At 42.5% G+C, this 132,572-nt stretch overlaps 4 protein-coding genes and 1 long non-coding RNA gene across 7 annotated transcripts; 3 read left to right on the forward strand and 2 right to left on the reverse strand.

The window, feature by feature from the left end:
- Window positions 1-1,327: 1,327 nt before the first annotated feature.
- On the reverse strand, window positions 1,328-19,251 carry ZNF488 (zinc finger protein 488). Of its 2 annotated transcripts, none has more exons than XM_052677689.1 (4): window positions 19,155-19,251; window positions 8,272-8,494; window positions 4,851-5,079; window positions 1,328-3,457 (listed from the first exon to the last, which is right to left on the reverse strand). In XM_052677689.1, exons 2-4 carry the CDS (start codon window positions 8,488-8,490, stop codon window positions 2,301-2,303), a joined length of 1,605 nt encoding a protein of 534 aa, XP_052533649.1. In that variant the 5' UTR covers window positions 8,491-8,494; window positions 19,155-19,251; the 3' UTR covers window positions 1,328-2,300. The 2 variants fall into 2 exon arrangements, with proteins under 2 accessions (XP_052533649.1, XP_052533648.1); XM_052677688.1 differs by lacking the exon at window positions 19,155-19,251 and adding an exon at window positions 19,017-19,086.
- Window positions 19,252-22,048: 2,797 nt separating this feature from the next.
- ANTXRL (ANTXR like) lies at window positions 22,049-73,963 on the forward strand. Its single transcript, XM_052677251.1, has 18 exons — window positions 22,049-22,711; window positions 33,308-33,379; window positions 33,516-33,587; window positions 35,074-35,155; window positions 35,259-35,292; window positions 37,253-37,332; window positions 37,443-37,511; window positions 37,710-37,790; window positions 37,894-37,954; window positions 41,670-41,768; window positions 43,623-43,692; window positions 45,324-45,402; window positions 49,400-49,495; window positions 50,114-50,152; window positions 52,797-52,895; window positions 54,482-54,649; window positions 55,743-55,823; window positions 68,902-73,963. The coding sequence occupies exons 1-18, from the start codon at window positions 22,551-22,553 to the stop codon at window positions 69,124-69,126; spliced, it is 1,668 nt and encodes a 555-aa protein (XP_052533211.1). The 5' UTR covers window positions 22,049-22,550; the 3' UTR covers window positions 69,127-73,963.
- Window positions 73,964-77,126: 3,163 nt separating this feature from the next.
- Window positions 77,127-98,436, forward strand: ANXA8L1 (annexin A8 like 1). 2 transcript variants are annotated; one of them, XM_052677539.1, is made up of 13 exons: window positions 77,127-77,190; window positions 85,170-85,216; window positions 88,962-89,055; window positions 89,308-89,402; window positions 90,860-90,973; window positions 92,106-92,196; window positions 92,780-92,859; window positions 93,471-93,530; window positions 94,031-94,124; window positions 95,269-95,364; window positions 95,585-95,643; window positions 95,996-96,118; window positions 97,408-98,436. In XM_052677539.1, exons 1-13 carry the CDS (start codon window positions 77,175-77,177, stop codon window positions 97,462-97,464), a joined length of 1,026 nt encoding a protein of 341 aa, XP_052533499.1. In that variant the 5' UTR covers window positions 77,127-77,174; the 3' UTR covers window positions 97,465-98,436. The 2 variants fall into 2 exon arrangements, with proteins under 2 accessions (XP_052533499.1, XP_052533500.1); XM_052677540.1 differs by lacking the exon at window positions 77,127-77,190 and adding an exon at window positions 84,785-85,062 and having other exon boundaries at window positions 97,408-98,435.
- A 10,128-nt stretch (window positions 98,437-108,564) lies between these two features.
- LOC128078196 (uncharacterized) lies at window positions 108,565-120,108 on the forward strand. Its single transcript, XR_008205367.1, has 3 exons — window positions 108,565-108,672; window positions 109,073-109,233; window positions 119,997-120,108. It is a non-coding gene; the product is annotated as an uncharacterized LOC128078196 (long non-coding RNA).
- On the reverse strand, window positions 118,755-125,819 carry LOC128078195 (neuropeptide Y receptor type 4-2-like). The gene is made up of 2 exons (XM_052678188.1): window positions 125,559-125,819; window positions 118,755-121,292 (listed from the first exon to the last, which is right to left on the reverse strand). The coding sequence occupies exon 2, from the start codon at window positions 121,178-121,180 to the stop codon at window positions 120,047-120,049; it is 1,134 nt and encodes a 377-aa protein (XP_052534148.1). The 5' UTR covers window positions 121,181-121,292; window positions 125,559-125,819; the 3' UTR covers window positions 118,755-120,046.
- Window positions 125,820-132,572: the final 6,753 nt, after the last annotated feature.

Consider the following 132,572-nt stretch of genomic DNA (forward strand, 5'->3'; position numbering starts at 1 on the left):
TGCAGTTGATCTTGTCTTTTTCCAGAAGAACTCTGAAGTTTCTAACATACAACTGCTAATAAAACATAGTATCTTTCAGTAAGCAGAGAGAAGAACATTTGGTAGCAGTGGTACCAAACAACATTCAGTCTTATTTATACATGGCAAGACTGATCTGAAAGTCATTGATGTAAATCAGGAGTAGCAACATGGAATTATTCTAGATTTGCACTGGAATAAATGAGATCACAGTCTGGCCTAAACTGTTAATGGGAGCTATAACTCTAGCTGCATATGAATGCAGTTACACCATGGAGTCCTTTATTACACTTTATGGACACTGACTTTTCACAGCAAACTGGCTGGCACTCAGACAAAACAAGATGGAGTGAAATTTGGCCTGTGAAACCTTGCCATAAATATGTTCCTTATACAGAAAATGTTATTGGACACAAAATAGAGATCGAAAGATTGGGAGGAAAACACATCATCTCCTACACAGTGCAAGGTTGTTCCCTGTGCTACGTGTTTCAAAGCTTTTGTTCCCTTTGGTTTTCAGCAACTCAGGCAAAAGAGCTTCCTCCACTGACACGGAAAGCTGTATTACAGTCCAGCCAGATCTCCAATCTCAATTTATATCTTCTGAATTCAAAGACATAGTGTAAAGATTTAATCACTTTATCTTGGAAAATAAAGCTGGAGTGGTTGGCCTACAATATGTCAAATGTTTATGCTAATAGGGAACGGCCATGTATTAATATTGAACAGCAGTATACTGGGAAGAATACAGTTTCCTGACTTACAGAAAGAGGTAACAGTGTGGGTAATATGTTGATCCCAACTGACAGCCTAAGATCTTAGGGCTGTCTTTTGTCATTCAGATGTCTTTATGTGCTTTCTGATGCTTGCATTATCAACATCATCATGGGAACTCAATGAAAACTTTTGTCCAGTGTGCTGCAAACACTAGACTGTATCACTGGCATGATGGAGAGTAATAAGGAGCAGATTTCAATCTCCTATACAAATTCCAGGGGTACTCTTAGCTGTGAGATGAACAGTTAATGATCATTACTTGAAAGGGAATAATAGCACATGAGGCACATAGAGAGGTCACAAAACCAGGAGACCACCTTAAAAAAAAAAAAAAAAAAAAAAAAAAAACCATACAAAAGAGACAAATGCTCATTTGAAGAACATGTTGTCATAAACTATCAAAAGTAAGTCTCTAAATGAATTTAAGATGTAATGAAAGGCTAATTAGATGAGCTGCAGTAACAACAGGCAGGACTGCTGCTTTCTTCTCCCTCCCGTCCCCACCCCCCCAAGTAATACAAACTCATCTGCATCTGAGACTAAGCAGAACACAAACCAAAGGAGGCAACAGAAAATCATCTCATATGGACTGGCTACAGAGAGGCTTTGGCATCTTCTTCGAAACATCTGGAATTAGCCAGTGTAGAAACCAGATGATAGAAATGGTCTCATCCAGTGCAATTCATGAACAACTGTGTCATTTTGTGAAGGACATTCCTCTTCTAGCTGTCAGCAGAACAGAGCCTACCAACCAGGATGCAGAGCACAGGTTCTATCTAGCATTTGCTAGCAGTAACTCAGGCACCCCAGCTGCCTTCTTCAGTATATCCATAAATTGAAATCCACAAGCGAAACCCTGCCCGATCAGACCTGCATGCATGCAGAAGTCACACAGATCTTGCAAGCCGACCTCTGGGAAAAATCTGTGCTCCCTCCCTTAAATGATCGTTTGACTACAGCTCAAACTTCGATACAGATGCAGACTTAATCAGATTTTGTATACATTATTTCAAAAGCAGCAAAGCCTAGAACTCAGCTCAGACTGAGTAAGAGGCCATCACAACTGATACAAACAGTAACTTTGTTTCTTTTTGCGTACAAGCATGTAGATTTAAAGATTCTGCGTTCAGTGAAGAGGTTGCTGCTTCTATATTTACATTGTACAGCGCAGACACCAGCAAATCAAATTTTGTCTGCAAAATGATACCTTTGTCCCCAAACTTTGTTTGCAAATTAATACTGCGTGTGTGCATTCATTTCACAATTTTATTTCCTCAAAAATAGATTGACAAGGGCCAGGCTGAGTTTGCAAAACTTACAACCCACTCAGACTTTTGTAAACATATCATATTTTTTTTTGCAAAGCATCGACTATAAATTACTGTAAACAGTGATTTTCTGTAAGAAATTAATGTAAACGCAAAAAAGAAATGGATACAAACGAAGGATGTCCCCCTACTCTACCCAACCTGCCCAGTCCCTTGGTGAGACCCATCTGCACAGCTCTAATTGTGAGAGGTCATGTGCCGGGATAAATGATGGCGTTCTCGGAAGTACTCATGACAAATGGGACATGTGAGCTTCTCCTCCCGTCTCCTCTTGCTCTGGGATTCAGTTGAAGAGTATTCTTTTTTGTGATGTGACCGCATGTGGAAGACTAAATCGGAAGTCATGCGAAAGGACAGGTTGCATTTGGCACACCAGTTCTGGGCAGCCACTCCAAAGGATGTGAAGGTGGGGGGAAGAAGAGTCAAGGAGGAGGAGGTGGAAGTGGAGGAAGAAGTAGTGGTCGTATTCTGTAACTGTCCTACTTGCTTGTGCCATGGTTCTGAGCTATAAGGGAAAACATTTCCCCGAATGATGCTAGTCTGCAGCATCTGAGCATTACACAAATCACTGACAAAGAACTTGGAATTGAGAAGAGTGCTGCAGCACATGATGTCTGTGGTGGTGATGAAGCCAGACAGCTCCCCCAGGCTCTTTGGTGACTCACTCATGGGATGAGAAGAATTTATTGCCACTCTTTCTGCAAGACATTTACTGGGCTTGCTGAAAGCACTTTTCTGCTCTCCTTGGCCTCTGGCGGGCCACACAAAGGAGAATGCACTACCAGAGGAGTTCAGCAATGCCTCCTTTGATACCTGCTCCTTACCAGTGGGAACTGTGCCATCCTCCTGGTCTGACTCTTTGGGTCTCTCATTCCTCAGCTTCTCCTTTGTCGTCCTGACCTCAGTGAAAGCACTCTGCTTCTGCTCAAAAGCCTCCTTCCTAGCTGACTGCCTTCCTGAACTCGGCTTCCAGAAAGAACCAGCTGGTGCATGCTCTCCTCCAGCCTCTTCCTTGTCCCCACAGTTATGTTCCTCACTCAGATTATTTGTTTTCTCCAACAACACTGTTTTCCTGCTCCTGTTGTTCTCAGCCTCTTCTGATTTTGCTCTCTTTTCTCCAGTGAGACCACGAGCATCATCTTTGCAAGCTGTCATTTTGACCTCTAGATCCTTTGCCAGGCTGTGGAAATTCATGTTCTGCTCCGCTAAGGTGCCTTTTTCACCCTGGAAGCTCCTCCATAGGGCACTCTTCTCTGGGATGCACAGGAAGCGGACGTGGGACAGATAGGAATGCTCACATCTAAAGACTCGGTTGCATTCTTGGCATCTCATCTCTGCAGAAAGAGACAACAGATTATGAGTTTTGCCAAGTTAGAATCATGGATGCATGCAGATCCTGACCATGTCATTGACACAAACAAAAGCACAAAAGTATCTCTTATGTCATTCAAGGTGATACATGGTAAATCTAAAGTCAGAGTGAGATCCCTTGCTGTTATGGAAAATGATTCATGTCTGTTTGCCTCCATGTGCTACTTGCAGAAATGCTTCCATTCAGCCCCTTCAGCCATGTTTGAATTTGATAATATTGCCAGTACGCAATAGTCCAGATAAAACCATAAAAACTTTGGGACTATACTACTGCATTCACCATCTTTACTAGAGGATGAATGTTTATTTCTCTGCCACCCATGTATCTCTCACCCATGTAATGACATGGACTAGAGGTGGCCTCAAAGATTTTGGCACAAGCCTCTGATTTCTGCAGAGGATACTCTGAAAGTTTAATATGTTATACAAATCATTTGATGCTAGTGCCGAAAGCTCTTATTCATGCTCATTTGGCAAACTGTTCTACGTCTCAAGGCATAGATGCCTGTGGCATAGAAAATATTCAATGTGAAACAATGTCAGTCATGAGCTGGAGAAATGGGGATGTGCATTAGCATAATACCATCTCTTTCTTGCTTTCAGATGGGACATAACCCAGTGACCAAGAAGCATACTGCACATCTTAACCACTGTTATGCATCCATGCTCCAGCATTCCACAACATGCAGCAATTTATAAATGCAAATGATGGCAGAGGGCTCCTGAAGTCTGGAGTATATAGAAAAATTCACAAATTGGCTGGGAAGAATTGGAAAAACCTAAGCTGTAGACTTAGTACAGTATAGATCATCATTTCCCAAACTACAGAAGCTGAGCTTATTGTGTAATAACTGTACTGCTGTTGCTTTCAAGTCTTGCATCTAAATATAGTGTTTCTTGCGCAGACAGCACTTTGCCCTGACAAATTCACAGGGCTGATATTGTGTGTCTACATAGAAGCTAACAGAATATGCTGAAATCAGTTAAAGTGATTTAGTGGGTATCTGCTATAAATGTATTTATATTGATTTAATAGTAAAATACAAACAAGTACGTTATCGTATAGACTAACCAACCTATATCTATTACAAACAAAGCTTTATAAGTTACGTTTAACTCCAGAAAAGGGAATGTAGAAAAAGGTTTCTTCCATTTTGACTAGATCAAATTTTGAAGCAAATTTCTTCATGCTCTGTGGCTCCAGCTCAAACCCCAAAGCAGAAGGTCTGACCTGTTAACTGCTGAGGGTTTAGACAGCTTTTATTTCATGTATGACAGGATCAGCACATACTAAATGAGTTGCAGGCTCACTTCAGTCCTCAGTGACCTCTGCATGGCCAGCAGTCTGGAACTTACCATTCTGGGGACTCTGAGTTTTTATCTCATTGAAACCCAAGAGACTGGAAAGCTCTTCATCATACCAGACAAGTAGCTCCTCATTTTTGTTGATTTTCCTGGTAGAGCGATAATATAACTGACTGTTTTCTAAGTAAGCTTCCAAGTTTTGCTCCTTGCTATTTGCAGCTGCTTGTACGAGCCTCATCCAAGGCAGTCCTGTAGGACTGTGCACAGACGTGACATCTACCTGTGGGACAGAACACATAAAAGGGGAAGTTTCAAGTTCTGGGAGCCAAAATAGATGTCCAACAAATTCAAGAAAATAAGTCTTTTTTTCTACATCACACAGAGCCTGTGCCAAAGCAGTGAGCCCAATCCTTATACATCTGTGACCAAAGTCAGGTGGGGAGAAAGATCAGGAGTTAACAACCTAATATTAAGTCTATTGCTCAAATTAAATTTTCCTTCTGTATACATGTTACAACACAGTGCTCAGTTGCAAAAAGGCTTTTCTCCACAGGGCTACTGAGTCCTTTAGTTGCAGGTTGACCACACTCTGGAAATAATATAACTGTAAAACATTTCTTTTTGTCTTCCTTGTTCAGTGTGTGGCTCCCATCTTATTTAATTGATTGCATTTGCTTTGAATAGGGAATGATTTATTTCTTTATAGGTTTTCCTTGGTGTTTACCACAGCAGAACTATGTCCTCTGCAGTGTTTTGAAAGATGGGGAAGATTTTCATAGCTGGGAGGCTGAAACAGAGGGTGATCAAGGGCAACATTTACACACATAAAAAGCCTCAACTAATTTTTGAAGCACTAAGTCGTTGTTTTGAAAGGAAGAAGTTTGGAAATGAAAAATGTCTAATGACAAGTATGATCCAAGTTTCACCCCAAGCAATGTATAGCTCTTTGTTTTCCACTAATTGCAGGATGGCCATTCATTGGTGTTTTGCATCAGAAACAGTATTTAGGTTGTTTATTTCTCTGTTTTTAACTCAGTTTGACTGCTACTTACCAAGAAAAGTATGGCTATAATAGTCACTTGGATATGGAAGGAAACATTAAGAGAACATTAGTATAAAAGTTAATTAGTACAAGGGAGAAAATAAATTTGCATGCTCCATAACTGGTTCCCCCAGAACAGCATGGTAATTAACAGTGATTGAGAAATCTTGAAGTCTGACAGCAACACAAGCACACCCACCCACAGACACAGTGGTTGCAACTAATAGCTATGACAGAGGCTGTCATTTATTAGTTTTTGTGTTTCAGAAATACCAAGAACCCACCCGGAGCTCTAACCAAAGTCAAAGGGAACACAGCTCCTCCAGGAACCAGACCTCCAGGGCAGGAGTTGAAAGAGCTCACAGGAGGAATGAAGGGCAGAACAGCAGACCTGGGTGCACTCAGCTTCAATCATGAGCCCACTATGGCTTTTTCTCTCCCTGGATTGGCAGTCCCTCAGGTGAATCCTTTGCATCCACACATGAGGGAAGGGCTTTACTGCCCAACAGGCTGTACCAGAGTGCTGTGAAGATATTCTGGCTTCCCTGATACAAGCTGAAGGAGAAAAGTGAGAATAAGTCTGCTCCTTGGATCCAGGAGGCAAAAGCATGAGAAGCTGCAAAGGGCAGAGGAAGTCAGAGGAAAGGATAGATTTTATAAAGGACTAATTTACTTTGCATGAGTAAAGCATTGGCTGGAAAGAACCACCTGTGCCAGTGGTTGCACAAGCATAGAAATTTGGCTCAAGGAGCTCAAATTAGGGCCTCCAAGTAGATGAGAGGAAAAAAACAGAGCTCCCTTTAAACTAAACATAAAAGCCTAAGAAGATGAAAATCTTTTTGGAAATTATATTCTCCAAAGCCCTGCTGAATTGCTGCTGAACTAGGGTGAGCACGAAATTCAGCTGCAGAGAATCCAGCTTATCCTTTGTCCCTGTGTTTTTGCTATAGCCAGCATATCAATACCCATTTCTTGTTTTCCCTTCAGTGCCATGACAATATTGTGTCATTGTGATTGTATCATTAATTAATTGTCTGCACACAGAGTTGCAAGCTAAACAATAATTCCTGATTTCTGGAAGGTTTAGTTTTAATTTTGAGAAGCAAAGAGGATATGGGGCTAAGGGCTGCATCTGAAATAGCTACTTGCACACAGTTTGATGCATTGACTGACAAAAACAGAGATCAGAGCCAGTTCAGACATTCAGTGCCATGCCTTCATAACAACTCCTAACTCATATGCAGCAAAACTCTAAATCCGTCCCACTGCAGGTCTGTTCCAGTGTAGAAACTCTTTGCGATTTTTCCTTGACTCTACTCATTCTAAAACTCCCAGGAGGAATATAGAATTATTCTATGGAGTCTGATCTCAGGAGGGTTAATTCTCCAGAGAGCTGATAGTTGTCCTGAAGCACTGATAATCCAGCCTGAGCAGGCTAACTTGTGTCAGGGACTCAAATGAACAGTCAGTAAAAGTCTGAAGCCTCTTTGTCTTTTTCTTGATTTCTTTAAAGCAAAAACATCAAGCAGATGTCTCCAAACAGATACATCTTCCATACTACACATTCTGCCTGGAATTTCTCTAAACTACAGAAAACTTAAAAGAATCAGTTATTTCTTTACATGGTGACCCTGTCTTCATCTACACCAGTGACGACTGAAATGCACTCCAAGACCCTGAAGACTGAGATAAGATGCCAGCAGGAGAAATAAGCGTTGTCCAAATGAAAACGTCATGATGAACAGTGGCTATGGAACAAAATATTTGGGAATTAGAAATTGAGATTAAACAGATTAAAATTCACTCCATCACCATCCTGGGGCTCCTGACCTCCCCAGTATGACCTCCCCAGGTTCATTTTGTTTCACAGCCCCAGTTCAGTGGCTTTCCTGCAGTAATTTCAAACAGCAGGAGGTAACTTCAGCTGATCCGTGTACTAATAGTAGTAGGATGTGGCTACCTGAATAATGTGTGGGCCAGCTGCCTGATTGACATCTTTTACACATCATACTAAAGTCACTGCCAATTGTAGTTTTACTTTTATGGGTAACTGAGAAAGTCAGATTTACAGTGCCTCCTAGTAAACCTCCTGTGTTCTTTGTAAGGAGAAAATCTGAGTGAGATAAGTGAAGATGCAAAACTATTCATCCCTCTTTCCTCCTGCTTGCAGTCAGTGCTGAAGCAGGTTGTCAGCCTTGAGCACAGAAACAGGACTTTGTATTCTTCCTGCAAAGGCAAGTTTTCATTGAGGTTCCCCTGGTCTACAGCCCATAAATCAGCAATGCATCATCTGCTTCTCCCTTTTGGAGGAGCTGTTAGTTGTGCTGAACAGAGAAAAAATCTACCCCTTACAAAGTCAGGATGCTGTAAACCTGAAGGATGATGTAACTCTGTCTGACAGGACTAGCATCAAGCATTGCTTTTCCCCACCTTAAACACATAGTGAATGGTCCGTCTATCAGAACACTTGAGGGCAATAAAAGCTACAGTGTCCAGCAGGGTGTTCTGCAGCATGCACGGGCCAAAAACAGCTTCTTCAGGAATGTCTTGTGTGGTGTGAACAGTAGCCAGTATATCCGGGAAATGGTGATGCAGAAATCTGTTGTCACTTGTCCAAAGGAATTTAGGCAAAGATGTGAGTTCCATCATAAACCTGTAAAATAGCAAGAAGTCACACTTGGAATACAGATGGTAATGGAAGGAGACATCACTACTTAAAATATAAAGGCTTCTAGGAACTGCAGGTGAATTATAAGAGCATGCCAAAACACTGTCAGCTGGAGTTTACAGCTTTGTTAACATCTCATTCAGAAAGGGAAAAGCAACTTTGTAGTAAACCAAAAGATGAGATTTGTAAACAAGTTGATTACATTTTTCTGGAACAGTCAGACTGTCCAGGAGCCCAGCTGCTCTGCACTGCTACTCCTCATGGCCAGGAATAAGAAACATTGGGAACAGTAAGCTAAATTTTCAACCAGTAGAATTTTGTATTTTCTTTTCCAGTATATTCTCAGGTAACCTTCTTACTTATTACTGGTAGCTTGCGGAATTGTGAAGAAAGATGAGAAGGACAGCAACAATTTAAAAAAAAGCAAATGTAATCTGAGATGGGTTTTGAAAAAGTCATGTTCTTTAGTTTGGAAGCGTGACATCAGTCTAAGTACTCAGGTGCACAACCAGGAGTAAACTGAGTGTCTGCTCAAACTGAATGCACAAAATCTTTGTTGACTGACACAAGGATTATATCCTTCCCTTCCCAGAATGTACTTAAGATAATAGTTATTAGCTGTTGTAAGGAAAATGAAATCAGATTATGACTCTTGCCATTAGCATAATATTAGGAGAGATTGGTGTGCTCAGGGGGTTGAATTTTCTTGCCCTGAATGTCGAATATTAAATCTTTTCAGTGCAGAGGCGATTTCTGCACTATACACCTCAATCCGAGATATGTGTATGCAGCAAAGATGTAGTTTTGTGTTATTTGCCATTCTGAGCTTCCCTAGGCTTTTAATGAAGATATTGCCATCTCCTGCTCCCAGATGGAGGACATGAAAAAACCCTAATTTATGCCATCAAGAGCTGGATCAGGTCCATTAGGCACAGAAAATTAAAGAGAACAGCAACAAGCCCTGAAGAGGCCTTAGCCTAATAAACACCGAGATAGAAGGGCTGAAGATCCAGTCTAATCTTTCTCATTCTCTGCCAGCAGAATTGATTTGTTACTCACTGACTCATGACTTAAACTGAAGTGATATAATGTGCTCAGGAGAGTTGCAGTGATTTAACTAAATCAGTTTCTAAATCAGTATCATTAATTCAGAATAATGTCCTCCTCATAGGCAAGGTCTGAGCCCCCATCCCGGAAATAAGGAAATGCATGTTTACGTATGCAGAAAGTAGTGAACCTCTGAAGGATGAAGGTCTAAAATAGACAAGCAAGACAAAGAGTAGGAGGTAAAAGGGTAAAAAACATGTCAGCTGACTTGCCAGATATTAGGCCTTAAGAGGAGGATAGAACAGGACTCTGCTTTCAGTTACTGATGAATTTTACTGCCTGGTTTCCCAATAACCTGATAAAGTCACTACTGGTGTAAGAACAAGATGATGTCTTCTGTGTGCACATTTGTACAACACAGGATCTGCCTAAATGAATACAACGAATTCCTATGTTTGTCTGTTTCCATTTAAGCAATACTGATTTTTAATAAATGGAATGAGGCCATCTTTTAAAAATAATAATAATGCAAAAAATAAAAGCTCCATACCATCAGAAAAATAAATTTGAGGTATAAAATGCTTCAGTGTACCTCTGCACAAGAAAGCATTTAGAAATAAGTTACAAGCTAAAACAATCTCTTTTGTAAGAGTCTACATTTGGGGAATTCTTAATCCCTTCTAGCATTATTTTATTTATCCACTTACAACTTTAGATGGCAAACCCTCTCTCCTTTCTAATTCATCCAAATGTCTCCATGTATATAGGTGAGTGTTGTACATTAGCTATCTCAGTGTCCCTTCAGAGGAAGCTGAATTTTCTGTTTTCTTTGATGCCCTCAAGACTGAATTTGCAGGACATTGCTGAGGATGCTTCATGAGCACACCCGTGTCAGAAAGGGAGGGGTCACTGACTGTGCTGTCCCAACCTCCTCCAGAAATCCCCACTGAGGTATGGATACTGGGCTTGAAGGAATATAGACCTGATTCCAGCCAGGTCCTGCTGCCTCGTATCTTTCCCTGTTTCAGCAGGCATCAAAGAGCATAATCCATAAACCCCAGCATGACAAGAACCATTTCTCCAAAAACTGACAATGTGTGGACACCAAGTCTCAGATTTACATGCAACACCACCACCTAGTGATTTCTTCCAGAACAGACATCCCACAGAGTGACTGACAGAGAGGCAGGACAGGCCTCAGCGCTGCTCCCCACTTGTGTTTTGCTGCCCACAGGGTGGAAGCGAAACATCAGCATGGCTGCTCTGCACTCCTTGGTGCCGGTGCAGCCACTGGCAGTGCAGTGCGTGCCACCTGCCTGATGCCCCTGGTCCTGCCCCCCCATCCTGAGTGCTGAAGGGCTTCCATACATCTCAAAAAAAGGGCAGAAATCATTCCAAGGTGCAGCAGCCTTTGCCTGCTCTTGCTGTCCCACTGGGCTGCTTGCAGATAATTCTCCCTTCTGGAAGCAAATAAATCAACACACCTTCTGTTCCATTAAATTCTCCTGAATTGAGGGGATGCAGGAAATGGAAGCCAATAAGGTGTATCAGACCACTAACATACCTTTCTTCTATCCAAAGTCAAGCATGTATCAAACTCAACAAGCCTTTGTGCTTTGCTTGTTTTCTAAATGACTTGTGAATTAGTCACAGATCTGATGGACAAAAAAATCCCCCAAGTGACATTCCTCACCTGCACAGCAGGGTCAGCTGTGGGGAAGCTGCAAAGAGGACATAACATGGGTACAGAGCAAAGGAACTCGTTCCTGTGAGTCCTGTAGCAACTTTCTTCACAGGGAGATCAAATAATTTGTTGAATGCACCACCTAGTGAAACATCTCAGCATAACACCGAGGCTTCAGGCAAAGAGACAGCAGCACAGGAACTCTTGATTAATTCCAAATCCAGACCCAACGTGTTTCACATCTTTGCCAATGGCCCTCATAGTTTGAATGAAGATATGATCATTACGAACCTACAATGGGAGCTGCAGTGAGAAGTGGCAATGGTTCACAGGCTGGGTGGCATTTGTCTTTGGTAGACTGAACTGGAAGAATTGCTCACATTCTTCAAAGGAAGCAAAGGATGGAGAAAATGATCACAACTGAGAATTCTTCAAGATTTCATGAATTTTTTGTTTTCTCCTAAAATGCCAGGGACTCCCGAGGTTGGCATCAGACCTTCATTTCCTTCCATTAGCTTCCCGTCATTGCTGCCTACAGCTCTGCAGTACAGTCACTACTCTCTTCTCTGCTTGATGCACATATACCTGCAAGCACTTGGAACAATGAGACTCCTACTGATGACTTCACCACTTATTTTCCTCAGCTTGCCAACCTCCCATCTTTTATCCTCATATGCTCCTCAGACACCACAACTTCTGGCCCTTACCTTGAGAGATGTGCTCTTCTCACCTCATTCCAGTACTTAAGGAATAACAGCTGCATGCAAATCTTCTTCACTGACCTAAAAATCCCCATGAATGTTGTCCTATGCCATCAAGACTAGCATTATGTATGGGTGAAGACACACTACATTAAGATCATGCCTGTTTTATGTTACCAATTTCAACATTTGGCTAACTGATTTAAGGAGAAGCCATTCTTCTGCACTCTCTCACAGATTTGCTCACTGTTTTGTGCATCTGACAAACTCACTCCTCTGCTGCATGGAAAAGTTGACAGAACTCTGTCATAAATCTCCTTGTGAAGGTCATATCTTCAGCTCTGTACTGTGCAGACTCAAACAGGCAATGCTGAGAGTGCCTTTGCCTCCTAGAGACACGATCCCCCTCACACAACATAATCCTGCTGCTCTCACTCATGTTCTGCATAAGCAGTTCCTATTCCTCTGGGCTCACCCAAGCACATATCTGAAATGGTGACATAAATTGAATATTTATAATGCATTAGTAGGACATTAGAGTCAGATCACCTGTTAGACATGGGGGTATTCTCCATATTCTATCTGTCATACATGAGAATTTTCATATGGATGAGTTTAGGGACTTGCAGTTTAATGGACTCTTCATCCTCCAGAGAGTATCTGATACACATATACCATGTCCCTGAGTGATGGATTTTGCATCTTTATTTCTGAGGAGTGTGACAGATCTGTCAAACAAAAAGTACCTGTGGGCAGGCAGCTCCCTATGGACTATGCAGTTGTGGATGCTTCATCAAAAAGCACATGAAATAGATGGTACTCATGGCAACTGCTCCTAGTCTGCTTGCTTCCAGAAACAGCACACAAATTGCTACCAAAAAGAGTTCAGCCTGATGGTTTAGGGATAGTTTATATCAATTCTATGGCCCTGCAAAACCAGCTATGATGCTTCAGGCTGGCTTTGCTTATCATCATTGGAAGTATTTGCATCCCATTCCTCCTGCCAAATTTCAGTGTGATTTAGCAGGTATTTCTAGGAGTTTGATTTGAAGATATAGTTCCAACATTTTGCCTTACTCCTCTTCATGTCTACAGAAGACTTCTGTGAACCCATGCTCCATTAACCCAGTTAGTAGAACAGCCTGATCAAAACATAATCCCCTTTCTTCCTTACAGTCCCCTTTTCTCCCTTACTAAGACCCATTCCAGATGTTTTCCCGTACGTCTTTGAAGGGACCATTTGGAATCAGCATACTCTATATGACTTAGCTTCTGTGCAAGTTTGTGCTCAGTATAGATGAGTGCAACAGAGCTTGCACACAGGTGTGACAGTCATGTTTGGACCATTTCTGGACCACCAGAGAGGCATTCTCAAGGTTCTGCACAAAGGCAGCAGCAGAACTGACAGCAGAGCCTAATGCAACAGTAACTCCTGCAAAGCACAAGGGCAGCTCCCACACCTCTTGACAAGAACACATTCCTAGGGAAAATGAGAGAAGGGTCTATGAATAGCTATAAGCAGATTTTCAGATCCCTGATTTTCTACCACATGGCCTTCAGATGTCACTGCAAGCTCTTCTAAGGAATGCCTGTAAAAGCTGTAAAAGCTCAAGGGTAGAAACTCTGCTTGGAACACAAACTCCCCAGCCACCTACTGCCATTGGACTGGGCCCAATTTTCCTTGCCACAGTGACAACATTGAATTGTGGCATCGTTTTTTGTTTTGTGCCTTTCACAAAAGAAACACGTATTCTTGCTTAATTTTATCATTGATTTAAAGGTGTGAAGGAAACAACTCAGCCATCTTTGCAAGAAGGGAAAATTTTCAACCAGAACTTGCTTAGTTACTTCAGCTCTTCACAATCATAAATGGAAAGGATTAATAAAGATCGATTCTCTTAAATTAATTTGATAGAAATACTTGCCAACGTCTTCTTTAATTTCACCTTCACATTTAATTTCAGTTTGATGTAATATGCACGTAGCAGTGAACCTTTCAAAACAATCACCCTACTATGGAAAAAGAAAAAAATAAAACACATTACAAAGATATTCATAAAAGTTATTGGGAAGATATGACCCAGGGGATCTGACCCACCCTCCAAAGCCATTTTTATGTCTATTCTGACCTGCCTCTGGAGCAAGGATTAACTTGAATTGTAGAGCCCTGCACTTGCCATACTGACATAACTGCAATAAACAAACATTGGAACCATCATTCCCTTCTCCTTTTAACTTACTAGTCACAGCACTGACAGTGCTCTCCCTGGAGCATATAACCTGGCACTCCTGTGGCCACTGCCTAAACTCCTTTTGATTTCAAAAGGTCTGTCAGCCCGAGAAATCTGTGATCAGACATGCATTGTCATGCACAATAAACTACAGATACTGAAGAACTGAGCTGATGCAGACAGAGTGCTTCTGTCTACAGAATTTGTCATTCACTGTTGTTGTAAGGAACTAAAGATTCTTAACACATGAGGGAAATTCCAGGGAAATCAGAGATGAAAAAGTGAGAAAATTCACTTCCTGAATTTCATACATTTGGTTTCCTTCTGCACAGAGTTTCCTTATCTTTTTATTCATTCTGTGAACTGCAAAGGAGAAGAATCGAAGCTAGAACTGGAAAAAAGTTGGCAGGAAATCAAAGAAAGAAAAGGAGAATTCTTGTTTTGAAAGATATCATAAGTAATTCCAAATACCCCCAAACAAATGCAGAAACAAACTCAACCTGCTTCTTAAATCCATTAAACCACAAACTGAGGAGGTACTGTTAAAGCACAAAAAACTTTTCCCTTAGCTCACTGATGCAGCAAGGTAGACTGTGCTCCAGCCCTGGCCAGGTCTGGAAGTCTCTCCTTTGGGGCCCAGAGCCTTTCCTTTGCTGCTGAGAAGCCCATATGCGTGAAGAAGGTCATACGAGTGGATGTGGAGACATGAAGCAGCTGCTGCCGCCATGTGATGCCTTTCCCAGCCTGGCTGGGCTGCACCAAGCTATGAGCTTACTGCCCCTCAGGGAGGTGTTACATCCAAAGTAGAGTACATCAAAGTCTAGGATGAGCTTGGAAGGGGATGAGGTGCTGCTTTTTGTGAGACAGAAAACTAAGCACGTGTCACATTTCTGAGTCTTGACATCCTGTTTATCTTCAAGAAATTGTATTCATTGAATTCCTGAACTCTAAGTATCCTCTTTCATCCTCCCAGTTTCACCAATGGCAAATTGGAATTCCAGCAATGATTCTGCACAGAGATCAGGATCAGCTGGCTCAAGGAAGTCCCACTCCTGCCAATGTACCACTTCCAATCCATGTGGAAAGAAGAGTTCAATTAGCAATAATAAATAAAATGCCAGTAAGAGCTATGATTTTTCTTACCCAAGGCTACACCGGGCCATCCTGTGAGTACCTCTCTAGTTCTTCTCTCTGACCTCATCCTCTGCACCTCTAAGGCAGTTTGCCTGCACCAGGCATCTGGGGGAAACGGCAGGAAGCACAGCTTTGTATCAGGGAGGAATTTGCTGGCTGCATAGGTGAGATGAGTCTAAAACTAGTGGGGAAAAACTAGGGCTGAACTAGCCTGCTACATGCAAATGGTTTTGCTCAGCATTTAGCTGACCCCAGCTAACAGACCCACCTTCCTGCACAGCAGCTGCAGAACTCTGCCTTGACAAAATAGTGGGTATAAGCAGGGAAACAGCACATTCCCAGAAAGAATCATGAGGCAACTCCAAGTGGAGAGCCTGATACACATACTGAGCTTCCAGAAATTGGCCCTTTGTGGAGTGCAAGTCCAACATGGAATTGTTTCTTCTGAATCAGAGACCTCCAAGCTCATTGAAAGCTCACAATGTTGCTATTCTATTTGCACAGTACCTTCAGGGAGCAGCTCTCCAACTCTTACTATTTTAAGGCTCTGTGGTCTTCAGATTGTCTTCCATCACCTGAAACACACAGTACAGGCAATGCAAACTGACAGCTCCTGATGAGCCATCATTATATCTTGGCTGGATACCCAGTCTAGTGAATCATGAAGCTGCCAAACCTTTTTATTATGAAGTATCCCTCAGACTTCAGTGGGAATAATGAAGAAGACAGAGTTAAAACCCTGCTTTGAAATGAGTAAGTATTTCAAGTTCCACATCTGCCTTCAGCAAGCCTTGTGAGATCAGGAACCACTTGGAAGCACAGATTAAAAGGTAAGATTCCCATTTTCTTTGATGTTTCCTCTGAAGACAAGGAAAGCTGAAGAGGGCTCTCGCCTGATGCATAGCAGCTGCCATGAAGATATGCAGAGCTGCCTCTGAAAAAGAGGCAGAACTTTTCCCCCAAGACCACATGAATGCAATTACCATCCTTTACTTGAAGTTCAAGAAAGAAATGTCCAAAGTTCAGTGTCAGATCTAGCTCGGTGAAAACATAATTAAGACTGGAAAAAGTTCCAGGAGGGGTATGTGCACTGCCCCAGTGAATTTCATGTGGGAGCTCCACAGCAATTATAACATCCTTCTGCCTGGCACTGTATTTGATCTAACAGGCCTTCGTGGATGGTGTTGACTTGTGCAAGTCATTCACAAGTAGACAAAGGGAAATGACTATAGCTCAGTGGTCTGATGCCTTTTAAAGATTTCATTTTTGGGTGCAAGGCACAATGCTGGAGGGCTGACTCCTCACCAGCCTACACAACATCCATGTGCTGCATTACCCTTACCTACTATTTTTGTTCTTGCATCTTCAAAGCCTAGAACATTAAAAACAGGGTTCCTGTGGGAAACCAGTAGCATGTTGTAGCTCTCCAGTCAGCTTTGAGGATTATTGGCCTGTAAATGTTATGAATTAGCCTCATTTCAGAGCACAGTGTATTTCATATTCCTGCTGGCACTGTGCCAGTGGTCACTTCAGAGACTGGGTCTGCCTCCTGCCCTTGCTGTTCTGGTACTGCTCAGTGTTCCACAGTAGGTACAACGCCCCAAAAATGTCACAGGCATTTTGAATTTTACAAGGCACAACCAGGAAGGGAGAGAAAACAAATCCCAAAGTGCCTCTATTTCTCACACTACACTAGAAAGAGCATACAGCAAATGTGTATGTTAAAACAGCAATTTTGTGGGAAGCAGAACAGAAAAAGTAATGATGCAAATTTTCCCCTGCTATTATGTCCATTGGGGAGACCCAGGTTGTGGCAGTGTGTGCTGGCACATCTGTTCTCACAGAGACTGAGCATTTTGTCTTTACATGGGCATCCGTGCAAACAAAACCCCACTCCCCACTTGCAGACAGAGAACACTGCAAAGCGAGCAGCCAGCACAAGCCAGTGCAGCCAGACTGATGCGCCACAGCCACACAGCAACAGCATCTGTAACTTGGGAAAAGAATAACCATTTCTGCTCTCTCCATCCAATTCAAATTCATGTCTCCTTTTCATAGATTACAAGAAATGACTTTATCTGGTTGCTGTGCAAGACGTGGATGGTTCATTTTCATTTCACAGTCCTGCTATTTATTTTTGGTAACTTTCAATTTTTTAAAAAATGTGATATGTGCTCAACAAGAAACGAATATATTGATTTCTGTGTTCATGTGCATATACACATAAATACAGCCACACACTCACAGTTGTACATATGGCTACATGCACAGCTGTAGGATCTTTTGCAATTTTATATACTTGCCATTTGCATTTCAAGATAAATATTTCAGGAGTAGCCACATGGTTCATGCTGGAGATTTCTTCAGCTGCACGAAATAACAGCACTTTGTTCTTTGAGCTGATTTATTAACAGCAAATACAGGTAACAAGTGCTGGAGAAGAACCATATTAACAGATTCATAGCATTACAGACATGGAAAAACACACATATGATATGCCACGATTTAGGGTAAGTCATTTCTTCTGCAAAATCTTCCATACACTTTATAATTCCTCACACTGAATCTATTTTCATATTTTTATTATTACTACTACTGCTACTATTATTATTATTTTAGAACTATATTCTATATTTAGAACTATATTTATATATAAATTAGATTTAGAACTATTAGTTCTCTCCCACTCAGTTAATAGAAGTTAAAGTAATATTTTGACTTTAATGCTTCTATGTCTTTGGAGCTTTTTTTTTTCTTTCAATAAGATGATATTTCTGTCAAGTTCTGCAGAGCACTGCTTTGCTTTGACACAGGGGATGTTCCTGAATCCCACATAAACGTGCTCTCATAAACAGCGTACAACCATTTGGTGTCACTTTACACATTTTCTAAAAAATAAACCATAAATTTAACCTTCCGGTTTTTCTCTTGCTTGACTAAATCCCTCTTTCTATTAGCAATGATACCTAATGAAGAGTAAGTGGAGCTATGAGCACTACGTCTGGCTTTATTGAAAGCCAGAAAGAGGGGACATCTCCACAGCAAGAATCTGTAAATTCCCCAGTTCAACCCACGAATGCAAATGCTTCTAATTTAAGAGCAGCTACATGGAAAATACAGAATTAGTGAAAACTCGCATGACGTTTGCCACTGCCATCTCCCGCAGTAGCACCCATCCGACCACAGAGCAAACGTGATGCTTCCCCCCTTTGTACCCGACTCTGTTCCTACAGAAACCTTTTCACAAAGGATTTATAAACGTGAAGACCAAAGTGACATTTCCAAGTGATGACGAGAGCGGTTTCTAACTTACGGAACCAGTAAGAAATACCTGCTAAGGAGCATGGATATCTTTACACTGGGTAGAAATATGGAGTAGTGTGGAGAGAAATTCCAAAGAAAGTTCATCTGTTTCTTAAAGCGATCAAACCCTAACCAAGCACCCCAAAGCCACGACGGCTCCGACCCGTCGCAGTCAGAAGAAAGAAGAGAGAGACCAAAGGGGCAGCCGTCGCCCGAGCTGTCCGGACGGGGGCGAAGAGCCGGGAGGCAGCGGAGCTCCGCGGGGCTGCCGAGGAGGAGCTGAGGACGGCGGCTCTCCCTCCCGACCTCGCTGCCCGGACAGCTCCGCCGGGGACATGGACCCTCGGGGCCGCCCGCCCGCCCACTCCCGTCTGAGAGCCGCTTCACCCCCCTTGCCCCCTTCTTACCGCCAAGGAGAGCAGCCCGACGGCAGCTGCCCGCTTCGCCCCGCGCTGAACGCTCTCTGCCGCCGGCACCACGGCCGCCCCGGCCCTCCCTCGCCTGCCGGCCCGCCCCCGTATCCCCTCCACCTCAACTCCTCTCACCTCTCCGCGCTCACGGGCTCCGCTCAGCCCTCGCTCCAGCAGCCGGCTGCGGCCACGTCCCCGCGGAGCCCGCATCCCACTCCAGGGCCGCCCCCCCCCCACCTCACACCCCACCCCGCGCACCGCCCCGGAGCGGCCGCGTCCCCCTCCCCGACACCACCGCCGCTCCCCGCCCAAAGCGACCCCCCCTTCTCCCGAGCCCCGCCGCTTCCCCCGCGGAACCCCCCCGGGTAGCAGCGAGGCCGCGAGCAGGAGGTGGGAGGGGTTCCCCGGTGTAACAGTTCGCTGGGAAGAGGACTTTCTTTTAAAGTTGGGGGAAAAAAAGGGTAAAGCCTTTGGATTCGTTCCCGGTGCTCCTTCGCAGCGCACGACACGGCTGCTGATTGCGGTGCCGTTTGGGGCACCGCGCGTATCGATGCGAACCGTTTAAACGCGAAAATTGGTGCTTCACGGAGAGCACCGGCTGGATGCAAAATGCGGGAATGTAAAATGAGGAATCTGAGGTTTGAAGCGGCTGATGGCACAGCTGGTATGGCAAATACAGCCATCACACGTCTTGTCAGAAGCAAATACTCCCCAAATCCGGACGGCAACATTGCTTTTGAAAGATGTCGTTCCATATAAATGCCTTTAACGCCTGGCAGAAAATCCTTATGAACATGTTGACAAAGGCAATAACCCAGCTTATTTGATTAGTGTCCGTGTAATCTGAATACTGGCCTGTACAGGGAAAAGAAACGTCAGCTCCGTAATGCTTTTGAAAGAACGGATTTGCGCTACAATTAACGAGTAATCTCACACCGATCCTGAACCACGCTTCACGCGCAGCGCGGGGACTGGAGCCGGAGCTGCGCTCCTCGGACTGGTCCCAGAGAGGCGGGAGCAGCTCCACCGACCTCAAAAGAGCACCTTCTGGCTGTGGTCAGGGAACCGAGCTGAGCCATTCCAATTGCGGCCCCTATCTCTGGCGCTCCTACTTTTGCAGCTTTTATTGAACCAACAGCTACCTGGGACTCAGGAAGGGGCTGAGCGGATCTCTGTACCCTGCAGAGCGATGCTCTGCAGGTGCGGATCCTCCAAGGGGAGCATCGGGAGGGTGCTGGGAAAATGGTTCTTCACCAGAAGGCGGTGGGCATGGAACATGCTGTGTAGTGGTCACGGTGCCAAGTGCCGGAGTTCAGGGAGCGACTGGACAACACTCTCAGTCTCAGCTCTGAATTTTGTGTGATTGGGTGTGGAGCCAGGAGTTGAACTCGATGATCCTCGTGGGTCCCTTTCCAACTCGAGATACTCTGTGATTCTACGATTCTACGATCCGGGGTCGGGCCTTGCAGCAGAGCGAGTCGGTGGAGGCCCTAGATGAGGGACAATGCACATTATCAGAAAATAGCCAAGGTCATATTTTTCTTTGTAACCTGCTTGGAAGCCTGCTATGGTATTTTACGAAACAATCCGAATCTGAAATGGGATCTGGAAGCCCAATACTCTGTACTGGGGATGTGGGGAGCGCTGCACTGTCAGGAGGTGCCCCGGAACCGAACTGCGGCACAGCCAGAGCATGATGGAGGTGGGGGGCAGGGGGAAAGAGGGGGAAAAGATTTCTGTTGCCCAGAGGCTGCTTGCTCATTTTTGGTGAATGTCACCAGAGAGGATGTGGGTTTCTTGTATTTCTCCATGATCTAAGTAATCGCTGGAGCTGAGCTGGCCAGCGCACAAAAGTTTTCAAGCGGTAAGCTCGAGCCATGCGTCCAGCTGGCAGCTGTGCGTAATCCCAGCTGGACAAGCGGCTGAAACCTTGCGGACCCCTTCTCTTCTCTCGTGAAGTCCCCCACCACTACCGTGGTCGGATGTGCCTGCACAGCCCAGGAACGGAGAAGGGAAAGAGAGATGCTCAGTCTCTCTCCGCTGAGCAATCTTTATTTTGGACCCGTGGGAAACGGCCAACGGCGCACAAAGCACGCGGGTGCTGCGGGGGGAGCTGAGGCGGGGAGAGGGCTACGCGCCCACCCATGTACATGCGGGGAGGGGAGAGGGGGGCAAGGGTAAGGCCTGGGGTCGCTTTGTGTCATCCCAGAGCGCGCGTCCCCTCGGATGCCGACTGTTCGCGGGGAGGAGAGGGTACTTTTTGCTCCTAAAAACGGCTGTACTGTGCGAGGCGCGGCCGAAGCCCCCCTCCCCCCTCGGCCCCATCAAAGCGACGGGTGTTCTGGGGCAGGACCGGCGGGGCAGCGTGCCAGTACCCCACGGGGGGTCTGATTCCCTCGACCTTGAATCGTGTTCAAAGACATAGGGAGAAATGTCATGGTCCCGGGTCCATCATGCAAAGTGTCTCTGCGCTCATCCCTCCCTGTGGCTCTTTCCATTAATTAGAGCTGCAGCGGCAGTGGGGGAGGGAAGAGCGGCTGGAAGGCAGTGGTTATGCAAAGTTTGGAGTCAGCATCTAAATGGGCCGGGGCGACTCTTGGGGGCAGAGCCTTGTAACCGGGCGGGTGGGGTTATGCCGCCGTAAGAAGCACTATTAAGAGATTTTCGTTTCATCACCCTCATTGCCTGCAGGGTACAGTTGCGACTAAGTCAAACTTTTCGCCACAGAGACGAAGGAACTTGCTGTGACACGAGAGAGTCGTGAAAACCTGTCTACCCCTGGCCCCCAGCAATCACCACTACAATTGCACTCCGCAACTCAATTTTGCACATGTGCCCTATCCGCGTCCTTCTCCTCCTCGGTTTCTCACAGCTTTTTGCAATGATGATGCTCATCACTCCCACTACCACATATTCCACCCCGCTCCACCTATGCAGCCCCTCTGCCGCTCGTCCCGGGGGCATGCTGGAAGTAGACCCCCACCTCGTGACCGCGGGGGGGGGGGGAGGGCGGCAGCGGCGGGGTCGGAGCACAGCTCTCTCTTCCTCCCCTCGCTGCCCCGCTCGCCGCAGCCTTTCCACGCTCGGCATCCCGGAACAGGAAAGTCCCGGTTCAGCTTTCCCCCATAAGATCCTGTCTCCCCCCGCGGCTCCCCTCCCTCTGCCCCTTCCTGCCTCTGGCCTTGCGGAGGGAGCCGCTGCGCTCCGTGCGGAGCCGGAGCCGCAGCCGAGCTCGGGGCGGGTGGCGGGTCGCTGGGACGGGGCTCTGGGGACCCTGCGGCCGGGCTCAGCCCCCAGTCCGCCACCGGCCTTGAGCCGCAGCCCGGTGCCCGCGGGCACTCTACAGCCTTGAGCCGAGATCCTGAAGTTAGCGGTTTGGTGGTGTGGGTGTTGTGTTGGTTTGGTTGGTTGTTTTTTTTTTCCTGTTTTGTTTTTTTCTTCTTCTCTCTCCTCCCTCGGCTCTTCTCAAGAGACAGACTGGGAGGGGGGGGGGGGGAGGGGGGAAGGAGGAAGAATTAAGGAAGGGAAAAAATGGCGAGTGGCAGGAGCAGCGTGGAGAGAGCGGCACTTCTGTGCTGCTTCTTGCTGGCGAGCGGGAGCCTGAGCTGCTGTGCCCGGCCCGAGGAGGAGGAAGAACACGAAGAGCAGCGCTCCTGTCACGGCGCCTTTGATCTCTACTTCATTCTGGATAAGTAAGTGACAGTCACGTTTAAAAATGGTTATTCACCCTTCGCTGCCTCCGTGTTGCTTCCTCCCCCTCTCTCAGTGCTTTCCTCGTTTCCCGCAGAGCCGAGCACCGCGTGCAGGGCAAGGGTCCTTGCTTTTGTTCCCCCAGACGCAAGCGTTTCCCAGCCGGAGCCTTTAGGGGAGATTCGCACTTCACCCCGGGTTAGGCACGGGCAGACTTGGGGAATCGGGGCACCCTCCGGTTGCGGGGCGCGGGCTGTGAGAGCTGGGGCTGAGTGGGGGTGAGCGGTTCTTCCCGCATCCCCCGGTGCTGAGGCTGCAGAGAGGTGCGGGAATGGCACCTGCGGGAATCGGCAATAACGGGGCTGTCCGTGCAGGTCTGCCTACAGCTAAGTTGTGGGTGCAGGTATGCAGTGATTGCCTTTTTTACGTGATCGCTGTAAGATTTCATAGATCTTGCTTCTGACCGACTTCTTTGGAGCTGTCTAAACCTGTGTTTGAGTTGTTATATATATTAAAATATGCTGGCAAACACTTTTCTGTAATACCATGTGGTTCTAATTCAGATATGGCCTGAGGGTCTGGGTAAACTCACATCCATGGACACGTTGTGACAAGTAGAATGAAGCCTGCGTGTGTAGGTGCACCCACAGGTGGTTCTCAAATAGTATGAACTCATTTGCTCAGTGCACTGCTTTGGCTGAACAGCCAGGAGTTAAAATACAGGAGGTAACTGTTGGACTTACGCGCACTGTGCTACCCAGTGCCTCCTGGGTTATAGGTGGGATGTGGTGCTATGAAATCCTGAAGCCTCTTTGTGACTCTTGCCCATAAGCAAGGTTTGTGCTGTGCTAGTTCCCAGGTGGGAGAACTGTTAGACCCATCAGGTCTCCTGCACTGCCTGCGTGGGGCAAATGCCAATGCCACTCAGGAGCCAGTATGTCCCTGTCTTCAACAAGAAAAAGGTATCGTTAGTCAGGATTCAGTTTTCAGAGCTAAATGATGTCGAGACCAAAGGCATTTTGACTTTGTGGAAGATGCATTAGCACGCATCTAGTGGTTTTGGTGTTTTGTTTGTTTGTTTTATGGGTTCTCTTGGTGGCATGGGATATGTTCTGCAGAGTGATTTCCTCGTCTAAACCATCCTTGTGTACTCTCAATTATCAGCATGCTGCATTCCTGTTTCTCTTCAAAAGATCAGAGAGCACTTTACTGAGGTGGTTACTGTTATTGGTCATCTTCTATTCGGGGAAATCATGGCAAAGGACAAAAGGGTTTGCTTAGAGTTACTGACACATCGAGCAGCAGAAAGCTGGTTGTGTAAGCAAGCTCCTCCTCCTTTGTGTTGTGGACAGAAAAGCGTATATTTTCTTTTAGCAGACTACAGGTCTTGCATGTTGGCTCAGGCACTGCATGTCCTGCTCCACTGCAGATTGGACCCAATAGAGCAAAAGTCATGCATTTATGTTCCAGTGGGAAGATTCTCTTTTACTTCAGTTGCAGATTGAGTCTTTATGGCCTTCAAGAGGTTGAAAGAGAAACCAATTGGCAAAAAGCTGCAGTAAAAGTTTTTTGAGCCCTTGGTTTTAGAAACCATCCTCACTCCTAGGAACTAGTGGCAAAGGCAACAGCAAAGCTGCTTTTAATGAGATTGCCTCATATGGGTAACATTGGTGTGCCAGATCTTTGGAGCTATAGGTCCTTTGTGGCTTTCGTGCTTTGTCAGAATGCATGTGGTGCTGAGAGGGGGTGTACATGCTGGCTGGGGGTGTGTTTAGATGCAGATGTGGCATATTGTGGCATATGGCTCAACATGAGGACTTGGGTTGGACTTGGTGACCCTTATGGGTCCCTTCCAACTTGGGATATTCTGTGAATCCATTAAGAACATTTCTGGAGTCAGGGAGGGTTGTCTGAGTGGGTGGATCTTGGACCTTGGGAAAGTTCTTTAGAAAGGAACTGGTTATTGATCTGTGCTGAGAAGAGCCGGGGTGTTCCTGGTAGGGAGGAGGCAGGACATCAGCTGTTAGCAGCTGGCCAAATCTGGAAATGCAGTGGACAGAAATTTGGATCCACACTGATATGCATCGGCAAAGAATCCTGGCTCCAATTTCTAATGGGAGAGTCCCCAGAAAAACCAATCCGTGTCCACCAGCGGGTATCCTCACTTGTCCTGAGCATTGTATCCCTTCATTAGTACCTTGCCATTATGGAACGAGGTGCATTCAGTTTTAATTAGCTGTCTAACAATGGGATTGAAGAATTGACTCTGAAGACTCCAGGATTTAATCCTGTGGCACACTCTTTAGCTGATTGACAAATTGTGTCTGTGAAGTCAGCCTGTGTGAATCAAAATGACTTTAAATCTGCTTTGCTTTGCTTTCTCGTGGAAAGATGCAATCTCACATCTCTAGGACGTAAAATCCCTTCTCCTTGTGCATGTAAGCACTGCATTTTACTGCAATTACTTTATTGGGTCATGATTTTCTTTTCCATTCTGCCAGGCAGAGTCTGTGAGGACCTAATCCTGCAGGCAATAACCTTCAGAAGAGAAAGATCATCTGCTAGTGAAATTATTGGTATAATATACGTGGTGCCAATTAGAGAAGAGTAAAAACAACTGAGCTCTTACGGTTTTTTCATTCCAGAAGTTGATTGCAGGCTCTATGGGATAGGCAAGATCAGAGCAGTGGAACTAAGCCTTTGGTGTCTGAGAAACTGTCATGGTGAAAAGAAAATGCAGCATGTGTGGGAAGGAGACCTGCCACCATCCTCCTTAGGGTTGTCTGACTATGTCAGAGCCACATTGGATCACCTTTCTCTCTGCAAATGCTCTAATGAGCAAGTCTCTTGAAGCTGCAAGAACTGCACATTTGCTGGCTGCAGTCTTGTGCAGTCTGCATGCTGTACCCCTGAGTTAGGCAGGCCTGATCTTATTTGGAGGTGCAGTGGAAGACTTAGAAGTATTGAACAGAAGCAGCAGAAATTTTTCTGTTTGCAGCAAGTCGATCTCTCTGCATGAGGCGCAGCAATGTATCGCGCCACTGGTGCGCTCACTTCTCCTACGGCACGTAGTAAGATCGAGTCATGTGGTATCATAGATCTCATGTTCATTTTTAAACAAGCACAGCTAATAAATTAAAAGAAACAAATACATGGGTAGAGGAGTACTTCTCACTTGCTTTTGTTGCTCCAAATGCTTAAGCTGTCCAAGTGCACATAGATCTTATTTTCATTCCAAACCCAAACTGCTGAGGACATGCTGCTTGACTGCTCTGGTCTTGTAGAGACATCCTCATGCTTGAGTATGTAAACATGCTTCCCTTTCATCCCTGCCTTGCTGGTAACATCCAGCTGTTGTTTATAATCAGACTGAAACACACTTGCACCGCAAAAAGGATGACTGACCTCTAGTGTTTTCTGACTATAGCAGTGCCTAATGACATCACTATGCTTGTTAATTAGTACAACAAATATAAGTTCTATATTAAAAGGGTTTCCAACTATCCTATATCTTCTCCTGGCGATGGCTGACATGACAGATCTGAGCAGCAGAGCTCTCTGTGCTCTGTATTTATCAAATATGAATAAATATATTTGGCTAGTTTTTGACCACAGGCAGAATGGAAAATGGAGTGGGATGGGCAAGGGAGAATGTGAGATTCTCAAAAGCATTTTCTCATTCTTTTTTTTTTCCTGTTACGTTTGTAAAAGTATTGTTTGGATTTTGAGGAAGATTGAGCTGTACTGCATTGAGAAAATATTTCTTCTCTTATTTTTTTTGCCCTCTACAACATGGACCATGGCAATGCAAACACCTTGGGGCCCTGGCTGCCTTTCTTTCAGAGCAGTGATTCTAACTTTTTTGGAAGTTGATCTAGCTATCCTTTTCCTCTTCCCCCTGAACTTATGGGTAGTTCCACTTCATGGCATTCCCATCTCTCGGGTCCACAACAATATTGCTTTTCACATCAGTTTTGCTGCTTCTCCTGTGCTTGGCAGCAGCTTTAGTGAAGGCATCAGTGTGGGCCACTTGAGCCTTCTTCTCCCTTGTAATCTGTTTTGCAGCTGCCTTCCTTTACCCTTGCTGAGCCACTCTTGAGAGGTGAGCCCCACTGGCAGGGAAATGGTGTTGAAAAGCACAACCTCTGCCAGTTAGATGGGAAACTAACTAACAGCAGCCCTATCTCATCTTATTCTATGTGATTTGTTTCCAGATATATATATTTACATATATATATACATATATATTTATCATCTCAGCACTCCTGTTTTTTCATGAGGGCTGTCAGGAGGGAATGGAGTTGATACCTCCTAAAATTTGAGGCAAGCCAGAAAGACATGATCAGAAAAAAAGGCATTTCAGTAGCTGCTATTCTGGACCCATTTTTCAATTATTTTAAGGCAAACACAGTTTGCCTTCACATTGATAATTTCCAGGTAATCTTTTTATTTTTTCTTTCATTAAATATGCTTTAAATAAAGCAAGCAAGGAGAAGAGTTTGGTAAATACATTTTGTTTCCCTCCTCCCATGCTCCCAAGAAAGCACAGTTTCCTTGCCAAGTTTTTGAATGAATTTAGCACTCACGAAAGTAATGAATTATGAGTACTGGTGAGAGTGGATAGTTCTGGGTTCAGGCTCTCACAGTCTGCTTTTGGTAAGCAAGGACATCTGCCTATTGCAACCAGAATTCAGTGTATTATGTGAACTGATGCAGGTAAATGAAGTTGAGAGCCCACACTGAATAAAAGTTTTAGGTTTGTTTCTTAGACTTTGTTCATTGCTATACGCATGTATTTTAAAATGGCTGTGTCTAGGGCCTATCTCTTTTCCTTTTCTGTCTGACTCTTCCCCTTTGTAACATAACCTCATCATCTACATGGTACCTCTTGTGGGTTCCAATTGCCTACAAGCAATATTCTTTATAGTTTTTAAAACATAATCTGTTGGTATTTTGCGTTTGCATCTTCCTTTGTTGTGGTTATGTTGCAGGCAGTGCTGGGATTTCCTTACAACCAGGTGTAATTATGTGGAATATTCCGAAGGAAATTTTTATTCAGCTTCAGACATACCTATGTTATTGGAACCAGGTTTTATTTGTTTGCATTTTGTCTGATGTCATTTTGCCAGATTTGTCTTTTGGAAAGGAAGAAAAATTTAGGGAACCCAACTCCCCCCCCCCCTCCCCCACCCCAAGAAGAAAAAAAATCTTTATAAAACCCAAAAGAAAGCTAATGGGTAATGGTTATTTGAGTTAAAACGTGTACGCTTAACAGGAAGAAAAAGCCATGGCAGCTTGTCATTTGCAGTCTATTTATGCATGTAACTAAATCTGATTTATTTGGGGCTTGAGCTGAGGAAACAAACCGTAACATTCCCCCTGACCTGCGGTTTCAGTTTGTGTGTGGTCACTGATGGAGAATTTTATTACTTTTGTAATGAAGCTCGCAGGCCAAATGCTGGCATGCAATCTGTTCTGAGTTGTTACAATGTGTCGTAGCACCAAACTTCTTAATCTCAAGTAGACAATGAGTGAGTTCTTGCAGCTCCAGAGATGTGCCTCCATGCCCTCAGTTCTCTCTTGCGTCTTGCTATGAGTGCTGTGTCTTGATTGGGATTGAGGGCTCTACTACACTTCCCAGGCTGTGTTAATAGGACTGGGACGCGAAGAGCAGTTCTTCCAGGCATGGGGCTGCTGAGAGCAGTGCTGGAGCTTTGCTGGGAGATCTGATGTGGTCAGATGCAACCTGGGCCTGGCCTGTGAGCTGCACTTTGGGACTTGCTCTTCTGGTGGCACAAGAGCTGTAACGCTAGGGGGCAGAGCTCTTGGATCAAGTGGATTACTGTAGGAGCAATGGGATGGTTTACACAAGTCAGTAATGCTGCTGTAGATTGTCAGTAGTTTTATAGGGAAAAAAGCGATGTATAAAATTAATTGTTTTGGTCATAAAAACCTATTGGATTCAAATGCTTTGAATCCTGTTCTTGGTGTACTGATTGAAGACTAAGAAATCTCTTTTCCCAGCCGCTTCACCTCTTTCCCTTCCCTGCTCTGGTTCTTGTCTTGTCCATTACTGCTGCAAGTACTGTGCAGTGAGGACTGTCTTGGAGTGGCTGTCTTTGCCAGTGTTCCTAATTACCTTTGGAGTAGATAATATAAACTAGACCTTCCTAGCATGGGTGAGTCACTCACTGAAGGTCCCTTCCATGCTTGCGAGAAGCAATGCTTGAGAGAGGAAGGTCTTTGCCACTCTGAATGCTTTGCTGGCTCTCAAGAAGGGAGCCAAGGGATGGATGAACATGTGTGTGCATGTCTGAAGCCACAATAAGCTAGGTGCCCCCGGGTTTGCTTTTATTGCAGAGCCATTATTAGCCATATGCAAGAATTCTCCTGCTGTCTGTGATGTGGTTGCAGCCACAAAGAGCTCTCTCCCAATAACAGCAAACTGCCTTGTTTCTGAGCAGTAGGCCATACACGGGTTCACTACTAGCTCAAGAGGATATTTAGGGACAAGCAGACTCGATTGCTACTGTGTTCCCTTGACACCATGCTCAAACTGATCCCAGAGTCAGTAATAATGAGCTTGTTTGTTGCTCTAGGATCTCTGAAATAGCTGTCACCAGTTAATTGGGCCTCGGAACCTGCTAGGGCAGAGGGCTACAACTGCAGCTGGCTCACGCTATGCTGCCTCAACCAGCAGCAAGGGAAAGATCTGACTCTGACACACTCACTGTGTTCTTCAGACTGACATAGAGCTCTGCTAAGCTGCAAAGAGTTGCTCCAAAACAAGCAGGAGTTGAATTGAGCCCTGCAATCGCATCACTTCCTTCCACCCCCAGAAATACTTGCTGGCCTCCTTTTCCCCTCCCATCCAGCAGTAGCAATGTGAAATTTAGGAAAACGGCAGCAGGAGCAGCAGCTGCTCCTCAGGGCCGTGAGGCAGAGAGCGCATTCTTTCCTATGTTGTGGTTTGCTGACTCCTCTCTTTGTCTTGTGTGTAATGGGAACTGCGCTCAGGGAGTGCGCTCCCAGAAATGACTCCTGTGGATTTTCTGCTTTGTTTGGGCCAGTTCTGTAGGTATGAACCGTGGGGAATTCTGCTGTTTTGCTGGCCTTGCTCTAGGCTCTGTCCAATGAGCCACCAGCAGAGGCAGCCCCTGACACACATTATGCACAGCAGCTGTTTGTTGCTCTGTGTTTGCCTCTGCCACCAGAACCAGAGGCCTGAGGCTTCATCTTCCTTCCCGGTTCTGGAAGACCCACAAGCCTCCTGTAAGCTGCAGGCCAGTGCCTATGGAAGTACCAGTGCTCTGCAGAGCAGTGTGCTGTGTGGGGCTCCTGGCTCCATCACTGCCCCATATCCTTTCTGTACAGTGCTGGTCCCTGCTTTGTTTATTCTCTCCTCGTTATTCAGAAGTCTTCATAGTTTCTCTGAAATCTTATACACAAATGTATCACTTGGTGACCAATCAAGCCACCCGATGAATCTATTCATGGTTTTTTGCTGATGGTATTTTGAGACGTGTCACTTTCTTTTCAGGATCTTAGTGGCATCAGTATGCTGATTAACAGGAGATTTTTCCTCAGTTATCATAGGATTCTAAGGGAATCAACAAAAACACTGAAACTACTGTAAAAAGGCTGTGAGAGTGTCCAGGAATAATTTGGTGTAGATAATAAAGTGTAGATAATAAAGTGGTGTAGAATATCACTGGAAAACCTTATATTTTTCTCCAGGCTCAGGATCTTGATGAGGTACTGGCACAGGCTGCCCATGGTAGTGGAGGAGTCACTGTCCCTGGAGGTGTTCAAGAAACATGGAGATGTGGCACTGAAGGATGTGGTTAGTTGAACTGGAAGATATTAGTGGTCTTTTCCAGCCTTCATGATTCTATGAACTGGGGAGCTGAAAATGAATGTGACTTTTAGGCATTGGATGTGGATAATAATAAAAAAAAAAAAAAAGAGATGAGTGTACTTGAATTGTCTCACAACTTCTCACTTGCCATGGAGAACCATGGTAAAAACTTCCTAATGCCATCCAGTTATGCAGCACAGTACGTTAATTTATGCTGCCATTACAATTCTATTGTTTTAAAGCTAAAATCCAAAAAGCAGTGAAATGACTTTGTATTTTCAGTAGTGTTAGGTTGCTTCTGCTTCTGTCAGTGGTGGGAGTACTATTTAATTGTTGTGATGAGCTCAGTATGTAGCTTAACAAACATAATGTTGTCATAACTCTATGATGGTATACTTCCAAGGAGGACTCGCCCATGACGGAGGCATCACTTCATTTTCAGAGATGGGCATTTGTAGAATCATTACAGCCACTTTTGGTTACTCTGTGTCCCTGGTTGTCCCCTTTCTAAGCACAGGTATTTCATTTGCATGGAAATGTATAATATTATGGTTATTTGAGCATTTGCATTTCAAGTCTTCATGTTTTTCCACCATCATGACTTTGACTTTCCTAAATATTCAGTATTTGACTTGCTGTTTTACTGAACTGTTCTTTGCCTAAGGATTAGGTATTTCTTAGAGGGGAAGAAATAAAAGCACCTAAATAAATAAATGAAGACCCTTCAGTCCTAAGAAGGTACTGGAAGTGACAGTTTGTTGTCATTATGAAGAAAATACATTGGTACTTTGTTTTCCTGGATTGCATCATTGCTTTTGCAACTAGCAGTAGAAAGCTGATACCTCAAAACTGACTGTGTTTTATGAATAAGAGAATGGCTACTCAGTGCAAAAGAAGTAACCATGCTGGAATTTGCAGGCCTGGGGCTTAACTGGGAGGCCTGGCAAAGAATGAAACTGGAAAGGGTCAACTTGTGGTGTAAAGACAGAATTTAAAATAGTAATACAAACTGAGATCTATGAATGCATAGATCTTGCTGTTTTGAATCTTGCATAGATACAAGGAAAATCTGTTGAAATTCAACCAAATTAGTGATTTAGTCTGTGAGTTGCAGAAGAATCCTGGGGGATTGTAGGTGCTAGACTGCTTTGGTTCCCTTCTGAAAAAGCAGTTGTTTCAACACATGCTTTGCATAGACATGGATTATTTTTCTATTTTCAGGAAAAAAAAAGTCTCATTTGCTAGTGGTGTAATCTTTTTCTTGCACTTTCCACCAATACAGGGACACGGCTCATCTATCGTACAGCACCTTAAATCACAGAATTGTAGGGCTTGGAAGGGACCTCCAAAGATAGAGTCCAATCCCCCTGCCAAAGCAGGTTCCCTACATCAGGTTACACAAGTAGGTGGAATGGCAGTATGCAGATCAGTCCTTGCCTTGAGCAGTCTTGGGGCATTGTTGACTCTTCCTCACTTGCAGGCAGCTTAATTTCTTCATTCTTTGTTGACAATGTTATTCTGTGAATGGCTTGCCATTCTTCAGTAGAGCAGTGTCAAGGCACACGAGCAGGCTTATTCCAGCGACAGCACTGCCACACATTGCACTGACTTCTCCACTGGTGAAAGGAGGTAGGAATGTCTGGCACAGGATTGCTTGGAAAGCCCATAGCACAACTACAGTTGTTTTCACTTTCATACATTTATACAGCAAAATGTCTAATGGCTGTTAGAGTAAGTCTAAGGCTTTTTACTTCTTCAGTAGTTACATTTCAGAAGCATCTTAGTTCTTCTTTCTAAACTACTGTGATCCTTCTTGATATGCTGCTACTTTATTTCTCTGCCCCTCTCTACCTGTGCCAAAGATACCTTATACAGGCATTTGCCTGGCAATCAAGGTGAATTAGCTATTTGCTTGGTCCTATGAGAGCTTTTCAAATCACTGACTTCTCATGCTTTTTAGCCTTTTAAGTGGCTTGAAAGTGTATGACCTAGATTCACATGCAGCAAATCAGCTATCATTTACTGTAGATTTGCTGCATGCTGGGCTCTGTTTGAAGTCTGAGTTCCACAAGACCGTTGTGGTCCCCAAGAACCTAAGTCTAAACTGAGAAAAGCCAGGGATTGAATAATGAAGTTTTATTGATTGGGAATGAAAATACAAACATAATACAATAATTGCCCAACATTTCATGGGAAGTCTGTAACAGAGCCAGGGATCGGATCACTAAAATACTCGTCCAGTGTGTTAGCTATTAGAGTTGCCTTTCCCCTCTGAATTACTTCAAACGCTTTCTCTTTTGAAACAAACAGTAATTCATGGAAACATTCTCTCACGTGTTCTGGGAGGGTTGATGATCAGTACAAACTTTCCTCGTGGCTGCAACAGCCCAGCTATGCTCTAAGAAAGTAAATAATCTATTAGCAGATGATTTAGCAACATCAATAAAATGAATTAAACTAATAATATGTAATAAAAGAAACAGCAGCAGAGGGAAGAATACTTAGCGAGCTTGTCTTGAAATTGTATTTCTCCTTGTGTTTGGGTCTGTGGGCATTGTCATTACTGTTTGTTTACAGCTTCCAGCACAGCTGCTGTAGAAGCCCCTCCAGCACTAGCTGCCTCATCTCCATGCACCTCTGTCCAGGTTGTCCCTCACCACCCCTGGAGTGTCCCACTCTTAATATTGATACAAGGAATTTCACTGTGAGATGAATGTAATTGATTCTGGTTTGTGCACAGGTCAGGAAGTGTCAGAAATCATTGGATGGAGATTTACTCTTTTGTGGAAAGCCTGGCTGAGAAGTTCATAAGGTAATTTTTGGTATTCAAACTTGGTTGTGTATATGTATATGCATACACACATTTGTGTGTGTTATTTCCTATTCCCTGCTTAATCTGATGAAGCAATAGGTATGAGATTTAAATCTGACTTGTTTTTCTGTTTCAGTCCAATGCTGCGCATGTCTTTCATCGTTTTTTCTTCACGAGGCACCACAATCATGAAATTAACAGAAAACAGGCAAGTACTTCCCATCCTTCAACCAAAAGCACCTTCTATCCCTCAAGCAGTGAGCATTCCACAAAACCAGGATCCACAGCTCTGTCTCAGCCCTTGGTGTCACATCCACTGAAATCCTTCCACTGCTTGCAGGTGCCAGCAGATCTAGAAGGTCGTCGGTCTTATAAGAAAAATGCAGCATTGGGGTTCCCGTTCTTAAAACATTTCAGAAAGAAACTGTGCTTCCAGTACAGAGTTTCTATACATTGCCCTCAATGTCCCTAGCTACCCAAATAAGGCAGTTTTTATGTAAGAGCTCTCAGATCCTGAGCTGAGGATCAGAAGAGTATGAGAAAGTCCCGTGGTCATTTCCAAAATAGTTCAAAACTCTGAGCTTGACACCAGCAGCAATCACACTGGGTGGTGCTGGAGCACTACCTGCCAGACTATTGCACCCCTGCCTTTGTGCAGCAGCTGTGCCACAAGTGCCTTGCCACTGTACAGCTGGGTGGTAGGTTTTTAAAGGGAGTTTTTGCCAGAGCAAAATTCTTGTTGCTTCCTTCACAACCATGTCCTCAGGCCTCTGTTTTTCACTGAGAAGGCAGAGCTCAAGGCTTTTTATCGTTCCCAGGGAAAATTGTGCTTTGCAAGTTGGGAGGTAAACAAGAGCCCAGTAGCAGAACGTTGAATGTGGTACGAAAATATTTTCTGTCCTCAACTGGATCTCCATCTGTACTTTCTCAGCTCATTTTATACTTGAAAGGAGTAAAATTGCTTTTTTTGCTCTAAGGATGTCCCTCATTCCAGCTCCTTACTTTACCTTCATGTCTTCATCCTGTTTGTCCTATAATTGTGTCTGTGGATCTTTCAGAAATCAGGACAGTTAATACTAATTTCCCTGAGTGATGCTCTTGGCCTCCATGTGTTTCTTTGTGAAGCAATGAGCTGTGCATCAGGAATTGTGGTGTCCAAGTTGTACCTGTGTACAGTCTGTGCCTGAGAAAGGTTGATGGTCCACTGGTCTAGGACAGGAAATTCTCCTCGTTCCCATCCTGTTTTCGTATCTTCTGGACTCTATCTTTATAATGGAAAAGTTTTAATCACTGCTGTCCTGATGATTGATTGAATAATGAGCTTTTATCCATCCCGTTTTCATGACAGGGTCATAAGTTTTGAATCCTCATTCCATGTGCAGTTTGTCAGCATTCAGTATTTGGCATTTACTTCTATCTTGCCCTGGCAGACAGTGTACCAGGGACAGGACTGCACCCTTACAAATGTTTTAAGACTAACATGGTGATGTGTGCCTGGTTTCGTGCTCCCATGGGTGTTTGGCTGATGTCAAAACTGCTTTTGGAAAGAAAAAAAAAAAACAACCTTGGTTTTGCTAGTGTTAGCTGGTGTGTATGTACTTCATGCAATGTATGGGCAGGATGTGTAATTTATCTGTGTAATTTGATGAAACAACAACCAAAATACTTCTAATAAAATTCCTTTTTGTCTAAAGGGAAGCCATAAGAAGAGGGCTTGAAATTCTACAGTATGAAGTGCCTGGAGGAGACACATTCATGCATGAAGGATTTAAAAGGGTACATACTCCAGCAACTCTTTTCTTTGATTTGTACATTTAAACTTTGCTTTCCTTGCTTCTTCTGCACTTAGTTGCTAATTATGTTCTACACTTCCCTGCAGGCAAATGAGCAGATTTACCATGAAACCTATGGAGGTAGGTGATGTATATTCTTGTTATGGGTCTGCATGGAAGAGATAGGGATGATAGTTTTATGTGACCTGCAGTAAACTTGTTGGAAGATGTTTTGGAGAAGGGATTGGTGTTACACAATCATTGCATTCCATTTTGACTACAGCCCTACTTTCAGATGTGTGATTCATGGTTTATTAAGACCAGAAGAGACCAGTATGATCCCAGATCTGACCCAGGGCAGAATATAGACTGGAGCACTGCAGACAGAATGGTCTGTACTGCATCCAAGGACAAGGACATGCACATATACCTTCCCTGTTCTGTTCTGGTGCACACAGCTCTGTCTGCCTCCTGCTCCCAACTTCTCTCTCTTGTTAGTGTAGGTACAAGTGTGATCAGCTAGAGATTTTACCACAACCATGAATAATTTCAGATCAGATAATCAGTCAATATACTGTGCATTTTTGCTAAATTTCAAGAGGGAAATATATTTGTACTTTCATCTGTGCCAAAGAGAAGGCCTAATTTGTTTAACTGAGCACATTCTGCCTAGTTTGTATGCTGGTGTTAAGTCGCTCTTGTTTATGAGCTGATGGTCTCTTTGGGAGACCCAGAAAAAGGGCCAGGTTTTAATAAAGCAGGGTGCAGGTATGGAGTCTTCAGCAGTAACTCTGTTATGTGGCTCCTCAGGCACTCCTGCCTGATAAATATAGGGTTTTGATGAACCCAAGTGAAAATTATTTTACCTCTTCCTAAGAGATAAACTAGTTGATTAGTTCTTAGCTAAGTTGATTAGTAAGGAAGAAGTAGATGAAGTCTAGATTTATAAAATAAAATATTGGAAAAGAAACAAGAATTGAGAAGAAAATGAAGTTCAATTTATTTCTGTCCTTTTTCAAACATCCTCAGCAAAAAAAAAAAAAAAAAAAAAAAGTAATACAGGAAATCATGCTTTTTTCCCCTGAGTTGCAGGTCATTTTTTTTAAAGGTTTGTATCCGTGTTGACATGACATGGGAAGGACTGCATGGCATAAGAAACCTGTCAGAAGTAATCAGACTTCAATTTCAGACAGTCTAGGGAAAGACATTTGAAATTGTACCAGATTACTTTGAAAAAATAACAACCATTTTTCTGAAAGTAATGTGTGTATGCATTAGTGTGTGTGATTACTGAATCAGGATGGTTGGTTGAACCATCATTTGTTTATCAGTTGGGATTTTTTTTTTAACATTTTGCATTTTTCTAGGTAGCATTGTACTCTATATCATGTTGCTCATGTTGCCAGCCAAAGCTCATGCAACCTTTTCACATAAGCTTATGGGGCATGAACTTGCTTATATTTCAAGACATAAATTTGCTCCAGTGGATCTGGTCCTGCATTTTTTCAGGCTCAAAATTCCTATGAACTGACAATTCTTGTTGTGTGAAAAGTGTAGGACTGAAGCACTTGTGGAAGAACCTTTTCATTCTGAGTTCACTAGGGATCCTCCTTGAAAACCTGGTGGAGGTGAAGGTAGGGTGTCAGGAGAGCTCATCTTGAAAAGGTCTTGCACTGGCAATCTCTGGGCGATGTCCATGCAAATAGGTACTTGTCAAGAGCAGAGGAAAAACTGTCTGTCTGTCTCTAAGAATAAATTTTTCCATTTCTTCATATGAAGGGTGTAGATGTAACTTTGGCCAGATGCTATACGAAAGAGAGAAGTTTGTGCACGGGCCTTGCTGGAGCAGTACTGCTCCTTCAAGTGCTGCTTGTGTGTGTTGAAGGTGCACAAGTTTTCTGCCTGCTGTATGCTGTCATACATCTGACTTTCAGCTGGGGTAGATGAGTGCGCTTCCAACAAGTCCGCACAAATCAGGCTGAGATCCTGGCCTTGTGATTTTGAGTTTTTGTCAGCAAAAAGGCATGTGCCACTTCAAACTTATTTTCACTGTCAAATCTTGTGTCATCCATATGCAATCTGTTAACTATTGTCCTTGTAGGAGTTCGGACTGCTAGTGTGATTATTGCTCTGACGGATGGAGAGTTGCAAGATGTTCAGTTCTACTATGCAGAACAAGAAGTAAGTCACCTTCACATTTATCCAGACTAGCTCAAGTCAAACCTGTAGGTGTTTACTGTTGGCTACATTTCTTATATGCTTTTGCGCTTCATGGCAATTTTTTTGTTTAGGCCAACAGAGCCAGAAGCTTTGGAGCTATTGTTTATTGTGTTGGAGTGAAAGATTTCAATGAAACTCAGGTAACCCTGCTTGCTTTTATTTTGTTTTTCTTTTCTACTTGTAGAGAAGTAATAGCGTTAGTTGAAGGCACTTATTTAATTACTTGAGGCATAAATCATTTCGTGTCAGTATGATGTCTTTCAGCAAGTATGAAGGGGCCCAGTTGTATTCACTGTAATTCTATTTTCCTCATGATTTATGATTGTCTTTCTTTGCAGCTGTCAACAATAGCTGACAGCATCGATCATGTTTTTCCAGTTACGGGAGGCTTTTATGCCCTAAGAGGAACCATTGATTCAGTAAGCTGGCAATTCTGAAACCTAAAAATGGGACCCTTTCCTGTGTTATTAAAGCATAGATTAAAAATGATCACCAAAAATGCCTTTACCTTAAATCTTCCAGATTCTCAAGAAATCTTGCATTGAGATCCTAGCAGCTGAGCCATCCAGTGTTTGTGCAGGAGGTAAGTTTTACAAGATTGGGGGTGGTAAGGCAAGTAAATGACGCTGATGAAATGTTGGTAACTACCTAATGTGGTGTCAGAGCTGAAGCCTGTGGATGAGTTGGAAAGCATCTCCCACGGCTGAGGCTGGAGCCACACGCGTCCCTTCTGAGCTTGGGAAGGAGCTGGTGTTGATACACTTATATTCTCTGAATGCAGGCTTGGAGAAATGGCTGAGAGAGCATGGGGGCAACTAAGAAGCTGCTCTTTAAAATACCTCATAGAAAGAGGGCATGTTGTGGTATAAAACTGGTACCTAGTGCAACATCTCACAAGCTTCTGGAAAGACTGCATTCTCTGGATTTGCTAGGACTTGTCAGCAGTTAAAACAAGACTGCAGAACATTCACACAAACTTCAGATTTATTGAACCAGATGTAATGAACTGCAAAGGCCGAGATACCTGACATGGTTTCCAAAGCATTAGTGTTTTACTTAGTTGCAGTGAAAGAACTGCTAGGGTAGCAAATTAGAAGAATCACCAGAGGAGCTGCTGGTAACTTCATGCCTTTCCTGTTTAGGGTATTTAACTTGCAATTGCTCCTGTTTATGTTATCAATCTGCTGTATTTTTCCTGCTTAAGAGACTATTGCAGCAGACTGAGAATGACAGCATAAGCTTGCTGGAAGGTGTTGTTCATAACGTGGTTATTTAGATCTCTTACTGCCTTCTTCACTTCCTTATATGCTGAGGAAGTGAGTGTGCACAACTTCAGGATGCCTGAAAACTGACCTTGAAAACATGGATCGAAATGGGAGATTCAGGAAAAACCTATTAAATAGCACATAAATTGTTCATTCTTCATTTCCACATATTAATCATAGCATGGTCATGCCCTGAGTATTTAAGTTCCAAATGAAATATCCTTGTATCTTTCCAACTATTTCTAAATAGGTGGTTGTGGGGCAGATGTTTCTCATAATATTATCTTTGGAAAATCACAAAAAGGGAATATTTTGCTTTTAAGAATTTCCTCTGCAGACTGCAGAATTTATAATTAAAAAAAAAAAACTTAAAATCTTTGACTTCAACGTTTTTTATTTCATAGCAATTAATTGCTTTTATTTCTTGTATTCCAGGCAATTTTGGATAATAAATTATTGCAACTTTTCTTGCTTATTAAAAGTTTCTTTTAGCTAAACAGAAGTGAGAGCTCCAGTAGGGATTTGGCACAATGTAAGAATATTGAAGGGTAATATCTGAAAGATCTTTTCAAATTGAAAGTTTGAAAATATTTAAAAAAAAATAATTCAGAAAAATACATTTTCAGAAGATCTGACTTCTTGAAAGTGGATGTGTTTCTGCAAAACCTGCAAAATTGTTTTGAAAAAGCAATCAGCTCAGTTTCCATGTATGCTGCTTACAAGCATAAACTCAGGAGCTCATTCTGACTCTGCTGACAGAGCCATCCAGCAAAGGTGGGCTCAAGGTGAAGTATGTTGCTGAATCACTAGGGCATGGATGAGGAACTCGCATGTGTGATGGTTTGCTGATAGCAGCAGGGAGTTTGAAAGTAGGAAGAAGCCACAAGCACATCTTGATGTGGTACAGACTGTCAGCGTGGGTTAAGTTGTTTTTGACACCAAGAACTGAGCACATAATAGGTTTTCCTATGAGCCAAGTTCTGCCATCCTTACCTGAAATGAACCTGAAAGAGTTTTAGAGCACAAGGCTACACTCCAGCTTGGCTTTATCACCTTGAGTAATCCTATTTACTTCAACAGATCCAGAGGCTCCTCTTCATAGCTCTCTGTTTGCACCACTGTCTCCTGGAGGGGATCGCCTTGGATTGAAAACCTTTTTTTCACCATAGCGTGAATCCAGGTCTTGAACTCAGTTCACTGGGTGGTCAGATATAGGTCTATGTGTAATGTGACTTTTAAAAATACTTATTCAGACATAAGCACAGGAAAGTCCTGGGGCATTTGAAGTCATATCAAAATTTTAATACACTTTAAATTTCTGTAATCACTTATATATGCTAATGTATATGTAAGAAGTAAGATCACATGGCTGTAAAATTCTATATGAAAATACATATCTTGTACCTTTAGAGCTGCTTGAAATTTAAAACATAGTATTTTCTAGAAATTTAAGGTTGGTCACCTTTTTCTTTTTAACAAGTTAGGAATTTTATTCTCCTTTTCTTAAAAAAAACCAATTTATATCTGTGTGTTAGAGTGTCATACATTGTGACGTACTCCAACAAGGAAGCTTACTTGTTTGTAGCCTCAAAACGTGGAGCTGTGCATGCATTTTATACTCGCTTATCTAAGGAGGTGGAAACCAGTTAAGAATTTATTCAGTATTTTCCCTAATTTCTAGAATCTGACAGGAGGGCTTGGGGTTGGTCACTGGAAGCTGTTCTTGACCAGGGATTAGAACAGACTGACCCACTCCTTGCAGCTGTTATTGCAAGTCATCATTACCACTGTGCTGGTGATTACTGAGGTTCTCAGCTTCATTATTTTGTGAGATTTAGTAAATTGCTAATGGAATGATTTCCATGTGGTTGCAGCTGAATTATGACAACTCCTATCGGGGCTCTGACTCTCCATGACAAAGCTATCCAGAAAGTCCATTTGCAAATTGATCTAGTCGTGTTATGACAGCTATCTGATGCTTAATGCTTTCTGACCCTGCAAATTCTCTGTCCCCGCTGTGGAGAAATGTAGTTTGGTCCTTTCTGTTCCCTCTGATTTAAAGTGACCAAGACATGCAGCCTGTAAACAGGCTATCGGTGCAGCAGCAGAGGTGCCTCCTATTCTGTTTGACAGCATCATTGCTTTGATTATGCTTACGGTACGAGGATGTGATTGAAAGGTTTTGTTGGATGTGGCATCCTACTGGCCACATCAACTCCCAGGTGTGGATGCAAGCCGTCAGCTTCTCATCAGAGTCACAGAAGCGGAGCCGACAGCGCAGCCAGCGCACACCAGCTCCAACCTACCATCTCGCTGCCAGCACTGCCCAGTTATTTCAGTGCTGACCTTTTTCCCTTCGCTGTCTTGTCAAAAGCTGCAATCTGTGAGCTGACGGTAACTAAGGAAGAAAAGGACGCAGCCAGAGCCAGGGCGCAAAATTAAATGGAATTAGCCATTTCAACAGACTGTCACACAGAACATGCTGATGTTTGGGAGCGTTCGAAGGGGCAGACTTCTCAGTGGCAACCAGCAAATCCTGTACCAGCTGTCCACATTTCCTCACGAGTCTGGGATTGAAACTCAATTGTCAGCTTGTGTTGGTGGGCAGGTTATTCCAAAGGCAGTTCTCACAAGTGACTGTGCAGAATGGCAACGATGGGGAAAAGAAGGGTAGGAGGGGTAACAAGTCCTGACAACTAGACCTCTAGATGTAGATTTTTACCTTTTGATGTTTTGTGTTGAAAGATGCAGTTAAATCTTTATGGTTGCTGCCTTTCAGGATTGGGGAGGGAGGGGAACATCTAACTGCGACTTTATTTCAGCAAGCTGCTTTCCTGTAAAATTGAGAAACAAAAATAAAATTTATCTGGGCACTTAGATCACTAGGTGGGTAGGCTGCAAGCTGCATCAGTGTGAAAGTTTGGATTCAGACATAGGGCAGAGGACAGCTGTCATCAAGTACTTCAAACCACTCTGGAAGGGAACGTTGTATTTGAGCCATTTTTCATAATGCCTCTGTACTTTTATTTACAGAACCCTTTCAAGTCGTGGTAAGAGGCAATGGTTTTTATCATGCAAGAAATATCGACCAGGTACTCTGCAGCTTCAAGCTCAATGACAGCCTTACTATCAGTAAGTCTGAAGGGAGGGGTTCCTTGTCTCTTGTGACTGTGTCACCCCATGGGATGCAGCCCCCCTCCTATTTGCATCAGGGAGCCATGTAGTGGCTGTGGGGGGAGGCGGGTGGGGATCTTTATCTGGCAGGAGCTCGAAACTCATTTGTGTTCAATCTTAAAATGTTCAGGCACTGTGTTGTGTGGGATTATGCAGGAGATACTGTTGTACAGTGAATTTCAGCATTGCTCTAATGATTCACATGTGGAATGCATACAGCTGGTAAGGACTGGGCATTGACTTTTAACAGGGAGAAATAAAACATCTTCCTATTTTCTATTTCACCTTCAGTAAAAATAAATAATACTACCTTGATGCCCTGATGATGTGTTCAAGCTATTTATTCACTGATTCAGAAGATGCTTACTATAAAGTAGGGCCCTTCAGCCCTGCTTTGCTCCTCTCTGGCGCAAGCTGCCTGTGTCATGGCAGAGAATGTTGAAAGGTGGAAAATCCCTGTAATTGCTGTGCTCAGTGGGGTTTTTGGTTAGCTGTCTAGGCAACCAGAGAAAGGCCTGAATAGCCAAAAAAGATCAAGGGTACAGTTTCTCAGCAATCCTGTCCTTTTCCCTGAGAAGCAGGGTGTCTGGTGAGGTAGAGCATGGCATGGAGAGAGGAACTTTGTTCCTTCTGTATGTGTTGCCCTTGTTGGCTGGACACAGTAGGGGCTTTCATTCTCTACCACAGCCAGGCTGGTGCCTTCCCTAGTAGTGAATTCACTTACAAGAGGGTACTATGAATTGCTCCTTCATTTCCCATCCCAGTTGCCTCCGTAAAGGCTGTGTTAAATAAACTCTGGTGGTCTCATTCCCATCAGGCTTACAGATGCTCTTTGCTGGGGATTTGTTTCTTGTGGTTTGCCAGGTAGCCAGAATTCTGGCTTTTTCTGCCTTGCCCCTAATCCACTGGCACTTTGACTGAATTTTACACTGCAAGTGGTAGGGCTGACCTGGAAGTAGCGAGGAGGAAAATGGCCTTAATTCTAAATCTCCTCCATGGTGTGTTTTGCTTAGGTTAGCTGATATCACGAGATACTGATCTATGCTGTCCGTGGTCTCCCCACCCCCTAGCCTGGCCCTAGAACATACCACTGCAATTTCCTTTCTTCAGCAGTGATGAAGTCTCAGAAATGAGCTGTTTTCAGACGAGCTGGAGTGGGTGATGCAGGAAGGATTAATTCTCGTATCTGTTGTTGCTGGAGTTATTTTTTTTCCTAGATAAAAAGAACGATAAAGCCTCTAAAGTTAAAAATAAGCAGGTAGCTTTTACCAGCCCCAAGCTTACTTGGGGTATAGAGGTTGCCTGGGATGACTCCTGACTGTCTTTTTCTGGCTGGGCACGTTAGGGCTTTGTGGGGCCATTTGGAGTGAAGCTACAGTAGCAACTTGTCTGCTCTCATGCCTCAGTCATTCACTCTTAGAGGAATTCAGTTTTGTTTATACTTTTGAGTATACTTAGTTTATACTTTTTTGAATAATCAGAGGGATCACAGTATTTCGTATAAGTAGATTTTGCATGCAATTTTCAGGTAGTCAAGATGAGTATTGCTCAAAGGTAGCTTCAAAATGGCTGACCACTGCTGTCAGGAACAGAAATCCTCCATTTCCTCGTATGGTACCTCTAGCCTGATAATACCATATTAGCATCACCAAGAAAGGTCATCTCAATGCTTGGCTTTATGACCAGTACCTCTGGGGAGTATTGATTCTTGCCCTTACTATGGCTCCCATTAATGTCAACAATTCTCCAGGGAATGACCTCCATGGGACAATCTGTATTTTTAAATCTGACAGTACATTAATTTCTTTTCAGATGAGAAGCCGACTCTTGTTCATGATACTTATCTGCTCTGTCCTGCCCCAGTAATTGAAGATGCTGGACAGTAAGTATTGCATTTCCTGTATGTGAAGGGAGAGGAAGCTTCTGATGAGGATGTCATTACTGAGCCAGAGGCTCAGAATTTTGCCTGTAGTGTCAAGCTAAAAAGGCTTTGTAATGTGAATAGAGCCATCCCATATGTACAAAATCATCTCCTAGTATGAGCCAGCATAGCTTCATTGAACACTGGGTCTTTGGTGTCTTTGGTATAGCTTAACCAAACACTTTATTGGACTATGATCTCCTACAGAGGTCTTGCAGCGTTGGAGATGAAGCTGGCATGAATAGTAGTGTGATGTTTTATGTTTTTGAGTTCATTGGTGCTCTTTGCCAGTCTAGTACTGGTGGAGAGAGTCAGCAATTGTATATGTGATCCTCTAGGTTTATGTATGGAGTACTGCAGCCATATGTACTGTTGGACCCAACAGGAGGTAAAAATAGGACTGGTGATTAAAAACTCCCACATCAGCTGTGCTACTGACTTCTCACTTCATTGGACTAGCACTATGCATGCTGTCTCCAGAGGTGGCAATGTTTATGGTGACTCAGCATGGCCATGTTAGGCCTCACACTGCTTCAGTGGCTGCTGGTGGGTGTTAGGATCTTGCCTAGGATGCTGTAGTCCAAATAGTAGCAGGTGTTTCTGCACTACAGCTCCAGAACTTGAGGGCCCTGCCTGAGAGGGGCTGTCTAACAGGTCTTCATGGTAGTCTCCCCGCGTGAACCCAAAGCAGCTGAAAGGCTGTCAGCTGTGGAATGACTTGGAGAAAAATAGAGTTAATGAGAAGAATGGGGACAGAGGATTTTTGAGTATGCCTATGCAGCTTCTCCTCAGTTTTGTTTCTATTCCCTTTTTTCCATACCAAAAGTTAATTGAATTCCAAGTGATCTTTTTCGTTTTGGTAGAAAATTGGTGCTTGATTTGAATTCCTTTGCTGCCGTTATAGATGTTGCTTCCTGTGTTTTGACCCTGCTCTGCTTTGGCTGGCACTGGTATTTTTCAGATGTCTTTCAGACTCCAGGACTGTCTTACAGATGTGGCACAAGGCTGTGGCTTCCTCCTTGGTGATCTAGATCCTTAAATATCTTACAGAGATCGAGGGGAAAGCTTCCCTCTCCTTCCATACCTGTGGGAGCTGCTTTTTTTCTTCAGACTTTTTCTCTGATGCTGGAGAATGATTAAGGCTGGATTTTCTTTAATTTCACTGTCATTTAAATCTTTTTCCTTTGACCTCATGCAAGATTCTGACTTGAATTGGATATATTTAAAAACAAACAAAACCGTTCTGTCTGTTTGCAGAAACAAATAGAAATAAAAGCAAAGTGCTATCTAGGATAGTATTGCAAGCATCTGAGATTTCATTTTAGCTCTATCCTAGTGCGCTTTTCCCTGGGTGAGGTGGAAGTTTTATGATAAAAAGCATATGCCCTGAGTCAATTAAGCCAATGTAAAAGGGATGATTCCTGGGTAAGCAGAGGGATAGCAGCAGGTAAGAATGTAGCCACAGAATGCCTTGACTCAGCAGGGAATGTTACCCTTGAATGTTCATGAGCCAACGGCTAAAACAGCCAGAATAAAAGGAACAATGGATATAGAGATGACACTAAAAATAAGTGTATCTGTTTGTGCTTTAGGGTGGTTTTCCTGCAAGTCAGCATGAACAATGGGCTAACGTTCATCTCCAGCTCTGTCAGCATCACCAGCACACAGTGTGTAAGTAATTGCAATGGGGCTTGACAGAGAAACCATGAGATCTTGGGAAGCGGCGGTGGCTCTTCAGGCAAACCTCCTTGACTGAGCATGAGTTCCCTGTAGCTGCAGCACCACGGTTGTTGACTGGGTCCCAGCAATTCTTTGAAAAATCACCGGGCTGTTTAAGACTAAACCATTACTGATGGTGGCTAGATCATGGTAGATTTACAGATTGAACAGTTGTAACAAAAGCACTCCCTGCCCATTCTTATTCCAGGATAAAGAGAAGTCCTTATAGGCTGGATGTACCTAAAAGGGAATCCAGAAAAAGGGGTGAATGAGAATCGGGGAGCAATACCCTGTTGAGCATTGAGTTATCAATGGAATCTGGAGCGAAATGTGCAGCTGCCAGGACTTGCATTTAGAAGGGCCACAGCATGGAACATTTTCTGAATTTTAAGGGGTACTGTCTGTTTGGAGCTTACTACATTTGTTCTTAGATTTCCACAATTTATCTCTAGTCCAAGCATTTTTCACTTCCAGTGAGGTGATTTCTTTTCTCTTAGTGTCATGTGGAATGTCATAGGGAATGGCCAAAAAGAGATAATATCCTCTCATTCTGGAGTGAGATTCCTGGTACCAGGCTGCTGCCCAGCCCAGCCAAGGGAGGATGTGCTGCTGTGGGATAGCAGTGGCTGGGATACATACCTCCTTGTTGATGTCAGGCAGACTGCTTATCCCCAGGGTAAGGGATCTAAGTGATCTTTAAGCAAAACTCAATTTTAGAATAAAAACAAAAAAAGAGAGAGAGAGAGAAAGAAATAAAAAGCTGATACTAGTACTTGGTGCAAGCTAACAACAATTTGCTTTAGCTAAAGATTTGCCCTTGTGCTCATAGTCTAAAAAATTGCCAAAGAACCTGATACCAACCAAGCATTCAGTATTGAATTTGAGCTTTATTGTTACTAGTGTCAGAAGGACTTTTATAGCCTACACCAAATGCTGTCATATTGGTTTGTAATCATCATTGGCCTTTCTGACAGCTGCAGAGCAGAAGGGCAGGAATGAAGACAAACAGTGACTGGAGCTTACAGATTTGATTTGTGATGTTTTCTGCATTGCAGTTGGGAAATTTTGCACCAGATTGCTGGAACAGCCCAGGGTGTGTGGATGGAGAGTCCAGCAGAGATGATTTTGCTGCTTCATCTGTTTTTATTATTATTTTGGGTTTTTTTTCCAAAATTTACTTCCAAATTTTCTGCAATGAAGACTTAAATTTCCACGTTTTCTACTCCCTTTCAAGCCCAAAGAGAAACACAAATATTAACTGGTACATTTGGTTACCCACATGTAATTTATTTCTAACGGAGGCTGAAGTCTTAGCCCTAGCTGGGATCCCCACAGGCCAGAGGGTGGATGCAGAAAGCTTTCTTCTCAATAGCCTTAGGATAAAGAGGAAACTCCAATCTCCAGTCCTGTCAATCTCCTGACTTTTGCCCAGCTCCTGCAGATTAAATATGAAGGACTCCTGATTCTCATCTAGTACAAGAAAGACCATCTCACTCCAGTTGTATCCCATAAGTGGGAAAGCTGGTGTTCACTTTCCAGCTTTGTTCTAATCTCATTCATTTCACTCTTATTGTTTTATAGACTCCCTCCATTTCCTTTCCTCTCCTGCTCCCCTCTCTGTGAGCGGCAGCCAGCTGGCCTGCTCAGCCCTCCTCCCCAGCTGGTGCTTCTGTCCTTTCTGTACAGTAAGTATCTTCTCTTGACTTTACTCCCAAAGCCTCTGTGTGATCCCTGCGCTCATTTCTGTTCAGCTGTGTGAAGTCTGCTATTTCCTTTTCAAAGTCCAGCTTCACTATGATGCTTTGTGTGTTTGATCACTGAAAGAGGACTCTCTAGTTTCTTGCTGCCAACAGCTCCTGAGCTGCTGCTGGCAAACATCTCAGTGATTTATATGAGCACTTAGCATGGGAAAAGCAGTGCCTGGGAACAGGGCAAGTAGGCAGTGTGTGTTTGGAGTAACGGTAGCTGTAATATGCACATATCCATGCACTGCATTGGTGCTATGCTTGGATTTGTATTAAAGAGTGCATGATCTCTCCTACAAAAATGATATTTAATCATTCTTTTATCAGCAAGCTGGCTTCAGTGGGAGCTCATGCTTCCCGGGTGTATTAGTGCTACATGGAGCCACGAGTGGACCAGAGGTGGGTGGCAGCACTGAGCTGCAGCTGGGTAGTGTCTTCTAACACGGCTCCTCCTGTGCCTGGCACTCTGCCTTAGCCTTCTCCTGCTGCCTGACCTAACAAAAGGGGTGAGCTATGTAGTGTATCCCAGAACAGAGCAATTTGTTGTGTCAGTGACCAGAAGTGACAGAGTAGTGGAGAAATGGTGATGCTACAGTTATGGGCTAAGTACTAAGAATGGTGTAGGAGCCAAGGAGAGGTTAGTCATGTCTTGAATGTGCCAATCCTGACAGGTCTAGGATCTGGCCTGAGGAAGAGCTGGGTAACACTCAACATCTCATCCAGATTTCACAAATCTCTTCCCAGCTGGTTCTTTCTTTTCCACCCTCAGCCTCTTTGCTGTCTGGTGGGAAAACAAACCCACCGGATTCTGTGAGAAGGTGCTAAAAATGAGATTTGTGTAGTCTTGTCATAGTAACTCAAGTAGTTTTCTTATTTAACAATGTTGAATCTTACGGACTTTGTCATACAGTGGAACTTGCTTTCTTTCTGTTTCTTCTCCTAACTATCCTTGTTTGAAAATGCCGTATAGCTTTCTCTTTTAGCCAGCTCCCATTCCCTCAGCCTGACTCACAGACCCTTCTTCAAGTTCTTTTTACCTCTTCCTGGTCCTAGACTGTCCTCCAGTTTGCTGCCAGATTTTTCCTGTTCACTGGTACTCCTATTGCTGGTGAATTGAACCTCTTAAACTCAGAACTTACCTTTGAAGAGGTTTTCCACAACTCTGGTACACCAGAATAATTTTAACTCCATTCTGGAGCCCATTGGAGTCCAAGGAAACTGCACATCCCTCCATGCCACTGCCCATCTGCATCAGATGTTGGATTTTCAAAAGCCATGTGCTCTGTATGCTCTGCAGGGGCCAAGCAGCACATTGAAGACCTTTTTTCCTGTAGTCATCAGAGCAATATTTAGCCAGCATATCTTCTGAATGCACTCTCATGAATGCAGTGCACAGTCCTTTGAGATTTACACAGGAAAATCAGAGCTCTGAGTCTCCTTGGTTGTCTGGCTACTCTGGAGACACAATTTTAACACTTTTTTTTTTTTTAAATTAAAAAAAAAAAGACTACTGTTTTGAATGTAGATCCTCCCTGGCCCACGACTCCCTCCTGCAGAGTAGGTTAGGTAGAATCAGGAATGATCAAGACAATGCAATCCTGAGAAACTCAACAAGAATCAGCAGTGCTAAGTACTAGTTTATCTAAGTGTTTAGGCTGGGGTTGTGTGCAGCTCAAGGCAATAGAGGCAGGCTTAGGAGCTGATGAGGCTGAGCTAATAATAAATTGTATGATGTTCATACGCTGACAGTTATCTGTATGATTTTAGCTGCAACATTCCTGTTCTTAGAGTATCAGTATTGATATATTATGCATCTCTAGTAATGAAATATTATTCTGCACCATTAAGTTTGATCATGTAGTTTGAAATATCCTTCTGACAGTACTAAAGCACCTCTCAGGACAAGTTTGGGGATAGTTTGTATACAATTTTATCACATTTGAATCTAGTGAGCTATAAGCATACCATGAATTATACATACCACAAACTGGAGGTACTTTCCTGAATCATGATTCCAGGGACAGATTTGCCACACTAAATATTGATGAGATCCTAATGATGAGAATAACGGTCTGCACCACATAAGTGAGGCCATGTAATGTGGGAAATCTGGCTTGTTTGCCCAGTCTACTTGTATAACTTCATGCCTCCTACCTCATCTGTGATGTATGCAAATAACTCAAAGGCAATCGTCTTGTTTGCAGCTGACTGGAACCATCCTTTTCATTGCTCTCCTGATTCTCTTTTTGCTACTGGCTCTGGCTCTTCTTTGGTGGTTCTGGCCCCTTTGCTGCACGGTGGTAAGTACAGATTTATTTACTACTTTTTTTACTTGATATCAAGTTTTCTTTCTGACTTGCTTCTTGCTAAAACGATAATGATGATTTGGCCTTCCTGTAGTAATGAGCCAAATGGCTTGACTGTACAGTGTTATTGATCCTGTAATGAATTCAATTCAGCAGAGCAGGCAAGATCTAAATCTTACTTAAATTCAGAAACTTTCACTGGAGACGTCACTGAGGGAAATGATGACTAGATACCTTGAGATTTACATTAATGAATTTCTCTGCAAACATTTTAAAGCACCTGTAAAATAGCATTGCTTAAAAATAATTTGTTAAACGTGTAAGCCATAGCAAATGTATGTGAAGCTGAAAGCTCTGGGCATTTCACAGGGTCTGGTAAGCACCAGGCAGGGCTGGAGACATACATATGATGGTCCTGGTGCTGCAGCACAGATATTGCTATCAGTGTGAGTAATGATAGTCCATTGTTTATGTGCCCTGTGATTGAACTTGAGGAAGTAGAACCTAGGAGGCAACCTATCTATGATAAGCAAAAAGTACAGAGAGCATAGCCCTGATGTGGAAGAAACCCTGCCATTAACCCAGATTCCTCTCACTGCTTGTATATTCCAGGTGATCAAGGAGCCACCTCCACCACCTCCTCCAGAGCCTGTAAGTATGCTATTTCTGACCTGTCACATTGTCTGCAGCTGCTGTAGTGCAGTGTGCTGCCCAAGAATGTCACTCCTGTAGGTGCCTTAATGGCACCTTGAAGGCTGAGAGAGGAAGTCTCTGGGGTCAGGACAGTTATTTCTGCCTTCTGGCCTCTGTACAGCAAAGTTATTTCCATCCACAGAGAAAATAGATGCCTAACTCTGAAGTCACAACATTTCCTACGGTTTTTTTTATTTCTTCTGCTGTGCATCCATCACATGGGTCTGTAGGAAAATCTTTGCCTCTTCAGCAGCAAAACCATTGTGCTTAAAGCTGTCCCTCCTCCAGCAGAGTTGCTGTTCCCAGGAGGGGAGTACAGAACAAAGTCAGGCAGCTGAAAGAAAAGACAGTGAAGACTGCATTCCTGTGGCTTTTTATACAGGAGAGGGAGCAGGAGGCAGGCCCTGGCTGTGGTTCTGTTGCAGCTTGACCCTTGGCAGGATGCTTGGCCCTTCTGTGTTTAAGCTGTGAGCTGTTGGAGGAAGGGTTGTGCTTTCTTTGAGATGGTAACTCACAGAGGCCCTGGTCTCAGATTTGGTTTCACTCTGTTATTTTGGTAGAAATAATAGCAATAAATAAACGTATCTCTAGAATGAACTCATGACTGCCTTTATTCCTTTTCTGGGCACAGACAGCTAAAGGGTGGGAAAATATTTACCTAACCCACAACAGAAGCTTACAACTTGCTGCTAACTTGCTGTAACATAGCATGAATATCAGGAAGCAACCACAGCTGCAGTTTTGAGGTTGCCAGAGGCCATCATTGCTGTCTCTGTGATTCTGTTGCTTGCCCTGAGCAGCAGCATTGTGACAATTTGACTTCAGAATATGCACCAAAATCATTCTGGTTTTGGGGTGATTAATGTTGTCATGAGGCATAATCATAGCCATGCTGTGTTTGAGGGAGATTTCAGAGAGCTTTGCACCCTGGCAGTAGAGTTCCCAGATGCTTTGGGGTTATTCTGTTCAGCAGAGAGTTTAGGCCAGCACACATCCTCATTAAGCTTCCTGAAATACCCGAAAATACAGATGTTGTCCATTCCTTTACTTGGCTGTGAGTTTACCTTCCATGGATCAGTGTTTCAGGATACATAGCACTAGCCTCCCTGTGTGCAGCATCCTGTAAGCCATCATTAACAGTCCCGCTACTATCAGGTTTTCCAGCAATGAGGGTTGTTAGATGTAAAGAATTTAAATCTGTTAGATTTCATAAAAGAGGCAGGATTTTTTAATATAATACTCCAGTCCATACAAAGTGAAACACAAATGAATTTAAACTGCTGATGTAGTTCACTGTGGGTGCTGCCTTAGATGTGGTACAAAATGGGTTTGTGTATTACAGTCTTCCAAAGCATCAACAAAACAATCATGCAACGACTTCTTTGTCTATTTCTGTGAGTTAGGGGTTGAAAAATCCCATAGAAGCAATGGAAATGTCAACTCTAGTCTTGCCTGGCCATACTAAAGAATCTGTTGGAGGAACTGACCCATGAACCATAGCTGAGAGTTGAGATGTCACCAAATAAATGATGGAAATAGCTCTCTCCAAAGCACGACTGAAGAATTAAATAAGAATAAACCAAAATGAAGACAAGATTTTTAGGAGATCTTACTGGCTTTTGGACTCTCAGCTTCATATTCATACAGATGCGTAAGGGACACTTCAAGAAAATGTCATTAAGTAACCTGGTAATGAATTGTGTCCTCTGCTAATTGAATTTCACTTGATTTTTTTTACTTTGTTTTATTTCTATTTTAAATAAAAAATGGATTCCAAAAAGAGCTTCTAGAACTGTACTTATGGTGTGACTTTCAGCTGTTTTGACTCAGTGTAATGACTGAGTCTGAGAAGACCCAGTGACTTCTCCCAGCTCAGGATGATAGAACTGGGAAAGTGTTCCCAGGGTTTTTGAACTAGAAACATTTGCCAGCTTTTATTTATGCAAGAACAGAACAGCGAACATGAAGTAAAACCCTGATTCAGATTCTCCCACGTTCAGAAGGAAAGAAAAAAATCCATTCTTTATAATTACAGGTCAGAAACTCTGGATCTGAGCTTCCTGAAAATTTGGAGACGCTCCAGTCTCAGTTCCAGCTCTGAACTGTACAGCTTGAGCCAGACTCTGCAAAGAATCAAGCAGCACAGAACAACTGGTTACAGCTGCCATGAGAAAAGGGCTTGATGCACATGTTAGAAATCTCACAGTGGTAGCTTTTTCCCTGTTAGGTGACATTAAATTCTAAAGGCCCAGTTAATAAATGAGTCCTTTGGATTAGCTGATTGCAGCATTTTCTACACAGCTTAGTGACAAGCCAGTATAATGTGCAATTCATCTGCACTTTACTGTCCCTTAAAAGTCAGTTGTGATTTTGAAGCTCAATGCATATTTGATTAAATAAAAGCTGCCTGAAGAGGAGAGGGGAATAGGCAGTCTTCCTTGGCTTCCCAGTTAAAATTGCAGCTGCAGAGACAAGAGACTTTTTTGTTTTTTGTTAGCAAGTGTAATATACAAAGCCAAATATCCAAGGATTGAACCATAGGATGTTCAATTTTTCCCATTTATATGAGAGCAACAATAACATCTCTCTGTCTTTCCCACAGGAGTCAGATGATGAAGATGGATTGCCGAAGAAAAAGTGGCCAACCGTGGATGCATCTTATTATGGAGGTCGAGGTGTTGGTGGAATTAAGAGGATGGAGGTATTGTGTTTTTTCTCTGCTATAGTTCCTTGTAAATGATCTCAACTATATACTTTACTAATGTTTTTGTGCAAATAAACAAAAAAATCCTACTTTTTTTGTTGGAATACAGGCCAGGATTTAATTAAGGCTAATCTACCTGATTGCACCTGCCATCCAAGTATCAGACATTGAGCTGCCACATTTGCATGAGTAATTAATTGAATACAGCACTGTGAGCACGGGAAAATTTGCAGGTTAAGGAATGAGATAAGCACCAAAAGTTCTAATTTACTGAGTCAAACCCTTCAGTTAGTGCAGTTGGCTTCTATTCTGTTGTCTACTGCAGAGTTGCACTGGTTTTTACTATTTGAGCATGTCGTCTATGATGTTCATTTGTGGCTGGAGGCAGTTGGGTCTGGGAATTAAAAACAGTGGATTTTTGTTTCTTTTTTATTTCCTCTTTCATTTGAGCATTAACTCCTAATGCACAAAAGCTTGCCAGGGGAAAATTTTCCTCTTGGTTCTCTTGTTGAAATTGGTCAATAAATCAAATATTAGCTTGGGATTCACGTATGACACAGTCTTGATATGTGATGTGAGGTGTTCCTTCAAAACAAAATCGCTTTGTGCTATCCTGTGGCATACATATTCTGGAGAGGCAGCTGTTAATGCTGTGATAAGCTGCTAACTCTTGTATATCACCACGAAGTTAGTGAAATCTGTGTACTATTCCTTATTAAGGCTAGTAGAAGCACAAGGCAGGGAACTATCAGTCATTCATATCTGCAGAGGGTCTAATGGCAACTTGTAGGGATTCCACTAGGCACTACTACCAGATCTAACTGGCAGCTAAGGGAGGTGGGCTAATGTGCACCACCTGAGATTCTGGTCCAAACCAGAATTAAAGCAATGGCTTCTCAGCAAGGACCTGAAAGTCTGGAAAGCCTGAAGTCAAAGTACTGTCTTAACACCCTTAACCATTTTCCTCTGAGAATGTTTATCTTTGGTGCTGAACAGCTTCATGGATCACTTGCTGTCACTGAACACAGTCACGTTTCTGCTTGAGTCAGACTACGAAAGCAGATTTTTACCTTGAAACGAGCAGTGTACTTTGTATGAGGATGAAGTTTGTGGCTGTACATGGTCTTCTTTAGAAAAACTGTTTCCACTATGAGCTGCTACTCTTAAGCTATCAAATCCTTGCCTGCTAACTCTATTTTCATTTTGGAACTAATCAACAAGAGGAGCACAGAGCTGTTTATAAAGACCAATTTCCTTCAACTAGTGCTGATGGCTGCTTTTTGAGTGAGGCATTAGGAATACAAGTGTCCTAGCAGAGCAGGGCAGAGTGCTTTGGATTTCATTTGGAAATGGGTTAATCTGCTTTGAATGCCATAACATACCACAACGCATCATGTTGTGCAAATGCTGGTAGTTCAGGCTTTTCAGAGTTAACATATGGCTCTTAAGGGCATATTTCTGATTACGATTCCTTCGTGAAATTGGTTCCTGTCTGATGATATTTGGATCACCCAATGGAAGTAGGTAAATGCCTGCTTGTGGGGACCACCAGTATCTCTCTTATTGTGCTCTTCTGGCTTCAGGTGCGGTGGGGAGATAAAGGATCAACAGAGGAAGGAGCAAAACTGGAGAAACCCAAAAATGCCATTATTAAGCTGCCGGAGCAGGAGTATGAGCCCTGGGAACCTAAGCCGAAAAAGCCCCATGTGAGAAAACCTCCTTCCCAGCGGAAGTGGTACACTCCAATCAAGGTAATGAACCCATCTCTTAGTTTTATGAAGTCTGTTTTGTCCTTTATGATCCTTTCCTACCTCTTAAGTGTAGCCTTTCTTAGGCTACGCTTCCTATTTAGAAATATGGCCGATATTCCTCAATTTTGCCACTTCTTGGAACTTATGTTGCTCCAGGCCCTGTGTTGTCAGAGTTTTCTGAGGAATGTGGAGGGTGTTAAAGGGCAAGAGCAGAAATCTTCCCTCCCACAGCTCACCTCTTGGTCCTTTTGCACAGTTTTGGTTTCAACAGCAGATGTCCCAACTCTTCTGGCAGGGGGACCCAGCTGCACTCCATTTTGAAGCATGCTGCAAAGAAGTTCACATAAAGAAAGTGCCTTGTACTTGTTTTGGTTGCAGAGTGGCTAAGGCCTGGGGTTGGGATTCTGTTCTATTCCCTCATAGCTCAGCCACAAGACAGTGTTTGATTTTAGGCGAGTCCCTCAGTCTCTACATGCTTTTTCATCCTCATTTCTCCTGTGTCATTATAGTATCTGATGTCTTCCCATCTCTAACCTATGTATCCTCACACAACCCCATAGCTGTTATCTCAGCTTGCAGCCAAGGAAGCTGGAGGGCTTGTGCTGGTGAAGGCAGTAACATACCACGCTTATCCCAGAAACTTGTGGCCAAATCCCAAACCAGTGTTTTGTGTGTGCAGAATGAGACCCCCTCCTCCCCATCCTGCTGTGTATGGTTCTCAGATGGGTTTAACAGCACTTGAATTTACTGACTGGAAAGTACCCGTGAGTGATGCCAGCCTAGGTCTTGTGGCTGTTTATCCAGTTCAGTAGGTATTCATTTTTCTGCCTTTTGTTAACGTAGCTCCTAATTGTGCCTCTGTGGAGCTGTTTAGGCTACAGTCATCACGTTTTGAGCAGAGTGAGTTTGTCCCCCTTGGTTATAAGGTCCACATTACCGCTCTGAGTCTCTGTTCTGGCTGTCCAACAGGACAAGGACACAGGAGCAATTTTCATGCAGTTTGATGCAGAAAGACTGCATCTACTCAGCTATAGTTTAATTTTGTCACGTTCTCCTAAGATTTCTTGGTTATGTCAGATGTTTTTTATTCCAGGGCAAACTTGATGCACTGTGGGCTTTGGTTCGGCGAGGCTACGATCAAGTCTCTCTTATGAGACCACAGCCAGGGGATAAGGTAAGGTATCACAAACACACTGCCATGTCATTGCTCTGTTAGCAGCAGCAATGCTCTGTCCCTTGCCTTGCTTCTTTTCTTTTTTTCTTTTTTCTTTTTTCCTTTTTTTTTTTTTGCAAGCTTGTCTCCTTTTTACATAACCTTGAGGCTAAAAATTTGTCATGAGAACCAGAAATGAGCTGAAATGTTTGCAGTGGCATCTATTTAAAATTATTCCCCCAAATGGTCAACAACATCTTCACTGTGATGATTTGAGCAGACTGAGGTAAAAGCTGGCCAGCTGCAGTTGCGTCTCTGTCTTTTTCAGCACTGTAGGTTCTTAGCCTTGCTTTCTTGGGAGCATGTGATGGAGTCAAAGGAAAAGTTCTTTGTAAACTCAAAACTAGCATTTTTGAATTTAATAAGTAGTAGTAACATTGCAACATTATTTTTCTGATGTTGGGTAGGAGGGATAATCACTTTTCAGCTTTAATAATAACGTTAAGTGATTGTATTGTTCATAATTTCTCACATTAGCAGGTGATGAAGAAACAAACTCTAGCAAAGTTAATGGAAAATATAATTTCCTTAGAGCTCTGTGCAGAGACGCATCGCTTCCTCATGACCTGTGTGGAGGCATAGGGTATTTTCCTGCCTTGGTAAACTCAAATGCAGGTCAGGAATTGATTCTTCATTGGAGCAAGCAAGGAATTTGTGCCTCTGAGCTACAGAAGTCCACTCCACTGCAGTACTAGGAGCTTCCTGTTGTCTGTTCTGTTACTGCAGATGTACAACTTCAAGGGAGTTGAGTGCTGCTGCCTCACTGTTTCACCTTTATGTTTGGCTTTCTGTGGGGGAGCTTTGACATGCAAGTTCCAAGCAGAGATGGCAGTATCTTTCTCCCCTGCCCTATAGCCCCTCTCTGCCAGATTCTCTACATTTTATCAGTATTTAAACTTCAGTCTTTTTCTTTTGGTGTGTAAAGGACAAGCTCAGCTTCCCATACTACTTTGTAAAATGGCCTTTTAACTTCTTTCACCAAGCTGCATTTTCAGGGCAGCTGTGCTTGAGACACCTTATTTATTTTTTAAGCACGATCTGGAGCTTCTGAATAGGCTCTTTAGGCCCAGCTGTATTTTGATAGCACTAACATTGTATACTACGTATCTATCCCCTGCCTTTTCCTGGCTTGGCGAGTACATTTCTATGGGTGCAGAGCACAACAGAGCCTCTGTTATCCTGTGCGGCCGTGAAACATGCAGGGGCTGGCTCAGAACAGGGATGCTCAGTTACTTGCCCCTCCAGCCCTGCTGCAGGGAGGATGAGGGACTCAAAAGGGGCTGTGTAAAACAGAGCAAGCTGAAGGATTATTGTATCGGGGCAAACATTAGAAAATCAAATGTACATCTGGGAAATAGGGTGGAAAGAATCCTATTGAGCCAGATTCAGTGGAAAAATGAGATAATCTGTTCCCTGGTCTGTGAAATTAACTAAAGCTGAAGAATTTTGAAAGGGAAACAAGAAAATGACTGGCCATCACTCTGTTGTATAAATAAAGGATATTACAGGCCTGTGTTTCATGGAGAGAATCTAGCACAGAGAAGAACAAGGTTATTATGGATTGTTCTGTCGACTTTTCCAGTAGCAATTCCTTGGTGGAAAATTGAGTTTGAGACTGGCTTTTGGTGAGGAAGGAATATGTAAATAAATCATAAAATCATTTGAGTTGGAAGGGACCCTAAAGGGTCATCTGGTCCACCTCCTCTGCGGTGAACAGGGACACCTACAGCTCGGTCAGGAGCTCAGAGCCCACCCTTGAATGTTAACAGGGATGGGGCATCTGCCATCTCTCTGGGCAACCTGTGCCAGTGCCTCAGCATCCATACCGTAAAAAAACTCCTTCCTTATATTTAATCTAAATTTCCCCTTGAAACCATTTCAAAAATCATAATATACATAAAACATAACGTGTACTTGCATGCGTAAGTCCTGGCTAAAGGAGGTCAGTGCTATGAGTGACCTGGCTGCATGGACAGCTCTGACTACGTGGAGCTGGAGGAGCTGGGCAGCCGTCAGAGCCCAAGAGAGAACAAGGCACTGCTGCCCAGATGTGTTGACAGCAGTCAATAAGCATTGGGTTTCTGCTGGTAGTTCTGGAGGCACAGTGCCTCGTTGCGTGGTATTCTTCCAAATGCACCATCCAGGGGCCAGAGAGATTGCACCATTGCTGTTTTTGCATGGTTTTGTTTTCTGGTTTGTTTTCGTATGTTTGTTTTGCTGTTGTTTAGATTGTGGATTTTTTTTTTTTTTCTGGCAAGGAGGTGTATGCTTTTTTCCTTTTTTTTCTTTTTAAGAAAAGGAAATTGTGAAGTTCTCTATTCAGGAAAACTTGAAGTTCAGAAGGCAAAAAAGCCACAGTGTTTTGGGGACCGGCCTTTGCATTCGTAATACGGAATATTCCTATTTCTGAATATCCAAAAATCAATTAAATTATCTTTACAGTTTCAAGGATTACCAGAAATTTAATTTTTGGAACAAGATAACTCACCAAAGTTAACATTCTCTGAACTTTATTCAGTGTACCCCCAATTAAAAATGGTATTTTACACTTGTTTTAGCTCAGCTGGGCACATTAGCTTTCTCTATTAGTAAAAAGTAGGGCTGAATTGTTTTTATTGTTTTATTTTCATTAAATATTATGATGAAAACATCCACAGTTGAGGGAGAAAAAAAATCACAGAGCTTTTTTGGACAGGGTATGACGAGGAATGTTTTGACATTAAAGCACTCTTTAAAAGATTTGAAAAGCAATCTTTCATCCTTTGAAACAGCTAGGTTTCAGAGCTTTTTTTCCTGAAAAATACTTGTAGAAATACAAGCATGGTACCCACTGCACTGTGCCTTGTGCAAAAAGCCCCTTGGTTCCCTTTGGGCAGCTGGAGTTTGGCAGTTCCCAACGGGCACTTGTGCTAGGGCTGCAGAGCGGGATCCCATAGGGCTCGTTCACCCCAAGGCTGCTGCCCTTCCCTTCCTCCCCCAGGAATCCGGGGCTTAGAGCACCAGAAGTCATGGATCAAAAGTGAGGTTGTTACCAGTGCCAGCAAGTAAATATTAAAAGCCCAAAGATGCATGGAGAGGAAGGTGAGATGTTTCTTACAAATGACCTCTTTAGTTGCTGCTTTCAGCAAATCCATTTCTTTTTGCATTTCAGCACATGCTGTCACAGGAAATTCTCAGCAGCTTGGTTTACCAAAAACCACAGCTAAAAAATGATACTGTTCCCCCCAACCTCCCTACAGAATTGCTCTTGTTTTTTTAAAGCTTTAGAAAGCAATCTCATTTTTGTCACTGAAAATTACCTAGAGAGAAGTGAGAATGTAGACATGGTTTTGATGTTACTGTCATCCTTGTATACTCAAAAAACGACCTAGTAAAAACAATGCTTGACCAGTTCTAACCTTTGGTTAGCACATGCAAAGCCTTTTTTGGGGAAAGGCACTTGAAGCAGACTATGATACAAAAATTGCAGCTTTTTCTCCTTTCACCCCCCAGAAGTAAAGGTAAAAAGGAAGTGCTAAAGCCAAAAATTGCACTAACTGTGAGCTGCGAGTTGTGCTGGAAAACAGGGCTTCTGTCCTTTCAAGTTCTCTGCATGGATTCTCTGCATTGATGGGTGCTTTGAATGATGACTTTAAATAAATTGTGGTAGATGCAATTCTGAACAGTAGCCTTTGAAATTAGGAGGAGTATTTGAGTTCCTTATTTTTTGAGTCTCTTTTAAAGCAGTCATTCTAAAGCTGGTGTGTTTGATACCCAGAACATCCATTTACTGACAAATTTTGAGCAACCCTTTATAATGCTGATCATGATACCTATGTGCTTAGTTTTCCCAACTGCAGAATCATGAGAATGATTCTACATTCATGATTTGTCATTACTTTCTGGCTGGTCATTGGTTTGTGAACAGCCCACTGGGATGGCAGCACCCCTGTCACTCCACATGAGCTGCCTTTGTGCCAGCACTAGTTGGAGCTCATGTTAATTCCTTCTCTCCAAGACCAAGCAGCAGCCTTTAGCAGGTTCCCTGCAGCTTGGAGCTGCACTGTAATCACCCAAAGCTGCAGGGGTGCTGGAAAAGCAGCACTGAGCACCTCCAGGCCATATGTGTCAGGCTTCTGTCTTGTTCTGAGTTTTTATTTCTTTGCTTAACCTTTCTGGAGCCAATTATCTTCATAAGCTGGTGAAAAATTAAAGAGACGGGGTCACTGCCTGCCATAGTAGACGTTCTCACTTGGTCGCTTTTGATGAAAATGAGATGCATGTAGCCATTGTGTGATTTTTCTTTCTCTTTTAGCAAAGGAGACCACTATTTGTAAGGTTCATTCCTACTATAACAGGCATGATATGGGAGAAAAAATATCTCCTTGGCCAGTATCCTAATGCTCAGTTCCCAGGATGTGCCAAGCACTGCAGCTGGAAACGTAATCAGTGACTAATGAGTTTCCTATCCTGCAAGAAGCCCACATACTGGCACTACTTCTCTTTTGCCAGGATCTTGTTATTTCTGACACGGAAGAAGGGTTTGCAAATTGGCTCTGTGGGCAGATGTGGCCCCCAAGGGATAACAGTGTGTTCAGGGCTTTGGGAGCCTGCAGCACACTCAGCAACAGCCACAAGACACTTTTCTGAAGAAGGGTGTAGATGCCAAGTGCTGGTGCTACTTAGCGTGAGCTGCACAGCAGAATGCAGAAGGATTGGCCTTGGGGTTTAGAAACTGAGCTGCAACTTCAGAGATCTTAGCTGTAGCTAATGTAAGTCACTTCTCATCTGTTGTACTCTAGCTCTCTACTGATATAGATTAAGTTCCAAGAGAGTGAGACTGTGCTCCTGTTGCCACTTTGAGTATGCCAGAGATGGTCATGTGCACCTGAAGAGATCTGCCATGGCCAATGCATTTAGTTGCTTCTTGGCAGGACCCTTGGATCAATGCTGAACCTGCTATCTTCTTTCTTTTGGACTTCAGGGAAATGTACACACTTCACTGTCTTCTGAGTTGGGTAATAGTCCAAAACGTTATCTAACAAGCCTTCCATAGTGCTCTGCTTACGTACTTCTGGTTTTTGTGTGGGAATCCATTTCTCTATGTGAAGAATGAGTAGTAACCTTCCTCAGTGTAAGCACTCTGTAAGATAATATATTAATGTTACTGTTCATACTAAGTTTATTGTACTGAATGTTAAATAAAGATGAAAAGATGTTGCATCTCTGCCGTCTACAGAGGAGCTGTAATTCTGGATGCCTCCATTCTTGTATAATCTACATGGTTCCTTTTGTGGTAACAGAAGAAAATCTATAATCACTGCTATTATACATGGATAGTACAGATGCATTACCCAACCTGAGAGCATATGAGATGGTTTTTCTTTGTGGTGGGCCAAGATCTTATGTTTCTGGTTAGAACAAGGAAAATTAATAGCTGTTTTCACCAGAAAGCTGAGTCTCCAGCATTACTCTATACTGTAGGCGCGTAAAGAGCCTCGCGCTCTTCTTCTGTGCATACCACAATCCCAGCTAGCTCCTGCAGAGACAATCAAACAGTTCATCCTGGAAAGCATGATGACACTTAAATACAGTTTGAACAAGACCAGTTATGGTCCTTTGTGGTCTCCTTTCCTCCTCCCAGTAACCCACCAGTACCTCAAGTTTAAGCCTGTTGCACCCAGTGAATGTTTGCTGCTCTAATTGCTATGCTCCAAAGCCCTCTCTGCTCTAGGTGATGTAGAAATGCAGCCTCCTTTTCCTTGAAAATGCCAAGGAAAAAAGAAAAATCTTTTGCAAACCAACCACTGTTTTTTCCCTTGAACCACATTCTTGTATTGTCAGCATACAAATGTGGAAATGTGTGGTACTGTGGTTGAAATAAGGGATGTGAGTCACGAGTCCTGAACTTGTATACACCAGTTCCTTCCCCGGGTTGCTGCCTGACCTTGGGTAGGTGAGCAGTATCTTCTCACTTCCTCCCCGCCAGGAGCTTTATCCATCAAAGCAAAGAAGTAGATTGTGCATCATGAATGCAGGTTTAGGTTTGACTTAAGCAAGATATTTCTGTCAGGTTTGAATGAGGTTTGGTCTGGTGCAGCTATACTTGGAGGCTGGGAGTGAGCATCAAATATGACTGATGGCGCGTCACTTTGTTTATGCTTAATGTCACCAATTTCTGTCGCAGAAACCGTTTCTGTCTTCAGAACCAACAGGCTGTATGGTCTGCACTTGGAGTTACTTCAGCCACAACCTCAGCAAGGTCCAAGACATGTGATGTTTTGTGCATTCCTGCAAGAAATCTTGTGACTCTGGCCCTTCTTTCAGGAGGTGTCTGTAGCCCACTGCTGCATTTTATTGCTAAGACAGAGCTAGAAAAAACATGCAGCTCCCTGCTGAATGGAGTGTGATACAAATTATTTAAATAGCCCTGTCTTCATTACTGGGATGGATACTCCATGTCACCTGCTGTGTTGTCCTTTCCTTCTGTGCCTAAGCTGGATAAGTGGTAACAGGCATATGGCAGTTGGGTTGTAGGGATGTGTTCAGCATGAAGTTTATTTTGCTGATGGACCCTAAGTCTAGCTGAAAAGGGCCAATTTCCCTGGCTCAGCTTTTCCTCCATCCAATTCCTAGAACTGGCTGATTCTGTTTTCTATCTATTTCAATCTATTATTTAAACATAATAGATTGTTCCCAGAGGACCCATCCCTTACTTTAAGAGGTGCCATGTACGAGTGGGACTACGAGCTGAGGCACAGTGTCTACCGATGTGCACATCCAGCTGGGCTGTAAGCAGTTTGCTGCTTCCTCTTGGATCTTCTTTGTGTATTTTGCATTCATCTTGTTTAATTTTCAATTTATTGAATGTACTTATAGCCATTATAGGGAGCTCACTGTTAGTGTATGAGTGATTTATCACCCACAGCATGCTGATTTTCTTTTCTTCCAATAGCTCCATCACTAAAGGAGGGACCAGAAGTCTAACTAGTTCATATCTAAAGATGCCAGATAATACACTCAATTAAGAAATGGAGGGAATGCATCTCCTTTTTAAAAGCAATACTGAAGAAAACTGTATTTTCATTGTTGTTCACCCCTGCTTTATTGAATCTTACTTCTAAAATCCTCTTCCATTCAGTAAACCCCATTTTCTCTGACTGGTTCATAGTACTTGATTGACAGCAATTCTGAATTGCCAAATATATCCCCAGAAAATTGTCACTGAAAGGAGAGGACCTGTCCAACTGGAAGATGTTTAAAGAGCCAAACTCCCATACAAACAAATATTTTATGGTAATTATATTGTTTTGTTTTGAGACCTAATAGCTGGAAATGGCTATATATAAAAAGAAATAATTACAAGTTTATAAATTAAACATCAATAATTGATGGAATAATCACAGTGTTACATAATAATTAAATTTTAATGATTGCCATTCATTATAATTAAAAAAGAATTATATATTATATATTTATTGAACTGAAAACATGACCAGCCACCACGCTGCTGATACAGGAATCTCAGACTTTTCCAGTATTTCATTTTTCAACACAAAAACAGTGTCTCAGTCCCAAATGTAAAAGTGGGGATTATTAAAAGTTACTAGACTGGGCCTGAAAACCAGGCAGGCTTGGGTTTTATGTGACAAGTCGTTTCATTGGCTCACTAATTTCTAGACTGCATGCTGCAGGGTAATCAGTGCAATTCCCAGGAAATCCATGAAGGTTTTAACGAGCCGTGACATGTTCAGCACACAGTCAACATGAAGCAGTGCAGTGCAAGGAAGGTTTTGGCACAGGCTGCTTCACATAGGTCCTGGCTGCTGAGGAGCCAGCTGCTAATCCTGATACTTGCCAGTGGACTCAAGTAGTGGGGGCTCTGTACCTCCCTGCTTTGTCTCTGTCTCTATAAAATGACCCTCCATATTCTGCCTCGTTCATAAATGGAGTAAAAAGGCCTCGTTTCTGATCCTCAATTTTTTTCCAAAATTCAACTTTTACAAAAGTGATTGACTTTAAAGGTGTACAGTCTGTCGGTTTCTCAGTCTTTGGGTTAAAGCATTCAGTTAGCTAAACTGACTTACTCTCTGTACATGCTAGCTCTTCAGCATCTTTTGTCTCAGATTCGAAGTTTCAGCATTCCTTTTATCTTTACTAGGCTTTTCTCACTTAGATTTTCAGCAAACATACAAACTATTCTGCTGAGATCTAGAACTCTGCTTTTGCATTGGTAGACACTTAAGAAGTGATGCTAAATGCTAACAAACCAGATCTGTGTGTGTGTATATATGTATGTATATATGTATTTAATTTCATGATCTTGTGCTTTGGACAACAATGTGAGGACCTCTAATCTCTGAAGGAATGATTTTTCAACTCATGCTAAAAGGCAAGATTCATGTTTTTCCACAATCAAAGACCTAGAAGTCTTAAATTATAAGTCTATAAATTATTTAATTAGTGCTAATTCTTTTTCAGTCAGGTACCATCCCTCTCTGCTAGTTAAAACTGGGGCACAGAGATTCCATAAGGAAAAATATGGGTGAATGAAAGCTCAAGTAAAATTTGTAATGGGAATGATATCTTCTATTGGGTCAACTAATGCAGCTAAAAAGAAGAAACAGACTGACCTTAGCATGTACAACCATTCCAATGTGCAGAAAGATTAAACTGGATTTGATTTTTTATTAAATAAATACCCAAGTTTTACTTGAAACAGGGAAAAGTGACAGCGATGGGCAGATGGGTAGGATTTTGGAAATACTTTTTCTGGGGTGTTCTTTGTACCATGGGTGTGGAGACATGCCCATGATATTGTGAATTGTATGGATCCTTTCTCTCGAAAACTTGTGGAGTAGTAACTAAGGACTTCTGGGCAACAAGTGCTGGGGAACATTGTACTAAGCTCTGTGAAGAAATTAGCCCAGAAAAAAGATTCAGTGACTTTCAAGAGGTTCCTCCCTTCCTTCCCCCCACAAACCACACACAAAAGCACATCCTAGGTGGTCGAGGAGGCATTGCCTAGAAGTACAAAGTGTCTGAATTGCACATGTGATTGTTACACTGGGATAAAAGCTGGAATCAGGGCAAGGACAGATCCCGCTGCTTCAGTATTTGTGCTTTTTGAAAAGCCAGTTTGGCAAGCAGCGAAACAAGAGCCTAACAAGTAGATGGACATATGGGGAGGCAAAATAATTGTGCATTAGGAAGACTGTGCAGATGTGAGCTGAAGCAAGGGCGTAACTCCATATGGCGCTGCGCTGACCTTCGGTTGGAGCCTGAATGACAGTAAGCGGGACGGGTCGCACCATCTGAGGGATGCTCTGCTAGGAGAGGGGCTGAAACCAGACAGAACTGGATTTGTACAGATCATCTGCTTCCTAGAAAACAATAAGGCAGCTACTGACAGCTGTTGTGCTGGAGATCACTGTGGTGTTCCTGCACTGTGCAGCTCTGAGCCCTTTCTGAAGCACTTGGTGTATAACATGCTTCTGGGAAAAAAAAAATCCTGTTATTGCTACTAATGCAATGGTGGCTTTTGATTGCTGTTAATCCTTCATGCAAGGACAACAGAGATCAGTGAGCAGTATACTTTTGGAATAACGTCTAAATATTTCTGTCCTGTCTGTTCTGTCTGATTTCTGTGTTTCAAGAGCCTTCAAATGCGTTTGGAGAGGAGATTACTTAATCTTTTCAGACACAGAGTATTAAGAATTTTGTAGCTGCTTTAAGCAGCAGCTTATTTATTTAAGAAACCGTCACAACTTTTTTATGAAGGTAATCCCAGAGGGACATGCCCATGAGGCAAAAGAATTGCTGTGGCATTTTGTTGTTTGGAAAGTGTAATGAGTGCGGGGCTTAATTCTGCAACCTGGAAATCCTTTAATGAAATACACCAGAGAAGTTAGAACTGACTTAGGATTTATTGTCATTTGTTCCCCCCTTTCCCTTTGGGCTGTTAATCCTAACTCTGGCTACGAGTTCAGCCTCGATTTATCAATGGCTGCTTGAAGTGCTCAGGAGGATTTGCTCCAGTATTCACCAGAAGTCTTTGATGTAAGAGATTGTAGGCTAACACCAATGATCTTTCGTGAGGAAGTGTCACAATGCATACATCGATCAGACAAGCCTCTATCTGTCAGACTCTCCCAACCCAACCGTATTTTTCCTGACACAATGCGGCGCATGGCCTTTAAATTACCCATCTGTCTGACAAATCAGCGAGTGTGGCAGAAACTGGCAGCAGCTTGACGTCGCCTATCACTTTAAGTGAAGTGAAAGTAATGCAAACAGATTTATGGGATCCCCTTTGATTATAGACTATGAATATATTTGGAATTGATGTTTGGGAAAAAGACAACAGAGGCGGCAAAGGCTGGTAGGCAAAAGCGCTAGTGCTGGGTTTGCATCTTTGCATTTGTTCTGGGAAATTGTTCTGTTTTCTTTTTTTCCATCTCCATATCCTGAATCTTATCTGAATACCTCTGACTTCTTTTTTTTTTTTCCTTAATTGATTATTTTGCCATTCTAAATTTGTAAGCTCATAAAATCAAGGCTGAATTTTCTTAAATGTATAGCAGTACAGCTATTAAATTAATCTGTATCATTCGTTGCCTATCAGTAAATACTGCTGATTTTCAAAGTGAGCACAGCAGAAGACAAATGTCAATTATAGGCTGACAAGGATGGCCATTTGCTGCAGCGCTGGGAAGGACTTGAGTTGGATGACAGTAGAGCAAAGCACTGACCTATGAGTTTCTTGATTCAGCTGTGTATCTTTGCAGAAGCTGCCAAGAAGCAGGCTTTTGCCCATTGATGCCTCCATGCATCTGGCCCCAGCACAGTGTTGCCTTGAACCAGGCTCGTAAGCAAAGTCTGCTTTAACAAGCCTGCTTTTTCAGAAGGAGGATTTTATCCCACTTATTGAGGTGGCTGTTTAAGTGTAGTGGTGAATTTGTGATGGTGAAAACTTGGGCTGAATACGTCTTATGTACAGGCAACAACACATCCATTCAGTTAGCTATTGGCTGCAGCTGAGCCCTGAAGCCCTGAGCCATCCAGTCCAAGTAAGGGTAGGGTGGTACCATTTGGGCGTTAGTACATTCGTTGAATCATTTTCTGAGCTCCCTGAAGCTTGCATAAGCTTCTCTTGATGCATAGCAGAAGTAGCTCTGTTTGCCTTTCTACAGAGAAGTCATGTACTAAAAAGATTCTCTTCCTTTTAAAGGAGTAGTTTCACAAACCAAGATACAGGCATTGTAAGTCTCCTAACAAAACAAATAGATGTGGCTCAGCTGTGATGGCCTTAGCCTGGATTCCACTGGAAATTGTGACTTGTGGAGTTGCCAGAGAAACTCAGCCCATTCCCTGAACACCTTTGGTGTTTCCTTGTGCCAGGCAGCACTGAGCCAGAGTGATCTGTCCCTGTCAATGGACTCTTGTATCTCCTTTTTTATCACAATCTTATATAGCTTCAGAGATCACAGTCTACAGCTGCTTAACTCTGAAGGAATCCTGAGTTCTACTTGAGGGGAATTCATATACCTTTGAGCTGAATTTGCTTTGTTGGACCCAACATGCAAACTAAACCTCAGCCCATTATCATGGCTTTGCATGTCTTTGAAAATTATGTAGGAAAGCTGCCTTCTGGAATAGATACTTCCTGACTTATCAAACTGCTTTTGTGCTTTTCCCCATGCAGTGTTTGTCCTGGAAAGAGAAAAATAGGTAATGTTCCCCACCATGATAAACTGTAGAGGGCATTTGTATGAGGGTGGTTGCTGCATGGAACAAAACCAGGCATGATGAACAAAAGAAGTGCTGGCAAATGGGGTTCATCACTAATGGCTGAGTACTGTCCAGCCCACAGTTATTTGTATGGAAACCACATCCCATAAAGATGAGAAAAAAAAATCATAGCCTCTTCCTGCTTCTGATAATTGCATAGAAGCTGTGAATGACCTCTGTTCAATATCTGAAGGGCTGTTAAGAGCTACTCTACTGAAATTATGGGGTTGAGGCTAATGGGATTAGCCAGTTTGTTACATCAGACATTTGAAGGCTCCTGTGAATAGGCTGTTGGCAGTGTAACTCCTTCATTTTAAGACTGTCTTCACCTTCAGCCCTTGTATGTGATGATGAAAGGTCTTTCTGAATTCCAGGCTTCTGCCAAGCTTGTGGCATCTGGATTGTTGCCTAAGCATCTCCTCCCACTTCTCCAGGTGAAGAGATGGGTATAGAGATGCCAAGCATTGCATCTCTGCACACAAGTTTGCATCTGCAGGGTTTCATGAGGCTTCCACAATGACAGTGGGCTGTTTCGTAACAAAACATGGTGACCATGGGGAGGAGCAAGTAGAGCAGAGAGGTGAGGTCCTGGTGTCTGATTGAGATTGCTCTGGCTACTCCCCACAGGAAAGGTGAGGTTGTCTTTAGGGTCTTGTCTCTCTTCCTGCCTGCAACTTGTTTGGTGGAAATCTATTGTCCCACACCTAGTAGGTTTTTATGAGGACAATAAGGAAGCCATATCTACATTTGGAGCACAGAAGAGAGTGTAATATCTCAGCATAGTTTTGGAGGTACGGCCACCATCTAGGCTAGCATCTCTGTGAAAAGGAAGGCTACAGGTGGTGTCTTTGCTAATGTTGTTCCTCAGGTATAATCCTGTTTCTCCTGTGAGCTTTTTCCACAGCTTTATCAGTAAGGGAACTCAACTGGCAGGCAGTACTTTGTGGTGGAGCTATGACAGTAGCCATGTTCTGCATGGCTGTAATATCAAAGAGTGCATGTCAGCAAAATCACACAGAGCTCCTTTTTGGTTTAAACCAGTCCTAGGCTATTTTCCATAGGCAGTAACTCTGAAACACACGGAAGGCATTTGTTTGTAGTGCTGATCTTTAATACAGCAAGGCTTGAATGTCATGTCTAGGGACCCAGTGAATGACACTGGATGAAGATCTATAAGCGCATCCTGCCCCTCTGATTACAGCCCTTTTAGCTAGCTGCTGAATCAAAACACATGCTTTTTATGAATAATGAATTTTTCTTTTACCTCCAGGGGAGATGCATAAACTTCACTCGGGTAAAATCAGATGGGACCTCTGCGCCTTACAACCCACCACCAAAGCTGCCACGACGGGACAACGTCAACCATGCTCCAAGGAGTCCTTCTCCTCCGGTGTCTCTGCAGCCCCCCTCCAGGCAGCCACCTCCTGGGCCACCCCCATCCCGAGCCCCTCCTGGACCTCCCCCTTCACGGCCACCCCCACAGCCCATGGCTTAGAGCGCAGCAAAATCCTGAGTGGCAAAACACGTCTCTTTGCTGAACACGGCATATTTATTGAGTATTGGTTTACAGTTAAAGATAACAGAATTTGTTGCTGGTCAGCAAAAGAAAAAAAAAAAAAAAAGAAGAAGAAAAAAAAAGAAATTACCAAGTGTCAGTTTTAGTGTATGAATATATTTATACCACACGTGCTGAGTAAGCATTCAGTGGATAGATTCAGAGCTATGGGGTACACAAAAAAAACCAAAATGTATCAGCTAGATACAGTAGCAGTAGCAGCTTTTGTTTGTATACGTTTCAAGATCTATTTACATGTGACATTTGTCTGACTTGGTATGTCAGATCATACATTAGTAACTTTAGCTGGATACACATGCATCTGTTGTTTTGATAGCTGCCACCTGCAAGTTGATTAAACATAGTTCATTGAAGCATTTATATTCTTTCCCCCAACAGTACTGCATCCAGATGTTAACATGGAACAATGAGTATAAAGATAATTTCTGCCTTTAGTTCTGCTGGTGGAACTTCCGTGAAAGTTTCTAAGGAGGCTATAACAATAATAAGGTAAAATGAGACTGTGTGCCATTAATTTAGCATAGAAGAGGGGTGTCCATCTCCTGACAAAATTAGTTTTGAATCTGCCATGTCTGCATATGTTTAGATCCGGTTGTGTAGGTTAGTCACTGAAGGCCAGATTTTGGTTCAGAAACCCAAACCCTGAACAAGACCTGGGTTCAATGTTGTCCAAAGTTCAGAAGAATTCCAGTGAACTTTTTGGCTAGTTATTTTGTTTTCATTCATAGAAAACACTTCAAAATTGAACAAAAATGTGTAATTTGAGCATGAATGCTACCATATGCAAACTGTATGTTACATAAATCAGGAGTATTGGTGGACTGATTCCATTGCTGTTTAATCACGGATAAATTTCCTTTCAGTCTTACTGCCAAGCAGAACAGGGTCATTTTGTGATTAAAAGATGAATCCTTCTGAGAGGCTTTTTTTAGACAGCCTGGATCCCAATAATCTAACCTTGCAGTCTACCTATGGTCAAGAGAGGCACGGTGGGAAGCGTCAGAGTTAGCCTTTTCCCCCCTCTTATATAATGTTTGTCTGGAGGATTTCCAACCACTGACTGTTTGCTCTTGACCTCAATTCTGTTTGTCATCAGAAAGTGATGTGGGCACCTCCACCATCACTGTACAGGTAGGAGTTTGACGCGGGACTGTGGGGCAGCCCATGAATTGTGTTCGCTAAGCGATAACTGTATGGGTTGATCCCAGATCATTCCCTAGTGAATCAGTGTAACACCTGAGCTTGCTTTTCTCTACCAGCATCTATCACATGGTATTGGAAAGGGTGGCTGCAGATCCTTATGCTGGTTAGCTTAGTCACTAGCTATGTTGTTAGGATATCTGTAGAAATAATGCTTATGTTGCATTATGACTCTGCATATATCTATCTCACCATCTGTGTGTAGGTGGGGGTGTGTAGCACATCACACTGGTTATTGGCATAGAAATCCACGCTAAAGCACTAACTGTATCATGTGGCTGCTCCAGATTTAAGGCCTTGTTATGCAGATTTTACAGACGTATAAATGTCCTGTTGCAAACAGGAATCAGGCTTACTATTGCCAGTGGAAGTCCCACTTGCAGAACAACATACCAAGCTCTCATGGGTCCGTGCTGATCACTGTGACATGCCGTGTGTATGCAGCTGAGGCTGTCAAACTCAGAAGAACCACAGAGCCTCTTTCTCTTCTTGCACTGCTTTGCTCTCTTGAGTTATGCCCTTACCTCATGTATATTGGTGCAGGTAGTGGAATCACACTCATGGTTGTCAGCTGGCCTTGGAGCTGTTCCACATTCAGCCAGCAAAGCACTTCTGCATGCATTAAAATGTCCTGCAGGTCAAGAGGAACATCCCTATGCCCACTACTTTGCTGACCTGTGACTATATCATGATCAGAAAGGAGAAAGGATGCACTTAATCCTCATTTTTTTTGGTCACTTGAATAGGGTTTGCAAAATGTGGTCCATAAGAATGGATTTCTCTTTGGAGGAGAAGTGTGTGTAAGTGTGTATGTGTCTGTGTGTGTGGGAACTGTGTAGGTTTTTATATTTGGTTTCTCTTCCTTTACAAAAACTGTTCAGAGTGGCATTCCCATGAATGGAAAGGCAACACAGTGATCACTTACCTCCTTTTCTTTCAGCTGAAAGGTGAAACTATGTCAATTTTCCGCTGCTTTTCTGGTGAAACTCCACTTTTGACACAAGAGGAAGGAACTGGATGACTCCAGTGAGGGGTGGGCACCTGGAAGTGGGGGAAGGTGCTTTAAAAGCAGAAATCATTGGTTAACATTTTTTTTTTTTACCTAAGGAATCCTATGTGAGACAAATTTGCTAGATCTAGGACCTGTTGTAACGTGAACATGCAGTTGAACTTAATAGCATCTCATGTTGTCCATGTAAGAATCACAAGCCAACAAACGCTAGTTAGGAATTGAAATTGCGCATAATAATAATAAAAAAAAACCAGCCCTGCCACAGCAAAACATGGCCTTTGAGGCTTATCTGTATGTGAAATTGGGGCAGACCCAAGTCTCTTATCAGCATGTGGTGATCAGATTGTAACAATGGTGGATTCCACAAATGATGGAATATTGAAAGGAAAAAAATTCTTACAGATTTTGTATCTCTTCAAACTTGCAACAAATGGATCAGATGTGAAAAAGCCCAGAAGACATACTCTTTATTGTCTTGCTCCCATATAATTCTTGAAGATAGGTCAGTAGAGTTGTTACAGATCTGAATTCATGTTACTGTAGAATTTGACTTAGTTTCAGTGAGAACAGGAGTGTTGACTATAGAAAATCAAACTTCCAATATGTCTGTCTCTTCTGGTTGAGGAAAGTATCTTCCTTTGCTACAATAGCCAGTCTTGCAGAAACAAGATGCTTACATTTTCTACGTAATATGCAATTGCATGAAGAATAGGAATGATCTGGGTTTCTAGGTGATCTATACATAATAAAGCAGAAAGCACCATGAAAATTAAATTCAGCGTAAACGGAGTTCCCAGCATCTTCTTTATGTAAAATTAAGCTTCTCTGATGGGAGCAGTGCAGGTTTAGGTGATAGTTTGCTGGTAACTTGGGAAAAAGAGAAAGCAAACCTGGCTGAATTGCCTTTGCAGTGGGGGGCCGTAAACATACTGCACTGGCTATGGAAAGACTTCTTGTCTTTGGAGCAAAATTGCCATTTGCAGTGATCTCAGGCACTATAACAATGCAGTAGGAGAAACTGGTTATTTTACATTCTGTTGAGCTTGATCCTTACCTGGTGTAAATCAGCATAGGCAAATTGATGTCAAGACAGTAATATTGATGTCTCTGAGCTGAGAGCTGACTCAAAATGAAGGAAGGGACAAAATCCTTGCAACTGGCTTGATATTTGACTATGTTTATTTTGGTATGCATGTATAGCAGTTGTGACTGCAGTACTTACACTGCTGAGAAATGTTCTCATGTGGGAGGATTCCCCTGTATGTTCCAGCTCATTGCATCATTAGAAACTTACAAAAAAGTGAACAACTATTTCTTCCCCCCATCCAAGAGAATAACTGAGGATTTAAGGAGCTTTTGGCTCACACTTATTGCAGATGTTAAATGACACAAGGTGCAAAGATGTGGGGAGGGAAACTCCATGCGTTTAAAGCTGATATGGAACCATGTTGATCAAAGCATTTTTATGGCCATCTTTCAACCCCAGTGCATGTATTGCCATCTGTGGGAGTAGCCTGCAGAGCAGACGGCCTTAAGTGTAAGAAAGAAAAAGAAAGAAAAAGAACCAGCTCCTCATCTGAATGAGCGAGCACAACAATGAATGACATTATTTTGTGAACTGTACCAGTTCAAATGCATGTGCACCTGGTGCTCCTAATGCTTTTTACTCCTGTTGGTCTTTAGACAACGTGATCAGTAATATGCTTTCTCTCTTTAAATGTTAGCTGTTTTTATTGCTGTTGTTTTGTTTTGTTTTGTTTTAAAAAAAAAACAACATTTCACTGAGAAGACAGCCCTACTTCTGTAAATATAGAGTTTAATTTGGAGGAGACAGCACACTTCTGGATGTTACTGCTGGACAGTTATTTATTAAAGGGGCTTAAGGTGAATAAATACAGGTGGCTCAGGATACATGCATGCAAGTGTGATAATGCAGTATAGCATTTTCAGTTCTCGGTAGTTTTGGGGAAGGGGGAATTTTAGGGTCATCATAGTATGTTTAGAAGTTTGTTAGTGATCTGATACTTTCAGTAATACAATAGAGATTCCTAACATTTAACAGTGCTTGAAGAGATTATGATAGATTTTTCTTTTTTTTAAAGTGGGTGGGTGTTGTGAAGAAGAAATGTTTTTGTTTTTAAGGGAAAAACAATGTACTGTACTAAACCTTTTTCTAAAAAAAAGAAGATGTGTGTTTTCAGAAACAGTGGGAATGCTGGCTGAGAGACAGCCAGGGCAAGGAGATGAGGGACAGAGGAACCAGATGGATTTCTGATGGACAAAGAGGTTTTAAATGGGGATGTGGGTTTGTTATTGATACATGTGGTACAAATTTCTGTAACTGACATGCTGCTTCCATGTTATAATCATTTAACCTTTATGCATTTTATGCGCCTGCTCCATTTTTCTAAGAAAATCCTGCAAATGTAATGCCTGCATGCAAATGTGGGAGATGTAGCCAAAGTCTTATAATCCAACATAATGTAGTCTTAATGAATTCAAAATCAACAATAAAAGTGCTTACTGGTTAAACACTACAGAGAATTTCATTGTAAGGGTCATTTTGAGAGGGAGTAAGCTTGTCTGTGCCTGGTTGCTCTCGATTCATTATGTGACTAGAAACAAGGGTATGTTCTGTGTTTCAGTTTCCTGTTTCTAGCCTGAGAATTGCAATTCTTGCCTAATTCAAGGGCATGGCATTCCTTTTTATAAGTTCTTCTTGATCTCAGGTTGCAGGGTAAAAATGCTGACAAAATTCCACTGAAATTGGTGCTCAAACACTGACTGACACATGGAACAGGATGTACACATGTACAGGATTGCTATCTCAAAAGAGAAGTCTAGTGCATAGAAATAAGATTTGAAGCAAGATGCTAAAGCTCAAATCTTCAGCAAACAACAAATTATATGGCAAATCCCATACCCATGAAAACTTTGTAGACACCAGTCTCCAACCAGGGTTGGGTGTCCCAAGCACAACTGCTGATTTCTAGAAGCCATGCCTAAGTACACAGGACCCAATCCTAAATTCCCTTCTCCCTCACTGTCTCTGATGCTAGTTGATTTTCTTCCCTCCCTGCTGGTAAGGCTTCCTCTGTATCTCTCCAATCCCCACTGAGGATTTCAGGGGTGAAGGGTTGGTGGAAACATGATGCAGGCAAGGAGGTCAGGAGGGGTAAGCCACAAAAATCTCCAACCCAAGTAGGCTGCAATTATGGGCAAACGAGCATGCTGCAAAGCTGCTGAGCTGTGCAAAGCATGGCAGCCACAGCCTTGTGTGCAATGGGATAGTAAGTTGGTCCTTGCGCAGGCCCCTGAGCCCATGCGATCTCTACCTGGGGCACACAGCAAGACAGAGTAAGGCCAAGGACATCTGTGACTTATGCCATCCTGTGAATGCAGCATGTGGCTTCAGCCAGCTTGGAATGTGATGCTTTCTGGACCTGGCTGGCCTGTTATCCCTATCCTTACTAAAAAACTGTAATGGGGGTGGTCAGTCAAGCTAATGTTCATTTAATGGTGGAGTCTCATCTGCAGAAAACGTGGACATTGATTTTGAGGGGCCTGGTTGTCACATGAAGCCATTGTGACAAAGCTAGGTGGGAGCTGTGTGTGGCAGAGACAAGTGCCTCCCTCCCGTGGCAGATTTAATGGGAGCTGAAACCCTCTACCTGGAGCTGTGCTCCTCGTGGTGTCAGGGGCTCTGACAAAACCTCACTCCCACTGTGCTCCCCAGGCTGGTAGGACAATACTCACCCAGAACAACTCTGTGGCCTTTTCTCCTTTTTGTTCCCTTGTCTGGTCCTTATGGGAAAGGCAGGCTCAAGCTCTTAAAAGAGATCAGATAAACAATAGCTGTCCTGGAGCCAAAGGCTCTGGGCATTTTTGTCCTGCATTAACAAAAACCCAACACTGGCTTACAGCTGTGGCTGGTTAGGTTTAATGCATGCCTGAGACGACAGAACTCAGATTTGACCTGAGCTTCCCCAGAGACCGGGAATGTGCAGATCCAGGGCTTTGGTTACAGACTTGTCTATATATAGCCCTCAATGCTGATGTAGCACCTTTCATCAAACATACTTCACAGTCTCAGGAGTGGCATTTACATGTGAACATACACCAACATACCCTATTTGGTTGCATGGAAGTTGGAAGCAGAAATGTTACTGACTTCAGCACTGAATCAGTAACTGAAAACTGCCCCTTCCCCCTATGCCCTCATTCCTAAAGAAACCACAGGCAGCCTATGCTGCCCATGCTGAAATTTTTCTGATCTTTACTTCATGAACGTCTCTTGGCCTTTAGATGAGGACTTACCCTGTGCTCCATCAGCTTCTGCAACTAAATTTCCCTGTTGCTCATACTGCGGACTCTCTCAGTGCCATTGCAAGGGAACATATGCTGAAAGTCTCCTAGCCAAGAGTTATTCTGATTTCTGAGGGCAGCTCAGAAGTGATGGAGACCCCAAAGATGAAAAAGCTATAAGCCCTGAAACAAGAGGGAACAAACAGGCATTCTGCTGAAAGGTTTTGCCTGTGCCATTGGTTGAGAAATATTCCCTGTTAAGCTTTCTGAGATGCAGAATTGGCACGCATAGATAAATACTTCATTAAAGATCTACAGATAAACTCATCTGTGCCTCTAACACCAAGTTCACCAAAGTTTGCTCTGCTCATGCCAGCCCATCACTGCCATATAGCATCTGAGTGGCACTTTATCCATGCTGGTGTCCCTCTGTGTCCTGCTGAGCCTCAAGAACATGATTCTTGGGTACAAACCTGCAGGAGCTGTACTCGTGACCCTGACCACTCAGCAGTACTTTTTCCTCTGATGGGAAAAGGGTTTGATTTACAGCCTGTGTCTTCTCAGAGGGAACAGAAGAACAGAGCTTTCAAGAGACCCATGTGTAATAAACACATTTCAACAGACTGCCAAACAGAGCCACCCTTTGCTTAAAGACAATGGCTCTCACACTGTGCAGGTAAAATACTAAGTGCACTCAAGTGTTTTCTAGCTGGCCTTTTTTCAGTGCAAAGGAAGACATTTTGAGCTGGAAACAAGAGTCCTAAGTTTCCCCTATGTCATCAAAGGCATATTTGACTAACCAAAACCAATGAGAAAATGTGGTGAGCATCTGTGGCAGCTCACCCTCTTTAAGAACACAACTACGACTGCTTTTGTCTCTATTTCCTTGTACATCAGAAGTAGCTTAGGTAAAAGTGAACCTGCTGAGAGGCAGTGATTAGTCCTGGTCAGCTACAGAGATCTTTTAATATTCCTTACTCAATTTCTGCTCCACCTCTGTAAGAAGTATTGGGATCTATGGCACTAAGGGGATGCTTACAAACCATTCTCATCATGATGGCAGACTGAGGTCTATTGTGTGTCATCAGGTACCACCTTCTCCAGGAATGCATACAGACTGTCTGGGACACTCTGAATGCCAGTCCATCCATCAGGACAACCACAGGGAGTAAGGTCTGTCTCAGCCCATCTAGTAGGTGCCTTCCCTCTTCTAGGGAGAAACAGAAGCCCTGCAGGCTCTGGAGCTTCCCAGCTTTCTGTCTATTTTTGCTAGCTCTAATGGTTTCTGCATCCCTGAAGTGACTCAGAGGTCGAAATAGGAAACAGCTCATTTTCCTTCCTAGCACGCAAAGGAGCAAGAGCAAATCTGACTCCAGCCCATCTGGTCCCAGCATCATTGCAGGAAGAGCAGGCGGGATGTGAACTGAATGGCCTCAGGCAGTGACTCTGGATGGTCAATCTGAAGGGTGAGCTTTCTACACTTCCATGAATCCTATCATTCTTTTTTATCTGAGTCATGTACATGCTGGGTACCTGTGGGGTACAGCCATGTACATGCACTTCAACTGCAGGAAGCAAGTGTAAAAACAGTCTGTCAGTGTGCTTGCAGCCAAAGTGCATGGTGTGTCTCTGCCTGGATCTGGCCCCAGAAACTCTTTTTCCAATTGTCTTTCTGAGTGCTGCAGAAGGAAGACAAGCTATGAAGAAGCTCTTGCCCCTTGTAAGTTTTCTGCTGCCAAGCCAGCATGCTAATGGCAAATGTCAGCCCTGGGAACCTGTTGGCTTGTTATTGCAGGGCTGCTTGTGGGCCCCAAGATGCTCCATTCCTGTCCGCCTTTCAGAGAGGAGGAAGAGGAAGGCAGCTGAACATCTCTGGAGGCCACGTTCTGAGCAGAGCCATTCCAAGCCTCAAGATGGAGAAAGGACCACAAGAAATTCAGGCCTTGCTGTACCCATGCCACCACAGCTTTTTGTCCCTGCAAGTCCCATTGAAGCCCCTAGCTGGCCCAACACCTCCCCTGCCCCTCTGCTGAGGGCTGCTCCTTCCCCTGCCTCCTGCTCCACACAGGAGCTCCTGCCAACTGCACCAGGCCAGACAATGGGCCACATTTCTTGGCAGTGCTGGGGGAGATATGCCATGTCCAGGCTGCTGCTGGAAGGCAGGACCCCACAGCCCACATCCACAGTGAATTAGCCTTCCTGGGCATCCTCAGAGCATGGCTTTTGAAGAAAAACAATGTGCGTTCAGCTGGTTTTCCTGTGGAAGTCCTGGTTAAACCAGCAGCTCCTGAACAGCTTCCTGCACCACCCATAAAATGAAGGTGCTCACTTTGCACCTGACCTGCCAGGAAGAAACTCCCAGGCTGTAAAACTGGTGGCCACATCATTCTCTGGTCCTACTCACCCTCAACCGGCACTGGGTGCCCTGAGCCATCCTAGCTGCCATGAGTGGGCATGAAGCATGGAGCAGCCTGCTGCTGGAAGGACATGTGCATCCTGGTAGTCTGGATCATGCACACAGCATGAGAGAGACAACATACTCAAATGAGAGTTGTAAAAGTCTCATGGGATAATAATTTCCATTTGTTTCCTGATTACTATTGACCTGTGATGCAATGCAGGATTCTTGCCTGTATAGGAATTGCTCAAGCTTTCTGCTGACATTCCAGAAGCTATGACCAGAGCTGAACATGGCTGATCTGTCCAAAACAATTCTCCGGATATCTCACAGTTTGTGCAGCAGTGCAGTGCTTTCCCCAGTGCCCAGCAATGAAGAAGATGACAGTCTAAGCCTAAGAGCCAATAGCATCTACTTTTACACAGCTTTCACCAAACTAGATCTCTGCAATAAGAGTGGTCTGATGGCTGAGTTCCACTGAACTTCAGTTCTTAGACCTGGAAGGGTTCAGCATCTCTAGGGCATTCCATAGCAGGACTGCAGCTAGGTGACTGCTGCCTGGAAATGCCACTGCTCAGTGCTGTTTCCGCTGTAGGCTGAGACATGGAGATAAATAGTGGCAGACCTCAGGGCTGCCTCCTTTCCACCCTCTGGTATTCACAGGCCTGTGCAGCAGCTGGTCCTTCCTCAGCTCCTTCCTGAACCCTTGCCATGTTTAGTCTCCCTTTCCTGGCCATTTTCTTTGCCTTTCTCAGCCATGCTTTTGGCTTTTGCTGCCCCCATGCAAAGCCAGGCTGGTCAAGCAGCAGCACATGAGACTGCGCTGTGTTTTCTGCATTACACTTTTTGTACAGGCACAACCATTGGTGTTCTGTGACCTGGTTACTCTATCACTGTCAAAGAGATGAAAATCAACCCTGAAGCATGTGCTGAGTAAAATCTTCCAGACAGGAGAGTACTATCAGTCTACTTCTATTCTTGCATCTAACTGAGCTGGTCTATGAGCTAATGACAATTCCATGTCTGAAACATCCAGCCCTCATTTATCACATTTGTGACAAAAACTAGTGCTGAAAATAGCTCAAGGATTGGGCACAAAGTATTCTGTTGGGGCACAAATGGATACTTCTCACCATGTCACAGCAGAGATGCTGTGGTGCTCTGCATCTCAGGTAAACTTGTCTCGATTTCTTGATCTCTCCATGACCCCAGTCATATGTGCTCTGGTTTGACTCCACAGCCTCCAATCACCTCAGTATTACAGAGGGGCTGGTCTTATTCTACCAACTCCACACTAAGGATGTCCCACCCTATCTGACGAAGATCTGCAAAGAAACAATAGAACATTTGGAAGATGTTCAACTGGCACAGTTAGGCTATGGCCCTCATCTTGAGGAGAGCTGGCTGTTTTAGCAGCTCCATTGCTATTTTTAGTGCCCTTGAAAGAAAAACCTTCTCTATTATAAACTTATTTGCCCTGTGTTTGGTTCTTGTTACAACAAACACAATTTGTGCAATATGTTGTTTTTCCCTTAGAAAGCAACAGCCTTTGCGTAAGCACACAATAAAATGCAAAAATAAACAATCCCCAGCTGAAAAGATTTCCAGTTGTGCATTTTTCATTGGGTCCCAGAAACTAGTGCCTGGGTGAGGGGGAGGATGGGCAAGTGTCCAAGCTGAGAACTTCCTCAGCAACCTTCCTAAACATTAGCACAGGCAATCACATTTATCAAAGTTTGGATCATGCCAGTGGGCACAAGAAAGGAAGAGGAAAGCAATACTTTCTGTTTCCCTGTTTCTTCTTTGTCAAGATTTTGAGACACAAATGCCATTGCTACTTCCATGAAGATACTGGAATGTACACAAACAGAAGTCTGAGTACCAATCAGAATGTCACCAGTGTAACATGGCCATGCTGACTTCAGTGATGTCACCACAATTATGCCACAGAGGGAGGGGGACCAAAGTAACCAAGAAGCCATGGATCCAGCTTGACACTCACTGGAGAGCTCCCACTGGTTTTAAAGGGGACAGAGACACATAGATAAACAACTGCACCTGATGGAAAAGTTCTTTCTGGTGTATTAGTGCTCATTTCATTTGAAGACAATGCCATGGCAATACAGTGCCCTATAATCTGAGCTCTTTAAACCATGGATGGCTTTTTGACTCTGAAGCAAGTCAACAGAGCCTACAGTGTGGCATCAGGCAGTCACCCTCAGGCTTCTTGTTCTACATCCTTCTCCATCACGGGGCCAATTCAAGCAGTAGAACTGTCTTTAACTGTGTACAGATACCTGCACTTGTTCTGACATAGACTAAACAACAAAAAATGCCCATAGATGTGGCTAAAAATATTTCATGCACAGGCATCCAAAGGTTTCTTGAATGCTGCCTCACACCCGCTGCTGGCATTTGAACTGCTGGCATCAGCCATGTCCCCATCAGACCCCACTGAGCTGCTGTTGCTTACTTTGACACGGAGGGTGCTTTCTTTGTTAGCCTTTGGGGTTAAACAAGAGCAACAGTTGCCTGCTTTGTGTGGGGAGCGGTTGTTAGGGCGACTGGGAAGAATTCCTTGGCGCCAGCACAAGAAAGCACAAGAAAGGAATGAGCAGAGAAATGTTCAGCCGGAGTCAGAACTGAGCCGAGGGTTTGTGCTCTGCTCTGTTTGTGTCTGTGCCTCACCCCGTCCCACCCACAGCCGAGGGGCCCCGTGCAGCACAGGTGAAATCAGCACACCCTGTGCAAGCATCTGCATGGCTCCCTGCAGCCCGGTGACACTGGCGGTCCCCTCTGGCCCCAGGGCTCATCTCCTGAGTTATGGAGCTGCCAAGAGGAATCAGGCCCCAAGATTTCACTCTGTTGCTGTTTGAACATCCCTCAAAACACATTCGCACAGATTCTGTCTTACGGTACTTGGCACAAAGCTGTTTGCAGTAATAAAGGAAACTTGGAAAATGAGCTGAGCTAGTGATTTTCAAATGGAAAAAAATCTATTTTGGGATCATTTTCACTTTGAAAGATGGTTCAAAGGCACAAGAGGAAAGGGCAGGGCGAGCAGTGAGCTGCCAGGTATGCAAGTGCAATTTTTTTAGGCTTCAGTGATTTTATTTTTGCGCTGCATGTCTCCATGTAAAAACTATTGCCTTCATCAATTCATTTTCCCCAGCACATACCTCTTTCATAAAGAGACAGTAAATTTTGTTTGGTTTAGCCTGCTGGTGTATTTACACAGCCTTGCCATAAAGTGGTCCAATTTCAGGTGATGGTGACTTGATTAGCTGGTGTTAGAGCATTTGCTCTTAAAAACTCTGATGGGAGTCAGCTGCTGGTGTCTATGTAAGTAGCAATAACGTGGGTGAGTGGGTGGGGAGGAAAAGAGAAGGAAGAGGAGTGGTAGAAGCAAAAGGTAGTGTTTGTGTTATGGAGTTGTTTGCATATTTGCTTCAAGTCTGTAGGGGGGAGACTGGTGACAGTTTGTGCAGTGAGGGAGTGTAAGCTGTCTGCAAACATAGCAGCTGCTGGGGCAAGAAACAGCTGTGAGAGGGGAGAAGGTAGAGCAGAATGTTGTCAGGAATGGGTCAGAGCCAAAAGCAAGGAGGTAAAGTAAAGTCTGGTTCTGGAAAGCATAGTGCTGGGTGAGACAGCTTAGTGTTGTAATAAAAGAAAAAGCTGCATTTTTCTGAAGTGTATCCTTATCGGAGTTGTGTAAAACTATGCAGTGTTATTTATGGAATGAATTAGAGAAAATTATTAATCTTTTTCTGTTGCAACAGGATACTTCTCTCCTGTTTGTTCTGAGGGGTGTGCTTTAATTTCCTCAAATTCACGTAGTCATATTTCATGATTTGTCAGACTATTGGTTTGTATCAAATATCTTTGTGCTTAGTCTGTTGTTTCCCCAGTGACTGAACTCCTCACTTAAAAATAAACTGACATACAAACTTTGGGGTGAAAATACCCCAACTCTTTTTCTCTTACTGGTTTAAAAAAAAAAAGAAAAAAAAAAAGAAAAAAAAACCTCCTGTACCAGTCAAAAGCTGTAGGATAAGTAAAACTGCTGAAGAGTTTTATTTTGCATAAGCTGTGATGTTCCAATGCAGTCAGCTCCTGGCCTGAAACTTTCCAGGCATAACGCCAGACTTTGCTAATATGCTAATGGGAGAGCTTCTACATTTGAGAAGTCTTTAGCTGCCCTCTATCTAAACTAGTGCATCCTTTAAATTTCTCTTCCTGGCTTAGAATGAGCAGTTGGAGCTTAATGGGTGGCAAAGGCTTCTTGAAGTAATGCCAGTAATGTGCCTTTTGGAGGCTCCCAGTGTTTGATTTTTCTGTGCCTGAAATCTTTTCTTGTTTTGAACAAGATTAAAAAATTATGAGCAGGATTTTTCTCCTAACTTTTCTTACACTGGTAGAGTATATAGCAAAGGCAGCTACGACATCCCTGATTTAAGCATGGAAAGTCTCAAGGGCAGAGTCAGTAGAAGCCAAGTATGCAGCAGCTTCTTCTTCGTATCTAGTTGAAAATTGTTTTGGACCAAGTGGCCTAAAAACACACAAACCAAACCTGGTTACAGTGCAAGCGCTGTTGAAGAAGGCTTCTGACCAGTCTTGCTGGCTGACTCGGGCTAACTCAGCCAGGCACACCAGCAAGAGCAGGGGCCCTCTGAAAGGGTGTTTGGGGCTGAGGTTTGAGAAAGCTTCATTGTGGAGACACTTCAGGGATGTCTATGCCCACAATGTAATTGACTCACTGCTATCTGCAAGTTAACACTCTTGCAGATAACTGAATTATTATTCTGTGGGGATACCACAGTACTCCACACTGCAAGCAAACAGGATCACTGAGTCACGTTAACCACCTTAATGTGCTGTTAGACAGAGTTTCTATTGATAATCTTGACAGTGGAGTTGGAGCTCACTTTACCTAATGTGCAGAAATGACTTGTGTGCATGTGTGAGATGGTGAGGCTTAGAAGAACCTGTGTATTGTCTTCCAAATCTGTCTGATGTTTCTTTCCTAAGGATAATCACTGCACTAGGTGAGGCTGTTCTGCTGCTTCGATGCTTGTTTCTTGTAATAGCAAAGTGTTGAAACTACAAAAAAGCTTAGCAGAGCATCTGTGTTGAGAGCCATAATACAGAGCAAAGGTGTGTCTGATAACTTGAGCTGTTTTAAACAATCTGTTTAGAGCAGTGCTTGGAAAGGGATTCCTCATGGTTCAGATTCTCCAGACCTTACCTCACTCATCCATACTGATTTCTTGAAGTCTGGCAATTGCTTCTCTGCATTAAATTCTAATTCTCCTGTTAACATTCCCTCAGTGTCCATTTGTAGCTTTTTTTAGTTTGTGCTGGCAGAAGTGTCTGCTTGGAGTTTCTCCCATTTTCTGTCTGGTTTGGTCTCTGATCCCTCTGTGACTACAGCTCTTTGCTCTAATTCTGATTTTCTGTCTAGACAGGTTTCTTTGTACTTGGAGTCCTCAAGAAAACCTGACCTCTATGGCAGGCTGACCTAATTAAATCCCAACACAGGGAAAAGGCCTGTGCAAGGAGCTGGGCGCAGCCTTTTTGCTGGGATACAGCAAAAGCAAATCCACCCTGCTCTCACAACCCTCCTCCCAGAAAGAGGGAAGATGAAGCGCTTGTAAGCCCTCCTTGCTGTACACTGTTGATCACTTTGCCTCTGAAACCGAGACCGTGCAGATACTGGTTGTGTACTTCAGTACCAAGGGTGATGCCTTCTCCATAGCTGCCCTCCCCATGCGATGGTTGGGTTTGAGCAGGGAGTAGCTGCCAGAGCTTATTCCAGTGGGAACAACCAGGGCAGCTTCCCAGGCCAGGGGTGACCCAGCTGGGTTCAGTGAAATAATGGTGTGGGAAGGGAGGGAGGGAAGGCTGTAGTTTGATGTTTACCCACGGTCCCATGTGGGCCTGTACATGTGAAAGGGGACCAAGTTCTTTTGTAGCAAGGGTTGAGATATGGCTGGTGGGAATGTGTCCATCAGGTCAGTTTTCCATTTAAAAACAAATAAATAAATTCTGGCACCATGGGTTCTGACAAAAGTCTAGACAGGAAAATATTGCCACAGCCATAAGATATTTCAGCTGATTTCACAAAAACACTTCTCCATATTAAAGTATTAAGAACGGAAACAGGAAAAGGAAAAAAAAAAAATCAAACTTCTCCAAGCCTTAATGTGTAATAACAACAAGTGCAAGCCTTGTAACCTTGTTGAGGCTGCTGAAAGCAGTTAGCCTTAAACATGTTTGTTCTGCGTTAGCCCAGAAATGCTTTCTTAGTCATGCTTTGCAAGTCCTAGTGTGTGACAGGGACAGACCTCTCTAGTCAATGTACGGTCTGCTACTCAACTGAGCTTTACTGCAAGTTGTAGGATATGTTTATGTGTTTGGGTTTTTTGCCTTTTTTCTAGACTTTTTTTGATTAAAGTAATCTAGGAGAAGGTTTAAGTTTTGAGAGTCCTGGTTTGCTGTGGTCCAGGTTGGTAGAAATAGAGTCCAGAATAATGTGAGAGCGACTTATTCCATTGCAGCAGAACCTGCTGGGTCTCAGTGGAGTGTAATGCCGAGAAATTACCTGGCTGTAATTTGTATGTTGTATCAGTGCCAGAGGCTAAAGTGTTGGCAGGGAAGGGTGTGGGGGGAAAGCGGTGGAAGTATTACAATGAGCTTTAGTCAGCTGAGGTTGAACATAGGGCTCCTCACAGAGAAAGCGTGGTTTATTAGGCAACATGATCTCTCCCTGTGAGATCATACATCAAAACAGGTTGAGCCATGTCTGCGGGCGTTACCCCATGGAATTTGTAGATAGGGACAGGTCATACCTGCCAGTTCCAGGCACAGAGGCCAGTTATATTCTGCAGCTTCCAGAGGGAATAAGCCTCGTGAGGAGCACAGTTATTCTAATTTTCTTGTGGTAAGTCTACTGAAAAGAACTTATCTTTCTTCCTCTTCTCCACCCCTTTTCAAATCTCAGTTTCCCTAACAGCAAGGTGTGATGTGTGTGGTTTCCTTCATCAACAGGCACAGCTATCACTGCTGAGATCACAATGGCATGGTGGAAGGCCTGGGTAAGTAAAGAAAGTAAAGTAAGACACCTTGGTTTCTTTGGCATTATAATAAGGTAACTTATCAGCTGCGCTAGGCAGTGTGTGGGAATGAAGTCTTTCCCCTTAATAATCAATCCAAACCTGTTTATTGGTTTTCTGATTATAAAATACCTTTTAGCACTTCCAAAACCATGGCTAATGAAGGTGCTAACATGCTTCTGCCTTTAAGAAGACCGGGCTCCCTCTGCCTTGGAACGGAGTGGTGCACGGACGAATGGAGTGGCTGTGTAGCTTTGTGTTATGGGAATATGGCACTGGGGATTGGAGCAGCTGAAGTCTGCATTAAGTTTGAATGCTGTGAGTTCCTTGTCCTCTTCTTCACCTCTGCAATTGTTTCAGGGCACTGGCTTATCCCTGTTTGGTCCCCAGTTGCTTTGGTAGGCTGTGGTCATGGAGGGAGATGTGGTCTGCCAAGCCACTGTGTCTTTGGTGGCTTTTGAATGTTGGTGCAACAGTGTGGATTTGGACACCCTGTAAGTCTGCTAGGAGCCTGAAATAGCATGTTTGTTCTTTTCCAAACTCTTGTGGCTCTGGGAGGTGTGTGGTAGATTGGGGATGCTCGTGAGTGCCCTGAAGCAGCATCTCACGCAGCTGAGGCCAAGAGGCAGTGCTAGGGTGAAGTGCCAGCTCTGCAGCCATCAAGGAAGCTCTCATGTTAGCTTCTGTGGGAGGCTGGGTTTCCCTGGGGTTTAACTCCAGATATCTAGAGCTGAGACCTGGAAGAGAGCTACTGAAGAGTGACATGTGATGGGGTGCAGCCTGTACACAGGGCTCTGGCGGGCTTCTCTCCCCCCCTGGGGCATTGCAGTCCTGGTGCTGATGGCATCCAAGCATCCTTTGCCGGTGAGGCTGGCAGGAGACCTGTGCCAGGGAGTGCAGGGAGCCATCATCCTACAAAGGAGAAATCATGGATATGACCACTTCTCAGGCTTTTATAGTTTTGTAGTTGAGAAGTGTGGGAGCCAGAGGGGGGAAAAACACCTAAAGGGCATGGAACACCAAGCTCATTCCAAACTATTTCCCAAGGCTTCAGGTAGAAAGCTCTCCCAACCTCAGGCGTTGGAGATTTTTGGTTTCTTTGTGTGGTTGTTTTTTTTAACACTAAACTAGTTTTCCTTCCTGGTGATCTACCTCTGCCTCCCTGTTTCATTTTGGAAGTTATTTTAGTAAAACAGATTATTTTTTTAAAGCTTGGAAAAGCTCTCTTACTTCAGTTTTTCCCTTTCTGCTTGCTTGTGCCCCCCATTTCCCTCAGGCTGAAAATCATTTGAATATATATTGAGAAAAGGAGGAGAGCCATTGAGAGCTCTAGAAGTCTCTTATCTGTGATGTTGTGGGTAGAGAGATGAGGAGAAGAGGAGATGGCAATGGAAAGGTGATTGAAATTGTTTTTGTTCTTAAAATCCTTCATTAAAAAAAAAAAAAAAAAAAAAAAAAACAAAAAAACAAACAATTCAAAAGCAAATGGAAAACTCAGAAGTTTACTGAAAAACAGTAATCCCAATTATCATCCACATTTCAGGTTTTTGATAAACTGCTTTTCAAAGCATCAGATGTAGGGTACATATATTACATCGCTTTTGCGCCAGTTATTCATCTATGACTGGCACAAATGCTTTGAGTAGTTTCAGTTAGATAATTATAACATCAATCCTTCTGGAAAACAAGACCAAACTGAACAGGGTTTCTCTGGAAACCAATTGTGATCGTACCTGTGATTAAACACAGCAGATCAGCCTATGAGTGAGTTATGAGTAAGCTACTTTGAGCCAGCATTGGCTGTAATGTTCCTTAGAATTAATACCAAAAAAGGACCATTGTTGATTTGTTTCCACTGCCTCCAAATGAAAGTTGAGCTTTATACAGCTTCTCGCCCTGAGTCACCAGGCACAGATCCAGAGAATTCTTGATGTGGACCCTAGAGAGGACTGTGCAGCTTTTTCTGAGCAAAATCAGACAGATGAGCATAACTTGCTTTCCAGGGAGATCTGCTGGTATTGGCTGATTTCACAGAGAAGCTGAAAAGCTAGCAGAAAAAGCTTGCACTGGTCTTGCTAGCTCCATCAACCCACCTATTCTGAGCTTATGATAAATGTTTGGGGATGGCTTTTTTGCAGTGACAGCTTCACAGCTTGTGACAGCCTTAAGATTGTTGTTCAGTAACTGGTGAAACACAGAGCTGCATCTGGTTAGTAGTTTCCTGTTGATGCTGTCTCTTCCTTAGTGGTTCTCCCTGCCAGGAGCAGGGTGTGGTGGCACAGGAGGTGACCCTGGGCTGCCTGAAAAGCAAACTTCAGCAAATTGAAAGGTTCTTTCAGATCTTGCTCTTTGCTGAACATACTGTTTCTCCCAAAGCTCATCATGAAAACACCTACTAGCTATATCTACCAGTAAAGCATTGGAGATAAGGACTCTTGAGTTGGCTTGTGAGAGCCATCCTGAGTGCCTATGCAGTGCAGTGTGACTGTCTTTAACTATGGCACGACAGTGTACATCGCAGTTGCTGGCTCAGGAGCACCTGTTAGGAATCTTCCAGAGTCAGGAATACAGGTGCTCAGAAAAATCTCCACAACCTTTTCTACTTGGCAAGGACTGCTTGAAGGTTTACTCTAGAAAAGATTTGAACATCCTGGAAAGGCTCTAGGAGGAGAAGGGAAAAACATTTATCGTGTAGGGAACAGGAGCAGGATGGGTTTGCAGCAGAGCAGGAGGTTGCTAGGTGGTGCTTGGAGTGTTACACAAGTAAGATGGGACAACTCTTGCAATTACTTCTGGTCTGTAAGCTTTGTTCTGAAGGTGCTTCTTACCTGTCTGTAAGAGTGTCCCTATAGGAAAATTCATCAAGTCATCCTGGTATAATTAGTTCAATATTAATCATAACCATACAAGTCCATCTATGAGAACACTGTAGTTTCCTGGGCAGCTTCCACTGCTGAGGAAGAGAGAACTGTGTCCATTGCTGGAGTAAAGTGGTAATGACTTATGACTAACCATCCGCATACCTCCCTGTTGACAGAGGTTGGTGGAGGTGTCAATATATTCAAGCTCATTCCTTTGATTAATGGCTTTAAAGTGAAGCTCTTAATCCTGAGTTCTGCTTTATGACCACACTTATTTCTGGAATAAGTCTCACTGTGTCTTTTTGCCCCAGGAAATTGTTTAGGAGTCTGTCTGGAGGGATCCTATGCAGTTGGTTCTCAGCTTGGAGAGGACTGTTTTTGTGATTGCACTTCTCCAGTTGGATTTTTTTCCTTCAAAGCAACCTCTTAATCCAATCGCCTCCAGTAGAGGTGCTTTCTGATGCAAAACAAGCTGTATTTGAGTGAAGGAGCTGCAGAAAAAAGCTGCTGCCTATAAAAGTGGTTTCTGAAAACACATGTATTCCACTAAGCCCAAAAGGCAATGCTTTAAACCAGTGTACTGAAGCACTGGAAAACATAGTTTGTGATAGCACTGTGGCAGACAGTATGCATGCTCTGAAGCAGTATAAAAGGGCTTGAATAGGAAAGTCCAGGATACTCTGCTTTTCTGCCAGACTAACTGCAGCTAATGATGATTGCAACAGCACTTGACCTTGTTTTTCCTGCCAGGAGCCAGAGGCTGATACAGGCAGGTGGAGGCAAGAAACTTGAGTGTACAATCTGAAATACCTTCTCTTCAGGTGCTGAAAAGCAGCAACAAGTGCAGTATTTTTCTTATTTTTCAGAGTGAAGAGGAGGGCAAGCCTGTGATAGGGGTTTATTCAAACTTTGACCCTGCACCTGATGCTCAAACTCTCTACAAAGCTATGAAAGGCCTTGGTGAGTTGACTCCAGTCACATGTGTAAATTCTATGTTGTGTTTATGATTCCTCAGATGAATGCCATTCCTTAAGAGAACTGCAGACAGATGTGGAAAATTCAAAATTAATTAAAAAAATATTTACAAGACATATTTGAAATTTCACATCATGAAGGCAATAAACAAGGGAAGGCTCTGTGATTACTTGAATTGAGATTATTATTATTATTATTGTGTGCACTGTGTTTATGACTTATTGTTGCTCTCCATAGGGACTGATGAACAAGCTATAATTGAAGTCCTAACCAAGAGGAGCAACAAGCAGCGGCAAGAGATTGCCAAATCCTTCAAAGCACAGTTTGGAAAGGTGCTTCCAAAACAAAGCTGTATTCAGTCACTGTTTCACTGTGTGTGGGATGTAGTAAATGAGTGTACAGTTCATCTTGCAGGCATGGTGTAAACAACGTACAGATCTTTTTCAAATAGGATAATGTTTAATATAAGGCCTGAGGTGAACAAGTGAAATTTATTTTTGGTGGGATAAACCATTTTCCCCCCAAAGATTCTGATCTTCTCATGAAAGATATTTTGAATGGAATATTCTTTGGGGTGAAAAGAAAAAAACAAACTATTTTGACTTATATTGTAAATTCTTTTGGTTTTGAACTCATAACAAAAATTTATACTTTTTTAAATTGCATTTTGAGTAGAATGTGGGGTTGGTTTGGGGCTCTTTTAAATGATGAAGGAAGTTCAATTTAAATACTTATTTCATTACGTTTATTTGAAAGTTCTAAAAATGAAAACATACTGCAATTATTGACACCCCTGTTTTTGTGTGGCTGTCTTTCCATCTTTGATAAAATATTTGTGGAGGAAAATTTTTGTGTTGCAAACTCTTCCCACTATGGAGCCAATTGTGTGAGTTGCATCTGAAGGAGTGGGGGAAGGGAATGTTTTTGGAAAGGACAATTTAGGCTATTGGGTCAGTATAGAAATGGAAATCACCAGTGACCTTGTTGCAAAAGGAACTGCCTTGCAGTGATATAAGAGAAGGAAGTAAACATGTACGGGGTTGAGTACAGGACAAGGAATAGAATGCTTGTCTCCTATGTACCCTTTAAAGCAGAATAAGTCAACCTATATTATAACGGCAGGAAGATTTGAAGCCTGTCCTTAAACGGGCTGTGTGCTAGACTCTATAGAAGCCATGGGTGCATGCGCAGGCTTTGGATATTGCCTATGTCGTCCTCAGTTCAAGGCCTTCAGTTGCCTCTTCTGCTCCCTGCCTAAAACAGGTTAGAGGAAGTTCTTTCTTTCCTCCTCTGATGCTGAATTAATTATATCTGGAAGAAGTTAGAGCAGTGGAGTAGCAAGAAATGTGATTCATATCAGCTGTGAATTATATCAGGAAACACTTCTTTCCCCACTCAGGAAAGGGTTGTTAAGCACTGGAATAGGCTCCCCAGGGAGGTAGTTTAGTAACCATGCCTGGATGTGTTTAAAAACCATTTGGATGTGGTGCTCAGGGATATGATTTAGTGGAGGGTTGTTAGAGTTAGGCTAGTATGGTTAGGTTGTGGTTGGACTCAATGGTCTTTAAGATCTTTTCCAACCCAAGCGATTCTATGATTCTATTCTATGTGGATGGACCTAGGCAAAATTCATTTTGTAGTTGGGTGTCCTTTCCAGCCTCAAGATTTCTTCTCAAACTATAAACATTGATGTCATTCAGCTTCACGGATGTAGGTCATGGGGATGGAAACAGCACTAGGCAGTAGAGATCTTTTGAGGCTCATAATGTGATTCTTGTCTGTTCAACAGGATCTGATTGACAGCCTGAGATCTGAACTGAGTGGTGATTTTGAGAGGCTCATTGTAGCTCTCATGTACCCCCCATACAAATATGAAGCCAAGGAGCTGTATGATGCCATGAAGGTAAGACAATTGCATTCTGATACTTTGGTAGTGTAAATCAAGTACTAACCTCCTGTAACTGTGTTTATTAATGCAAATGATAGTAACTAGACCAGTAGGTGATTAAGTTCATTATCAACAGTACCCTTTGAGAAATACTTTGTTGTACTATCAGTGTACATTCAAAATACTGCTGAGCTATTTTGGGATCACAGAATCACAGAATTGTAGGGGTTGGAAGGGACCTCCAGAGATCATCGAGTCCAACCCCCCTGCCAAAGCAGGTTCCCTACAGCAGGTCGCACAGGTAGGCATCCAGGCAGGTCTTGAACATCTCCAGAGAAGGAGACTCCACCACCTCCCTGGGCAGCCTGTTCCAGTGCTCCGTCACCTCACTGTAAAGAAGTTCTTGCTCATGTTTGTGCAGAACTTCCTATGCTGCAGTTTCCAGCCGTTTCCCCTTGTCCTGTCTCCACTCACCACTGAAAACAGTCTGGCCTCGCCATTCTGCCCCCCACACCTTAGATATTTATAGACCTGGATCAGGTCCCCTCTCAGTCTTCTTTTCTCAAGGCGGATGCATGCGAGTTTCTGAGCGTATATGTTTCAGAGTGGGTAAGACAGCAGAAGAGCCAAATTCTCCTTTGGCAACAGATGAATATCCATAGATGAGATTCCAGCTAAACATCTCCTACTTTCTGCAGTGTGATTCTTGTGAACAGACTCGGTGACCTGGGGGCCTAAGCTACTGCCGTGATACCCCCCTCTGAGGAGATAAAACTTTAAGAAATCAAATAAATTGATTTCTTCAAAGAAAATGAGATTTCTTGGGATCTTGCCCATTGGCACAGTATCTTTTAGTGATATAAGGATAGACTCAGCAGACAAACACTGGTATACCCACATCCCTCTAATATGGATCATTATTAAAGGTCCAGATCCATAAATGTGCTACAGAAGGACGAGGTTACATGAAATCATCCTTCACAAACTGATGTAAATGGTTCTGCATCCAAGCCAAATATGCTTTGTCTCCAACTTTCATGCCGGCAGTTTCTAACAGCTCAGCACACAGTGTGACATTTTGCTGCCATCAGACTCCTCATTTGACCATCTTTCTCTACCTTTTTCTCCTCTGTGTTTTCCACTAAAGGGTGTGGGAACAAGTGAAGATGTTATCATAGAGATCCTGGCATCACGAACAAAGGCGCAGATCAAAGAGATTATCAAGGCATACAAAGAAGGTAAAGTGCTTGAGGCTCTGATTTATGTGGTCAGAGCAATGTGCTGCCTGATTGCAGCAGCAGGGATGCTACCAGTTAGCAATGTCAGCAGGAAAACGGGATTTTAAGAGCAAGAAGGTACAACCTGACTGCCTTCAGCTTGCCAAACAGAATGTGGCTAAGCTGAGTGAATCTGAAACTCCCTTTCTTTCAGTCAGAGGAATAGGATGGCAAATCACAATTATTTATTATTTTTTTTTTTTTTGTGGGGCCAAGCCCAATGTTGTTAGGATGCAAATAAAACTAAGCTATCCTCTAGTGTTTGTTTTTTTTTCTCTCTCTCAGATGGGCTGTAGGTGGAAATCTATCAAATGCTAGTAACTCTTAACTGATGCTAGGCATATACTTTATGAGTTTACGCCTTTGTTACTGGAGGCAATGGTGTACAGTGCTGGGAATGCCTGTCTGGGTGTTGCTAAGGGTATATGCTGATCTCAGTCTGCATTTTCCACCAGCAACTTTCTTGACTAGTGTGAGGCTGTTGTAGATACTTATGTAACATTCAAATAACCACTTCCATTGTCTTTCTCTTTTCCTTGCGTAGAATACGGTTCTGATCTGGAACAAGACATAGCATCGGAAACAAGTGGCTACTTCAAACAGATTCTAGTTTGCCTTCTTCAGGTGATGTTATAAAAAAGGATGTTCACACTTTTCTCTGCCTTCTTGGAGAACATATGCAATAGAGTGGACAATGCAGTCACAACCATCACAAACTATGGGGACATACTGTCACTTGGACTGGTTCTCTGTGTTTTCAGCTTCAGTGTGACTGAGGCAGGGAGCTCTTCCTTAGCAGCAAAGGTTAAGAACTGAGAACAGTCAGCTCTGCTGCAAAGAAACACTTCACTTTTACAAATGCATTAAGTCACTATAATTTAAAGTGACTTCAGATATCTATACATAAAAAAAGCAACTACAGAAAAACAGTTCTCTTTGCAATTCATCACTATTCCTCAATACTGAGAGCATATTTAGATGCATTCATCCTATTGAATTTTCTAAGTTTTCCTACCCAGCATCAGAATAACTTAGAAATACTAAGTAAAACCAAGTTGCTTATTTTTTAGTCAAGAGTCATATCATATTCAGTCAATCATATTGACTGAAATATTAACAAATAAGTGCTCTGTGAAAATAGCTGAGGAAAAAATAATCTGTCTAGTATTTAATCTATCTTCATTGCATGGAAGATAACTACTTGCTCTCATGAATTACCTGCTTTCTTCCCGTAGGGTGAGAGGGACAATGCCTCTCTCTATGTGGATACAGCATTGGCTCGCCAGGATGCAGAGGTACACTCAAATGCCCATCATCAGTGATATGCTTGCATCTCACCTCTCCTGAATCTCAGAGGTGACAGAGTTCCGATTAGCATGGGGTTGGAGCAGTAGTATCTGGGAAGAGGGATTGTCCTGAAAAAGCAGCAGCTTTGGTTTCTTCAGATTTGCCTGAGCCTTTCTGACCCTAAGAGGAGAGATGAAAAATGGTCTCAGGCTCAGTTACTTTTGATATGTGGAAACATGGGCATTGTGGAGTGGGATGCTGAAGGGCAGGGAAGAAATTTCAGTAGCATTGTTGGCTGCTCTAATTGCTGCAGGAAGGATGGAGACAGCAACTGCCTTCGCTAGAAGGCACAGCCAAGAGTCTACAGTCGACTACTCCAGGAGAATCCAGATCATATAATATTTTAGGTTACTTCAAGCTGCGTTACCAAAGCAATATCTTAAGTCAAACTCTATTCCTTTACCAGCTGCATGCACAGAAAAAGTAATGATAGTGTGTTAAATCACAGGCTCTCTTTTCTGCTGGGGAGAAGATAAAGGGCACTGATGAGATACAGTTCATCACCATTCTGTGCAAGAGGAGTGCTACACACTTGCTGAAAGGTATGAAGCAGGCCATGCTGCCGAGCTTATAAAACAGAAAAAAATTCTTGCCAAAAACAAGAGGCAGAGCTATAGATGTCAAAACCTAGGTAGTCAGAAATAATCACTTTAATCTGTCCACAAATCCTTGGCTAATCAGTGCCTAAAGGCTGCCAGCAGCTTCTGTGAGGGCTTATGAAAACTTAGTGCCCCTGATATTCAGATTGCTTGTATAGGAGTCCTGATACAGTAGCAATGGCTAGATGATAAAGTTATTTTTATAAGCCCAAGGAGAGAGTCCCTTTCTGACCAGGTAGGAACATGCTCTCATGATTCCTTGGACTTGAGTTCCTCTGGGGATTAAAAAAAGTCAATGATAAGGCCTGTTATTGTACAGTGCTGTAGCAGTGCTGTAGAGCCACAGGGTGCTTCTTGCAGCTCTCTCCTGGATTCTTCTGAGACCATCAGATGCTACTTAGGAGGAAATTTACCAACCCAGCTCCAGCTAAGGGGGATCTCAGCTCTGCACTGCCTCAAGAAGAAGAGACTTGGTCTCATCATCTCAAGACTTCTGAGTCAGTCCAAGGCTTTGACTTGTATTTTGTTATGTATGCTGAACCTAAGCACTTCAACTACTGTTTAAATTTATTAGAGCTCAATTGATAAATTCATCTGTTGATGCCTGAGCATTCTCAAGCTGAAGTCTTCTGAGACAGTCTTCTAGCCCCTGGAGGCCAGCTCCCTCTTGTGTTTTCAAACAATTTCCCAACAGCTCTGAAAACAAGGAGGTGTCTTCTGGTCTTTGACTGTGCTTGCCTTTAAGAACTGATTTGCAACAGTTGCCAACCTTTGAGGCCTACTCAATCATCAAGGGAATGAATTTAATTTCCTTCTGGGCTTGTCTAATGTGACAAAAACTGGTTCAAATGTCCATTTCAGAGGGATTTCTGATTTCATAGAACCATAGAATTGATTAGGTTGGGAAAGTCCTTAAAGATCATTGAGTCCAATCACAACCTAACCATACTACCCTAATAACCCTCTGCTAAATCATGTTCCTGAGCACAATATCATATCACCACACAAGCAATACCTCTGAATATTGGACATAAAATGTCTGAGCAGTTGTTTGGTGGAAATTCAAAGTCCTTTGTGTTTTAAACAGTGTTTGAAGAATACCAGAAACTTGCTGGTAAAAGCATAGAGGACAGTATCAAGAGTGAAACTAAAGGCTCACTAGAGGATGCTATGCTGGCTATTGGTAAGTGCCCTCTTTCCCTTTCTTTAGTCCAAGTTTGTTGTCTTTCCTCCTGCAGCACTGACAATATTAGATGGATATACTTTATAAAGCTTTCTAGTGGGAAATAAAGGGTCCTTAGCTCATTTCCTAGGGGCAGGCTGAATGAATGGAAATGGTGTTGAATCTGCTGCTTTGGACTACAATTACCATTGATTCTTACCGAGCCTTTTTATGTGACTAGTGAGATGCACAAGGAACATCCGTCAGTACTTTGCAGAGAGGCTGTACCATGCTTTAAAGGTAAGACTTTTTATTGCAACAAACTTTTTTTTCTGTCATAGCAGACTCAATTGCAACTTGGCTCCTGCCAATGACACTTAGAAGAGCCAGTGCCGTGGGGAAGTCCAACAAATTTAAGAGATTTTCTTTGCAATGATAGCAGAATTCCTTCATGTATCTTGGGTGGAAAAGTACACTTCAAGCTTGAGATACGAAGGAAATCAATCTTTTCTGGCTTAGGAGTTTGTGAAGATCCCAGTCTCACCTTCGTAACATGGAAAAAAAAATTGTGGATAAAGCCTCAGAACAGTCTGCAAGAGCTTATCCCTGGAATGCTTACTAACACTGCAGACTGCTGTATCTTTTATTCCAGGGGGCTGGCACTGATGACGGGACCCTCGTAAGGGTGATTGTTTCTCGAAATGAAGTTGACTTAAATCTTATCAAGGATGAATTCAAGCGAATTGCAGGACAGCCTCTCTCCAGCATGATTGTGGTGAGCAACATCTTGATATGATGGTTCTTAGTCATTGTGTGCATTCCTAACCCGCCCAATACTATGGGATGCTTCCATGATAGTTTTTTCAGTAAAAAAATATTTCTATGAAGTTCACAGATCTTCTTCATTAGGTTTGTTAGAAATTATCTTATTTATACATATATTATATATATATATATATATATATATATATGAAAATTGAGTCAGACTGTGTGCTCTGTGGGTAAGTTGGGCAAAACCAAACCCAAGAGGAGATTGTTCTAGGCCTTTTATGTGCATTATATTGTCTCCTAGATGAATCCTAAATTCATCTTCCTCTTTGTACCTTTCCCATGCTGCTATGCCATTTTTGCCTCTCTGCTGTCCTTAACTATCTTAAGCTAGTGTGATACAAGTCAAAGCAGTTGTGATTTTTTTATTTTTTTGGTTTTATTGTTTGCTATTACATGCAGACCTGGTCCATGTTGTGGTAAGATAAGTTTATAAACTAAACTCTGTTAGAGCTTACTGTCTTCTGGAGTTTGGTTCTTAGTGAATGACCCTTCCCTGGTGAAAAACCATGTTTTCTATTAGGGCTGAAATGTTGGGTTTTATCATTTGCTGGATAAGCACTCTGGGGCATTTCTTTCCCCTAGTGCAAATGGCACAAGAGCCCTATCCTTATCAGTCCCTATGGGAAGTCTCATTCTATAATGAAGATCCTTTCCTCTAATTGACACTGTCAGTGTCTGTCACGTTGATTAATGATCAGTTTTCAAGGGTCTGCATGGGAGACTCATTCCTCCTGAGAAGCTGAAATGGCTTTACACCTGTCATCACAAAATATTCAAAGGGAGAAAAATTTTTACCTCAGGACGTGCTCTGCAGTACATTAGACCAAAGTGACCATATCTGTGGCTTTCTTAAAAATGTCCTTTCTCAGGGCTAACTGCCTTTTCCCTTTCTGTAAGGGAGAGAACAATACATGAATACCCTGAACACAAGTCTTGGTATCTCTCCTGATCTGTGGAATGGAACCCTCATCAACTGATCACCAGGATTCCAAATAAAATACTTCATAAATGTTTTGGCTTTTTTTTTTTTTTTTTTTTTTCAGGCAAAAGCTACAGACTTCATTTCTCTGTTCACTTCTGATGGTTTCAGCTGTCTGAAAGTCTGTTTTTTCTTTCCACAGTATTTTTCTTGTTGGGGGCATATTCCATCCACTGATAAAGGCAGCAGTCAGCTTGAACAGGGGGGCTTTCATACCTACTTTTTTTTTTTTTTTTTTTTTTTTCTCCTGCCAGGATGACACCAGTGGTGATTACAAGACAGCCTTGCTGAATCTCTGTGGCAGTGACTGACAAGATCGAGGAAGAAGATACTGAAATGGATACAAAGAGGAAATTACGTTTTCAGGCACCTCTTCATTTACATGTAGAAAATCTTTGCATTGATACAAGTCGGAGAAAATGAACAAACTGAAGATATCCAAAGCTCCCCGAGGGCATGGTTGCTCAGTACACATTAAAATCCGTTCACTTTGCTATCGGTTTTAGAAACTCTTCCAATTATGTTTGGTTTTTCTTCAGCTTCTATTTCAATTTGTGCAGCTTCCCTTTTCTTTTAAAATGTTGTGAAGGGAAGAAGTTTCTGATCTTTTAAGTGCTTGTTCCTGGCATTTATCCTGGTTTCTCACTGAACTAAAATGTGTTGTTCCAGTCTGAATAGCAAGGAAGATTTCCTCACTTAGTCTTTGGAGTATGAGGACCAGATGCACAAGTAAATGACCCTAGGGGCATCCTGCTCCAGGTGCTTTGTCCTGGACTCCTTCACCTGTCAAATCTGATGCACACATTCAACACAAGATGAGGTTTAAGCAACCTTTAGGTCAGATACCAACCATAAGCTGATGGACATGTTCCTTAAAGTACCACCCAGACATCCTGAGGCATAGCAGATTCAAGGCTTTCAAGTAGCACCTATGTGACTTGCTACACTTGGTCTTGTGTTTCTTTTATCCGCTTTCCACGTCCTGCCTGAACAAGCAGCTCTGGCACAGGGACAGATTTCTTTAGTGAACCCCCCGACTCTGCTTTGTGTGATGCTGCTCTGGTGTCTGTCCAGGGCTGGCCATAAAGAAGCTGGGCTGAGGAAAATTTTGTTATGAGTAATAAGGTGGTGTTTAGAGGGATAGCTTTTTATTTTAAATGGGGATTATGCATATCTTTGTGGTTGGGGGAGAAAAAAGTATTTTTGGTAAATACGTTGTCTTGGCTAGAACAAAAATGACTTCTAATAAATAGTTTTAAGCAAAGTACAAAACTTCTTCACAGTGTAATTTTCAGTGGCCTGGTTGCTGATTACATGTTCTTTCTGCTAAAGTCTCTTTCCTCCCTTCAGAAATGTCTTATGCAAATGCATATCGTACGCTGAAAAGGGAAAAGTTTTTCTTCTTGAAAAAATGTTCACTCAGGCTGAGTCATAAACATCCTGGTTGCTACTGGTGAGTAAGTAGGTTTTTGGTTGTTTTTCCAGATGTTGAGGAAAGAGAAAACTGCCTTCAATGAGTATCTCTGAACTTCCTGGTAGTTACATAGTGCAGGGTTTTTTTTTTCCCCTCAGTGCAGTTAACTATGCTGCTGTTATTCACTGATGCTCCTGATTGATTGTAAGTGCTAGGACTACAATCTTGTATTGCCTAACCTCTCCTGGAATATTTTTAATCCTCGGGCCACTTTGTAGGAGAAGGGCACAGTTCATACAGATTTAGGGCAAGCTCTGCTAGCACTTGGGCCCTGACTGCTAGAGGAAAGGGTTTTGTACTTCCAGTTACGCTTCCAAATGCACCTCTGGCCGCTTACCGGAGAGCAGAGCCGGGAGCTGAGGGCAGCTGAAATACGTCTCCTAGATTCTGCTGGCTGCGGGGATAGCCGTGCTTGCAGCGTCACCTGGCGGGGGGCGGCCGCGCTGCAGCACGGGCCTGAGGCCGCTCCGAGAGTCGCCCGCGGGGAGGCGGCCAGCGCCCGGCCGGCCCTCGTGAGCCAGGATGGGAGGTGCTTCCGTGTCATCGTGGTCCCCACTTCTCAACGGCAGGGGGAGGAGGGATGAGATGAGGAACCCGTAGATGCGGGTGATCTGGGAGTAGTTCTGGAAAGGAGGAATCGCTGAGGGAAGCTCATTCTATCGACATAATTACTGGGAAACAAAACAATTGTAAAACATCAATAAAGATTTAATTACGTATTGATTGCTGCTAAAATGTTCCCTGGGTGAACAGGTGCTTTAATAAAGCGGAATCAATTCCTAAGCTGTTCTAACCAGTCCCTTCCAAATGCAAATATTGACTCAGGGTCTTTCTATTCATTCACAGTTTAAGTAACACGATTTTGTTGAACAAAAAATCAAGATAAACGCTTGGCAAAGCAAAACACAATGCAGGCTGTGAGAAATGAGCAGTAAGAAATGCTCGAGCCTAGTGCTTGCCTTCTGTTGCCTGTATGCCAGCCTTCCTCCAGCCTGCCCGCTGCCCGTGCTGCTAGTGGAGCTGAGTGCTTGGGGCTTAGGGGCTGCCCCCTGCACCTTGCTGTGCTCCAGAGCCAAGACCCTGCCTGGGTGCAGGCTGGAGGCTGTAGGTGCTGCAGCTCTCTGCTCGTCTCACACCTGTATGTGTGTAATGATAAGGGACTGCAGCTACCAGTGCTGTTGCTGATCCCGAGGAAAACACGCAGAAATCTGTTCAAGTTGTGATGTCAAATTGAAGAATACTTAACCCCCCCACCAAGGCTCAGATTCTGGAGAAAGGTAGCTGTTGTTCGGCTCTCCCAGCATCCTGGAGTGTATGTGTCCTAGAAGCCCAAAGAATGACTGCAGGATCCCCAAGCGGTGGCCAGCCACAGGCAAAAGTAGTCTTATTGCTGGGACTTCTGGAGAGATGAAGAAAACATTGGGTTGGTGTGGCTTCATTTGCACCTCTGTTTTGCAACAGTTTTGGAGTCATTTGGTGGTGAAGTGTTTTTAAGTGTTCAAACAGAGATTAATAAAGCCACTGTCAGAAAGTGAAAGAACTGAACAGTGAGTAGGGAAAGTGAGAGCTCTTTTTCCCATCTTCCTACCCTTAAGATTTAATTTAATATAGTTGTGTGTAAGGAAACACATGAGAAGGAGGTTCAGTCTTCCTGTCTCCACACAGCTTCTCCAGCATTTCTCAGAGGCACCCCAGGGGTGGTGTGTGGTGCTGAGCTGGAGGCCCCAGCGAGAGGCCGGAGATGAGGCAACAGGGGCACCCCTGTTCTGTGGGGCACTCCAAGCAGTGCTTCTGCTCTGAGCACAGGATTAGCTAAAATGCAGACAGCACAGTGTACAGGGAGCAACATGGGGACATGGGTCATACTAGCATGGACAGCTGCTTTGAGCACTATAAGCTGGGCAGAAGGGAGGTCTGAAGGGAAAGTGTCCTCCATACTGAGCAAAGCGCTGCTTTTCTGAGTGAAAACATGATTTTTTATTGTTAACTTCATAAATTCATGGGAAATAAGCATTGATTTGTTAATGTAGTGTGTTGTCATGAAAAAGTAGCGCCTGCCACAAGCATCTAGATGATGGAGTCTGTTAGTGTTGAGGATCTCTTGAAGGATCTCCTCTTGCTGGCAAGTTCACTACCTGTTGACAAAACTGCACCACTTTCTTGTGGCTTGTAGAAGGTATCTCCCTTGCAGGGAAGATAGTATTAACCTGTGAGCTGCAAAAGTGAGACTGCAGCAAAGGCACAGCATGTTTTACTTCAGCCTCTGCCCTGTATCCAACGCCTGAGCTGACTCTAAAGACTCTTCAGTCTTGTAGTGGTCAGGGTCAGTAAGTTCAGTACATCCCCGTGCTGGGGAGAACACAGCAGCAGTATGGAGATGTTTTGTTCAATGCAGTGCAGTGACCTCCTCTCCTCAGACCACATGTAAACAAGAGGGCCACTCCGATCTCCACCATTCCAATCACTGCAAAAAATACTGAGCTTGTAAGCAGTTGTTCATTCTTCTGGTGTCATACATTTGAACTCAAAGGACTCATCCCTGAGTTTCCCAGAAATTATCAGTAGAAAATTTGTTGTTTATTAAAAAACCGTCTTGTTAAGCTGCAGAAAATAAATTAAAAAATCATAGTTTGTGATTTATGTCTGACTGCCCTCCTAGAAGATGACAAAAACAGTCAGCCCTGGGGACCTGAGCTCCTGTCTGTTTGGAGGAAAGTGTGATTTGTTCAAGCTGTGCTTCTGTTTTCCCAGTACCCCTTCCTGTTCCAAATCTCAATTAGTCCATGTGTCTGCATCATGCCTTGAATTACTTGCATCCTTCAGAGGCTTGGGGCTGACATTTCAGACCAAAAATTGTGCACCCAGTACCTAAGAGTGGCATTGGTATGGGAGAGTTCAAGTCTCCTAGAGACTATCCCCTAATACTTAGTATTTCTTTGCAACTAGAAGAATGTATATGGTGACATTTTTTCTATGGCATAGAAGTCATAAAGATCTATCTGAGCAGTTTTGTAATCCCGAGAAACCTTTTCTGCATTATTTGCTAGATAAAAGTACTTACTACGGAAATGCAGATTTCCATGTACATGCAGGAATCTAACACTGGAGAAATAAATAGCTCTGGAACACAGAGAGGAACCAGTATTGTTCTCTCTGTGGTAATGAAGAACAGGATATGTTGTAGGCACAGTATTATTAATAAATAGTGAGCAATGCAATACAAATCTGTAATTCAATTTAGGATTTCAGCTCAAATTGTTCTTTGGAGTTACAGATGACAGTAAGCTTTGAAATTGAGTTACAGTCCAAGCAGGAACTGAGTCATGTGTAGCAATGTTCTAGAGAAGCTTACAATCACAGTCTGGAGTGGGCAAAATATCACTGAGAGCAGAATATGCACTGAAAAAATAGCATCTGGGGGACATAAATTAAATTGAACTTAGAAATAAATGTCAGACAGCAAAAGAGGGAAAAGTGAAAGTCAACATTTCCATATATTGATTTTAAAATGGCAACTTTATTTCAGAAACTAGTTCAAGTTAAAAAGCAATTATTTAAAGGTTTCATTAATCTGAACCTGAGACATGACATTTGGAGAAGAAAACACTACTTCACTTTGCATCAGGATATGATTGGTTGTGGTTTTTTTTGTTTTTTTTTTTTTTTAACTTTCCTAAAAATCTCCTAATTTTCTACTTTAATTTAAGCCGACTCATCTCAGTTTTCCTTCAGTTCTGTGGTTTAGTCACTGATCTGAAAGGTCCCTTATTCTTTTTGCTGTAAAATTGGCTGATATTCTTCACAAGAAAGGAAAGTGTCCTTGCTTTAAATTCACAAGCTGTCTTCTATAGCAGAAAATACATAGTGAGGACTAAATTCTGGATGACTATACAGGAAAAGCAGACCACAGAGGAGCTGGAAAAGAAGGGAAGAGGAAGAGTATAGCTGATGTCAACCTCTAGCTTTGTCAGATTAAAAGTGTATCAGAATCACCAAACACCTCTTTTGTCTTCCCATGACAGTCGGTTATTTTCTCCTTTCTACACAGTCCAGATTTTTCACCTTAACCAGATGTGACTTATTAGCTATTTAATAACAAGTTTTCCTAACCTGAAATACTGAAATATTCATTCAACACTCTGCTCACTGACTTGCTAGACTCAAAAAAATTTCCTTCACAAATGAACAGAAATACCACTTTTACTGAGGTCATACCAATCATTCACATTAATCGAAGGAATTTCTGCCTCAATATGACAAGATCTCAAGGTCATTTCCATGCCACCACCACCTCAGCCTTAGCTCTCTCCATGCACGCAAGGCCAGCAAGGGTTTCTGAGTCCCTGCATTGCACATGGAATATGTGGGACTGGAACAAAAGATGTCCTGCAGAATCTGAAAATCATTATGTAAATCCATTTATTCCTCACTGCTTCTCATGCTTCTGGGACTGAAAGAAAATCCCTGCTCAAGATAGTTTTCAGCTCTGCAGATGTGGTAGTTCTGTATTTCTAAGCCAGAGCTGTCACACCATGAGCAATGTGCTAACTGTAAAAGCCAAGCTGAGATAGATCTTCACTTCCTGGGACTGCTTGTAATGAGGCTAAATTGATTAATTTCAGGAAAGAGTTCAGATGCCATGGTGCAAACTGTTAAATAAATAGCATTTTCAGAGCAGTAAATAACAAGATCTGTTTCTTCTGAAGCACCAGATATCACATAGAGTAATAAACTGGTGATCCAGTATTATACAGCTTGTAAGCATCAAACTAAGTCTCTAGTTCTCTTCTTTTTATATTTATCTAGTTCATCCTGAAAGAAATAAATCCATAGCCACGCTACTTGCTTTTTTTCCTGCCAAGTAATCTTGTAAAGCTGGTCCTACAACCTAGGACCTTGAAATCCAGGCTAAATTCAAAGAGCTTGACAAGCTCATCTGTCTTCATGTATGCAATCATCTGAGTAACTGCTGTTTCCCAAAGGAAATGAGACCTGACAAAAAGCTGGAAGAGCTGCTGGTGTGAGTTTTTTTACTGATAGAGAGAAACCTCTTCTTAAACTAGCCAAGTACCAAGTGAGCATTATTACTTTTTTCTTTTACTTTTTTGGTGAACTTTTCATATATTATATCAGTAGGTTGTAGCCACTTTGTTAAATGTTTTGATGACAGTAAAAACAAGAAAAATAATTTTTGTGAGTGCATTGTGCTTTAAAACTCTCTCACTGGTTTAGAAAAATCATGGTTAAAAACTGTGGCATTTGGATGACCTTCTGTTAGCTGTTCTTCCATCTAATACTAAGACTCAGTTCTGGTATAGAAGAGGCAAACATTTGTGATAATAAACATTCAGCCTCAGTCATTCACTTGTTTATATGAGGTTGGTACTTGAGAGATCCAGTGTAATTTAAAATGCAATAAATTGAAACAAACTCACTCCATTTTGGAGGCTGCTTATGAACTCTTTTAATTTGGTGTCATATTTATTTGGGGAGAATTAGATTATCCTATTCATTAGATGCAGTGGCTGGTGATGAATGGAACAACATTCCACATCAATGGCATTAATTGAATCCTTGCAAGCACAGATAATACCCCTGCAGGAAACAGGAGAAGATGGAAAAGTTCACCAAAGTAGATCTGCATATACTACTGTGACGAGGGAGCCCTGCTGAACTGCCGTGGTTGGAGGCAGCAGTTGACTGCTTTTCTTTTCTTTTTCTTTTTCTTTTTCTTTTTCTTTTTCTTTTTCTTTTTCTTTTTCTTTTTCTTTTTCTTTTTCTTTTTCTTTTCTTTTCTTTTCTTTTCTTTTCTTTTCTTTTCTTTTCTTTTCTTTTCTTTTCTTTTCTTTTCTTTTCTTTTTGTAACTGCTGAAACATTTGTTATGATCTCTCTGCATACATTGAGGATCAGATCCTCCTGCTGCTACGCATTGCACAAGTGCAAGTTAAGGGGAAGCTCCTTCTTCAGAACTCAGCTTAACCAGAAATACCACACAATGTATGGGACAGGTGGTAGAGTTAGCTGTGCAGAAAACAAGTGGTTTAGAATTTGTTTTAATGATCCACTTTATCTGCTGTTGTAGCTACATGCTGCCCTAGTAGGCCACAGGGACTTCCTTCACTCTGGCACTGACCTGGGTTGGTGATGAATTAGCAGAACCTCACCCACTGACAGCCATTTTAAACGTCATGTTTGTAACCAGACCCAGGTGATTTTCTCCTCACTCATTAGTAATACATTAGTATTACATGCTCAGGTCTTTTGAAAATTTCTCAGAAATGTGTCCTATTGATAGAGCCAGAAGCCAGTGGTAACTGGCCAGAAGCCAGGGCAGTCAGTAGCACCATCCCTATTTTGCTGAAGCAGAAATGGAAATACTTGTCTGTTAGCAGTGGATCAGACCACAGATTGTCTGAGCCACAGGGAAATCATTCTCCCTGGAACACCATCTTTCCTCTCCACTTGCGCTGGGATATGTTTTTTCCTGACTTGCCCTTTCAGTAATGCAATCCTGAGAAGATGCTTTCAGCCAAGGTCTCGAAGAGGTTAAAGCAGTAATAACCACAAGGGGAGCAACATGGACATTTATAAAACTAACCATTTCAGAGCACTAATTTCATCAGCAAGCTAATTGCACATATTGTATCTAAGAACATTTCCAGCCATCTGCAGGAAGAGAATGTCATAGTGCTTGGAAGGCATGATGTTTTTATGGTAGTGTCTTGCTGATAAATGAATGCGGTGCAGTGAGTTTGGGATGTCACAATGATTATCATGTAGAACAAACATCTCTTGCTGTTATCTGGAAGTGTATACATAGCACTTTTACCATGGTGTCTGAATACTGGTTTGTGTTTCTCATCCTAGTACTCCTGTTACATTTTACCTCAGTTTTAGAGGGAGGAGCTGAGTGGACGTGGAAACTGTTGCTGCTCCCCACAGCAGAGCTTGGCTGCACTGTTTTCCCGCAGGAAACCTGGGATGCTTGAGGAGCAGAATCGCAGTTTCCCGGGTCCAAGGCCAGTACATTGCCAACTATTTCTCACACTTTTACTGTGGATCCAGACAAATATTTGCAGTCTCTAAACAACTTCCATCTTAGCCTAAAACTGACTTGAGTGAGATGAGTAAAAAATAGGTCTGTGTTCTCTTCCCATGTAAGTACAGCAGCATGTCCGGAGAGTTTGTGCTGTCTTTGTGGTCATTTAATTCTAGGTAAAATGAAATCCTCACTTGAAAGTTTTGACAGACACTAGTTTGCTGAAAGGTAAGGGATGTTTATAAAGCTGATATGGCAGAATTCACCGTGTGGTACAACTTTATTTTGACTTCAGGTCTCTGACTCAAGTAACTGAGTTTGATCTTTTATGGAAAATGCTGTACCATTGGGTAGAACTGCAGCAAGATTTGCCTTTCTGCCTACTTGGAATCAACTCCTGAGTCTTCTGAACTGAGTTCTGATGTTTGACTGAGCATCACATACCTCTCAAATCTACCTCTGCTCGTAAACATCCGTTTTCAAGGACTTGTGTATAAATAAAGTTATTTGTGTTTACATTTTTCCTCAAGTCCGAAGGTGACCTTCACTGCCCTGTTGTGATAGATCTGATAAGGTGACAATGCAGCAAATAACCTGCAAGGCCTGGCAGGCTCACCTCCTCCTGCTCACCAGTGAAATGAAGCAGCACAACGTTGCCACGACAAATAGCTATGTCTGCAAATAGCCTGTGGGTTCTGTGGGTTGTGGGTTGAACTGAGAGTTCAACAACACCACAGCCCTATGTTGTGAGAGCTGATGACCTTTTTCAATTAAAAAAAAAAAAAAAAAAAAATTAAATACTTGCTTGTGAGTCAGTTTAATGAATGATGGTATCAGCCTTTCTGAGATGTAATATTAATCAATGGGACATTTTCCTCACCTGGAGATCACTGAAGACATTATATTCTGAAGCCTCAAAAGTTTATGCTGAGATGGGCATCCTCCCAAGAACAACATTTCTGCCTCAAAGACAGGGTGAAGTTACTACATCTAGGGTTAAGGCTAAGTAATCCCAGCGGTCAAGACATTCAGGCTAGACTTGCAACATAGCTCTTAAAATATTTCCCATTTTCCTCTAAAGTAAGGCAGTTAAAAAAACAAACTCATGTTTCTTGTTAATTTCAGCACGCAGTTATCAGTGAGACTTTGATGTTTTGTGCAAAGAAAATCAAAAGCTTACTGCAGAAATAACTCACTTTACAAGGATTCATTAGCATCCCAGCTTGTCTGGGCTCCAGTCTTGGTAGGTGAATTTTCAAGCACTGAGAACTGAGGACTATGGATTTAGTTGAAGTTCACTTGGTATGCTGGGGTCCAGCCAACGTCTTCTCAATACCATGATGTATGAATGGATGCAGTGAAGTGCACAGTTGACTTAAGTGAGAGGTGTGGAGGCTAAGCATATGTAGTAATGAATAAGAGTATGAGTATGAAGTCCTTATCATAGTAAACAAACAGAAGCGAATTCTGAACTACGGCAATCTGAAGGGACTCTCTGTGAGGACCTGCCAGAGCAACCTGTGGGAGGTCACTCACTGCATCCTGCTTTTCCTGTAGCTTGTGTTGTGTGACTGTCCTGCATGGTTTCTCATAGGCTAGATGGAGCTTGCTTCAACTTCTGCTTTAACACACCCAGGCTACAGGATCAGAAGGTCATGCTTTTCCTGAGTACCAGACCTGCCAAAATCTGAGCCTTGGTCAGTGGGAAACTCAAATTAAATGCCTAGTTCATGTTGGCTGACATTTTATTACAGAAGAAAATCTTTTTCTTGTCTTTTGTGCATGTTCCCAAGACGACTGCTATAGCAACAGCATTTTTGTCATGGCACATGGAGGAATGGGGCTCCATTTTGCCAAGGTGTGTAAAGCAGGCAGGAAATGTCACCTTGAATTTTGAAGTTCTTACAATGTAACAGAAGGCCTGTTGAAGAGAGCAGGACCTGCACAATGCCTTCTGTAATATAATAATGGAAACATTAGCCTTTGTTCATCCTACAAGAGTGGAAGCATTAGGAGGAGAAAACTTTGGTCTTTACATCATGAAATAAAAAAAGGTCACCTAGAGAAAAATTCAGCAGATTCACGTGAAGAACATTTTATGCTTTAATGTTACTCCCAAATTGTAAAGTAGTTGGCTATTTTGAAAGTGAAACCCTGATTTAAGGAAAAAAATTCTCAGCAGCTGTGGGATCATCTAGCAGAATCCAACTTACAGTAGGCAGAAAATGATTGCCATTTTGACGGAACAAAAATAGCTTGTAACACAGGTGCACTTGATGATGTGTACGTGGAAAAAATTAGCCTGCTTGTTCATGCCTGAGTTCCCAATTTAGGATGCCTAAGTGCAGAACGAAGGATCCTGCTAACTAGGTGTTCTTCAGGATGCTTCACAGCTGGTGGAGCCTGGGCAGTCCCTCCATGGTGGCCCATCTCCCCCCCCCCCCCCCCCCCCCAGCTTGGCTGGGTGGCAGAGGCCATTTCCACTCACAGGAGCAAAAGGTATTTCACTAACTCTAGTGGAGCTCTGTTGATTTATAGAAGCAAAAATATGGTTTTAATTCAGCCAAATGTTAATTCCCAAAGTCTGGGAAAGTTTAGAGTGCCTGGAAATAGGTTTTTGAAAATAAAACGCTCTTCCAGCCTCCCCTACTGGGGCGGCTGCCACTTGATCTATCTTAACCTCAGCCCCACTTCCAAGATTGTTGCGAGGCATTCTTGATGCTTCCAGAAGTGCCTCGTGCTTTGCAGAAAATTGACTTTAAAGTATAAATTTCTTTTAGTGCCTTATTTAATGTTAAAAACAGTCTTAAAATCAGGAAGCATGTTGATCGCAACTAATTGGGAAGACCTGAGTATTAAATCATCACCTGACACAAGGAGAGAAAATCAAGCTTCATGTAATTTCAATTCAAGGTAATTAAGCTCAAGCAGTAACTGCAAGGAAAGGTCCAAGAAGATTTGCTCTTCATTTGTGCTGTTTTAAGGGCTGGGCTTTGGATTCCTAGGTGAGTTGCTGAAGAAAGAGGGTCTGAAAAGAAGCAGGAAACTATTTTACTGTGAAAGCTTAGTGTGCTTTCCCATGAAGTATTTAGGTCTTCAACAACAATTAAAAGTTATCTAATGTTTTATTTCAAAGCCCTGTTCTGAAGCACCTGATACATAGAGTGATATTCATCTGGTGGTCTAGAAACTTGTTATGGTTTGGTTTAAAAGGAATTTATTTTGAAGAAGAAAAATCTGAATCTCTTGCACTTACTGGGAGGGAAAAGGATGTGATTACTGGGCTACTGCTGAGAGACTTATACTGATCCCTGAAGAGGTGGGTATTCTGAAATGGAATTGTTCTGGGGAAGCTTGCCCACAGGTGGCTTCTGTAAAACTGGTATCTTTCTTGTCATGCATCAGAGAAAACCTACGAAGGTGCTGAGTGCTTAATGACTTGGCGGAGGAAGACTGTAGGCAGGGTTTGCACTGAGCTTGTGGCACTGTTTGATGTCCCAACCACCTGCCAGCAGAACATAGGACTGTTAGGGCTGGTGCACAGCTATCATCTGCTACAGCGCCAGGTAAGCTCTTTTACTAGCTAAACAGGCTTTATTCTTAAATGACATGGCTTCAACCAAAGCCTTCCAGTTTCCAGCCCTATAGTAGTTGTGCTAATTTTGTGCTAATATTGCCCATTTACCTTCAGTATCATTTCTTTCTCTGACTTAATCTGCTCAATGAAGGTGTAATCTGTAACTGTAGTCTAAATAAATAGCTCTTTTTGGCCTTTTAGGCACATTCATTTTCTATTCCTCTGACTTAATGTCACTTTGCATTTTGTCCTGGTTTCTGTAGCTGTTTCCTCAACTAGGATAACTGTACGCTGCATTTTGCATGAGGTCCTTACACAACAGCACATCTGTCAAGTATTGCAAATTTGTTGCCTTGTGATGACTGTGTTTTTCCTTCTCACAGCTGCCTCATGTTATGAGCCATGTTGTTCTGAGATGGCAACGTTTTCCCTTACCCTTGGCAGTATCAGGCTTCTGAGCTTTCTGCTCTCTTTCATGCAGCTTATTTAAAAAGCAAATCAGGCTCTTTGTTACAGCCTTGCATTTTCTATTAAGTTTTATGGTGTAGCATTCTGAATTTGCTATGCTACCATGCTCAAATGAAGTAAGTGAGATCACCAGTAAGAGATTCCAGCTAATCTTGCAAATGCTCCCTATGGTTAATATGCATTGTCTCTTTACCTCCAGGACTCAAATTTTACCTTTCCTCTGCTCATGTTTAGAAATCCTATATAACACTGAAGCTAAACTTACAAATGTTTGAATTATTTGTGTCTCTATTTTGGAAAGGAACTTAATGTATTTAGTAGTGCAGCTCTTTCATTGCTGAGAGGTGTGGATGATTGGATTCTCCTCTGTTGAGCAGCACTGGGTTGATTTTTGTCTGAGTTTTCATACCACCTTTCTGGCAGTAATTTCTGGTTATCAAATTTAGTCATCTCATCCTTTGCAAATCTGTGCTACACTATTATTCCTAATAAGAAAAAAAGTAAGTGGTTAACTTGATTTTTGGATCAGAATGGAGTGAATTTCCTTACTCTCTCAGAGAGTCTTTTCCATACTAGGTAACAGTCATAGAATCTTCAAATTTGGAAAAACCAATAAGATCATCTAGTCCAACCATCAATCTTTCTTTCTGCACTTGCATGAGGTAACAAAATGGAGTACAACTTACTTATATGCTTGGGGACAAATACTACTGCTGCTGATTTTACTCCAAGATGCTAAACAGATTGAAGACTTCATTGTTTTTATATGATTTGTGAAAATGCCATTCATACTGAGAAGGTTCATTGGGATTTTGGCCTTTCAAGCCTGTTTTGGGTAATGGAAATCCAACCAAATGGCTGGCGTTCCTGAGAATACTAAAATGGGATGGATGGGTCAAGAGTTAGTGTAAACTACTTCAGGAACAATCTGCATATGCTATGGGTAAAGCAGTTCTCTGTGGGAGAGCAGCAGCAGGCTTGGTACAGCACAAACAAGGGACTGGGGAATGATTCTCTGGGAAATGCACTGTAAAATCTTGTACTGATCCCTAAGAAGTTGGCTTCAGGTCTCCGACATGGAGTTGTGGTGCAACTTTAACACTTTTCTGTGTTGTGTACACCCACAGAGGGGCATTAGGCCTCCATGTCCACCCAATTAAAACTTCAGCCCTAGCTGAAGCACTGGAGCTAGTGTTATATAAAGGGATATTGCAGTATCTCTTGAGAACTGAGGTGTTCAGATGTGATGATAGCAGGACAATTGGGGAGGGATAGAGTTACTGGAAATATTCCCTGAAATAAAGATTCATTGTGTTTTTTTCTAATTTTCCTGCTTACTGATAATTTGCCTGTTGACAGCTGTATACGTACATGTTAAGTCAGTCTTTATCAGCTAACAATTCTGAGCATGTGAGGTTCCCAGCTGACTCCTTGTTACACTGAGGCCAAAGAAAAGATTTTAATAACTACATGTTTGTTCAGATTTGTTTGTCCAGCTCTCATTGCTTAGTAAGGGTCACTTAACATCTCTGCAGTGCTGTATAGGACAAACTGAAAAATGGAGCTGTCCTTAGAGGAACTGGGACAACAGAATACAGCTATGCAAGCTGGAACACAAAAGGCGTCCAAAACACACAGTAGGAATTCCCCTTGGCGCAGTTGTACTCAGAAAATATGCCATATATTTGCAATAGCTACAGAGCTTGGATTTGCCACTCACTGGGGGGAAAAATGGACTTGATAGTTTTTCTGCATTAGAACCTAAATGGGGCTGTACTGTACCCACCTTCTTATGCTACATTCTTCTCAAGTTGAGGAAAGTCCATGGTGCTAACAGTACTAACATAGGATTGGGATATATTTGCTGAGAGTAGGAAAGATACTCAGCCCCAGTTGCAGCCTAAGTGCCTTCTGCTTTATCATTATTGATGACAGGTTGGCCATGAGCCAGCAGTGTGCCCTTGTGGCCAAAAAGGCCAATGGCTTACTGGGGTGCATTAAAAAGAGCGTGTCCAGCAGGTCGAAGGAGGTGATCCTCACCCTCTACTCTGCCCTGGTAAGACCTCATCTGGAGTACTGTGTCCAGTTCTGGGCTCCCCAGTACAAAAAAGACAAGGATCTCTGGAAAGAGTCCAGCGGAGGGCCATGAAGATGGTGAAGGGCCTGGAGCATCTCTCCTATGAGGAAAGGCTGAGTGATCTGGGTCTGTTCAGCCTTGAGAAAAGAAGACTGAGAGGGGACCTGATCCAGGTCTATAAATATCTAAGGTGTGGGGGGCAGAATGGCGAGGCCAGACTGTTTTCAGTGATGAGTGGAGACAGGACAAGGGGAAACGGCTGGAAACTGCAGCATAGGAAGTTCCACACAAACATGCGCAAGAACTTCTTTACAGTGAGGTGACGGAGCACTGGAACAGGCTGCCCAGGGAGGTGGTGGAGTCTCCTTCTCTGGAGATGTTCAAGACCTGCCTGGATGCCTACCTGTGCGACCTGCTGCAGGGAACCTGCTTTGGCAGGGGGGTTGGACTCGATGATCTCTGGAGGTCCCTTCCAACCCCTACAATTCTGTGATTCTGTGATTCTGTGATTATATTGTTTGTGTTGTCAGTATGGTGCAGTATTCATTTTTTTTGCCCTGAAAGACTGTTCAGTTATACCAACTGTTGTTAAACAGAGGTAGTATTTCACTCAGGAGCTGGCTGTGTATTAATCCTGGATAAAGTTGTTCCTTGTAAAGAAAGTGTGCAAAATGCTTTCTGTCTGAACAAAACTATGGGTCAGTTTTTATTACATGCTATTATTATAATTATAGGTTCTTCTGCTTAATCAGGATGTGCTTAATTAGGATAGCCATTTAATTGGGACATCTCCCAAGGAACCAATTTAGCTTAATGATATTAGTGCTATCTAATCAGGGCAGCTTCAGGGGAAAAGAACAAAAAGCTTTAAAATAAATAAATAAATAATACCCCAGGAGGAAAAAAGATAAGCTGACATTTTGCTGGTTGATGCATCTACTCCATTCCCTGAAGGTTTGGGATGCACTGAGCAGCTGCAGGGATATCTCATTAAGGTTGTGGTGGTGTTCTGCTGTGAAAGTACCCAGTACCACACTTGCTGCTGCTAGTGGTTGCAAAGTAGCCTGAAAGATGAGGCTCAGGAAGTTCATGTTGTTCCTCAGTGGGTGAGGAACAACATGATTGATGGCTTAGTGGGTCGCAAGACTGACTTCAGTGGAACAGTTGGCTTAAGGAATCCCAGGCCCCAGTGTTCTCAACCCCCTGCTTGTTCACATGCTGAAACGTCACTGTCTCTTTAATTGCAGTGATGCAGCATTAACTGGATCAATGACAGGACAAGGTTTAAAATAACTTTTTTTTTTCAAATGTTTGTGGGCTTTTCTTATTTTTAAATGCTTATCTGTTCAGTTTTCCATTTGTCAGCTCTCCTGGGATGCACTGCCATGTCTCATGGAGTGATGAACAAGTGAATAGAGAGAGCTGGAAAGACACTGGCACAATTCAAGAACACAACAGTTTGTAATTGCATACTGATTTACGATGTCTCACTGAAAGCAGGAATGGCTATTACCTGATAGTAATTAAAGTCAGTCTTCATCTGACGCTACCTCTTGGGTGCTTTTCCTGTATGGGTATGCAGAATCACGTGTGCCTCCTTCAGTGCACTTGAGTAGTGAGCTAACAGTTAACCAAGAAGAACTGAAATTGCTTGAAAGTATATCCAGCAAGTTCTGCACAGGTACGTACTCCTCAGAGGCTGTGAGAAGTGAACTCATTCAAGCTAAGTTAATTACAAAATCAAGTGACTCTCCAGGAAGGATGAATGTCCTAATTGTTTGCCTGCTTGTATTTGGGTCACCTTGTGCAGCCCCATCTTCTTTTCAATTCTTTTACTCCTGAAGACACAGGGCTGCAGTTTTCAGACTCATGAAGCTGGCTGGATAGTAAATGCAGGGCTGGGTTCAGCACCTGCTCAGCTGTGGCCTTAGTTAGTCACCTTGGAGCTGCATTTGCTGTTAGATTTCAAAACAGTTTTAGGAACTATCAAGGATCTCCTTCTGGGATTTGGGTGCCTAATCTTAGAGCTCTGAGCTGTCTTTTCTCTGCTGCACATGAAATCTATTGTGATTTGTAAGCTTCTATTAAAACATTTGCTGATGTCTTCTTCAATAGAAATAACTGTCACTGAAAAATAAGTTTGATAAAGAGTATGTATTCCTTGGTGTTGTTACTACTTATTGGCCCTATGCCTATAATTAGTTTATGTTAGCTGTAAAAGGAGATATTAAACATATTCTAAGTATAAAATATAGTATTGCTACAAATAAGCACACTCAGAATAAGCATCACACTGCTTATTTTTGTTCTCCAACTGTAATAGCAGACCACTCAGACAAAAGTTTGTGTAGCCAGCCTAGCGGTTGGCTGAGTCATAGCAACAGCATCAATTAATTTGTTTCCAAGTTTAAAAAACTAATAAATACTTTCTACAGTCTCCTAGATGCAGGAGGTTTAAGTCTGTTCTTTACACTCACATATTCTCTGTATGTGTAGACACCCAATACCACATCTTTCATTAGAATCCTGTTTCTAAAAAATGATGTTAAGAAAGAATCATGGTGTGGTTGGGTTGAAAGGGACCTTAAAGGCCATCTAGTTCCACCTTCCCTGCCATGGGCAAGATAGTTGAAGTAAAAGCACATTTCTTCTTACTATACTTAGGAGAAGCTTATTTGCTGTTCTGTGCTGCACACAATCATAGCATTCAGCTACAGACCAGTCACAATTCTACTTTCATGTGTGCTCTACAGTCTCGGATGTGGATGCTTTTATGGATTATTTTAAAATATATATAATATACTGTACCCCTGATCCTGGGAAATGGTATGGTAATTATATACATGAATCCTGGAATGCTCTGCATGTTGTAGTTTGAACTATTTGTGGTTTGTGGAAAACTGATTGGTGGAAATAGTTTCAACCGCAAAGCTGCCTATTGTTATCACTTACAGCTTAGCATTTGCAATTTTGGACCATAAAACACTGATTTTGCAGTACAGAGAAATGAACTGGATCAAGATACATTGTTAGCAAATACACTGCCTGTTGCTCTGAGTGCAGATAGAGTATTTCCCCTTGTTTCAGCCAGATGGATCCCTTCTTCCTTCCCAGCAATGGTAAGGTGCTCCTTAGCAGTACATCTTTGCCTAAATGTAAGCAACTCAGAGAACACAACTGCACTGCTGTGAAACCTGTTTTGCAATGCGTGGGGATTAAATTCATCCTGTAAAGATCTGTACTTCACAGAGCATTCCTGAGGGAAAGCAACTGTGCCAGAGGCCAGCAGGATTAATAATCCCAATTGGTCTGCTGGTGACGATGACCTCACTTGGTGTGAAATTGTGCATGCCTGTGTGCATTGTGCTGTGTGGGACTTCTGACACAGCTGGTGGAAATGTGGGTTGTTGTGAAAGAAATCTTCACAATCTGCAACAGTTTAGCTGTAGCTCTGGTGGATGGAATTAGATTCATGCTGAATGCATGAGGAAATGGTGTGATTGGATGATCTTGTCAGTTTTAAAAGTGTCAGCCAGCTTCTGTTGTCTTTGAATCCCATCAGTCTTCCCAAAAGCACAGGGCAGAGGGCGCATGCACATTATGCTCCTCAACCAGTCAATGTCTTTGCTGTTGTTTTTAACAAAGTTCCCCATTTGAATATATTTGCTGTGAGTTTAACAGAAGTGCAGAGGATACCAGAACTTTCTGGTATTTTTCAGCTGTCTCTCTGTTTTTCAGAAATTGGTCTTTAGGACATCAGTACCTCTTCTACTGTCTGTCTGCCTTTAAGTGAAATAAATACTTAGTATTACATAGAGTTATTTATAGTCATTAAGTCAACCTACCAAGCAAATGAATCAGTGGCAGTTATCTCACCAAGGGCATAGCATGGGATAAGTGCATTCTGCTTGCAGTCATGCTAGAATAAAATGTAATCAAGGTAATATATCTGAATGATGAAGCAGTGTTTGCCCACTAGCTGTTGACAGGGAGGCTTTGTATTCCTACAGTCTGGGTAGAGGGCACAATAATTCATGAGCTATAATTATTGCATTCAGAGAGCAGAGATGTTTAGCTGGAGCCTTAGGGACAAAACAAACCTTCATGTTTATGGGTTAAAGTGCAAGTTTCATGTTCTGCATGTTATCGTAGCTTGCGACTGCCAAAAGCTATCTTTCTACTACCAGGGATGTCTTGAGTCTAGTAAAAGTAAGCTGTACTTGCATTGGTGTAATCCTACAGTAAAAATGTATTATTATGTTGGTGTCACTGTGTCTAGCATAACCCACCATATTTTGCCAGTTAACTAAAAAAGAAAAAACTATGCAGTGCTGTATTTTCTGTGTACCATAACTAAATATATATTTTTTAAGTTTTTGATTTCTGAAAAACAACAATCAACAACCATCAGCGTTCAGTTTCAACCTGGATTTCTATCATACAGTCTCTATGCTGCTACTGGACTTCAAGTTTATTGAGTGGTTATCAGAAAGATAAGAACAGGATAAGATTGGAAATTCAGACTAAGGCTTAACTAGCATTGTCTGGCAGGAAAAGGTATTATACAAAAGTACAAATCTCAGCTTTATCTCAGTATTCTTAGTATTCTGCTTATGACTTCCTGAGTTCAAAGAAATGGCTTTGTTAAGCAAACTGAGATAGCGAGGGAAAGTTATAAAAGCTATGTGGATAATAAGCAGTGGTAATAAGCAACAATGCTGATATTAATGTTCAGTATCCCCTGAAAATCCGGCCACTAGAAATTCTGAAGAGAACTGTCTTTCTGTGAAAGAAATGTCAGGTGGAAAATGCAAGGAGACTCACAGGTCAATGTAAAAGAATCAAGAGCTTCTTCTTGGGTCCTCATGATGTGATGTCTTCACTTACTGTAGGCTCTTGGCAGTCTTGGTTCTTCTGGTTGTGTCTGTGACTTCAGTTTGGGACAGTATGTTGTGTAGAGCCCCGTCTCCGGCAATCTGCCAAGTCTGTAAAGCTGAGCTGCATCCTGGCGTCAGAATATTCAGGTGTCCCATGGTGAATTTTTGATACCTGTCATCTCCTCCTTAGTTGGCTGTGCTATACTACTGTATGTCCCTGGGAGTAATGCATCAAGGTTTTAATCCTTCACATACCATTGACACTTATCATGTGTTGCAACTTCTGTTTTCTCTTCATAAATTCTATTTGAGAACTAAATCTTCTGTATTTAATACTGTGATTAGTATAACGCCATTTTATAAAAGCAGAAACAAAGTAACACAGACCATAGAATTTTATTTGTTACTACTAGGTTCCTAAAAACGTGCTGCTTATATCACAGTAACGAGTTGTTTTTCTGCTCTGAAAATCTTCCAATCTTTTTGAACTACATCACAGGTGCAGGATCATTAAAAGCCTTCTTATAAAAAATAAATGTTATGATAAAGTCTTAAAATTCCATGAAGTGATTTGTTACTTAAGCATGTTTCTCCTAAATTACCTTTGTGATTCACTAGCAAGGCTTTTCAAAGAGTGTACTCAAAAGTATTGTTGTAGTACAATGAACACAAAATTGGTAAAAATTCTTAAATAACAAAATTCTTAAATAACTAATCAAGATCACATTTGCAGATGGGTAAAATATATGTAAGTTTTGGTGTTTTTGTGGTTTTTCCTGTTACCTTTTTCTGAGACTAAAGAGACAGATTTTCCACTTGGTTGCATGAAAGCCTCAAAGCAACAAATGAAATGGCTTTCAACATCCACGCAGACAAAATTACATCCAACTGAGTGCTTTTGCCTTCAATGGGAACAAGGAACAGTTGCTAGAGCTGTTCACAACAATGAATAGCATATTACTTTCTACTGCTTTTGTGCACGGCTACATTCTGTGCACCCTTATGTCCCTGCAAAATGGAGGAGCGATGATAAAAGTGCTGTTTGTGTCCTGGCTACTTGTGAGAGCATGATGCCCAGTGTATAATCAAAGATAGAACTTACATATGACACAGATAGTCAGCCCTTTATAACCTAGATTCATTTTCTGGATTTGCTCTAAAGTTTTTGTTACCTGGGGTATCTTTAAGCAGAGTTTGGTGGGAGTTAGTGTCGACCCAGTACCAAGTCCATTAGTGATAAACAATACTCTATTCCAGACTTGATATTTCCTGTCTTCACTGGAGGGAGCCACATTCCTGTTCACGTAAGTGTGGGTTATTGTAAAATTGGATTGGTTTGCTTTGTGTGGGTACAAATGGCAGCATGAGTTGCAGTTCAAAGGAGAGTCAGACCCTGCTGATACTTCTCCACAAAAACATTCAGATTTAGATCTTACAGCAAAGATTCACACTTCTGAGAAGAAAAACTCTGAAGATAGCTGTTTCCATTTAAGAGAGTGATGCTTGAAAAAACTCTATATGTAGGATTATAAATCATAGTCTTCTGTGTTCATGTTGAGCAGGATATTCTTATTATAGCTTGACATACATTAGTTAGGTGCTGAAATTGTAACAAGCACACAGAACAGGCAGAATTACTCAACTGATCAGATAAATAACCCTGAATATAAAAACACTCCAAAATTTAATTGGTATTCATGCACTCAATACAACACAGTTCTGGTAAGAGTGAAGTTGTTTATGAGACGTTAATTTATTTTTACTACTCAGCATTGCAAAGTTGTATCAGCTCTGCTTTCATCTACAACAGAAAGCTAGAAAACTTCTAATTCAGGATAAGATAAAATGAGTCCCCTTGTTCTGCATTTCTTCTAATGGGCATAATATCCAGTCTAGAAGTGACGCTGCATACAAAGAACCAAGAAAAACAAGAGGTAATTAAAAAAAAAACAAACAACAGAAGATGCAGCAGAAAGCCACGTGAAAGAAGCAAAAATGTCTTGACAAGTAATTGAGGAAGATGCAAAAGCAAATCACAAGCAAATCACTTAGCTACTGCTAAGGTTAGTTTAAAAGCACAGGGCAGAATACAGTTCCATATTTCTTTATTATTATTATTATTATTTTTACAATGAACTTCTCACTTTCTTCTTTATCTTTTTTTCCTCAGTATGAACTTTCTTTATTTCCTCAGCAGTCACTGAGCAACATCTCCTTACTGTACTACTTATTTACATGTAGCTTGGCCTTAAGGTTTGTGTTTCCACCTGACCTGGATTCCAGTTATGTACTCTTATTCAGCACTATCTTTGTTGTTGCTGCCAGTGAGTGGAACTGATGTCTGATATCCACTTTTATGTTAATAGGAAATGGTCTGCATGTGTATATTTACTTCTTTGGGACTATACACACTCTGAAAATACAAGGCTTCTTTGAACAGCTTTTCATGCATGTTCAGACTTTCTGAATTAGATACAATTAGAGCACCAAGGAACTAATGAGTATTTTGCTGCTGAAGCAGAAGTGAAACCTTGCTACCGAGGCATGAAGCAGCTACAGTAATACAGTCACCTTTTCTCATCATGATGTACGCTTCCAACATTGCAGAGCTTTGTAACTGCCAGCAGCAGGAATTGCAAAACCAACCAGATTCATTTCCATGCAGATCTGCAACTGTTTTTCATTTGCTTGAAAACAGCGTTCTGCCATCATGTCAACGTGTTCCAAGAGCTTAACCTGCAAAGTAATATTTTCATTTCCCACTGCTCCTCTTTCAGTAACTTTCATCTTTCTTGTTCTTTGCCCCAAGTTCTGAGGGCAATGGCAATTTCCAAGCCCATGTGACAAGAGGGAGAAGTTCCAGACTGACCTCCAGCCGTTTGATGCAAACTGGATCTGCTGAATGCTAATGGTTTGTCAGTTAGGAAAGCTCAAAAAAACATATATATTTACATGTCTATGTTTCCCTGGTGTGTCATCAGTGCATAAAAAGTCTTAATACTGAAAAATGAAGCCTTTGTGAACGCAGCTTTGGCAGCCTGCAGTGGTAACATTGATTGCATGAGGTTCTACCTCAGCCATGCTGGAGATGTGAACGTAGACGATAGACCCGGTGTCAGTCTATGTGCACCATGGCTTATCTATTGAGCTGGCAGAGCAGCTGTTTGTTCACCAGTCTGCACCTCCTCAAAGACACAAACACCTTGCACATCCCAGGAGCTACTGAATGCATTTACTAACTTTCTTTGCTTGTTCTTACAAAAATCAGGCAGCAGTGGGCTCCTGTTTGCATTCCAGATTTGGCATCACCAGTTGCTTTTATACCTGCAGGTATGACTGCTGTGTGGTGTCAGTACAACCTCTGAAGTGCTTTCTGCTGGCTAGATAGAATTATGTCTGTAATTCAATGACAGTGAGCCCTTGGAGACTTCTGTCTGCATAGTGGATAAAGGTAAATGATCATATTCTTCCATTGATGCAGTTACTGAATTATGCTGACAGCTCAGAATCAATGACTTCACTTCTTTTTTGAAGTTGCTGTTGAGGAAACCATAGATGACAGGGTTGACACAGGTAGAAGCCATGGCTACCAAATGGCACAATGAGAAGATCAGATTGTGGTGGCAAGGTGAAATGATCTTGTAATTCCAGTCCACAATGGTGTTGAAAACATGCAGTGGTAACCAGCAAACAGCAAAAGCAGCAACCATGGATGCTAACAATATATTTATCCTTCTTAACTGAACTGCTCGGTTACTGTATTCATTCTTCTCAAACATGTCCTTTCTTTTCTGTAGGCGTAAGTAGATACGCAGATAGCAAAGTATAATGAAGAACAGCGGGATGCAGTACTGCAGAAGAAGTAGAGTAGTGGTGTAGATAAGCCTGTGTTGCTCAGAAGGCCATGAGTCAATGCATATGGCCTTGTCATAGGAAAAATTCATTATGTGTGAGAGCTGTTCATACAGATCATTAGACAAGATGGATGTGGTCAAAAAGGGAAGAGACATGAGACATGCTAAAGTCCAAATGACTCCAATTCCTAGATAGGCTTGGGAGATGCTTGGCCTCCAACCAGTTGGGTTTATGATCAGCTGGTGTCTTTCCAGAGCAATAAGGACAAGGGAAAGAATTGACACTGTCACAGATGTGCACTGTGTGAAAGAGGTCATTTTGCACATGACCTCCCCAAATATCCAATAGTCCATCATGGTGTAAACAACGGTGAAAGGCAGGCAAACAAGACACATAAACAAGTCTGAAATTATTAGATTGGAAATGAGGATGTTGGTGACGTTGGTCTTTTCCTTCTGCCTGGCTATAACAGCAATCAGGCAGATGTTTCCCACAATGCCTAGAACAGTCTCTAGACTGTAAGAGGTGGCCAGAAAAACAGTAAGGTCAGTGACATTCCTGCACTGGTTAGAAAGGTGCGAGGGGAAGCTTCTATTTGAGCTCAAGTTCTTACTATTCAGGAAAGGAAAAGCATCATTAACTGCCCTTGTCTTATTCATCCTGGGCCCCAAATTTTTATCCAAAAAGGTGATAACCAAACATAGACAGAGTCCTCTGGAGCTGGCCTAAAAAGTTATCTGTTCTATTTCACTGCAGGAGGTCTGGGTAGGTCTGCAAAGGAAAGGAAAAAGATTGCTTAGTTATGTTACAAGAGATCAGTCAAAAGTGCAGTGGGGGAAAGTTAGAGAAGCAAGCAATAATTCTGTATTTCTTCAGCTCCTTTTTATATGGCTAATCAGATTGTGAAATGGAATGGTTTGCTAGACTATAGTATGGAAATATGTGCAAATCTACTGAAATATGACTTTGCCATGCGTGAAGTTATCCCCAGGGTTTTATATCAACTTAGAGTAGTACCTTGAATGCTACTAATTCAGTAGAAAGTTGGATCAAAACACACCCAGGGGTAAAAAAAAAAAAAAAAAAAAAAAAAATGTATGATCTTGTATTTCATAGAATCATAACAAGTCTTAGGATCAAGTTCCGAGTCCCTGCTGTGGACAGGGCATTTGCAAGACTGATCCACAGCTGTGTGAAAGGCACTTTATTGGGGGCATGTTCCGTCACTCAAGTAAAACATCCGTGAAAACATTAAAATATATTAATACACGAAGCTAACACCGAAATATTTTAATACAAGTTACTCTGCAAACTGAAATTGTATTTGCAGCCAGAACACACGTTTGCTTGAGACAGTATCACCATGCAAAAATTCAGGCTCGTATCCTCAGGAGGGAAAATATGGGACAATTTTGAAAGCATCTGAAATAATTCAAAATCACTTCAACATTTTTCCATTTCTACACAGCTGTGATAGGTCATGGGAACTGCAGTCCAAGTTCCCTACTTCCCCTTTCTGGATGAACCCCATTGCCCATGAGGCACTGATGTCTCCCTCTGGGTGGCCAGTGTGGCCATCACAGAGCTTATCAGGAATATATTCCAGGCTTTACATTTTGACTTTCTGAATAGCTGTATTTGACAACCCTTCTTAATTCCACATGACCACATTCCTCTTTTAGCAGAATTTCGTTCTTAATAACTAAGAATGTTCAAATGTTCTAACAGTATGTGCTGTCCACAGGGTGCTGTTTCTGACCCTGCTGGGAGCTCTCATCCAATCAAAAGCAGTTACAGGCTGTATGAAGACTTCTGACTTGAGAAGTAAATAAATACACAGGGATTCATACCATTTACCCAATACACAAGCCCTTCCTCTGCAATCAGATGCTACTCAAATCTGTGAGAATGTGATAAATTTCTCAGAGCTTCAGAAAAATAAATGGAAAAGATAATAATGCATACATTAAATGGTATGATGCGACTCACTGTTGGAGTAGCAGTAACTGCTGAGCAAGTTCACTCGTCAAGGTAAAAGTTTAAACCAGATCCCACAGATTTAAGGGGCATGCTCCCAAGAGGAACACCAAAGAGACAGTGTGACTGTGTATTTGTTGCAGATGGTATTGCCGTGCCTCTGAAGGCTCTGCATTTTGTTGGGTTAGGCATCTCTTTTAATGCATTGCATTCTGTAGTGGTTCTCACAAGATGATTGGCAACCGCTTCCCAGTCATGTGTTCTCATGGTGATGCCATAGGTTCATAATGAATTATCACACTCATATCACAGGCTAGGGGATGAGGCAGGGAAATGAGATGTGAGTGTCTCAAGAAAAGCTTTGGTACATTAAGTAGATGTGAAACTGCTTGTTGGACCTGATTCCTTTGGAAAGTCAGAGGCTAGATCACCTGCGTGCAGCTCTCTGTATCTATTATTCCAGTGTCTAGCATGTAAAAAACATTTCTAGGAAAATAGAACAGTGAGTATTTCAGTGACCTAATATCTATGTATCCTGTTACAGTACCCCTAGATGACAGATTCTTGGGGTCAGTCACTACCAAGACCTGTCATCTCAAGGTATTTAATGCTATTCAGTTGGTCTAAGTTACAAACCAATAATAATCAATATGGACTCACTTTGTTTAGAGAGTTGAATTAAGTGCTGACTAACAAACTGAATCACTAGTGCAAGTGGAAAAGAATTCTGGCTCCCCTCACTGTATTAAAAGCATGTTGATTACTCAGTAAAATACAGAAAGAAAACAAAATAAGAAACAGACAAACAAACAAAAACTGTGGTCAAAGACAACAGCTTTTGTCTTCAGAAAGTGAAATAATACTTTCTCGGCTTGCAGGAGCAATGAGCTTCCTAAATCAGCAGGGAGGAAGTTGGGAGAAAGAGTTGAATTTCTGTTCCTTTGTTTTTAAAGAAAAAAAGGATATACCAGCTCAGAATCATCAATGAACTTCAGGAAAGAGGTCTGCTATGAAAATCAACATGCTCCAAAAACAAGGTCTTCTTTAGTTGATGCAATGTGAGATGGTATTTCTAAAAAGTGGGTGACACAAAAGTCTGCAGCAACTTTACTGGATACAGAAGAATACAATAGGGAACTTTCAGACTTAATCTTTGTTAAATTCTTCATTTGTTTCCTTCACAGACATTTGTCATTCTTTTGGAAGCAAGGAAATAGAGCAGCTGAAGTCTGAAGGATGTGCTTCACTGAACAACACAGTCTTCTAAACTAAGAAAAGTCACTCAGGATATCCCAAAGAAAAAACTGAAAACGAACTATAATCAGCTTGACTGCCATATCCTAGCTTGACTGCCATATCCTATATGTGCCAGAAAAATTCTTTGAGGGAAAGGGAATTCTGGTGACATTGTACTCTGTCAGCTACCCAGGAAAGGGCAGATTGTCCTTGCAAAGCTGACCAGCACCAGCTCTTCTCTGCATTTGAGTCAGTCTCTGTATAGCTATGATGGGCAGTGTGGGTTACTTCCTACATTAGACATAAGTAGAAGGGAAAAAACGTTTGCAGTTCTTGGCTTCATTATTTGGTACTCAGACACAATTACTTGTCTGGCTCAGAACTTAATTGGTAGCTCAAGCCCTGTTTGCTGCTTCCAGTCTATAAGTCTTCATGAGAGAAACAACTCTTACAGCCAAATGGCTGTATTACTGATTTAGAGCTATGACAATTATCTGGAGTAAAGCAGCTATGGGCTGTCTCTTTTAAACTAGAAACAAGTAAGTATTTGGAAATATTTAACAGAACTCTGACACGTATCACTGAGTGCGCACAGAAATCCCACAGCCATACAAAATCCATAAAGCATTTGATACAGTGAGATTTCTTGGTGAGCGTTTTTTATACTCTTAGTTAAATTGCTATTCCAAAAGTATTGGGAGAGGCTACTGAAGGAGCTAATGTTAAGTTTTTCTAAGATCTGGGGTACAAGACATGTGAATTAATATGTTACAAGTCTATAACATTGAAAGATGGTTTAAATACCAGCAGAAATGAGCAAGACTGGGCGCATCTGTCAAAAACTGTCACTGCTTAGTGGAAAGTAATGGTTTGGAGCACCCATCCTCTACAAGCTCAAATCCGTATCAGCCCAGCACTGACAAATCAATTGTTTGCACAGCCTTAATCTACACTGAATGATAAAGTTAAGTATTTATTGTGGCCTCTCTTGCTTTTATAAACCTTCTTGCTAAATTATTACTATTAATAATTGTGTTAATGTTTATTGTGGCAGTATTAAAATCTAATTGAGAAGTGCTTGGTGCTGTTCAGGTCTAGGGGAGGAGACAAAGCTCTCTCTGGCAACACAGTAAGGGAAAGAGCTTTAAAAGTATACAAACAGAGCAAAGTATTTATTACTGTTTTTCCTTGCCTTGTGACTGGATTCAGAGCTCATTGATCCTTGTGGACTTTGGATCAGGTTCACTTCACTTTCCGTCCTTGTTTCTGTATGGTTTTAAAACCACCAAGAAATCCACAACAGTTTTATGGAACTGAAGAACTGTGTAAGAATTCTTTGCTTTCAGGAATCCAACCTGGCATAGGCTTTCATTCCATGGCTTATCTTCAATTTAAACTACATCCCCATCAGCTCCAGTGACCTAATTTTAAAATATAAATGCCAATTGAATGTGTTTCATTATTTCCTGTTACCATAATAGTTTACTGAATGAAAAGTCATGTCAGAACTGTTCTGAATCCGTATTTTCATGTTCTTCTAAAATTTGTTTGTTTGAATTGTATGAATGTAGTAACTACTCAGCAAACCTATACATTTCAGATATACAGTTCTTGCCTCATGTCCTAGGTTAAAATTTCAGGTGAATTCTCACTGAGCTGACATCATCCAAAACAGAGGGAGATCAGAACATAAAGGAATTAATAATGATATCATTATCTGTCAGCAAGTGAAGATGAACAAATGTAGACAATCAAAAGTGATACCTTTATTAAAGAGATCTGAGATCTAATAAATCTGAAATAAACACTTCAAAGAATTCTTACCTCTCTCTGATGGAGGAAACAACCTCTGTTGCTGCTGTCTTGGAAGAAAGGAGAGCTGTTACAGTAGCAAAGTAAGACCATCTGTGTTTCAGCAACCTAGAAGAGATGTTCTGCTCGCTGCTTCAGTAGGTAATTTTGGGTGGCAATTCTCTTCCTTTTACCCCCCTCCCTCCTTTCTCCTCTTCAGTTTAGCCAATGAATCCAGCTTCATCCCTGTGCTCTGACTTTGAACTTCTGGCTCCCTCTGCTGTTCCGTAAGTGCAGAAATTCTACAGATACATGAGATGGAGAGCAGCTTCAGGAAAGAGCTACAAAGTGATTGAAGCACAACACCCATTCATGCTACACTTTTTAACACGTGTATGAGTGGAATTGCTAAAGCAGATAGATAGTAGTAGAAAGTAGAGGAACCGAGCCCCACTCTTCTCCTTCTTGAGGAAAGATTTCTGCAGGCTCCAAAGAGGATTTTACTTCTTTTTTTTTTTTAACATTATCAGTATTGGTTTTCTCATTTTTATTTGCAGTTCATCATAGACCACAATTGGAAGTTTAGTTTAGGAGGATGCAGGCTTCAAACTCTAAACACCCAGCTTGTGAAAGGGGAGAGGTGCACTGTAACTCAAGCAAACAACTCAGAAGTGTAAGATTTGGAAATAGAGTGGATAGATTGCACCACTACCAGCTTTCCTTGGATTGTTTGTTTCTTAGCTTGCTTCTTTCTTGTGAAAACCCAAGGCAGAAATCAGAGATGCAAATTTTTCTCTTGCATTGACAGAACATAGAGATGATATTTTATTTCCAAGAGCTATAGCAGGGTAATGTAATTTTCAACTTTACTTAAAATGTGCTTTAAGCTGAAGCCAGCCACTTACTTGGTCCTGTAGCTGCTGCTCTTCTGGTGTTTTTCTCAAGGTGTGATAAGTAGCTGTAGCAAATATGTAGTTATATTTGTATGCTGACAGAAATCAAACATTTCAATATCAAAAATAATGACAGGCTCTTATCAACTAAACTAATTGTGAAAATTGTCATTTATTTGTACTGTATTCTTCCTTCCTTTTTTTTTTTTTTTTTTTTTTTTTTTTTTTTTTTTTTTTTTTTTTTTTTTTTTTTTTTTTTCTGGTACCAGTTAGAGGAGATGTGTCAATCTACTTTAAGCACTTGCCTGACATTTTTCATTGCTAAAGGAATAAAGCAGAAGTAGAAATATGTAAGGTATTTCTAGCTTGTATTTCTTGTGCTTTGTGATGCTGAGAACTTTCAAAATTGAAATATGCTGAATGCTTTAAGCTGGAGAACAGTCCTTATTTGCTGCTCCTTTCTTCAGTGCATGTCTGCTTTTTTTCTTATTAAGTATTTTTCCCAGACTTCTTTTCAGGAGCTTTATTTACCAGCTGGTTTGTAGCAGCATCTCCCTTCTTGCCACAAGCATCTCCCCATATGCGGGGAAGGCGGTGTGCAGCCAGCAGGGCAGGAAGCACTCAGTCAGACCCAGATCTTCTTTCCAGCTCCTTGGGCAGTAGAAGCTTCACGTCCTCCTGGAGCCAGAGAAGCTGGAATGATTTATCTGGCCTGCTCACTTCTGTTTCTTCCTTAATTTGTTTATCATGTTTATTAGTTCTGCTGTTCCAAGCATCAAAGAAGGGGAGAGAAGCTGCTAAGAAGCAGACAAAACTTTTTCTGGGGAATGTTTTGATTTATGGAGCTGTTCGTCCTGTCTCCTTCAGCTTGCAACAGTGCTCAGCCAGCTGTCTCTCCACTCCTCCCAAACAGTTAAAGTTACGCTGTGTCATGTATATTCTCTCAACCCATACCTTTGGGAATAGCCTGCAACCATCAAATTAGCATCTGCTTTCCTCTTATGGTCAATAGAGAAAAGCTGCAGCCCTGGTCCTGAAAGACTGCTTAGGATTCTGCAGAAAATGACCTGACCACGACTACTGGGCTACAATATCGAGATCTGTTTTCTTGACAGATTTTTGGGATGAATTTCTGTATCAAAGTTCTGGCCATATTTGGTGAGGTGGATGGGGTTATGTTAGAGTCCTGTTTCATGCAGTTTTTCCACACGCAGCCCAGATGCTCACTGTTAACAAGTTGATATGGGAGCAGCACTTGTGTCCGAACCTGGAAACATGCAGCAGCTGCTGAAGCAGGATATGGTGATGCTGGGGCTGCCAAGCCCAGTTGTCCCAACTACAGCACTGCAGAAGAATGCTGGAGCAGCACGGGGTAAGAGAAGCTGCAGGAAGACAAAGATGTAGATGCCTCTTTCCTCATCCAAGTGAGTCGTCTTGCTTGATTCAGTGCCTTGCTGAAAGGGATACTGGTAGCTGAGCTGGCTGGTTTGAATGTGGACATGTTTAATTGCACTGTTCAACAGGGACTACTGAATTGTTACTTGCAGAAAGTTGGTGGGGATCCTGATCTGCTCAGACTTTTGGAAAATGCACAAGAAGAGTTTATATGAGAGTTCCAAGAGTGGAAATTCCTTCATATGCAAAATACTTGCTGCTGGAAAGCAGCCTGGAGTTCAGTATTCTCTGCTACTGTAAGTCCTCTGTTAGTCAGGCCGGCTGTTCCCGTTCATGTCAATAGGTTTACATAGTCCAGCAATCAACGGACCAGCCCTTGTTTGCTGTTGATAGGGAAAGGAGTAAAACTGTGGCTGGCATGGTGTGAGCCTGCCCTCCCACCTCAGTGATAAGCACACATGCTCCCGTTGCTGCCCACAGTGTGCGCCCCTGATACAGGAAGACAATAGAGATCTGGCCTCTTTCCTCTGCTGTACTTTTATGTAATGCTCGGACTATCCAAAGACGACATGTTTCTGGGGGGGATGCATGGGAAACAGCACTCTTTGTGATGGTTAGACCTCCTTTCTGAAAGAGGTTACGGTAATAGCAAGGCCCCTGCCAACAAACATTCACTGGTACAGTTAGCACCTTCCTGTGAGTGAGGGGGATGTCACAGCGCTGGGATTATGACTGCACCCTGGATGCTCTGAGAGTCCCTTCCATCCACGTTGGTCCTCATTGATGGAGCCCTGGTGCTCTGTCTCTCTTTCTCTCCTCTGCGCTTGGTATTTGGGAGGCTAGTTCGCCAAGAACACATTCAGCAAATCAAACTGTGGTTCAGCATTTGGAGTCCTGATCTTTCTGGCACTCTTAAACAGTATAAGGTACTTAATGACAAATATACTGCGGAGAAAATGTAGCAAAAAGCAGCACATAGTCCATGCATATGCTAAGCCTTCCAAGAAGGGGCTGCGAGGTATTGTCTGAAGGAGTTACTACCAAGAAGGTCTAGCTAATCCTGAAGGACACAGATTTAAGGATCTAAGATTGCATTTCTCATTTCACTTAGATTCTCAGATCACCCTAATGACTTTCTGGAAGTACCTGGAACCATGAATGAGTTTTTTTCTAAAATTTAGTAAACAGTGTTCCTTAGTATGTACAGCTTTTCTATTTGCACGCTCTCAGCACTGCCTTTGAAAACAGGTTGTGTGACTGTTTTTCCTCAACAGATATGCAGAACATATTGGGTTTCCATCAGCTGAAATATGCCCTTGTAATATACTTCAGCAAGGTAGAAAAAGAACATGAAGAAAACATCTACGTGTTACTCTTAAATAAACTGAACCCACTAAACAATTTATATGGGCTTTTCGTGCTGTACGGTGCTCTTATTATAATTGCTATTCATATTGTCTAAACATGTTTTATAGGATATTTTTCATAAAAACCACTCTCATGGACTTTGCACCAGGCACAGAGTCGTGCCTGAAGCCTACTCTCTAAACATGCTTTATAGTCTAGGTTTTCCATACAAACAGCTTTCACAGGGTTCTTTGTCACTGGACTTTGATCCAAACAAGATTATTGCAGGAAATTCTACCCCGGAATGGAAAGCTACAGAGCTATTTATATGGCATTTCTTTGCAATAGGCTGGATTCTAAGGCATGAGCTGGCTGTTTTTGTAAGATACCATTTACCTCCTGAAAATATTTTTCCTTGTATATTTGCGCTAATGGATTGACCTACAGAAGACAGTAAGGTGGAAGAGGCTTTCAAAGGTCTTTTTTCTGTTTTGTTCCATCCTGCTCTCCTAGTCCACGTGTCCTTGGGAGAAATGTCAATGAGTGTAACAGCATAATGAATCCGTTTGTCTGGCAGCTTTGTGTAATAATGATTACTCTAATTGCTAGATTATTTCAAAATCAATATTTAGCTTCACTGCCACGTTTTTACAGATACCATGAATTCTTCTGTTTTTAACAAGACTATTCAGTGAGTGCTTGGAAGAAAAATAAATCATTTGATATATGTGAAAATTTATTTAACTCTGCATCCCAACAGAAAAAAAAAAGTCACAAAATTATCTGTGGTAAAGCCTTGTTACAAATGTGTATATAATAAGACAACCATCTAGTGTCACAAATAAGACAGATGGCACAACTAGAGCTGTGAAAGACATGAACCCATTCCTCATGAAACCATGCTGCTTTGCTTATTTTCTCTAAGTAAGAGATGTAGAATATATCTAACTTCCAGGGGATGTGCAGAAGAAAGAGGACAAACACATCAAACAGCCTTAACCAACCCCATTGTAGACTTTGCAGCTTATGTCAGGATTAGTCTTCTTCACAACTCGGATGGAGCAGCTTTTCTTGTGGAAGAGACCAACGCAGTTCACTCTGTCATAGTTCTTGGGGACTGAAACCCTGTCATTGAGAAAGGCAAGGAGACAAATCAGGAGCCAAGACCTGGACAGAAATAAGGATGCTTAATGAGCTACAGCCGTCCTGTAGCAAGCGACATTATGGATTGGTTTGGCTCACTGCATTAACATCAATACTGAGGAGCTGCTACTTAGTTGTGATTAGAGCTAACTGAGATATAGGAAGAGGAATTTTGCTCAAGTGAATATGATATTCAAGCTCAGGCTTTCACCAAGGCTCTTTAAGTCTGAACATATCAACAAGTTCCTTAATATGCAAGAATAATTTGGGGGAACTTACAAGCTGCAGCAAACCATCGCATTCATCTTACACTTGCATTGGTAACAATCCTCAGTCTTCCACACTGCACCAAAAACGTAGAGGTTTCTGTTTGAAATGCACCCTACATGCACACAACAGAAAGCAATAGTCAGCAAATCAATACGGACATGTATTAATAGACATAAATCTGTTCATGGGCTGGCAATCAAAACTCTGATTTACACTGAATCACGTCAGCAGAGAATCTGACCCAGTGCTTTGCAGTGCAGATACCACACCTTTGCTCCTGAAGTGCACTGGAGAGTACAGAATATCATGATAAAGTGGTAGCAACCACGTGCTAGAGAAATACTCCTCTGTTCTTGTGATAGATCTAAAGAAATTAGCTGATGGCTATGGTAGGATATTTATGCCTTTTCTTATACTCAGCATACAGATCTAGTCTGTAATTTCTCCCTCCCCTCTTCTCCCTCAACTTTTCTAAAGTTTCAACAACACCAGTCTTGCAGCCTTTGCTTTGATTTTAGTGTTAGGTACCCTACTCAAGTTAGACAGTTCATTGTTCTGCCATGTGGGAAATGGCTTCAGCTATACATTAACCCTGAGGGTGTGCCTATGTCATGGAATAGCATCTGTCTGACTGTCTGGAGATGTCTTCAGGTGGGTTGGTAGCCCACCATCCTGCTGATTGGATCAATCTTCAACACAGAATGCATTATACTATTTAGACTTTGAATTTCTACTTCAGGGATGCCCAGTATTTGCCATTCTTACCATACTTGCTGGATGTTCTAAAGTAGCAGCGGGAATCGCACAGAGTCCTTGAGAAGAGGATCAAGCAGAAGACCAGCAAGAATTTCTAAAAAAGAAGCAGGAAGTTTTCTTTAAACCAAGTGTTTTTTCAATGGTCTAGTAAACTGACCCACTTGTGTAGAATTAAGGACAAGTTCTATTATTATAAACAAGCTCAGATTGAAAAATACTTTTCATGTATGTACACACACTACACACCTAGCATATAAACTGCTGACTTACCATACTTGCACGGGCTGCCCACATTTCATAGTGAGGGGCAGCTGTGTATTTATATACAGTGTGGAAACAATGGTCAAGGCAAAGGGAGGTGATGTCACCATGAGCACCCCGGAGCCAGTGGACACTCTAACCTGTTCCTACCATCGATCAAAAGGTGTCACCTCAAAAAGTCTTGCAGAAGCTTGTTCTGTGCGCTGATGTACATCTTGACCTTCACTATGCCAGTGTAAATCTGAAGAAACTCCAGAGATACATTAGTCACCCCGCACCAGCACCAGTGTTGGAGAAAGCCTGTGACCCCCCCCAAAAGCTGCACCTCCAGCCCTGGCAGGCCATCAAGGAGCAGTGGGGAAAGGGCATGTGAGCAGCAAGGCAGTGGTGTGCTATTGTTCACCTGACCTGCTGCCGGGATATCACCTTGGGTCTGGAACAGGTCATTCCTACAGTGCAGCAGAGTGGAGACTCCAGTGCTCTCAAACTGATTTATTAGAATTTCAATGTATATGTGACATGTTATTTTGTCCAAATTTAATGACTTGTAAGGACTAGCCGAAGAGTTTTGTATCTCTAGGTTGCTGATGCAAACCCTGGCCCACAAGACACGCACAGATCACCATGAACAGACAGCACCTTTTTGTCAGCAAAAGTGAGATGATCTGCATGTGTACTGTCTCAGTTCAGAAGTGAAACCAACAGTCAGGGTGCTTTTGTAGCTCACTATAGCAACAGTAGTGACATTAGGGATTAGAAAAGGCAAGGAAAGCAAAATTCCAGCTTTCTTTCACCTCATACATACCCTGCCTCCAAGGCAGTTGGGATCTTGCAGTGTCAGTTTTGGAGCTCATCAGGATATCTCACTGCAGGTATTAGGGGTTTTTGCACTACTGCAGTACACACTATGTGAGGCTGCATCTCACAACCATTCAGGAAAACTCTCACAGACCCCAGGCCATCTATGGCCATGCCAGAATCT

Source organism: Tympanuchus pallidicinctus, unplaced genomic scaffold, assembly GCF_026119805.1.
Source record: "Tympanuchus pallidicinctus isolate F22 unplaced genomic scaffold, pur_lepc_1.0 scaffold16, whole genome shotgun sequence".
Taxonomy (NCBI): domain Eukaryota; kingdom Metazoa; phylum Chordata; class Aves; order Galliformes; family Phasianidae; genus Tympanuchus; species Tympanuchus pallidicinctus.

Bases quoted from the DNA above. Each gene is read 5' to 3' on its own strand.
- ZNF488 (XM_052677689.1), bottom strand. From the start codon at position 8,490: ATGATGGAACTCACATCTTTGCCTAAATTCCTTTGGACAAGTGACAAC. The intron at 5,080-8,271 runs GTGGGGAAAAGC...TCTGTCCCACAG, and splicing joins CCATTCACTATGTGTTTAAG to GTAGATGTCACGTCTGTGCA. The intron at 3,458-4,850 runs GTAAGTTCCAGA...CTCTTTCTGCAG, and splicing joins AACTCAGAGTCCCCAGAATG to AGATGAGATGCCAAGAATGC.
- ANTXRL (XM_052677251.1), top strand. From the start codon at position 22,551: ATGGCGAGTGGCAGGAGCAGCGTGGAGAGAGCGGCACTTCTGTGCTGC. The intron at 35,156-35,258 runs GTACATACTCCA...ACTTCCCTGCAG, and splicing joins TGCATGAAGGATTTAAAAGG to GCAAATGAGCAGATTTACCA. The intron at 49,496-50,113 runs GTAAGTACAGAT...TGTATATTCCAG, and splicing joins GGCCCCTTTGCTGCACGGTG to GTGATCAAGGAGCCACCTCC.
- ANXA8L1 (XM_052677539.1), top strand. The intron at 89,056-89,307 runs GTGAGTTGACTC...TGCTCTCCATAG, and splicing joins CAAAGCTATGAAAGGCCTTG to GGACTGATGAACAAGCTATA. The intron at 92,197-92,779 runs GTAAAGTGCTTG...TTCCTTGCGTAG, and splicing joins TATCAAGGCATACAAAGAAG to AATACGGTTCTGATCTGGAA.
- LOC128078195 (XM_052678188.1), bottom strand. From the start codon at position 121,180: ATGAATAAGACAAGGGCAGTTAATGATGCTTTTCCTTTCCTGAATAGT.